Here is a 122,921-nt window from a genome sequence, read left to right on the forward strand (position 1 = left end):
TCACTTTTTTCCATTTTAGATTAGTAAAATTAGTCTCTAAAAAATGGAGCCAGGGTGGGTCATATAATATGAAATCGATGTTACTAAAATGTTACAAGGAAAGCCTATGCAATGAGTCTGCTTTTAAGGAATTTTCTGGAGACAGAAATTTTATATTATGAAGATGGCTATGACTTTTGAAAACTAACTGTGGAGACCAGAAGGTTTGAGCAGCCAGCTATATCTTCGTTCTCTGAGGATAAGAATATATGGGATTAAAGTCCCCATAGCATTTAGCACAATGCCTACATTTATCATAAAACAATGAGGGGATTGCAGAAGGGCCTGTTTAATCAGTGGTGCTGTTTCCCATACAAGTGCTGAAAGGCCCTTTGTTGTTGAAGGGGTTCAGTGTAGAGGATCTGGCATCTGGAACCTACCAGGCTAGGTGTGAAAGGAAAAGGTAAAAAGAAAGTTTTCCAGTTTCCTTTGCTTAATCTCATCTTCCTCTTTCTTCCACTAATATAATTTTTCTTCTCCTTCCCTCCATTATTATTTTTTGCTTTGCTTTTTTTTTTTTTTTTTCCGCATGGGCAGGCACCGGGAATCGAACTGAGTACCCTGCATAGCAAGTGAGAACTCTGCCTGCTGAGCCACCATGTCCCACCCATTATTTTTTTAACACTATTTAAAAAAACATGCAGAATGACAAACAGGAAAGCACAAATATAAGTGTATATTTATTTATAAGTTTTAATAGAGAAAATATTTAAGTAATTATCACTTGGTCCAAGAAATAGAGCATAATCAGCACCCAAAAAAAAACCCCTCTTCCCCCCACCAGTCATTACCCTTTCCTTCTCCTCAAAGGCAACTACCCTTCTGATTTTTAATAGTACAATTTCACTCTGCTTCTTTTTGAACTGTATGTAAAATCAAGTATACAGTAAATATTCTTTTAAAACATTGGGTGCACAGGTAGTTCAGTGGTAGAATGCTCACCTTCCATTGAGACAAGGGTTTGATTCCCAGACCATGCACCTAAAAAAGAATAATAATAAAATCAAATAAAACCATTTTATTGCAGTAAAATATACATAAAAATCATTTAAATCATTTTTAAGTGCACAATTCTGTGACATTTAGTACACTGACAATGTCATGTTTATCACTATCTACTCCAGCACATTTTCATCATCCCAAACAGAAACTTGTACCCATTAATCAAATAACTCTCCATTCCCCTGTCTCCCTGAACCCTGGTAAACACTATTTTGGTTTCTGTCTCTGTGAATTTGCTTAATCTAAGTATTCTACATAAGAGAACTTAATCATACACTTATCTTGTTGTGTCTGGCTTATTTCACTCAACATGTCTTCAAGGTTCATCCATATTGTAGCACATATCAGAACTTCATTCCTTTTTATGACTGAATAATATTCCCATTGTATGTTTATACCACATTTTGTTCGGGTTGTTTCTACTTCTTGGCTATTTTGAATAATGGTGCATTAAACAATGGCTTACAAATACCTTCTCAAGTCCTTGATTTCAGTTCTTTTGGGTATATACTTAGACGTGGGATTGTAGGATCATATGATAATTCTATGTTTAACTTTCTAAGGCCTAGCCAAATTATTTTACATGTGGCGGCACCATTTTACATTCCCACCAACAATTCACAAGGTTTTCAATTTCTTCACATCCTTACCAGCACTTATTTTCCTTTTTCTTTTTTTTAAATAATAGCCATCCTAGTGGGTGTAAAGTGGTATCTCATTGTAGTTTTGATTTGTATTTCTCTAATGGCTAATGATATTGAGTGTCTTTCATGTGTTTATTAATCATTTGTATATCTTCTTTGGAGAAATGTCTATTCAAATACTATGTCCATTTTTTGTAGGTATTTTGATATTTCTTTACTCTTTTAAAATTTGCTTAGTTTTTAAATGCATTTAAAGTTAGTGCAAGGGATACAGAGATTTTTAAAAAGTCATGTTTGAAGTAAGTGAAAGAAACAAGGAAATTCAAAAGTAAGCGCCTGACTAGAACGAGAAGTGAGGTCAATAGAAACCTACAGTGCTTCATTCATTTAGCACGAATGTGTCTGATTTTAGTTTGTGTCTCCAACAACAAACAAGAAAATGGAATCCTAACCAGTTGCCTGGCTCCCAAGACTCATAAGATGGAGCACGCAGCAAGTTCTTTGTTTATGATGCTAGAGCCAGAAAGATATTTTCCTTGAGAAACTTGATTATGAGGACACTGATTTAATGAACAGTGTCCTCAGTGGCATCCTTATGAAGCCTCAGTGAAGACTCCCAAAGGACTGTTCCCTCTCTCCACATGGGCCAGCGAGCTCACCCTGCAGGGCAAGCCAGGACAAGAAGTGAAGGCTTTTGCTCGATGACCTGCCCGGCCTGGTAGCTATCTGTGATCCTCTGCTGGAAAAGCCACTGTATCTGTGTACCTGCCCGTGGGACTCATGGGTTTCTGCTTTGCATTTACTGAAAAATGTTCATTCTGTCATTACATAGTAAATTGGTTACATTTAGAGGAAGAATTTGACCTTAACCTTGTTAGGGTCTGTTCTTTGTGACATACGGTTGATACTTAGTTTACTATTTCAATGGGGAACATTCCCCATTCCACCTAGAGTGTTTTATGTATGATAAACTCCCATTTTCCTTTGCCGCTACCTCCCAGAGTTTCAGTTTCTTCTGTAGCTTTGGCCTTAGGATCATCATTTTTACCTTAGCACTTTGTTTCTCTTGCAATCCTAAACCACAGGCAGCAGCTCATTTTCAGCTCCATCATTTGAAGAGGTGGGGACAGAAATCATTTTGGCTCTAAATTCTCTGTGGAGCCATCAGCATTCAGCTGATTTTGGACCGGGTTAGGCTGCCTCTTTGTCTTTTTTTTTTTTTTTTTACCGCAATTTTGAGATATGTTCACAAAGTTTAGAAACCATCCAAAGTATACAATCACTGATAGAGCCCATGATCAAATTTAGAACATTTTTATTACTCCAGAAAAGAAATGAAAAGAAAATCCTCCCATACTCTTTATCCCCCCATAATATTGACCCATGGTATTAGTATGGTATATTTGTTACTGTTGATGAATGGGAGTATTAAAATATTACTGTTAACTATAGTCCAGAGTTTGCAATAGTAAAAATATTACTTTTTCCATATACCCCCTCCATTATTAATTCCTTATAATAGTGTCATACATCTGCTCTAGTTCATGAAAGAACATTTTTTATATTTGTATAGTTGTTCATGGACATTATCCACCACAAGATTCATGGTGTTGTACATTCCCATGTTTTAACCTCTGGCTTTCCTTCTGGTGACATATATGACTCTGAACTTCTGCTTTCCACCACACTCACACAGTGTTCAGCACTGTTAATTATTCTCACAAGAATGTGCTACCATCACCTCTGTCCATTTCCAAACATTTAAGTTCACCCTAGTTAAACATTCTGCACATATTAAGCAACCACTGCCCATTCTTTAGCCTCATTCTATATCCTGGTGTTCTAGTTTACAAGCTGCTGCAATGTGCCATACCAGAAATAGAACGGCTTTTTGAAAAGGGAGTTTATTGAGTTGCACGTTTACAATTCTAAGGCCGTGAAAATGTCCAATACTAAAGCAAGGCTATAGAAATGTGCAATCTAAGGCATCCAAGGAAAGATACCTTGGTTCAAGAAGGCCAATAACATTCAGGGTTTCTCCCTCAACTGGAAGGGTATATGGCCAACATGGCAGTGTCTGCTAGCTTTCGCTCCAGGTTTCTTGCTTCATGAAGCTCCCCCAAGGGCATTTTCCTTCTTCATCTCCAAAAGTCTCTGCCTGTATGGGCTCTCATGGCTCTTGTGGCTCTAAAACTTTTTCCAAAATGGCTCCCTCTTAAAGGGCTCCCGTAAGCAACCCCACTTGAATGGGAGAAGACACATCTCCATGGAAACCATCTAATAAAAAGTTTCCACCCACAATTGGATGGATCACATCTCCATGGAAACAATAAAGCTTCTGCCCAGCAATAATGGAGGATTAAAGGACAAAGCTTTTCTGGGGTACATCACAGATTCAAACTGGGATACCTGGTAACCCATATTCTATATTTTATGTCTATGAGTTTACAGATTGTAATTAGTTCATATCAGTGGGATCATAAAATATTTGGCCTTTTGTGTCTGACTTATTTCATTTAACATAATGTCCTCAAGGTTCATCCATGTTGTCACATGCTTCAGGACTTTTTTCCTTCTTACTGCTGAATGATATCCCAGTGTATGTGTATACCACATAGCGTTTATCCATTCATCTGTTGATGGTCACTTGGGTTGTTTCCATCTTTTGGCAATTGTGAATTATGCCACTATGAACACCAGTGTGCAAATGTTTGTTCATGTCCCTGCTTTCAGATCTTCTGGGTACGTCCTAAGTATCAGAATTGCCGGGTTATAAGGAAACTCTATACTTAGTTTCCTGAGGAACCTCTAAATCATCCTCCACAGAAGCTATACCATTTTACATTCCCACCAGCATCAATAAGTGTCCCAATTTCTCCACATTCTCTCCAACACTCATAGTTGCCTGTTTGTTTAATAGCAGCCATTCTAGGAGGTATGAGATGATATTTCAACATGGTTTTGATTTGCATTTCCCTAACGTTCAGTGATGCTGAGCGTCTTTTCATGTGCCCCTCCTTTTTGGAGAAATGTCTGATCATATCCTTTGCCCATTTTTAAATGGGGTTGTTTGTCTTTTTGTTGTTGAGCTGTGGGTTTTAAAAAGTATATATTCTGTGGTGGAGTTATACAGAGAAGGTAGGGCTTAACAAATTAGTATTATTGCTGAATCGTTATATTGATACATCTTTTAGTCTCCAGTATCTTAGAGCAGCTAGAAGTAAAAACCTAAAATTGTGCAATTGCAACCCATACCAAACTCTGAAATCTGTTCTACAACTAATTGTTGTGCTGTGCTTTGAAATTTATTGCATTTTTTAAATTCATATATATATATGCAATTTTTAACCAAAAAAGGAAGAAAAAAAAAGCCTTCAGTGCAGGGTCCTCCAGAGCATGCGGCCGGGCATCTCTGGGCAGCAGACGTGGGTGCAGGGGCCCCTCTGCCACCGGCCTGCACCGCAGGAGCCGCAAGCCGAAAGCCCCCCAGAGGGGCAGGGAGAGCGCGACCCCCGCACCCCGCCGCAGGGGCGCCCCCTCAGGCACTTCCTCTGGTCAAGGTGGTGTGCGGACACCTCGGATTCTGAAGATCGGGAAACTTCAGAAGAGCGCAGATCTATTGATAAGGTAGCTGCCCTTCAGCCTCCAGGTAAGAGAAATGTGTGCTCAGTTCTCGCACGGCGTGGACTTAAACTGGCAAGCCCAGGCCCTGTGGGCCCTGCAAGAGGCATCAGAAATTTTCTAGTTCATCTCTTTGAGGATGCCTACCTCCTCTCTTTACATGCTGGCCGGATCACCCTTTTCCCAAAGGATGTGCAACTGGCCAGAAGGATCCGAGGCATTGAAGCTGCACTTGGCTAAGCTCCTGCAACCGGAGTCTCTTGTAAGCCTTTCCTGATCACCCAGAGAGCAAATGTGTTTTTTGGAGGAAAAATACCTAGCTTCTCAGTGCTGGAGATAGAGTTTCTCAGAAGGAATTTTCCTTCTCCATCCTTAGTCCCTTGTTGTCTTGCCTTCCCTCTGTTCTTTAGAAAAGGTGGGACCTGTTTTTAAATTTATGCGTGGGCCATGATGGGCTAAGGCCTTTTTGTTTAATGTTAAATAAAGGTATTTTTCTGTTATGTAATGACCAGACTAACTGAATCTCTGACAGAGTTAAGCTTTCCATTTTATAATGGACCAGATGATCTCATTTAAAGAGAACTTTTTCTTAACCTTGTGAAAATGCCTTGTTAGTATATGTGTTTGTAAAATTTCAAGGATGATACCCAAGACCCTCCCTGCAGCCATAAGCAGATCCAGGAAGCCCAGTGCTGCCTGGAGTTAGTTACCTGTCCCCAGGCAGTATGTGTGTGCTGCCATGTTGCTTTGCTCTTTTTTTTTATTTTTTAAAAGAAGATTGAAGATTGCATGGCTTTTCACTGCAACAGAGGTAATATGCAAAACAATCAACACAATTCCAAAGACCTCTGAGTTTTTTTTCAGATGAGAAACTCCCAATGTTGACTTCAGTTCACAAATTATTCGTATGACTGTTTTAATGATTTTGAAGACATCAGATTTGCTGGTTAATGGAGAAAAGGATATTTGCTTGTTGTTATAGAGCTTTTTGTACTGCTTACAATCTTTACCATGTGTATATTTCATTTTATTTAAATCATAGGGGAAAAAATTAAGAGACAACCACTCGGTTGCATGGAAGGGTCCAGCATGTCTAGTATGCAAATCTCCAGCCATCAAATTAATCTCATCTTTATGGACATCAAGTTATTGAGTGAACTGTGCTGCCAACAAATTTATAGCTTTTCAAAATCTTAATTGGGGTTGAAATACAAAATATTTAAGGTTTGACTTTCTAGTTCCTTCCACTAAATGCCTATCAATGTTATTAAGAAATCCTTACCTGTAGAATGTAACATTTTATCCTTACTTTTAAATCAAGATGTATAATAATTTATACTTTGGAATTTTTTATAACTGTGGAGAGATGTTCTAGTTTGCTAGCTGCCGGAATGCAATATACCAGAAACGGAATGGCCTTTAAAAGGGGAAATTTAATGAGTTGCTAGTTTACAGATCTAAGGCCGAGAAAATGTCCCAATTAAAACAAGTCTATAGAAATGTCCAATCAAAGGCATCTGGGGAAAAATACCTTGGTTCAAGAAGGCCGATGAAGTTCAGGGTTTCTCTCTCATCTGGAAAGGCACATGGTGAATGCAGTCAGGGCTTCTCTCTTGGCTGGAAGGGCACATGGCAAACACGGCGTCATCTGCTAGCTTACTCTCCTGGCTTCTGGTTTCATGAAGCTCCCCGGGAGGCGTTTCCCTTCTTCATCTCCAAAGGTCGCTGGCTGGTGGACTCTCTGCTTTGTAGTGTTGCAGCATTCTCTGCCCTCTCTGAGTCTCTCTGAGTCTCCAAAATATTTCCTCTTTTATAGGACTCCAGTAAACCAATCAAGACCCACTCAGATGGGTGGAGACATGTCATCCCCTAATCCAGTTTAACAACCGTTCTTAACTAAATCACATCAACTAGGGAGATGATCTCATTACAGTTTCAAATATACAGTACTGAGTAGGGATTATTCTACCTTTAAGTAATGAGATTTATATTAAAACATGGCTTTCTTAGGGGGCATATATCCTTTCAAACCAGCACATTCCACTCTCTGGCCCCTAAAAAAGACATGTTTTTCCCATATACAAAATACATTAATTTCATAACAATATCAGATATCCTTAAACCTTTCAGTAGCAATACAAACAAAGTATCAAATTAGAGACAGTATAAAATCTCATCAAATCAGTTACAGGCATGGTCTGTCCTAAGGCAAAATTCTCTCCATTTGCTCTGGACCTTTGAAAACTCACAAGTTATTTGCTGCCAACATACAAAGGAGGAACATTCATAAGATATGTATATGCATTTCCATAGGGAGGAAGGAACACAGGGGTCACCGGACCCATACGGTTTCGAAAACCTACAGGGCAAAGTCCATTAGATTTCAAAATCTGAGAGTCATTTATCCTCAGGGCTTTAGAAAGTGGCAGTCCCACCCTTTCCAAATGCCTACGCCTGCCTCTCTCTGAATGCAACCTTGGGGGATATTGGGGAGACCACCTTTCTCTTGGCTCCACCCTCTCCAAGCATTGGGGCCACACCGGGGCTCTCTGCCATCTCCGGGGCACACACTCAACCCCTCCATGTGGTGGCAGCCAGGCTCTCCCCAAACCCCAAGGAACGTGCTTCACCCTCTCCAAGACCTGAGGCGCCATGACTCTCCCACTGCAATGAGGTGGAAGGCCCATTCTCTGCCTTTGGGGCAAACTCACCCTCTCCACGGGCTTGGGTGGGTCCACTCTCCTGGCCCGAGGCTTCTTGACTTCAGACCTCAGCCTCCACGGTTTTGCCTCTGAAGTTATTTTTCCTCCAATGTGTCCCTTCTCTGAACCCCTCAGTCCAGACTGGCAGCGGCTCTGTTTATACAGGTCCCACAGCACTCTCGTTGGCTTTCTATGCAGTAGCCTTGGATCATGCCCATCAGACATAAGGAGTTTCCACAAATCTTTCCTGGATAACTCCATGTCCAATCCTGACTTTCTCTGAAATGGCTGGCTGGTTCCACATTTGGTTAAATCCACACTCAGGGCACTATACTCTGGAGTCTCCCTTTCTGTAGGCCCAGAATTTTCCAGGACCTCAATTTCTAGTTTCTTTTTACTCAAGAGTTCAGTTCTCAGCTTATCTCTTTCCTTTCGCATTTCACTATAAGCTGTGAGGAGAAACCAGGCTGCACTTTCGACACTTAATTTGGAAATCTCTTCTGCTAAATATCCAAGTTCATGGCTTTTAAAATCTGCCTTCCAGCCAAAGCCACTAGTCAATTTTGCCAGATTATCTGCCATTTTAAAACAAGGGTCGCCTACCTTCCAGTCTCTAATAACACGTGCCTTATTTCTGTCTAAGTCCTCATCAGAGGTATCTTCAGAGTTTACATTTCTACCAACAGTCTTTCCAAAGCATTCTAGGCCTTCTCTATCAAGCTTTTCACAACTCTTCCAGAATCTTCCCCATATCCATTTAAAAAGCCACTCCAACATGCTTGGTATTTGCAAACCACAGCAGCAGCACCCCACTCTCTGGTACCAAAATCTGTTCTAGTTTGCTAGCTGCTGGAATGCAATATACCAGAAATGGAATGGCTTTTAACAAGGGGAATTTAATGAGTTGCTAGTTTACAGTTCTAAGGCCGAGAATTAAAACAAGTCTATAGAAAAGTCCAATCAAAGGCATCCAGGGAAAGATACCTTGGTTCAAGAAGGCCGATGAAGTTCAGGGTTTCTCTCTCATCTGGAAAGGTACATGGCGAACGCAGTCAGGGCTTCTCTCTCGGCTGGAAGGGCACATGGCAGACACGGCGTCATCTGCTAGCTTACTCTCCTGGCTTCTGGTTTCATGAAGCTCCCTGGGAGGCATTTCCCTTCTTCATCTCCAAAGGTCGCTGGCTGGTGGACTCTCTGCTTTGTAGTGTTGCAGCATTCTCTGCCCTCTCTGAGTCTCTCTGAGTCTCTCATTCTCCAAAATGTTTCCTCTTTTATAGGACTTCAGAAACTAATCAAGACCCACTCAGATGGGTGGAGACATGTCATCCCCTAATCCACTTTAACAACCGTTCTTAACTAAATCTCATCAACCAGGGAGATGATCCCATCATAGTCCCAAATACACAGCATTGAATAGAGACTATTCTACCTTTAAGAAATGGGATCCATATTAAAACATGGCTTTCTTAGGGGGCATATATCCTTTCAAACCAGCACAAGAGATAATAGAAATAATTTTTAATAAAAAATTTTAGTGGAAGAAAAAAGAAAACAACAACAACAACAAAGAATTGTGTTTTGAAGGAAGTTGGCTTGAAGTTTGATTTCAAGGTCTTTTTTGGTAATTTAAATATGTAAAGTATGTAGGAAGAGTTTTTGTTAAGGAAAAAGAGAGTACTTTTCCCCCTAAAGTAAAATAACTGATTGTTGCAGAATGAGAAACAGGAATGCGTAGGACAAAATGGATGGATATAAAAAGTTGTACGAGTCTTGCTGGATGTGAATTTTATTGGTTGTGGTTAAGGTTGGCTAAGATTTTATAGTTTTATAAGATGTTTAAAAGTTTTCTTATCAGATGTATCTTCACACAAAACAAGAATTTGGTTTATACTCTGTTAAATGATATTGTTTTCTTGGATCATTTGTTTGCTCTTAGAAGCTATAAAAGTTATTTTCCTAACATTTCTTTATTGTGAAATATTATATATATATATATATATATACAAAAACAATAAGTTTCCAAATGCATTTTAACAATTAGTTATAGAGCAGATTTCAAAATTTGATATGGGTTACAGATCCACAATTTCAGTTTTTCCTTCTAGCTACTTCAAGACACTGGAGACTAAAAGAAATAACAATAAAGATTCAGCAGTCATACTTATTTATTAAATACTATCCTCTCTCTTGTAGCTTCTCCTCCTCTTTGATTCTTCTCCCAATCTTTAGGGATATTTGGGACATGATCATTCTAACTTTTTCTTGGTGAAAAGGGGTGTTGACAACATAGGATCCAGGGATGAAACTAGTTGATGCTCTTGGAAAGGCTGATCCCTTTGGGTTTTTTGTATTATCTGGCCTAGGAACCATCTGGAGGTTATAGATTTCTGGAGGTAATCTTAGTTCTTGAAACTTTGTAGGTGTGGGTTGGGGTTTGGCAAACTGTGGCAATTAGTGATATCTAGCTGAAGCTTGCATAAGAGTAGCCTCCAGAAAGCCTCTTGACTCTATTTGAACTCTCTTATCCACTGATACTTTATTTTGTTACAATTCTTTTCCCCCTTTTGGTCAGGAAGGGATTGTTGATCCCATGGTGCCAGGACCAGGCTCGTTCCTGGGAGTCAGGTCTCACACTGCCAGTGAAACTTTCACCCCTAAATGTCATGTCCCTTGTAGGGTAGGAGGGTAATGATTTTCCTTGCAAAGTTGGGCTTAGAGAGTGAGAGAGGCCATTTCTGAGCATCAAAAGAGATTTTCTGGAAGTAACTCTTAGGCATAATAGGAGTGCTGCTTTGAAAATAAAAATAAGGTGAATGTAGAGAGAGTGAAGGTAGGATGATCAGGTTTTCTGTATAGTTCTCAAACTTGCCTGTAGTTTGGTATTGGTAACATTAGCATGGCCAATTGTGATAAGTACATAATAAAATAACTTTAGAAATCCTTAGTGGTACTAGTTAGGTCAAGTCATATAATTATTCAATTTAATTGGGTATAAGTTAACCAGTGGTGATCTTCCATGGAAATTCTAAAAATATAGATCAGGATATACCTATTTTTAAATAAACCAATGGCTTGGCCCTAAGTGAAGAATTTTATAAGTGACATTTAATTATGTTACCATAAACATTTTTAAAAATCTCAATAATTAATGGATTTCAAAAAGCATCTATCATGTACATTGCTTGTTGATGTAATTTTCTGCTTCTTTAATTTGGCTTTGTATGCCACTTAAGCTTAACCCTAATTTTATGCAACTTAAACCTAACAGGAGACTTAATATATTTAATGTTAATTACGTGCCATGTTAGTTAGTTGAGAATAGTGGCATTGGCGTAGGGAATGGTGTGTGACTGCTATTAGGTGCAGGGTTATTTTTTTTTAATTTTTATTAATAAAATCAATCAACATACGACACGAACATTCTTAATGTATGAACATTTCATACTTGGTGTGCAATCAATGGCTCACAATATCATCACATAGTTGTACATTCATCACTATGATCATTTCTCAGAACATTTACATCACTCCAGAAAAAGAAATAGAAAGAAAAAAGAAAAAAACTCATACAAATTATACCCCTTACCCCTCCCTCTCATTGACCACTAGTATTTCCCTGTACTCTATTTATTTTCAACAGTTGTTCCCCCTATTATTTATTTATTTTAATCCATAATTTATACTCATCTATCCATACCATAGATAAAAGGAGCATCAGAACAAGATTTTCACAATCACACAGTGACTTTATGAAAGCTATATCATTATACAATCATCTTAAAGAAACATGTTTACATGTTTACACCCCTGGGAGTCGTGTCCCACGTAGAGAGAGAAGCTATAAAAGGTTTTTAACCATCTGAGTAATCTGCCTCGATGATAAAGATTCTATGTCTTATCAGACCAATATTGATATATATGTTGACCATCTCCTTCTTTATTATTTTAGACAATGCTTCCTCACTTAAAAATATATATATATATATATATATTATGTCTTTTAAAGATCATGTTAACTGTTCTATTTACCTTCAAACATATGTCACCTTGATTAATGAACAAGAAAAGCAGTATATATATATTCTAGGTATTAAACTGTTGTTATTTATATGGTTTTCAAATATTTTCTCCCATTTTGTAGGTTGTTTTCACTTTCTTGATAGTGTCCTTTGAGGCATAGATGTTTTTAATTTTGATGAAGTCCATTTATCAATTTTTTTGTTTTCTTGCTCAAGCTTTTGGTGTAAAATCTAAGAATTCATTGCCTAATGCAAGGTCCTGAAGATATTTCTCTGTGTTTTCTCTTTTTTTTTTAAGCACTTTGTTCTAGTTTGCTAGCTGCCAGAATGCAATATACCAGAAACGGAATGGCTTTTTAAAAAGGAGAATTTAATGAGTTGCTAGTTTGCAGTTCTAAGGCTGAGAAAATGTCCCAATTAAAACCAGTCTATAGAAATGTCCAATCAAAGGCATCCAGGGAAAGATACCTTAGTTCAAGAAGGCCGATGAAGTTCAGGGTTTCTCTCTCAAGTGAGAAGGCACATGGTGAACACAGTCAGGGCTTCTCTCTCAGCTGGAAGGGCACATGGTGAATACGGGGTCATTTGCTAGCTTTCTCTCCTGACTTCCGGTTTCATGAAGCTCCCCGGGAGGCGTTTTCCTTCTTTATCTCCAAAGGTCACTAGCTGGTGGACTCCCTGCTTCGTGGTGCTGCAGCATCCTCTGCTCTCTCTGAATCTCTTTCTCTTTTATAGGACTCCAGTAAACCAATCAAGACCCACCCAAATGGGTAGAGACATGTCGTCCCCTAATCCCATTGAACAACCACTCTTGACTAAATCACATCATCCAGGGAGATGATCTCATTACAGTTTCAAACATACAGTATTGAATAGAGATTATTCTACGTTTATGAAATGGGATTTATATTAAAACATGGCTTTTCTTAGGGGGCATACTTCCTTTCAAACCAGCACACACTTTTATTGAGATATATTCACACACCATACAATCCATACAAAGTATACAATCAATGGCTCACAGTATAACCACAGAGTTGTGCATTCATCACCAGAAACAATTTCAGAACATTTTCATAACTCCAAAAAGAAGAACCCATTCCTCGTACGCCCCCCTATTACTGACCCTTAATATTGGTGTGGTACATTTGTTACAGTTGATGAAAGTATATTAAAATATTACTGTTAACTATAGTCCATAGCGTGTGTGCTGGTTAGGTTCTGGTGTCATCTTAGCCAGATAATTATGCCCAGATGTCTGATTAGGCAAACACTGGCCTGACCCATTGCTGCAAGGATATTTGTGCCTGGTTGATAAACTGGAAGGCTGGTGTATTAAGTCATCAGTCAGTCGATTACATCTGTGGCTCATTACATCTGTGATTAACTAAGGCATGTCTCCCACAACAAGATAATCTAATCTGTTGAAGGCTTTTAAGGAAGAAGAGACTCTTTCACTGCTTCTTCAGCCAGCGAGCCGCTCCTGTGGAGTTTGTCCAGACCCTTCATTGGAGCCACCAGCTACGCAGCCTGCCCTACAAATTTTGGACTTTCCATTCCCACAGTTGTGTGAGACACCTTTATAAATCTCATAATTACAGATCTCTCCTGCTGGTTCTGTTTCAATAGAGAATGCTGATTAACGGATCTTGGTGCCAGGGTGGTTCTTCAGAAACAGAATATTTTTTAATGTTTTTTTTAATTGTGAAATATAACATATATACAGAAAAGCAATAAATTTCCAAGTACATTTTAACAAGTAGTTGGAGAACAGATTTTAAAGTTTGGTATGGGTTACAGTTCCATGATTTTTTGTTTTTTCTTCTAGCTGCTCTAAGATACTGGAGACCAACAGAAATATCAATAGAATGATTCAGCAGTCATACCCATTTGTTAAATCCTATCTTCTCTATTATACTCCTTCTTTTTGATTAACATATATACATGCCACACTTATGTATACACTTATGTCTTTCATAAGAGTTGGGAAGTTTTGGGCCATTATTTCCTAAAACATTCTTTCTGCCCCCTTTTCCCTTTTTTCTCCTTCTGAGACACCTATAACATGTATGCTTGAGTGTTTCATGATGTCACTAAAATCCCCGAGACTCTGCTCAAAATTTTCCTTCTGGGTCACTGATTCTTTCTTCTGCCTGTTCAGATCTGCTATTATACACCTCTAGCATGTTTTTAGTTTCATCTATTGTGACTTTCATTCCCATAAGTTCTGTTATTTATTTTTACATACTTTCAAATTCTTCTTTGTGGTCACCCAGTGTCTTCTTAATATCCTTTATCTCTTTAGACATTTTTCCCTCTATCTCCTTGAATTGGTTTAGGAGATATGTTTGAACATCTTTGATTAGTTATTGCAAATTCTGTATTTCCTCTGATGTTTTAATTTGTTCTTTTGACTGGGCCTTAAATTCTTGTTTCTTAGAATAGCTTGTAGTTTTTTGCTGGTATCTGGGCATCTGATTATCTTGAAGAAATTATTCTAAGGTCAGTTTCCCTGTCACCTAGGATTTTGTTGTAGATTGGGTTCATGTTAAAGTTCTTCTTTGGCACTTAGTTTGTCAGTATTTCTCAACCAAAACGGTTGTCACAGACTAGTTCCAAAGGGTCCTGAGGAGGGGGGTAAGGAAAGCAATTTCCCAAGAGTTCATTTTCCTAGCCTTGCAAGCAGATCATCCTCTTCAGTAACCCATTCCCTGCAGCCCTGCAAAGGCAGAGGGTTTTGAGCTCTGTCCACTCAGCTTCTGACATAGGCAGAAACAATGGTACAGTGGGCGCCTGCCCATTAAGGGCCAAAACTGTGGGACCCAGCAGTCCAAATTTGCCAAAGAACAGCTGGATCAAAACTGTCCCATGTCACCCTCTGTTCCTGGGAAGGATGACTTCCCTGGCCCTCCTAGTCCACTGCAGCTTGCCAGACAGGGCCTTGACAGACCAGCAGCTGAGGGCGGGGGGTGGCTGTTAGGCTCTGTGGCTGAGCGAGTCACTCACCATAGTTCCTCAGTCTCTTTGTCCTGCTTTTCCCTGGGTGCTGCACATAGTCCCCTGGTCCCTGGAGCCCCAGAACTGCTGCTCCAGACAGTTTCTGCTTGTCTAGGTGTCTGTGGTTTTTTTGTTGTTGGAGGAGTGAGCCCTGCCACTCCCTATTCTGCCATCTTCCCAGAATTCCTTCTCGGTGTTTTCTTTTTTTTTTTTTTATTAATTAAAAAAAGAATTAACAAAACAATTAGAAATCATTCCAATCTACATGTACAATCAGTAATTCTTAATAACATCACATAATTGCATATTCATCATTTCTTAGTACATTTGCATCGATTTAGAAAAAGAAATAAAAAGACAACAGAATAAGAATTAAAACGATAATAGAAAGAAAAAAAAACAAAAAAACAAAAACAAAAAACCTATACCTCACATGCAGCTTCATTCAGTGTTTTAACATAATTGCATTACAATTGGGTAGTATTGTGCTGTCCATTTCTGAGTTTTTATATCCAGTCCCGTTGTACAGTCTGTATCCCTTCATCTCCAATTATCCCTTCTCTTTTTTTTTTTTTTTAATTAACGGAAAAAAGAAATTAACCCAACATTTAGAGATCATACCATTCTACACATGCAATCATTAATTCTTAACATCATCACATAGATGCATGATCATCATTTCTTAGTACATTTGCATTGGTTTAGAAGAACTAGCAACATAACCGAAAAAGATATAGAATGTTAATATAGAGAAAAAAATAAAAGTAATAATAGTAAAATCAAAACAAAACAAAACAAAACAAAACAAAAACCTATAGCTCAGATGCAGCTTCATTCAGTGTTTTAACATGATTACTTTACAATTAGGTATTATTGTGCTGTCCATTTTTGAGTTTTTGTATCTAGTCCTGTTGCACAGTCTGTATCCCTTCAGCTTCAATTACCCATTGTCTTACCCTGTTTCTAACTCCTGCTGAACTCTGTTACCAATGACATATTTCAAGTTTATTCTCGAATGTCCGTTCACATCAGTGGGACCATACAGTATTTGTCCTTTAGTTTTTGGCTGGATTCACTCAGCATAATATTCTCTAGGTCCATCCATGTTATTACATGGTTCATAAGTTTATCTTGTCTTAAAGCTGCATAATATTCCATCGTATGTATATACCACAGTTTGTTTAGCCACTCTTCTGTTGATGGAGATTTTGGCTGTTTCCATCTCTTTGCAATTGTAAATAATGCTGCTATAAACATTGGTGTGCAAATGTCCGTTTGTGTCTTTGCCCTTAAGTCCTTTGAGTAGATACCTAGCAATGGTATTGCTGGGTCGTATGGCAATTCTATATTCAGCTTTTTGAGGAACCGCCAAACTGCCTTCCACAGTGGTTGCACCCTTTGACATTCCCACCAACAGTGGATAAGTGTGCCTCTTTCTCCGCATCCTCTCCAGCACTTGTCATTTTCTGTTTTGTTGATAATGGCCATTCTGGTGGGTGTGAGATGATATCTCATTGTGGTTTTGATTTGCATTTCTCTAATGGCCAGGGACATTGAGCATCTCTTCATGTGCCTCTTGGCCATCCGTATTTCCTCTTCTGGTAGGTGTCTGTTCAAGTCTTTTTCCCATTTTGTAATTGGGTTGGCTGTCTTTTTGTTGTTGAGATGAACAATCTCTTTATAAATTCTGGATACTAGACCTTTATCTGATATATCATTTCCAAATATTGTCTCCCATTGTGAAGGCTGTCTTTCTACTTTCTTGATGAAGTTCTTTGATGCACAAAAGTGTTTAATTTTGAGGAGTTCCCATTTATTTATTTCCTTCTTCAGTGCTCTTGCTTTAGGTTTAAGGTCCATAAAACCACCTCCAGTTGTAAGATCCATAAGATATCTCCCAACATTTTCCTCTAACTGTTTTATGGTCTTAGACCTAATGTTTAGATCTTTGATCCATTTTGAGTTAACTTTTGTATAGGGTGTGAGAGATGGGTCTTCTTTCATTCTTTTGCATATGGATATCCAGTTCTCTAGGCACCATTTATTGAAGAGACTGCTCTGTCCCATCTCGGTGTTTTCTTGTAAGAGCTTTATAGTATTAGTCTTCATATATAGGTCGTTGATTCATTTTAAATTAATTTTTTGTATATGTTAAGAGGTAGGAATTCAAATTCATTCTTTTTATATGGATTTCCAGTTTCCCAACACCATTTGCTGAAGAGACTATTGCTTCTCCATTGACTGCATTTAGCACCCTTATTTAAAATCAACTGACCATAAATATGTGAATTTATTTCTGAACTCTGAATTCTATTCTATTAGTCTGTGTATCTGTCTTTGTGCTAGTACCACATCTATTTTAATTACTGTTGCTTTCTAGTAAATTTTGAAATTAGGAAGTGTGAGTTCTCTAACTTTGTTCCCCTTTTTCAAGATGGTTTTGGCTATTTGGGACCCCTTGCATTCCATATGAATTTGATGATTAGCTTTTCCATATCTGCAAAATAAGGCTGGTGGAATTTTTTTTAATTTCTACATAATTAAATATAAATAAAAGATCTTTCACATATTAGAATTAATTGCTAGGCAGCTTATAAGGTAGACACATGTTGTGATATGTGATGATTTAGATCTTATGATCCCTTGATTTTTTTTTAATTTTAACATTTGTTCCCCTTATTATTTATTTATTTTTAATCCATATGCTTTACTCATCTGTCCATAAGGTAGATAAAAGGAGCATCAGACACAAGTTTGCACAATCACACAGACACATTGTGAAAGCTGTATCATTATACAATCATCTTCAAGAAACATGGCTACTGGAACACAGCTCTACAGTTTCAGGCAGTTCCCTCCAGCCTCTCCATTACCTCTTGACTAATAAGGTGATATCTATTTAATGTGTAAGAATAACCTCCAGGATAATCTCTCAACTCTGTTTGGAATCTCTCGGCCATTGACACTTCGTCTCATTTCACTCTTCCCCCTTTTGGTCTAGAAGGTTTTCTCAATCCCTTGATGCTGAGTCTCAGCTCATTCTAGGATTTCTGTTCCACCTTGCCAGGAAGGTCCACACCCCTGGGAGTCATGTCCCACATAGACAGGGAGGGAGAGGGCAGTGAGTTTGCTTGTCGTGTTGACTGAGAGAGAGAGTCCACATCTTGAACCCTTGATTTTAAGGCAGATATTGACTTTAGAATGAATACACCTTAGTCATAACAGTTTACTTTCCCACTAATAGTGAAAATAAAAAGTTATTTTGACGTTTTTTAATTCAAAAAAACATTACATACCATGTGCCTGATAAGTCAAAAATTGGGGTTTGTGGAATCTAATTAATGATGTCAGAATGTGGATGAACAGTTTTCGGGCTGGGAATACATGTGTACTTTCTAGTTGATCCCTGTGCCTGCAATTCTGTTGTGAGTGGGAGGACGGTGATTTTGCATTTTTTTCATTTTTGCCCCTTCACATATCCTCCAACCTTAAAACATGAAGGTCAGTGTTTCGGTTTGCTAATGCTGTTGGAATGCAATATGCCAAAAATGGATTGGCTTTTACAAAGTGGATTTATTAGGTTACAAATTTACAGTCCTAAGGCCATGCATCTGGGGTTTCTCTGTCACATGGGAAGGCACATGGCGATGTCTGCTGGCCCTTCTCTCCTGGGTTGGTTTCCAAAATGGCTCTCTCTGCTCCTCTGGGTCCTTCTCTCCTGTCCTGGGTTGTTTTCCTTCTTAGCTTCTCTAAATTCTGTGGACTCTTTCTTTCTTTCTTTTTTTTTTTTAGTTTTTTTAAATTAATTCATTTTTTATTTATGATACATAACCACATACAAACACAAACATTCTTATCATATGATCATTCCGTTCTTATTATATAATCAATAACTCACACTATCATCATATAGTTGTATATTCATTATCATGATCATTTCTTAGAACATCTGCATCAATTCAGAAAATGCAATAAAAAGAAAACAGAAAAAAATTTATACATACCGTACCCCTTACCCCTCCTCTTCACCGATCACCAGCATTTCAATCTACTAAATTTATTTTAACATTTTTCCTCCTATTATTTATTTATTTTTAATCCATGTGTTTTACTTGTCCATTGATAAGGTAGACAAAAGGAGCATCAGACACAAGGCTTTCACACAGCCACACTGCAACAGCCATAGCATCATAAAATCATCTTCAAGAAACATGGAAACCAGAGCACAGCTCCACATTTTCAGGCAGTTCCCTGCAGCCTCTTCTTTACACCTTAACTAAACAGGTGATATCTATTTAATGTGTAAGAATAACCTCCAGGATAAGCTCTCGAATCTGGAATCTCTCAGCCATTGACACATTATTTTGTCTCTTTTCATTCTTCCCCCTTTTGGATGAGAAGGTTTTCTCAATCCCTTGATGCTGAGTTCCAGCTCATTCTAGGATTTCTGTCCCATGTGGCCAAGAAGGTCCACACCCCTGGGAGGCATGTCCCACATAGAGAGGGGGACGGCAGTGAGTTTGTTTGCTGTATAGGCCGAGAAAAAGAGAGGCCACATCTGAGCAACTGAAGAGGTTCTCTTGGGGGTGACTGTTAGGCCTAATTTTAAGTAGGCTTATGCTGGTGGAATTTTGATTGGGATTGCACTGAATTGTAGGTCTGTTTAGGTAGCATTGATATCTTAATAATATTAAGTCTTCTTGTACAGGAGCATGGAATATCTTTTCATTTATTGATGTCTTTAATTTCCTTTAGCAACGTTTGTAATTGTTAGTGTATATGTCTTTCACCTCCTTAGCAAATATTCTTATGAACGGCCTTCTTTTATTCAACATTTTCTTGAAGGTACATTTATTGAATTATAACATTCAACAAAAAGTGCACACCAGTCATAAGTGTACAGCTCGAATAATTTGTCATAAACTGTACATACCTGGGTATCCAGCTCCCACATCAAGAAAAAGACATTATCTGTAGCCTTCTTTGTGACCCCTTCTAGTCACTATCTGCCCCCCCCAAAGAAACTACTGTTCTAAATCTTACCAGTTTATATCAGTTTTGTCTGTTTCAAACTTCTATATGTGGAAACATACAGTATATACTCTTTTGTGTCTGCTTTCACTCAACATTATATTTGTAAGATTCATCTGCATTGTTGACTGCAGTTACAGTTCATTCATTCTCATTCCTGTTTTGTATTCCATCATACAAATATACCACAATTTGATTATCCATTCTTGCACTCATGGACATTTGTGTTTGTCATGGTCAGGTTCATGTATCAACTTGGCTGGGTGGTAGTGCCCAGTCATCTGGTTGGGCAAGCACCGGCTGTCTGTTGCTATCAGGACATTTCGTGGACTTAAATCATGATTACATCAGCTGTATGCACAGCTCATTGTGTTTGTAATCAGTTAAGGGGGGTGTCTTCTGCAATGAGTGATGCTTTATCTAATCTGTGGAAGGCTTTTAAGGAGAATTCAGAAGAGACGGTCACTCTTTCTGCTTCAGCAAGTGAGCCTCTCCTGTGGAGTTCATCCAGACCCTTCATTGGAGGCACTAACTTCACAGCTTGCCCTACAGATTTGGACTCTTCCAACCCCATGGTTGTCCAGCTAGCCTCTCCTGAGAGTTCGTTGAGGAACTTCATCAGAATCACTAGCTTGCAGCCTGCCCTACAGACTTTGGACCTTTACATTCCCATGGTTGCCCAGCCACCCTTTCCTGAGAGTTCATTGCAGAACTTCATCGGAGTTACCAGCTTGTGGCTTGCCCTACAGATCTTGGATTCTACATTCCCCCAGTTATGTGAGACACTTTTATAAATTTTATATCAACATATATATATCCTGCTGATTCTGTTTCTCTAGAGAACCCTAGCTAATACAGTGTTGTTTTCAAGTTTCGGTTATTACAAATACTACTGATATGAACATCCTTGCACATGTGAACATATATATGCATTTCTGTTAGGTACAGGCCTAGGTGTGGAATTCTGGGTCATAGACTAAAGGTATGTTTCATTTTAGTAGTTACTGCCAAATGGTATCTCAGAGTAGTTGCCACAATTTATACCCCCATCAGCAGTGTATCAGAACTGCATTTGTTCCACATCCTTGCCAACATTTGGTATTGTGTCTTTAAATTTAGTCATGTTGGTAATTTGCAAATGTACTGGTATCTCATTTTGGTTTTAATTTTTACTACTACACTCTACTGAGGTGAAAATACTTTTATATGTATTGACCATTCAGATTTCATTTTCTATGAGATCCCTCTTCAGGTATTGCCCATTTTACTCTTTTAAATTGTATGTTTTTACTTATTGATTTATGGGACTTCTTTATATAATCTAAGTATGGATCCTTTGCAGGTTAAACATGTTACAAAATATTTCCTTCTACTCTGTGACTTCCCTTTTTCACTTCCTTAATGAAAGGTATATAAAAATTGTATATAGGTACATATATTGATTTGTATATTGATTTTATATCCAGCAATCTTATTCTTAAAATGTATCTGTAATTATTCTGAATTTTCTATGTACATAGTATCATACATGAATAATAATAGTTTTGTTTCTTCTTTTCCAATATTTATATCTTTTTTTTTCCTTGCCTTATTGCGCAAACAGGGCCTGTGGTACAATGCTGAATAGATGTGAAGACAGTGGGAATTTGGCTCTTGATGTCAGTGAAGCTTTCAACTTTCACCATTAAGTGTGGTGTTTACAATAGATGCTTAATAGATACTCTTCATTAGATTAAGGAAGTTCCTTTTCATTTCTAGTGTGCTAAGATTTTTAAAAAATATTGATATTGATGTGTATCGAATTATTTTCCTCCATCTAGTAAAATGATCACATTATCTTCCCCTTTAATCTATTACTATAGTGAATTACATTTATTTTTATATTTTTCAAAAGAGAATTCCAATGAAAAATATTAACAACACAATTAACTGAGGTTTCTGGGTTGAGTAACTTTCTGTTCCTTGACCTGGGTGCTGGGTACACAGCATGATTGGTATGCGGAAATTCACTAAACTTTACACTTAATATCATTTTTAGTATATATGTTATACTTCAATAAAAAGTTAAAAAAGGAACAGAACTAAATGCCTATTTGAGAATGAAACTCATGCTTCTGAAGTATACCTGTATGCACCACTCTGCACTCATATCCACTTCCTAAGAGGTGAGGATCTGGGTTACTAAAATGGAAGGAAGGTCAAGGTCTTTTTATGGAGTGCACAACAGACACACTTTATAGTCTCAGAGTTAGAATCCAGTGTGGATTAACTTTGTTTCTTAGTGATTCACTCAAACCACAGAAGGAGCTTATGTTTAGTACTATACTGAGAAATTTTTGCAAGAATTATCTTCTAGGTCATCTATTCTAGACAATCTTTGTATCTGGTTTTTGCTATCTTTACTTTCGCTTTGAGGTTCTCCAACATGGGTTTTTAAAAAAAATGTTTTGAGATATTCTAAAGAATTCCATTTCCCCTCTTATTCCTGTAGCTGTCACTTTTTATATGCCTGCAGGAATTGGTGCGGAGTATTACATCGTCTTCAAAATAGGTCTCCATTCTTTCACAGATTTGTTTTCAGTTTGATTTTCTGGGTTAGAATTGTGTTGTCTATTCATTTTTTATTGTGAAATATAACATATATATTATATATATATATAATGATTCAGCAGTCATACTCATTTGTTAAATACTATCTTCTCTGTTATAACTCGACCTTCTTTAATTTTTCTCCCAGTCTTTAGGGGTATTTAAGCTATGCCCATTCTAGCTTTTTCATGTTGGAAAAAGCTGTTGATAATATGGGATGGAGGATGGAACTATTTGATATTTTGGAGAGGCTAGCCCTTCTGGGTTTCAGGATTTATCAGGTCTAGGAACCCATCTGGAGGTTCGAAAGTAATCATAGTGCATGGAACCTTTGTAGAGTCTCAGATAAAGCCCTACATGTTCTTTAGGGTTGACAGCAATGGTTTTGGTTGGAATTTGCAAAACCATAATACCTAGTAATATCTAGAGTAGCCTCCAGAGTAGCCTCTTGACTGTTTGAACTCTCAGTCACCCATACCTTATTTGTTACAATTCTTTCCCCCCTTTTGGTCAGAAAGGCATTGTCGATCCCATGGTACCACGGCCGGGCTCATCCCTAGGAATCATATCCCACGTTGCCACAGAGATTTTCACCCCTCTATGTCATGACCTATGTAGTGGGGAGGGTAATGATCTAACTTGCAGAGTTGGGCTTAGAGAGAAAGAGAGGCCACATCTGAGCAACAAAACAGGTTCTTTGGAAGTAACTCTTGGGCATAACTATAGATAGGCTTAGCTTCTCCTATAAATACATAAGTAAGCTTCACAAGAGCAAGCCTCAAGATCAAGGACTTGGCATATCGTCTTGGGAGTCCCCAATGTTCGAGACAGTATCAAGGATTTCCCCGGTGATAAAGTTTAATAGTTCCATATTTTTTCTTCCATGCTTCAAGGGACTTTGCCAATACTTTTTTACTTATCTGCTCAACATACTCTGGGATGTGTCCGGGCAATACATTAAGCTATTTAGAATTACATGCTCTCATTCCCATTCTGGGCTCCATGTGTTTGGGTTGTTAAAATGCTCTATCCAGACGAGTTAGAGTATGTGCTACAGAAAATTTAGATTTTGGACAAAATAAACCTCTCTTCCTTTGGTCTCAGAGTAGGTGAAGTTTTAAAATACAGACAATGTCATCCTTATCCCTTATTCTGATTTAACTTAGTCCCAATGTGATCAGCTTCGTTCTTATCTCTAACTGAAGCCTGATCTTTTTCAGTTTCTTTAACAGTTGTATGTGGCAATGCTGACTTTCAGACCTGCAGACCTCCTACTCTGGGTCTTACATGTCACACAGGTACTCAAAGTTGGTTATACATATATAGCACAGTCTTTCAAAATCTAGAAATAACAATTGCAGCTCTGGATTAAATGTGACTGCTATCAGAGTTTACAATCTAGTCTCAATTTTCTTATAAGTATTTTCTAAATGAGATCATACAATAGTTGCAGTTTTGTTTCTGGCTTATTTTGCATTACATAATGCCCCACAGGTTCAATCACATCATTGCATACTTCACGACTTCATTCCTTTCTGTAGCAGCTCAATATTTGAACATATGTATACACCACAGTTTACCATTCTACCACTCAGTGTATCCTTTAGCCACCTTAATCCACTGGGCATCATGTATAAGATCCAAAGTCATCAACCCATGTCTCACATTATCCTCATTTAGTGGTATAATCAACACTCTCAATTTTAGACAATTTTCATTGCTCCCCAGAGAATAATAATCAATAAACACACCATCACCAAACAGAAAATCCAAACCCCATAACTCTTGTCCTCCCCATCCCCCGCCCCCAATTATTTACCCCTGGTATTGCTGTGGTACTGTTGCTGTCTTCTTGTTAAACATAGCCGTAGAATGCAATAGTTTTCCCTCTTTACCCCATATTATAAACACTGTATAAGATTCATACCTTGTTCATATGAAACTTAACCCCACAAAGGATAGGCTAAGCCTACTTAAAATTAGGCCTATGAGTCACCCCCAAGAGAACCTCTTCAGTTGCTCAGATATGGCTTCTCTCTCTCTCTCTCAGTCAACACAACAAGCAAATTCATTGCCCTCCCTCTCTCTACGTGGAACATGACTCCCAGGGGTGTGGACCTCCTGGCACCGTGGGACAGAAATCCTAGAATGAGCTGGGACTCAGCATCAAGGGATTGAGAAAACCTTCTCCACCAAAAGGGGGAAGAGTGAAATGAGACAAAATAAAGTGTCAATAGCTGAGAGATTCCAAACAGAGTCGAGAGGTTATCCTGGAGGTTATTCTTACACATTAAATAGGTATCACCTTTTTAGTTAAGGTGTAATGGAGAGGCTGGAGGGAACTGCCTGAAAATGTAGAGCTGTGTTCCAGTAGCCATGTTTCTTGAACATGATTGTATAGTGATATAGCTTTCGCAATGTGACTGTGTGATTGTGGGGAAAAAAAGAGATTCATACCTTTTAAGTAATTCATGCAAGAACTTATTTCTGTAGTGTTAATCCGTGGGATACCTGGCTCTAATACAGTCCCTTTCAATAATGATGTTCACCTTTAACATGGCAATATCACTTTGTCTATTAATTTTTAATTTGAGAAGAATTGACATCTTTACTATTTTCCCTCTTTTCATTCACAACCATGGTAAGCCTGTCCATTATTTCAAGCCTAATTTTATCCCTCTTTGATATGAATGTTCGGTAGTTTTCTTCATATAGAAATAATTCGAATTAATTAGAATTATTTCTAGTTGTTTTTATGGTTTTTCTGTTGTTGTTGCGATTGTTGCTATTGTGAATGGAGCCTCTTTTTTTTTTTCATTCAAAAATGAATCCGTGGAGCGATAGGATCTCTACCAACGCGTTTCAGCTGTGAGACTCTATGGTTCCTCTGTTCTATGAGAACATTCTACTCGAGCCTGCATTACCAGAACCCTAAGGAAGGTGGCAACCGAAAGTCGTCAAGCAAAAGGCCGCTCTAGCTCGCCTTTGTTCTCCTCTTGGCGGCTACTGCGCAGGCGTAGCAGCCTCAGGCCCGTCCCCGCCTTCCCGGTCGCGGGCCCTGCTCCGTAGCGCCGGCGCACTGGCGCGCTCCGTTTACACGCTCTAGGGCCTATACGTGCCGCGAGTTCCGGCTGTCGCCGCCGCCGCAGCTCCTGGAGGTCGGTTGCGACGAGTAACGGCGCCAGGACGAGCCCTGCGCCTTCTTCTCCGATATGTACCCGAATTGGGGCCGGTATGGCGGGAGCAGCCACTATCCGCCGCCGCCGGTCCCGCCTCCGCCTCCGGTGGCGCTTCCTGAGGCCTCGCCGGGCCCCGGGTTTTCGAGCTCGACGACTCCCGCGGCCCCCACGTCCTCCGGCTTCATGAGCTTCCGCGAGCAGCACCTGGCGCAGCTCCAGCAGTTGCAGCAGATGCATCAGAAGCAAATGCAGTGCGTGCTCCAGCCCCACCACCTTCCCCCGCCCCCCCTGCCGCCCCCACCGGTGATGCCGGGGGGCGGCTACGGGGACTGGCAGCCACCGCCGATGCCCCCGCCGCCCGCGCCGGCCCTCAGCTATCAGAAGCAGCAGCAGTACAAACACCAGATGCTCCACCACCAACGAGACGGGCCTCCTGGTTTGGTTCCCATGGAGCTGGATTCTCCTCCTGAATCTCCGCCTGTGCCGCCGGGGTCCTACATGCCCCCATCTCAATCTTACATGCCCCCACCTCAGCCGCCACCCTCGTACTATCCCCCGTCCTCGTCCCAGCCCTATCTGCCTGCCGCTCAGCCGTCCCCTTCTCAGTCCCCACCGTCCCAGTCATACTTGGCGCCCACCCCATCTTACTCTTCCTCCTCCTCCTCGCAATCCTATTTGAGCCATTCCCAGTCCTACTTGCCCCCGTCTCAGGCATCGCCTTCCCGCCCCACGCAGGGTCATTCTAAATCCCAACTGCTAGCTCCACCACCACCGTCTGCCCCTTCTGGGAATAAGACCACTGCCCAGCAAGAGTCTTTGGAGAGTGGGGCCAAGAACAAGAGTTCTGAACAGCAGCAAGCTACCCCGGAGCCAGATCCCTCTACGATGACTCCACAGGTAAGAAAGCTTCTGTTTGAACCGCTTCTTTCTCCTAGAGGGCCGTAAGTGATCAGGCCTCAGGACTTTAACCAGTGCTTAGCCTAATTCCAATACACAATGACAAGCTAATTTACACTCTAAAAGATCCTCCTAGAGCCTTCCACCCCGCTTTTAAATTAGGTAAATGTGGATTACAGAAAGAACCTTGTTTAAAGATGTTACTAGACACCACAGAATAGTGGAATGGCTCAAGTTCTCAGATATATTTTGAGTCTCCTTCCTAAATTTGTTGCAGAGGGCCTTGTTTTAAAATTGTATTTTAAGCTAAAAGTTCCTTTTGAGAGGCCACATAAAGAAGCTTCTCAAAGGGCTGACACTTGAAATGCATGTAAACCTTATGACCCAGTTAACTTTAAAAAAAATTTTTCTTTTTAGGATACACTGATAGCTCTCAGCTTCCAAAAAAGGAGGCCTCAGCAAATGAAAGATGAATGTCTTATTAGAGGCATCCTAATTATGCTTATAGATACATGTGAAAGTTTTATAGTTTATTCCCCAAATGTGCTTGCCCTATCAATACATAGATGTCTCTCTAGACACTTGATCCTTTTTGGGGGGGCTCTTGGTCCATTTAAGGAACTGACCCATACATCCTTTCCTCACATCACTTGAAGATAGTTTTAAGACATGACCACTTTGCTGCATTTCATGGTTGCTCCCATTAACTCCAAAGTAGCAGCCTTGGAATTAGACCAAGATAAAAAAAAAAAAAAAAAAGTTGATGTCTCTTCATTAGAATCTTAGTAGTAAGAGATCCATTTCTCTCTCTGTTTGAAGTGATGCTTCCCACAGAATGATCAAAATTGACAGGGTAGAGATAATAAATGAATTCCTCCATTGAGAAGGTAGAACTAAAGGGGAAAAACGATGTGTTATTATTTCTTTAAAAAGACACTTTTAGCAATTACTAACCTAAATACACTATTTTTTATTAGTGAATAGTCTTTTCAATAAGCCCAGATTCGCATATAAAATATTTACAAAAGATAAGGATGTAGTATTCTAATTTTACAGTGCTTTGGTATTAGAAATTAAGAACAGAGGCAAGTTGTTTTAAGGAATGATGCTTGGCACACCATCAGGAGAAAACACTTGTGGTGCCGGAATAAAGCAGTAAGTATCTGATTCTGTTGGTTTATGCCGAATTAGTACCATGCCTCCAGGTTGTTTCCTCCAGATTTCTCTGTTATATAGACAAAATTTCTGGCTCCTTCCCCCCACCCCCCCGCGGAATTTCCAGTGTTTTTGTTGTCAGATACCTTAGTCCAATCCAAAATATGAGATTTTATATCCTCTTCTCTACTGGACTGTTTCTAACCCTTTAGAGTGACAAATTAATTAGATTTCTGGGATTGTTTGTTTTGACTTTTTATGGAGGAGAGGGGACAACAGTATCAGTATGATCCTTAATCTGACTACAAATGCTGCTTTTGCTTTTCTGCCTTTGAATCCTTGTCCATAGTAAATTTCTTTTTACTTGAGTACCCAGTGCCTCCAATTCTTTGGTGAGAGCTGGAAAGACATTGGTGGAAGATGAGGCTTGAGAGGTCTGCATGCGCTAGGTCAAGAAGGGCCTTGTAAGCTTGTTTAGGCTCTCCTTCCTCCATCTAGGATTCATCCCAGCTTTATCTACCCTCCCTCTCCCTCCTTGTAGTAGATCTCCTCAAGGCACACCTCAAATATCAAGGTCTCCGTGAAGCCACAAGTGTACTTACTGATTTGGTTTTGTTCTGTTGTTCGGATTCTAAGTCCCTTACACACAGGGACTGTCTGGCTCATCTTTTTATCCCCTGTAGCACCTAGGACAGTGCCACAGAGATTTATTGACATAGGTACAAGTGTTGTCATGTTCTAAACTTAGAATATTTTTATATGTTGTGATAAATATTTTTTATGCCAATGCCAATCTCTTAAAAGTTAACCGTTCTACGTATTTATTATTCTTTGATTCATATTTTAATTGGAATGTGTCATTTAAAAATGTTTATGATGAAAGATTTTAAACACACATAATATAAAAGCAGAGAAAATGGTATGATTCTTTCCCTCTCCCCCACATACCCATTAGATTCAACATCCATCAGGGATTTTGCCATTTTTGCTTCATTTAGGTGTTCTGTGTTTGCTGTTGCTGAAATATTTTAAAGCAAATCTTAGATATCATGTAATTTCATCCCTACATTCTTAATTAGGCATCTCTCTTTAATACATTATAATGCCTAAAAAATTAACGAGTGTCTTGGTATCCTCTAGTTCCTGGTTCATATTTAGATTTTCCCTGTTGTCTCATCACACTGTTAAAATTTACAATAATTCCTTGATCTCATCCAATAACCAGTCCATGTTAAAGTCCCCCAGTTAACTCAGTAATTTTTTTTTTTATTTTACAGTTGGCTTGTTCAAATCAGGATCCAAACAGGGTACACAACAGTCTTTTAATCTAGATCAAGGTTTCTCTACCTTAGCTTTATAGACATTTTGGGCAGGATAATGCTTTGTTGTGAGGGACTATCTTGTACATAATAGGATGCTTAGCAACGTCTCTGGCTTCTACTCACTGGATGCCAGTAGCCTCTAGTTGTGACAGCCAAAAATGTTTCCAGGCAATCAGATGTCCCTCAAAGGCAAAATCACCCTTGATTGAGAGCCCCTGCTCTAGAACCAGTCTTCTCTATGCTCTACCCCACTCCCCATGCCAGTGAATTTGATGAAAAATCTGTCAGTTATCCTTTAGGGTATCCCATCCTGGATTTATCTGTTTGCTTTCTCATAGTGTTGTTTGGCTTGTTCCTCTCTCTTCCATGTTTTTTTTTGTTTGTTTGTTTTGTAAACTAAGAGTTAATCATGTAGGTTTTGCAGATTTAGGTTCAGCTTTTTTCTGGCAAGTGTGCATCATAGGTGGTACTCTGTGCTTCTTCATATGCATCCCAACAGGAGGCACATTTTGCCTGCATGTGCTACTGTTAGCAGTGCCTAGATTAGTAGGTTCAGGTGGTGACAGTCTGGTCCCTTCACTGTAAAACTTCTCATAGTCTTACATTTAATGGGTCACGTGCTGCCGGTCTTGGCCTGAATAAATTATTTCAGTAGTGGTTGCAACATGGTGATTTTTCTACCATTTTTTCTACATATATTTCCCTCATGAAGTAAGGCTATTGGGTTGGAAATATTGTTAGTCTAAAAAGAACAAGATAAATGCTTGATTTTTTTCCATCTCATTTTTAGATTTCAGAGTAAAGCATTGGTGATTTAATGAAATATATCTTTTTTGAAGTACTGATTTTTGTGTTTAAAGGATTTGCTAGATAAAGTACATTAATAGCCTTTTTTCATGAATTGTGATTTTATTTATCCTTTTATTAAAACAGCTTGTTTAGATAAAGCTATTGACTTTGAGTAGGATTTTTTAAAAATTGTCACTTATTTAACATTCAACTATTTATTGATTGGCAATTATGTGTCGAGTACTATGCTTAATACTGGACATGAAATGGTGAATAAGATGAACATGATACCTGTCCTCATTGACTTGTTCCAGTGGTAAAGAAAGACATTTAATAATTAAGAAGTACAGAATACATTGGGATTATATGTAATATATATTACATATTAATTATAACATATTATGAAACATTTATAAGTAATATATTGTCTTATAATGTTTCATAAGGATAAAGCCTTTTTTAGCCCACACAAATTCACAGGGTATAGCACATAGTAATAATATTTTACTATTATAAATAGTGAAGAATAAATATTTGTTTAATGATTGACTAGCTAGGAGCCCTAACCTAATTGAAGAAGCCTCTTTTTGTGATATTTAAGTGGAACCTGGAGGATGGAAGGAACTAACTAGAGTTCAAAGAGTTAAGCACATTGAGGCTTACCCAAAGCTCAGAGTGGGAATGGTAGGCATGGACCAGACCCAGTTCCTTTTCCTGATTATTAAGAATTTTATCCTAGGGGTAGTAGGAAGCCAAATGATTTCAAATAAGTGAATGTGACAGATTGATATTTTTGAAAGCTCGCTTTGCTTGCAGTTTAGAGACTGGAATAGAAAGGAGCAAGAGTGATTTTGAGAGAATAGTTATTGACGTAATCCAGCAACAGGTAGTAATGGATTGGTCTTGGATGGTGAGAGTTGAGATGGGGAAAAATGGAAAGACTGGAAAAACAGATATTCCAGGGATGATTCCTGGGTTTCTTGGATGAGCTGCTAAGTGGATGGTAGTTCCAGCACTATAATAGGAAAATTTTAAAGAAGAGGAATAACAGGTTTGGGGATGAAGGGGAAATGATGAGTTAAATTGTAGATGTACTGAGTTTAAGTTAGTCTTTGAGATTTAAGATTCCAAATGGAAATGTCCATTTGGAAGTTAGATATAAGTCTGGAGTCCAATCTGGGAGACCTGATAGGTTTGTGAGTCATTGGCATGAAAGTGGTATTTAAAGGCATGGAAATAAATGAGATCTCTTAAGGACTGTGTATAGACTAAAAACAGGTTAAAAGATATTAAGCCTCACCCTTTGGAGTAACGGTATCTAAGGGAACTAATAGAGGAAATACCAAATAAGTAGATTGAAAACCAGGGCATATAGTGTCACAGAAGTGAAGGGAAGACTTTGTCTAGGAGGAGGGAGTGGTCAGATTTGTGAAATACTGCTGAGAGGTCAAGCAAGATTAAGATTGTGAGTCATCTTTTGCATTTACTGACATGTAGATTATTGTTGACCTTGGCAGGAGCAGTTTCATAGTGACTGAAGCCATATTGCATTGATTTGAGGAGTGATGGAAGGTGAGGAAATGGGGATGGTGAGTATAGACATCTCTTTCAAGAAGTTTAAGTGAAGGAGAGAGATAGAATAAGGGCAGGAGGTGGAGGAAGAGTGAAATAAAGGAACATTTTTTGAAAAATGATGAGTACTAAGATTATCTGGTAACCCTAATTCCTGGAGTAGAATATAAACCTCAAAAAATATTTAAAATAAATTATTTTAAATAAATTTCTAAATGGAAATTCAGTTCATTATTTTTGTCAGTTTTTTTCCCTCTTGCTTTAGTATATAAGCCATGCAACATTCAGTATTATAGCCATTTATGATAATTAACCTTGATAAAGAAGGTAACCTTCCAAATTTTTAAAACATCACATACGTACTTCTACCACCCCTCCTTTATGTTCCTTACTTGGAAAATCATTTAGTACCTAATTCAGTACTATACAGGTAGCAAGTGGTTGGAAATAAATTAGAATCTTTTTTGGTGGGTAAATTACCATCTTAGAATATGGTGAAGATATGTGTAACAAATAGTTCTTATATCCATTACTTTTAAGTCCCTTCATTCAATCTCTTTTAAATCTCTTTTTTAATCACCTATGCTGTGGTTTTTCTCCTACCAGTGAACCAACAACCCATATGAAATGGAATGGTCTGATAGGATTGGGCATGCAGAGGAACTGACTTCTAGTCCCAACTTCATTAGCAAGTCCAGGCACATTTTTTCCTTTCTTAAATGGAGAACTAATCACCCTTCTCCTGGGGTCCCTGAAAACATTTCTGGGTGTTGTCATTATCCATTTGTAAAACTTCAAACATGTATTAAAGCCTAGTCCTAGGGTTGAATTCCATCTGGTTTCTGCTTATTGGGTTCATATTACGTAGAAATTAGCATATGAGGCTCACTGCTGTCAGTGAATCGATAAATACTTGAGCCCTTACCAAGGTTCTTAGCTGTGGACTGCATCTAAGGTGGGAAGCATGAGAATAAGGCGGGTACAGATTGGTAAGGATTCTAGAGGTGCACAATCTTTCTTTCTGTAAATTCTAGTTTGTGAAAGACAGTTCTCAGTTTTGTATCCTTTAATGATAACTGTCAAAGCAACTAAGAAAGAAATCTTCTAATTTCTGTTTACTAAGCTTATTAATTTTTTGAGCTTAGAAATAAGCCTGTTGGTATTTTCAGTGTTTTCTTAAAATAATGGAAAAAATTTGAAAATAGATACTAAATTACTATTAACTATCATAGTCAGTGTACACTGTTTTTTTTATTTTTTAATTTAATTTATTTTTTTTGCATGGGCAGGTACCGGGAAATGAACTGCAGTTTTTTTTTTTAATTGATTAGTAAATGTAATTCCTACCTTGGAGCTGATGATTATGTATATTACAGTTAAAAACAAAACAAAAAACTGGTCATGTGTGAAAAATTAGTGAAATGAAACTAATTCTTCCCAATAGATTGGAACAGATTTCAGGGTCAGAGAAATGAGTTGCCTAGAAGGGAAATCTTCAGTTGATCAATAACCATTTATTAGCATCCTGCTATGTGTCCCAGCATTATTTGTAAACACCAGATAGTATGAAACATCTTCCCCTCAAGAAAATAATGTTCTCTGAGTGAAAAACCAGGTAACAAAGTAATATTTAAGTGGAGAAAAAAACAAGTTTATATTATGTATATATTATTCATCTGTTTGCAAAATTGGAAAGTTTAAACAATAACATATTAACATCATAGGAAATCTTGGTTATCCAAAGATAATTAGATTAGTAAATGTCTGGGTAAAGTCCATTTATCACAGAGACCAAAAGTTTATTTTAAAAGATGAAAAATTTGGGACACAATCCTAAAATGCAAAGCTCAAAATGATGAAAAAGTTTTACTTAATGGATTTGTTATAAATGAAATTATAGGTGAGTCCTAGATTGAACAGAGAATTAAGTATAGGTTGTTTCTGTGCTATGATTATAATGTTTGTGGCAAAATTGAATGGCAACCTTATATATTACTTTTATATATAAATACATAAAAAGATTCTAGGGATTTATAAATTTTCCCAACAGCTGCTTTTCAGCCTTTAATAGTCACATCATTCCCTTTGCAGTTACTATTGTAAAAATTCTCATTGGTTGTTAACTGGTATGATTTCTACCAGATTCTCATCTGTCATTAATGAGTTTGGGAGGTCAGCAACATCAATTTCATAAAATCTTGCATCCTTTTAATCTCACATACTTTTAGTGAAAGTATATGCTGTTGTTAATCATAGAGGTATATAAGAAAATTCATTAAAGAATATTTTACTGTTAGGACAACTTTTCCTTTCCTTGTGTAACCTTGTAATCATGGGGAGTTACATGAATACTGGAATAATGAGCACCCTGTAGTTATGTGTGGAGAGATTTTTTTTTTTAATTCATTTATTAATTAAAAAAAATAAAACAACATACATAATCAGTAATTCACAATATCATCACTTAGTTGCATATTCATCGTTTCTTAGAACATTTGCATTAATTCAGAAAAAGAAATAAAACAAACACAGGAAAGGAAAAAAAAAATATTATACCTACCATACCCCTGAGAGATTTTTTTAAAAATTGATTTTAATCAATTAGTCGGTTATTTATATTTTCTGATCTTTCTCACCTTTGATCTTATTTCTGTTATAAAGGTTTTTAAATAGAAACCCCCCAAATTAGATTGAAGTATAATTTGGATGACAGGACTGAGACTTTTAAACTAATTATTTAAAAGCATTTTAAACATAGCACATTCTCATGTGTGTGTGTATACTTGTCTATGGGTAGACTGATGATAAAAGAGATGTTTGAAGGAAGGAGCACTGGAGAAGTAAGGCATCAGAGAGAGAGAGGGTAGGCCTCTGGTTATATTCATTAATTACTGGACTCCTAAGAATAAATATAAAAAAACAAGGACAGGTTAAAGTCAGGGAGCTGTGAATACTGGAAAAGTTAACTTTGATCATTTATCAAAAAGACTCTTCCTGTCTCCAAGTACATGTGTTTTAAGAGAGTAGAGAAGTATGTTGAATTCATGTGTATGGTTTTATTTAAATGTGTAAATTTGAGGAAGGAATTGAAAATTTTATCTAGCCTATTACTGATTTAAGATCTTGTTTTAATTATTTGTCTTTCTTAGTTCAGCTTTGCCTTTTCTTGCATATGGGCACATGAACACAGAAACAAATGTAGCCCCCTGTGAACTCCAAATGGCAGAGATACAAGAACTGTCATTAAAATTCTTAAAAATTGCTTCTCTTATAGGAACAGCAGCAGTACTGGTACCGACAGCACCTGCTTAGTTTGCAGCAAAGGACAAAAGTGCATTTGCCAGGACACAAAAAGGCTCCTGTCATAGCAAAGGATGCACCAGAGCCAGTAAAGGAAGAAGTTACAGGACCTGCTACCAGTCAAGTACCAGAACTCCCTCCATCTGAGGATCCCCCATTACCGCCCCCCAATGAAGAGGTGCCACCTCCTCTCCCACCTGAGGAACCCCAGGTAACCACATACTTAATTATTTGGTATTTACTAAATTTTGACATTTTTTTTCTGGTTATGCGTATCTTTTTTTTTAAATGTTTTTATTGATAAATCTTCACATACATGCATTCCATACATATGTACAATCAGTGGCTCACAGTATCATCACATAGTTGTGTATTTATTACCATGATCATTTTTTTGAACAGCATCACTCCAGAAAAAGAAATAAAAAGAAAAAACTTGTTCATACCATACCCCTTACCCTTCCCTTTCATTAACCACTAGTATTTCCATTAACCCAATTTATTTTATCCTTTGTTCCCCCTATTATTTATTCTTTATCCATATTTTTTTACTTACCTGTCCATACCCTGGATAAAAGAAGCAACAGATACAAGGTTTTCACAATCCCACAGTCACTCCAGGATAACCTCTTGACTCTGTTTGAAATCTCTCAGCCACTGAATCTTTATTTTGTCTGATTTATTTCTTCCTCCTTTTGGTTAAGAAGGGTTTCTCAGTCCCTTGATGCTGGGTCCTGGCTCATCCCGGGATTTCTATCATACGTTGCTAGGGAGATTTACACCCCTGGGAATCATGTCCCACGTAGCAGGGGAGGGCAGTGAGTTCACCTACTGAGTTGGCTTAGAGAAAGAGGCCACATTTGAGCAACAAAAGAGGTTTTCTGGGAGTGACTCTTAAGCCTAATTATAAGTAGGCTTAGCCTATCCTTTGCAGGAATGAGTTTCATAGGGATGAACCCCAGGATAGAGGGCTCAGCCTATTGATTTGGTTGTCCCCACTGCCTGTGAAAATATCAGAAATTCTCCAAATGAGGAAGGTAAATATTTCCCTCTTTCTCCCCAGTCCCCGAAGGGGAACTTGCAGATACTTCTTTTTTTACTGCCCAAATTACTCTGGAATGTATTGGGTCATTACACTAACCTGGACAAACCAATAGGATCTTACACCCTATTCAAGATTCCATGTACTTAACGGCGTTCAGCAAAACTGACCATACAAGTTAAATTAGGAAATGCACTACCCAAAATTAAATTTGCACCAAATAAATGTCTCCCTCTTTGGTCTCACATAGAAGTTGAAGTTTTAAAATATGGATGCTATCATCCTTTATGCTGTATTCTGATTTACCTTAGTCCTATCCAGATCGGTTTCATTCATATCTCTACTTGAAGTCTGATCCCTTTTCAACACTTTAAACAGTTCTTCTCTGGGGTACTGTTGACTTTCACTTCTTCAGAGCTCTAACTCTGAGTCTCAGGTGTCATATAAATACCTGAAGTTTCTGGGAAAGACCAAATTATAAACAAACAACTCAGTATCTCAGAATTTAGAAATAACAGAACTCCTGAATATATGTGACTGCTGTAAGAGCTTACAATCTCTGACCCTTTACAATAGGCCCCAACCTGATAACCATGCTCCTGACTTCAATTCACTAGGTTTTTTTTGTATTTAGTCCATGTGATTGAGGCATGGTAATATGTGTCTTTTTGTTCCTGACATTTCATTCAGCGTACAGTCTTTAAGATTCATACACCTAGTTGTATGCCTCCCAATTTCATTCCTTTTTGTGACTGCTTAGTAGTCCATTGTATGTATACAACCATAGTTCCCCCTTCCATTCCTCAGTCATTGTACCCTTAGGCCACCTCCATCCATTATAGATCGCAAACATTACTTATGTACGTATTTATACATATATAGTTTCATGTGGTTTTTTTAATTGTTCATTTTTTGCACGTACTTTTAATAGTGTATTACTCAGAAAAAAGCAAAACCAGCAGATTATATATATATGTATAATATTTATATGTGTAATATTTATATATATGTATATTTAAGAGATTTATTATAAGAATTGGCTCATATGACCATGGTGATTGGCAAGTCCACATCTCATAAGGCAGGTCACAATTGGGAACCCAGTGGTGAGACTAAAGTTCCCAGGAGAAGCTTCTTGGCTTTAAATTAGCACATGTGATTAGTGATCATCATAATTGGGGAGTACAGTATTAGGGGATAAGCTTCATGCAAATAAGAGATGCTTGAGAAAACTTCAGTAAATGAATGGATGGTGAACATTTGATATATTCAATTGTAGATACAAGACTAAAACACAGGTAAAAGTGAGGGTGAAAGAGTAACATGTAGATGCAGTATACGTATTTTTTACTATTTTAAATGGAATATTTTTATTGAAGTCTAATGTACATAGAGAAAAGTACAGAAATTACAATTATGTAGTTTGATGAATTATCACGAAGAAATCACTACAGTGCAACTATCTCCAAGTTAAAAAAAAAAAAGTATAGTATTACCAGCTAAAACTGAAAATTCCACATCCTGGGAAATCTCATTAGTCAGGAGAGCCCTCCTTTCAAGATTCCATGTAACCCTTCCATTCTCTGCCATGTCCCTAAAAATATTGGGCCCTGAAAAATGTTGATAAGATTTGCATGCTTTTGGATGAATATAACAGGTATAAACAAAATGTATTGTTTGGTATCTGGGTTATTCCTGTCAACATTATGATTAGGAATTAATCCATGTTGTGCAAATATTCCTCCAATTTATTCGAATCACTACCTTTTTTTTAATTTATTTATTAATTAAAAAAATTTAACAAACCTCTTTTTTTTTTAAGGATTCCCTCCCTGTTTGTGTTGAATAGTCCTATGTGTTCAAAAACTTTTTTCTAGTAACATATATAATCTTAAAGTGCCCACTTTTAACTACATTCATATATATAATTCAGTGCTGTTATGTTCCCAGTGTTGTGTTAGCATCACCACCATCCATTATCAAAACTTTTCCATCACTTCAAATAGAAATTATATAATTTAAGTATTAACTACCCATTTCCTACCCCAACCATGGCCCCTGGTAATCTATATTCTAGTTTCTGACAATGGATTTGCTTATTCTAATTATTTCTTAACAGTGAGGTCATATAATATTTTCCTGTTGTGTCTGGCTTATGTCACTCAACATGTCTTAAAAAATTTTTTTAATTTATTTTTATTGTAATTTTACTGAGATATAGTCACACACTATACAGTCTATCCACCGTATACAATCAGTGGTTCACAGTATCATCACATTGTTGTGCTTTCATCACCATGATCATTTTTAGAACATTTGCATTACTCCAGAAAAAAAAAAAACAACAAACATCCCATACCCCTTACCCTTCCCTCCCTTGTTGACCACTGGTATTACGCTCTGCCCAGTTTTAAAACTTACAATAGAAGCAAGTTAACTAAAGACAGTCAACTTCTGTCAGAGATAGCTATATAGATCAGTGGAACAGAACAGCCAACCAGAAGTAGATGAATACAAACCATGGGCAACTGATTTTTTTTTTTTTGCTGTACAGTTATACAACCATTATCAGAAATCAGGGCTACTGGATTACATTTCAACAAGTTCAGATATTTCCTTTTGTTATTCTAAAACACCATACTGGGTGCACAGGTGGTTCAGTGGTAGAATACTCACCTTCCATGCAGGAGAATGCGGTTTGATTCTTGGAACATGCACCCAAAAAACAAAACAAAACAAAAAACACTTAAAACACCAGATACTAAAAAGAAGTATCTGTATAGTGAATCAAGTCATAGTCATTTGTTAACTCCTAATTTCTTAGTTATACTCCTCCCTCTCATTTAATCATTTTCTCAATCTTCAGTTAAACTTCATGCTGGAAAGAGGTATTGACCTTATGGAGTAGAGGAATGAAACTGATTGATGTTCTTAAAAAGATTGGTACCTGTAAGTTTCAGGGCTTATCTGCATAAGATAAGTCTGGAAGCCTTAGGTGTCTGAAAAAATAAATTTACTAAGTGATACTTTTATGGAGATATAGATAGAGCCCAGGACACTCCCTAGGATTTTCAAGAATACTGTCAGTTGGGAATTGACATACTGTGGTAGTTGGCAATGTCTGGCTAAAGACTGCATAAGAATAACCTTCAGAATGACTTCAACTCTATTTGAAATCTCTTAGCCACTGAAATTTTATTTTGTTTCATTTTTCCCCCCTTTTGGTCAAGAAGGCATTCTCCGTCCCACAATGCCAGGGAGACTTAAACCCCTGGGAGTCATATCCCATGTAGTGGGGAGGGTAGTAAATTTATTTGCATAATTGGCTTAAAGAGAGAAGTCACATCTGCGGAACAAAAGAGGTTCTCTGGAAGTGACTTTTAGGCATAATTAGAAGCAAGCCTATCTTCACCATTGTAGAAATAAGTTTCAGAAGGGCAAGCCTCAAGATTGGGGGCTTGGCCTATTAAATTGGGAGTCCCTAATGTTTGAAAGAATGTCAAGAATTCCCTCAACATAATGTCTTAAAGGTTCTGATACATGTTGTATGTATCAGAATTTCATTCTTTTCTACAACTAAATAATATTCCTTTATATATATATATATATATACCACACTTTGCATATCCATGCATCGATTCATGGACACTTGGGTTACTTCCATCTTTTGGCAATTGTTAATAATACTACTACGAACATCTGTGTGCAAATATGAATAAATCACAGACTATCATTTTTAATGTTGGGTGCTTAAATTGTTTGCAGTTTGAGACAATTGTAAATTCTGATACTATAAAAATTCTTGTATGTATCTTTGCACATAAGTATACTTTCCTGTTGAGTATTTGTGCAGGAGTAAATTTGCTGAGTCACAGGGAACGCAGAAGTTTAGCTTTAGTTGATACCAACCAAACCATTTCTAAGTGATCACCCACCAAAAGTGACTGAGAAATCCATGTACTCCTTCCATGCCAACGCTTGGCATCCTCGGCCTGTTTGATTTTAGTCATTCCGGTGTATGTTTTGTAGCAGCTTGTTGTGGTCTCCCCCCACACGTGGGAGGCTTTTGTTGTTGTTGAGTGCATGTGTTTTTTTTTGATAATGCAATTTTATTGAGATATATTCACACAACATATGATGTATCTACAGTGTACCATTACTGGCTCACAGTATGATCACCACAGTCAATTTTAGAACATTTTTGTTACTCCAGGAAAAAAAAGAGAAAACCTAAAACATCCCATATCTGAATGGGACTAAGGTGAATCAGAAGACTGTGTAAAGGATGGTATCATCCATATTTTAAAACTTCAACTTCTGTGTGAGAATAAAGGGAGAAATGTGTATTTGGTGCAAAATTTATATTTTGCCTAGTGCATTTCGTATTTTAACTTATATGGTCAATTTAATTGAACACCTTAAGTACATGGAATCTTGAATAGGGCATGAGATTTTCTTGGTTTGTCCAGGTTAGTGTGATGCCCAATAAATCCCAGAGTGAGTTGGACAGTGAATAAGAAAGTATTTGCAAAGTCCCCTTGAGGGAAAGAGGAGAAAGAGGGAAATATTCAACTTCCCCATTTGGAGAATTTCTGATATTCTCACAAGCAGTGGGGACAACCAAATCAATAGGCCATGCCCTCGATCTTGGGGTTCGCTCCTGTGAAACTTATCCATGCAAAGGATAGGCTAAGTCTATTAAAATTAGGCCTAAGAGTCACCCCCAGAGAACCTCTTTTGTTGCTCAGATGCGGCCTCTCTTTCTAAGCTGACATGGCACGCAAACTCAGTCGTCCCCCCCCCACCCGCAGCATAGGACATGACTCCTTGGGGTGTAAATCTCCCTGGCAACAAGGGACAGAAATTCTGGGATGAGCCATGACCTACCATCAAGGAATTGAGAAAACCTTCTTGACCAAAAGGAGGAAGAGAGAAATGAGACAAAATAAAGTATCAGTAGCTGAGAGGTTTCACAACTGAGGGGCTATCCTAGAGGTTATTCTTATGCATTCTGTAGATACGTGTTTTTAGTTTATGGTGTATTAGAGTGGCTAGAGGGAAGTACCTGAAACTGTAGAGCAATATTCCAGTAGCCGTGTTTCTTGAAGAAGATTATATAATGATATAGCTTTTGCAATGTGACTTTGTGATTGTGAAAACCTTGTGGCTGAAGCTCCTTTTAGCTATGGTATGGACAGATGAGTAAAAAGTATGTATAAAAAATAAATAATAGGGGGAACAAAGGTTAAAGTAAAATTAGTAGATTGAAATACTAGTAGTCAATGGGGGGGGTAAAGGTATGTATGCGTTTTTTTCTTTTTTCTTTCTTTTTTTCTGGAATCATGCAAATGTTCAAAAAATGATCATGGTGATGAACACACAACGATGTGATGATATTGTGAACACCACTGATTGAACACCATGTATGGAATGTTTGTATGTCAAGAATGTTTGTATGCCTGTGTAAATTTTTCAATAAAAATATTAAAAAAAAAAAATCCTATATCCCTTTTTCCTCCCCATCATTGATCCTTAGCATTTGTTGTGGTACATTTGTTACTGCTTATGAAAGAATATTAAGATATTATTGTTCTCCTACTATAATGAGTTTATTTGAACACCATAAGTACGTAGAACCTTGAGTAGGGCATGAGATTTTGTAGGTTTGTCCAGAGTGATGCCCTGATAAATCCCAGAGTGATTTGAACAGTGAATAAAAAAGTATTTGCAACGTCCCCTTAAGAGAATGATGAGAAAGTAGGAAAAATTCACCTTCCCTATTTGGAGAAGGCCTAATATTCTCGCAAGCAGTGAAGACAACAAAATCAGTAGGCCAAGGGTGGGCCACAGTGGCTCAGCAGGCAGAGTTCTCACCTGTCGTTCCAGAGACCCTGGTTCATTTCCTGGTGCCTGCCTATGTAAAAAAAAAAAAAAAGGAAGAAGAAAATTACTTAAAAATCAGTAGGCCGAACCCTCAGTCTTGGGGTTTGTTCATATGAAACTGATCTCCACAAAGTATAGGCTAAGCCTACTTACTTAAAAATTAGGCCTGAGAGTCACCCCCAGAGAACCTCTTTTGTTGCTCAGATGTGGCCTACTTCTCTCTCAGCCAACCTGGCAGGCAAACTCACTGCCCTCCCCCTTTCTACGTGGAACATGACTCCTAGGGGTGTAAACCTCCCTGGCCACATGGAACAGAAAGCCTAGAATGAGCTGGGACTCAGCATCAAGGCATTGAAAAAACCTTCTCGACAGAAAGGGGGAAGAGAGAAATGAGACAAAATAAAGTGTCAGTGGCTGAGAGATTTCAAATAGAGTCAAGAGGTTATCCTGGAGGTTATTCTTACGCATTATATAGATAACCCCTTTTTAGTTTAAGGTGTATTAGAAAGGCTAGAGGGAAGTGTCTGAAACTGTAGAGCTGTGTTCCAGTAGCCATGTTTCTTTAAGATGATTGTATAATATAGCTTTCACAAAGTCACTGTGTGATTGTGAAAACCTTGTTCTGATGCTCCTTTTATCTGTGGTATGGACAGATGAGTAAAAAATATGGATTAAAAATAAATAAATAAGGGGAACAACTGTTAAATTGGGTAGAGGGAAATACTAGTGGTCAATAAGAGGGAGGGGCAAGGGGTATGGTATGTATGAGTGTTTTCTTTTTTCTTTTTATTTTTTTTTCTGGAGTGATATACATGTTCTGAGAATGATCATAGTGATGAATGTACAACTATGTGATGACATTGTGAGCCATTGATTTCACACCAAGTGTGGAATGTTTATACATTAAGAATGTTTGTTGTATGTTGATTGATTTTATTAATTAAAAAATATATATGTATTGTTAACAATCGTCCATAGTTTGCAATAGGTACATTTTTTCCCCGTACATACCTTATAATAGTTTTATACATTCATTCATTCTTGTTCATGGAAGAAATTTTTTTTATTTGTACTGTTTAATTCACTGAATTATGCAGTCCCATGGTTTAACCTCAGACTCCTGTTCTGAGGTGGCATTAATGACTCTAAATTTCCTCTATCAACCACATTCATACACCGTGCAGCACTGTCAGTTATACTCACAATAATGTGTACCATCGCCTCTATCCATTTCCACTTATTTAAATTCAACCTAGGTAAAAATTCTACACATCATACACAACCACTCCCCTTCTCTAGCCTTCGTCTATCTCCTGGTAATCTATATTCTAGATTATGGGTTTATGAGTTTGCATAATATAATTTGTTCATAATTATAAGATCATACAATATTTTTCCTTGTGTCTGACTTATTTTACTTAGCATAATGTACTCAAGTTCCTTCTATGTTGTTGCATACTTCAAGAGCGTTTGTTTTTTGTGTTTTAAACCTTTGGTTATAGTAACATATATACAACTCAAAATTTCGCATTTTAACCACTTTCACGTGTACAATTTAGCGGTAGTTATCACAGCATGTGTTTTTTGCTTTTTTTTTTTTGACGTGGGCAAGCATCGGGAATAGAACCCAGGTCTCCAGTATGGCAGACGAGAATTCTGCCTGCTGAGTCACTGTGGCCTGCCCCACAGAATGTGTTCTTAAGTATATAAAGTACATATAAAATTCCATTTGTGCCATAATCAAATATATGCCTTATCAAGTTTAGAAAAGGGATTATTTTCCTGGTTTAATCAAGAGTGAAAAAGTAAACACTGTTCTGAATTGAGTAGCCTAAGCCACTAAAGGGATGACCAGATGGTTTTATAGAGACAACACAAGGACAGTAGTTAAGAGCTTCAGATTTAAAGTCAAGCTGCCCAGGCTGGAGTCCAGGCACTGCCACTTGCTTATGGTGACTCTGGGCAATAGTTAACCATCCTGTGCTTAAACTTCTTCATCTGCAAAATGGGCATATTTAAATAGTACCTATTTAATAGAGCTGTTGAAGCAATAAATGTTATGATATTTGTGACTTATCCTAATGAGTGGCACATAGAAAGTTCTCACATTCGTCCAAAGATCATTGTTCTCCCAAGTGCCTTATCTGTAAACTTAACTGAAACATGATGATTAAATTGATGAAAAGTGACTGTTCTAGTTTGCTAGCTGCTGGAATGCACTATACCAGAAATGGAATGGCTTTTAACAAGGGGAATTTAATGAGTTGCTAGTTTACAGTTCTAAGGCCGAGAAAATGTCCCAATTAAAACAAGTCTAAAGAAATGTCCAATCAAAGGCATCTAGGGAAAGATACCTTGGTTCAAGAAGGCCGATGAAGTTCAGGGTTTCTCTCTCAAGTGAGAAGGCACATGGCAAACACAGTCAGGGCTTCTCTCTCAGCTGGAAGGGCACATGGTGAACACGGCGTCATCTGCTAGCTTTCCCTCCTGGCTTCCGGTTTCATGAAGCTCTCCGGGAGGCATTTTCCTTCTTCATCTCCAAAGGTCGCTGGCTGGTGGACTCTCTGCTCCATGGTGCTGCAGCATTCTCTGCTCTGAGTCTCTTTCCCCAAAATGTTTCCTCTTTTGTAGGACTCCAGTAAACCAATCAAGACCCACTCAAATGAGTGGAGACATGTCATCCCCTAATCCAGTTTAGCAACTATTCTTGACTAAATCACATCAACCAGGGAGATGATCTCATTACAATTTCAAATATACAGTATTGAATAAGGATTATTCTACTTTTAAGAAATGGGATTTATATAAAACATGGCTTTTCTTAGGGCCATACTTCCTTTCAAACCAGCACAGTGACTAAGGTGGAAAAGAGTGGGGTTACTTTGGAAGCTTCTCATGGAGTGAAAGGACAGTAATTGTACATTCACTTTCTGTTAAGAAATGGTTATCCTATATAGGAAAAGTAAGATTATTCCAATGAAGGCTGTGGAATTAATAAGTTCCTTTTTATCAGTGTCCATGTAACAGTAGAGATAAAGCTACATGTTTTTATCTAAAGATAGACTAGCCTGTCTCAATCAGCCAGAATTGTAGGGATTCTGGACTTTGTAGTACATTTATGAAATATTCAAGTTTTTTATTAATTTGATTGCCATTTTATGATCCATACAAAATTGTGTCCTTTATTTTAATCTTTAGTCTGAGGACCCAGAAGAAGATGCCAGGTTAAAACAATTGCAGGCTGCAGCAGCACACTGGCAGCAGCACCAGCAACATCGAGTTGGCTTCCAGTATCAGGGAATAATGCAGAAGCACACTCAGTTACAGCAAATCCTACAACAGTACCAGCAGATTATACAGCAGCCGCCACATATACAGGTGAGTACTTCCTCAAGTGACAAATGGAAGTTGCCCCAAGAAGTTAAAAGGATTTGTTAACTCCTGAAAGAGGTTTATGTGTGTGAGGTACTAAAGATAGTGAATGTTGCCAATTAGCTTTTTCCCAAGGGGTGCCCAAGTAGTTATCTGTCACGTTACCTAGAGGCTTGGGAAGTGTGGTATAATATAAAGTCTCTTGAGGAAGGGTGGTATAATGGAGTCTCCTGATCATGTCAGCCCAAGCCAGATGTTAGAGTACTATTGCCAAGGGACTTAAGAACCAGGAATTTTTACCATATGCAGGCATACCTCAGAGATATTGCAGGTTTAGTTCCAGGCCACTGCGATAATGTGAATATCACAATAAAATGAATCACATGAATTTTTTTTATTTCCCAGTGGCATGTAAAATTTATATCTATACGATACTGTGGTCTGTTTACAGTAGCATTATGTCTAAAAAACAATGTACATACATTAATTAAAAAATACTTTATGGCCAAAAAATGCTAACCATCATCTGAGCCTTGGGTGAGACATCATCTTTTTGCTGGTAGAGGGTCTTGATTTGATGTTGATGGCTGCCAGCTGATCAGGGTGGTGATTGCTGAAGGTTGGGGTGGCTATGGCAATTTCTTAAAATAAGACAGCAATGAAGTTTGCGGTGGTTGACTCTTCTGTTTACAAAAGATTTCTCCATAGCATGTAGGGGTATGTCATAGTATGTTACTCACAGAATTTTCAAAATTGGAGTCTGTCCTCTCAAACCCTGCCACTTTTTTTTTAATTATTTTTTTATTGTGTAATATAACATATATACAAAGCAAAGAAAGAAAACAGCAATAAAGCAATAGTTTTCAAAGCACTCTTCAACAAGTAGTTATAGGAGAGATCCCAGCATTTGTCATGGGTTAACATACCATCCTCTCAGATTTTTCCTTCTAGCTGCTCCAGAATATAGGAGGCTAGAAGGAATAAATACTTTTTTTAATCATCACAATCAACTTTTTTTAAAAAAATATACAAAAATAATAAATTTCAAAGCACAGCACAACAATTAGTTGTAGAACCAATTTCAGAGTTTTGTATGGGTTACAGTTCCACAATTTAGATTTTTTAACTTCTAGCTGCTCTAAGATACTGGAAACTAGAAGAAGTATCAGTCTGATGATTCAGCAATCATATTCATTTGTTAAACCCTACATTCTTTTTTTTATAATTTTTTTATTTTATCTTTTTAAAAACCAAAAAACACCAAATAAAACGCAAACATTCCTATTTTGATCATTCCGTTCTGCTTGTATAATCAGTAATTCACAATATCATCACATAGTTGCATATTCATCATCATGATCATTTCTTGGAACCTTTGCATCTATTCAGAAAAAGAAATAAAACGAAAACAGAAACAACAAATTATACATACCATACCCCTTACCCCTCCCTTTCATTAATCACTAGCATTTCAAACTAAATTTATTTTAACATTTGTTTCCCCTATTATTTATTTTTTTTCCATATGTTCTACTTGTCTGTTGACAAGGTAGATAAAAGGAGCATCAGACACAAGGTTTTCACAATCACACAATCACATTGTGAAAGCTATATCATTATACAATCATCTTCAAGAAGCATGGTTACTGGAACACAGCTCTACCCTTTTAGGCAGTTCCTTCCAACCTCTCCATTACATCTTTTTTTTTTAAATTTTTTATTAATTAAAAAAAATTACACGAAATAAACACAAACATTCTTAGGATATGCTCATTTCATTCTACATATATAATCAGTAATTCACAATATCATCACATTGTTGCATATTCATCATCATGATCATTTCTTAGAACATTTGCATCAATTCAGAAAAAGAAATAAAAAGACAACAGAAAAAAAAATTTTTACATACCATACCCTTTACCCCTCCCTTTCATTGATCACTAGCATTTCAAACTAAATTTATTTTAACATATGTTCCCCCTGTTATTTATTTTATTCTATATGTTCTACTCATCTGTTGACAAGGTAGATAAAAGGAGCATCAGACACAAGGTGTTCACAATTACACAGTCAAATTGTGAAAGCTGTGTCATTATACAATCATCATCAAGAAACTTGACTACTGGAACACAGCTCTACATTTTCAGGCAGTTCCCTCCAGCCTCTCCATTACATCTTGGATAGCAAGGTGATAGCTACTTAGTACGTAAGAATAACCTCCAGGATAACCTCTCGACTCTGTTTGGAATCTCTCAGCCATTGACACTTGGTCTCATTTCACTCTTCCCCCTTTTGCAAACCCCTAAATTCTTGTATAACTCCACCATCACCTTTGATTTTTCTATCCCACTCTTTAGGGGTGTTTGGGCTATGGCCATTCTCAATTTTTCATGTTGAAAGGGACTGTCAGTAATATGGGGTAGGGAGATGGAACTATCCAATGTTCTGGAGAGGCTGGGCTTCCTAGGTTTTAGGACTTACCTGGTCCAGGGACCAATCTGGAGATTGTAGATTTTTGGAAAGTTACCCTAGTGCTTAGAACCTTTGTAGAATCTTATATATTGCCCTCGGTGTTTTATAGGTTTGGCTGGAATGGTTTTTGTTGGGGTTTGGCAAGTTATGATAGGTAGCAATGTCTAAATGAAGCTTGCATAAGAGTGATCTCCAGAGTAGCTCTGGACTCTATTAGAACTCTCTTAGCCACTGATACTTTATTAGTTACACTTCTTTTCCCCCTTTTGGTCAGATTGGAATTGTTGATCCCACGGTGCCAGGGCTGAACTCATCCCTGGGAGTCATCTCCCATGCCACCAGAAACCCTAACACTTTTTTATCAACTAGGTTGATAATAATATTCTAAATCATTTGTTATTATTTCAACAATGTTCATAGCATCTTCACCAGGAGAATTTCATCTTAAGAAACCATTTTCTTTGCTCATTCATAAGAAGTAGCTCCTCAATTGTTCAAGTTTTATCATGAGATTACAGCAATTCTGTCTCTGCTTCTAATTGTACTTCTTTTGCTATTTCCACTACATCTACTATTACTTCCTCCACTAAAGCTTGAACCCCTCAAAGTCATCCATGAGGGTTGCAATCAGTTTCTTCCAAACTCCTGTTAATGTTCAAATTTTGACTTCTACTCGTGAATCATTAATATCTATAATGGCATCTAGAGTGGAGAATCCCAGAAGGTTTTCAATTTACTTTGCCCAAATCCATCAGAGAAATCACCATCTATGGCAGCTGCAGCCTTATGAAATGTATTTCTTAAATAATAGGACTTGAAAGTTGAAGTGACTCCTTAATCCATGGGCTTCAGGATGATGTGTGTTAGCGAGCATGAAAACAATATTCATCTCATGGTGCATTTTTTTCAGAACTCTTGGGTGACCAGGTACATTGTCAATGAGCAGTAGTATTTTGAAAGGAGTCCTTTTTTCTGAGTAATAGGTCTCAACAGTGGGCTTAAAATTCTCATAAACCATGTTGTAAACAGATATGCAGCCATCCAGGCTTTGTTATTCCATTGATAGAGCACAGGCAGAGTAGATTTAGCATAATTCTTAAAGGCCCTAGGATTTGCAGATTGGTAAATGAGTATTGGTTTCTTAAGGGCCTTAGGATTTGCAGATTGGTAAATGAGTATTGGTTTCAACTTCAAGTCACCAATGATATTATCCTCTAACAAGAGAGATATCCTGTCCTTTGAATCTTTGAAGCCTGGCATTGACTTCTTCTGTCAAGCTATGAAAATTCTAGGTGACATCTTCCAATATAAGGCCGTTGTTGAGTGTAGCTGCCTTCATCAATGATCTTAGCTAACTCTTCTGTATAACTTGCTGCAGCTTCTACCTCAGCACTTGTTGCTTCACCTTGCACTTTTTATTTCAGAGTACCATTTAACAAGTAGTTGTAGAGCAAATTGTAGAGTATGGTATGAGTTTACAGTTACACAATTTCAGGTATTTCCTTCTAGCTGTTTAATATACTAGAGACTAACAAGAAATATCAATATGGTGATTCTGTAGTCATAATCATTTATTAAATCCTCTTCTCTGTTACAGCTCCCCCCGCTAATTTGATCCTTCTCCCAAAATTACAGGATATTTGGGCAATGACCATTCTAACTTTTTCATGTGGAAAAGGGGTGTTGACATTATGTAGTAGGGGGGTGCAGCTAGTTGATGTTCTTGGAGAGGCTGGTGACTTTGAGTTTCAGGGCTTATGTGGCATAGGAACAAGCTGAACGTTTTAAGTTTCTATAAAATAAACCTAGTGAGTAAAACTTTTCTAGATCCTCAGATAGAGCCTACGATATTCTTTAGGGTTTTCAGGAAGACTTTTGGTGGGGATTAGCATACCATGGTGATTTGCGGTATCTACCCAAAGCTTGTGTAAGAGTAACCTCCAGAATAGCCACTTGACTCTATTTGAAATCTTTGAGTCACTGATAACTTATTTTGTTCCATTTCTTTACCCCTTTTGGTAATGAAGACATTGTTAATCCCACAATGCTAGGGCCAGACTCATCCCTGGGAGTCATGTCCCAAGTTACCAGGGAGACTTACACTTCTGGAAGTCCTGTTGGGAGGGTAATGAGTTTACTTGTTAAGTTGGGCTTAGAGAAAGAGTGGCCATATCTGATCAACAAAAGAGGTTCTCTGGAAGTGACTGTTAGGCAAAATTATAGGTAGGCTTAGCTTCCCCATTACAGAAGTAAGTTTCCTAAGAGTTATACCTTATACTTTTATGTTACAGAAATGTCTTCTTTCCTTAAACCTCATGAACCAGCGTCTCCTTAGCTTCAGGTTTTTCTTGTGTATCTTCTCACCTCTTGTAGCCTCCATAGAATTGAAGAAAGTTAAGACCTTGCTCTGAGTTAGACTTTAGTTTAAGGGAATGTTGTGGCTGGTTTGATCTATCCAGACCACTAAAACTTTCTCCATATCAGCAATAGGAGTAGTTCATTTTCTTATCATTCTTGTGTTTACTGGAGTACCCCTTTTAATTTCCTTTAAGAACTTTTCCTTTACATTCCACAGCTTTGCCAACTCTTTGGCACAAGAGGCCTAGCTTTCAACCCATCTTGACTTTCAACATGCCTTCCTCACTAAATCATTTCTAGCTTTTGATTTCCAGTGAAACAGAGAAATGTGCAACTCTTTCTTTCACTTAAACACTTAAAGGCCATTGTAGAATTATTAATTGGCCTAATTTCAATATTGTTCTGTCTCACGATAGGAAGGTCCATGGAGAGGGAGAGAGAAGAATGGCTGATTGGTGAGGCAGTAAGGACACAGTGCTTACTGATTAAATTTACCATCTTATATGGGTGTGTTTATGGCACCCCCAAATATTGCAATAGTAACCTCAGTGATCACAGATCACCCTAACAGATACAACAATAATGAAAAAGTTTTAAATGTTGAGAAAATTATCTAACTGTGACCAGTGATGTGCAGTGAGCACATGCTGTTGGACAGAAGGCACAAATAAACATGCTTGATATAGGGTTGCCACAGACCTTCAGTTTGTAAAAAAAACTCACTATCTGTGAAGCACAATAAAGCAAAGCATGATAAATACAAGTTAGCCTGTGTTTTACCTGCCAGCCACACAGTAATAGACTAGCAGATAATCCACCAAAAAAGACCCATAATGAACCACAACAACAAAACCTAAGCATAAACACCATAAAAGATAGAGTAACTTAGATACTTGTTTGTTTTGTATCTTTGAGGTATTATTTTGTTTTTATGTGTAATAGATCATTTATCAAGTTGTTAAAATGATCCATAGTACTATTAAAAATTTCAGAATTACTCATTGCTGAGATAGATATTTGCTTTAGTGTTTGGTTGGTTTGTCCAACTCTGTGAAAAATTACATAAATAAGTCAAAGGAAAAGGAAAAATGATTATTATTGAAAGGACTTAGGTTTATCCTCAGCCTCCCAAAGTCTGTAGTGTTTTAATTTCCTAAGGCTTCACATGCCCTCAGTTCACTGACATTTTAGCTTAAGATTAATTCTCTTATATGTTTGTCTTGAAATAATTTTTATCCCTTTATTTGTAGACCATGTCTATAGATGTGCAGCTGCGGCACTATGAAATGCAGCAGCAGCAGTTTCAACATCTCTACCAAGAATGGGAGCGAGAGTTTCAGCTGTGGGAAGAACAGCTCCATTCCTATCCTCATAAAGATCAGCTTCAGGAGTATGAGAAACAGTGGAAAACATGGCAGGGACATATGAAAGCCTCTCAGACCTATCTCCAGGAGAAAGTCAATTCATTTCAAAACATGAAAAATCAGTATATGGGGAACATGTCAATGCCACCCCCTTTTGTTCCATATTCTCAGATGCCTCCACCTCTACCAACAATGCCCCCTCCGGTATTGCCTCCATCATTGCCACCACCAGTGATGCCACCTGCCCTGCCTGCTACAGTGCCACCCCCTGGCATGCCCCCACCTGTGATGCCACCTTCTCTACCAACCTCTGTGCCCCCACCAGGGATGCCTCCATCTCTGTCTTCAACAGGGCCACCACCAGTTCTTCCCCCACCTTCCCTCTCTTCTACAGGGCCACCACCTGTTCTCCCCCCACCATCTCTCTCTTCAACAGCACCTCCACCTGTCATGCCCCTCCCACCATTGTCTTCAGCCACACCCCCTCCAGGTCTACCTCCCCCTGGGGTTCCACAAGGGATACCTCCTCAGTTAACAACAGCCCCCGTACCACCAGCTTCCACTTCTCAGAGCTCACAAGTTCCAGAGAAACCTAGACCAGCACTGCTTCCCACTCCTGTGTCTTTTGGTTCTACCCCACCCTCAGCTTACCATCCTCCATTGCAGTCAGCTATTGGCTCATCAGAACAAGTGAATTCTAAAGGTCCTCCGAGCAAGTCTTCTCTGCCATATAGTTCTTTCTCATCTGAGCAAGGACTTGGGGAATCTTCAGTTGCTCCATCTCAGCCAGTCACTGCAGTCAAGGACATGCCAGTGAGGTCAGGTGGACTGCTTCCAGATCCTCCTAGAAGCAGTTATTTAGAAGGTCCAAGAGGTCCAAGGTAGGTCTCTTTTTTTTTTGGTTTGATTATTTGTTGACTTAGGCTACTTAGACTTTCAGAAAACTTCATTTATACTATTTTAATATTCTCTTTTATGTAATTTTGTTTTTTATATATTCATGGTTCAAAATTAACAGTGTTAATATTGTTAGCTTATTACAAATGACATAACAAAAATCTAGAAATGCCTCCATTTCTCGGATGTCACCGCCTTTATGTCCTACATGTAGAGATTTTAGCCCAGAATAAATTTAGTGTTTTAGAAAATCTTTATCAATTTCTTAATGAGTTTTCAGCTTCAAAAGCAGCATTTATTTGAATTTATTATCTCTTTTTTGCTTTTCATTTGTTTGACAATTGAATTGGTGACTGTTAGAAAATGTGCTAGCTATTGGTAATAATGATGAACAGGCCAATATTCTAGTGATATAAATAAAGCAGTGAAATTTAGTGTAAAGGTGAATAGGACTTTTATTTTATCCATTTCTTCAGCAAATACTTACTAAATTCTTGCTGTGTGTTAGGTAGGCCCTGGGGTTAACAGCAGTGACTATAACAGAACAGACCAAATCCCTGTTTCCTTGGGCATTTATATTTTCGTCAATTGGGAGATGTCTTTGTTTTTTATGAATAATGTTTTTATTTAAAAAAGAAAAAAATTAGTTGTTTACTTTCTAAGTTTTTCCTTTTCATGCCTTTTAAAAAGTGTCCATTTTTCTAAGTTTAAAAGTGTTTTTCTCTTCCAAGTTGATCTAAATACTCATTTTCCAATAGAAAAATATTTTCAGTCAAATTTTTTTCATTTGGAAGTTATAATAGAAATACATACTCATGCAGAATTCAGACATTACAGGAAAGTCTAGAAATAGGTAAAAGTCACTTAAGTCCACCATCTGGAGATATTGTTTTTGTTTTTTTTCTGTATGTTATAAAAATGGGTTTCTACTGAGTTCATTTTATAACTTGCTTTTTTTCTGCTTATCAGTATATTGATTAGCTTTCCATCTTAGTGTCATTGGCTCTCCAACATCATTTTAAATTTAAGCCTAATTTTAAAACAAAAAATGTATCTTTTATCTTTTCTCCATGTTTGTAATTCTGAAAACAGTGTAGCACAAAACTCCATCTAAAGTCAAAGCTAACAGAAGACAGAGACAACTAACATGGATTTCTCTGTACTAGAAACCTTTGCTAGAAATTTGGCATACATTATTTCTTGCAATCTTCTCAGCAATTTATGAAGTAGGCAGGCTTTCCTGCATTTATCCTTTACAGACTGATGCTGAGAGAATTAGATAACTTGTTCGGTTAATGTATCGGAGAGAGCAAAGCCTCGTCCACATTCAGGTAGAGTTGAGTCCAGTGTCCTCAGAGCAAAGCTACTGAACAAGCACTATATTTAACACCATGATCCAGTAATAATTATACTGTCAGTGATTACAAATACATTTGAAGTTTTTATCTATTTGTCATGTATATCTTCTTGACTTGAATTCCTACTTATCTCCTGGATTGAACATTGCCTTTTAAATTAGTTGTCTGATTTGTACATTGGAGTATATTTTTCAAGTCATGAAACACAAATTTCCTACTTTGTTTTCTATCATATTAATGTTTTCTCTCTTTTGCCTACCAAATCTAGGACATATTTCTAATTTTTTCTTGCCTCAAGGGTTCAGTTAATAAACTTAATGTTTGAAAGGATCTTAGCAATTATCTAGGGCAGTATTTCCCTCTACAGTAATTCACATTTGGGTTGTATTTTAGTTTGTCATGGTGGGTCTTGCATCCATTACCTTATTTATTCCTTTTAGCTATCTCATGGGGTAAATAGATAAGAAAAGCTGAGATTTGAAGAGCTTATTAATAAATAGCCCCAAATGACATAGCTAGTAAATGACTGAGATTGGATTAGAAACAAGACCTTCTGATCCACTTTTAAGTCCATTGTATTTTCTGTGACAAGCTGTTGTTGGACTATGCTTGAACATTTGCACTGCAATAAGAAACACTGCCATATAAGGGTATCAACAGTTTTCTAGAAAATGTATTTCTTGCTCTGATTGTGTACCTTACCTGAATGTGTTGATATAATTTCTACCTGTTGATTCTAGCTCTTTCTCTCTGGAGCAACACAGAATTAGTTATCCCTCTTCTATACTGTCTCATCTTTATTTAAAGACCACCCTCATGGATCTCCTGTTGACCCTGCCTTATCCACTCTCTGCTGCCATCACACAAACTCAAATTCCTCTTTGTTTTCATACTAACATTTTTTTTAGTCTACTACTGTTTTGCTCACTGTCCTTTGATGGCCTTTGGTTTGTCATTCTCCTTCAAAATGAACATTTCAAATGCAGAGGACTGTTACAAACTTAGTTATAAATAATGAATTGAATAGCTTAACAGATCACCTTTTTTTTAATTGTATTTTTGTCAGCACTGTCCTAATGTTGACTCATGTTGAGCTTAACATCAACTTGCTTCCTAGATCTTTTTCACAGTATTATTTGACCAAGTCTGTCTTATTCTGAATTTGCACAGTTTTTTTTTCTTTTTCTAGTTTTAAGACTTTACATTTATCTTTACGTTTCATCTAATTAGGTTTGGTTTATCATTCTAGTCTGCTGGAAAATTGGTGAATGTTGATTTCTTTGTTTTAGGTGTAAGATGTCCTTCCCCATTTTTTTTTCACCTGCAGATTTGATAAAGATGGTTTTTTGTGTCCTTGAATTGGATCCTGCTCAAATTATCTACCTTGTTTTTTACAAACATCCCAAAGTTAATTTTGTCATTGCCCTTTCTATACATCTTCCATTTCTTTTGTTCGCTTGGCCTTTATAAAGTTTGGCTATTGCCGAGACATAGTTCTTTTGTCTCCTGTTTACCTAAGTGGAAAAAAAAATCAATGGGAAGCTGATTAGAGAATGAAAGAGACTGGAATAAGAATATTCCATGCTGTTAAGAAAACGTGTAAATTTCCTTTTTTGGTTGAATTCAGATTTTGCTCTGAACAGATAACTGTTTTGATAAGACAGTCAATTTTAGATTAACAAAAAAATTGAGAGGATAGATAACTTATTTACCAAATAACATGCTATTAAAGTACTGTAAATTTCTTTGAGTTTTTGCAAAACCCAAGTTCAGGCTGCTCTCTAAAAATTGTGTACATTTACCTGATGGTGACAAAACTGCCTCACATGTGAATAGCATACCATATTGTTCAGCATCTAGGGCAGTTCTTTTGAAAGTGTTTCTGTATGTGTCATTGAATTCACCCAGTCTTCCAGTAAATAGTCATATCAATGGACTTTGGTTTCCTAGAACTTATATTGTTCAGCAGTAAAGCTTATTTATTAAAGAATAGCATACAGAGAGATGCTCAATAATAAGTATACAACTTAGTGAATTTTCACAAGGTAGGCACACCTAATACTCAGATCAAGAAGTAGAAAAGACAATCTCAAAAGGTTGCTTACTGTATGATTGTATTTATGTAACGTTCTTGAAGCAACAAAATTACGGAGATGGAGAACAGATTAGCAATTGCCAGAAATAAGGACAGAAAGTGGAATATGTGCGACTATAAAGGGATAACACAGGGAATTCCTTTGTTCTGATGGAACAGTTCTGAACTTGATTGTACTGGTGATTGCATGAATGTATACTTGTGTAAAAATTACATAGAACTACACACACATGAATGAATGCGTGTAAAATCCAGTGAGACTGAATAAAGTCTGTAGCCTAGTTAACAGTATTGTACCATTGCCAATTTGTTGGACTTGAAATTGTACTTTAGTTATATAAGACCCTACCATTGAGGGGAATTGGGTAAAGGGTACATGGGACTCTGTACTATTTTTGCAATGTCTTGTAAGTCTATAATTATTTCAAAATAAAAAATTGTGTTAAGAGGAAAAAATAAATAGAAATTATTAGTGGTTGAGAAGTTCCCCTCTTGTACCTTCTCAGTCATTTTCCCCAACTCCAGGATTACCAGCACTCTGATTGTTTACACCCTAGATTAGTTTCGCCTGTTGTTGAATTTTATGTAAATGGTATCATGCTATATGTATTCTCTTGAATCTGGCATCTGTCATTCAACATTATATTATTGTGAGATTTGTTCATGTTGTGTGCGGCAGTAAAGTTTGTTCATTCTCGTTCCTGTATAGTATTCCATTACATGAATGTACCAGTTTGTTTATCAGTTTTACTGTTGATGGTCATTTTAGTTTTTTGGCTATTGTGGAAAGTACTACTGTGTATCTTTTGGTGCTTTATGTGTTCCTTTAAATACATGTGTGTGTGTATTTAATTTTGTCAGATAGAGACCAAGAATTGAAATTGAGTGATCATAGGGTATGTTTATGTTCTGCTTTGGTAAGTACAGTGTTTTCAACCAGTTTTCTAAAGTGGTTATTTGAATTTACACTCTCAACAGAAGTGTTTGAGTAGTCCAGTTTTTTTCACGTCCTTGTCAATACTTGATATTGTTAAACTTTAAAATTTTAGCCATCTTGGTAGATATTTAGAGGTATCTCAGAATGGTTTCAAAGTGCATTTCCTTGATAACTAATGAGGGGAATTAGTCCATTTGATTATCGGTCAATTAGATTTTCTTTTTACGTTTCCATTTGATCATCGCTCAGTTGAATTTCCTCTCCCATGAAATGCCTATTCAGGTCCCCCCCCCACCCCGTTTTTCTAGTGGAGTATGTTTTTTTTTCTTACTGATTTGTAGGAGTTTTTAAATGTATTCTAGATACCAGCTCTTTGCCCATTATATGTGTTGCAAATTTCTCACCTTTGTAGCTCTATGTTCTACTTTCTTAACCCTCAGTACACCAGAAAAGTAGTCTTTATCATTTACCACTTGGGTCCAGTGAACTCTTTTTATTGTTTTTAAATTTAAAGTAATTTTATGAATGATTTACCTGAATAGTAATAAAGAGATAGTGTAAAACAAGTTATTAGAAATTTCCTAAGAATTTCAAAACAGGAAAGCTCTTGGTATCAAGTAACTCTAGACACACAATCATCATAAAAGGTGAAATAATTGTATCACATATCCTTTCAGCAAAACAGGATGGTCCAGGTTCTTGTTACAAAATATTATGTGATGAAGTCCTTCCTATTGAATAACTAAGTGGAAGAGGATACCACATTTTCTTTCTGTCCTTAGGATTATACTGTTAACTTGTTGAATCTTTTTTTTTATTATTAATTAAAAAAAAATTAACTAACAAAACATTTAGAAATCATTCCATTCTACATATATAGTCAGTAATTCTTAATATCATCACATAGTTGCATATTCATCATTTCTTAGTACATTTGCATCGATTTAGAAAAGGAAATAAAAAGACAACAGAAAAAGAAATAGAGTGATAATAGAGAGAAAAAAAAAAAAAAACCTATACGTATCATACCCCTTACCCCTCGCCTTCATCTACCACTATTTCAAACTGAATTTATTTTAACATCTGTTCCCCCTGTTATTTATTTTTATTCCATATGTTCTACTCTTCTGTTGATATAGTAGCTAAAAGGAGCATCAGACATAAGGTTTTCACATTCACAGAGTCTCGTTGTGAAAGCTGTATCGTTGTTCAGTCATCATCAGGAAACATGGCTACTGGAACACAGCACTACATTTTCAGGCAATTTCCTTCAGCCTCTCCACTACATCTTGAACAACAAGGTGATATCTACTTAATGCGTAAGAATAACCTCCAGGATAACCTCTCGACTCTGTTTGGAATCTCTCAGCCATTGACACTTTGCCTGATTTTACTCTTCCTCCTTTTGGTCGAGAAGGTTCTCTCAGTCTCTTGGTGTTAATTCTCAGCTCATTCTAGGGTTTTTCTCAGTCCTTTGATGCTGAGTCTCAGCTCATTCTAGGATCTTTGTCCCATGTTGCCAGGAAGGTCCACACCCCTGGGAGTCATGTCCCACGCAGAGAGGGAGAGGGTGGTGAGAATGCTCGTCATATTGGCTGGAGAGAGAGGCCACATCTGAGGAACAAAAGAGGTTCTCTTGGGGGTGACTCTTAGGCCCAAATTTTAAGTAGACTTGACCCATCCTTTGTGGGTTTAAGTTTCATGTGAACAAACCCCAAATGTAGGCATTCTACCATCCTTTTGTTGTCTTATTTTAATCTTTTTTAGGATAGTTAGAAATAATTGATAAGTAATGATGAATGCTAGGCTAAGAAAATCATATAGTGTTTCATGATTTAGAAAAAAAAATCACTAAGATCCCATAATGTATCTTAGATTTATAAAAGGACGTAGTGGATCCATATGGAAATTGCAAGATAGAATAATAGAATGTTTCGTTCTATTAAAAAAAAGTTTTCTTTTTGTTCTTGGAAAGCTCTCTAAGAAAAAATGTCATATCGGTCTTTAAAAATAGAATTAATTTTTTAAAAAATACTTAAAAACTGTAACTGGGTCCTCTGAACTCTGATGGACCCTGAGGGTTAATGGTGTCTTTTGATTAATAGAAATTCTTGATTTTAATTTAGTAGTCTAATTTACTGATCTTTTTTTTTTTTATGGTCCGTGCTTTTTTGTATCCTGTTTAAGAAATATTTGCTTACCCCAAAGCCATGAATATATTATCCTATTTTATTTTCTGTCTTTTATCGTTTTACCTTTTATTTTTAAATGAGCAATCCATATAGAATTGATTTTTTTCTTTTTTAATGAATGGTATGAAGTAGGGGGTCATCATTTTCCTATTGCTATCGAATTGACCCCAACATCCTTTATTGGAAAAGTCATCCTTTCTCTATTGCTTTGCATCTTAAATCAAGTATCTACAATATGTAGATTTATTTCTGGATTCTATGTTATTCTTTTGGCCTAGTTGTCTATCCTTGCACTAGAATCAAACTGTCTTTGACTACTATAGCTTTATTAGTCTTGATATCCATTAATGTTGAGTCCTCCAGTTCTGTTCTTCTAGATCAGAATAGCAAACTTTTTTTTAACTTTTTTTATTAATTAAAAAAAATTAACAAACAAGACAGTTAGAAATCATTCCATTCTACATATATAGTCAGTAATTCTTAATATCATCACATAGTTGCATATTCATCATTTCTTAGTACATTTGCATCGATTTAGAAAAAGAAATAAAAAGACAACAGAAAAAGAAATAAAATGATAATAGAAAAAAAAAACTTTTTTATAGCAAACTTTTTTATATGGGGCCAGATGATAAATATTTTTAGGCTTTGTAGACTGCTTGTGGTTGCTGTCCAGTATTTTCCTTTCTTCTTTTTTTTCTCCCTCCTTCCTTTCCTCCTTCCCTCCCCTCTTCCCTTCCTCTCTTCTCCTCTAAAACTGTGCAAAAATCACTCCTAACTAGATCTGGCCCACCTGGCCCAGTTTACTGACTGCCATCTAGATTGTCTTGACTGTTCCTGGATCCTTGCATTTCCTGTTTGATGTTTAGGCTTGTCCGTTTTCATGAACCTGTTGGGGTTTTGATGAGCATTGCAAAGAATCTCTTGATCATTTTGAGGAAGAATTGACATCTTACAATATCAAGACATCTACAATATCAAGTAGTTTTGATTCATCAAAAGTGCTTTTTGGTTGGTTTGAGGATTGTAATTGTGTCCTTCCATCCTTTAGCTGTTTTAGAAGGATTAGTAAGGGACTGTGAATGTTATAATATTATTTTATGCTTCCATTTTGTCATGGATGTTTCTTTTTATAATGATTAGTTCTCTTTGGCAATTTCTTTTTAGGAGCTTGGTTTATGCATATTAGAAAATAGGCATTATTTCATATGAAAAATAAAAAGGCAGGAATTTAGTATCTTGTCATTCACAGGGTCTACTGATTTTAGTTTATGTAAATGTTTGTGTAAGAATATTTGAATTCACACTTCTTCAGCTTTTATACTTAGTTCTAAGGGGTTTATACATAGTTTTTGGTTTTTGTTTTATTTTAGGGCCTTATGAAATACTTAACTTTACAAAGGAAACTTTTCTAAATATTTAAACACCAAATACTCATTTTTCATTTACTCTGATCAGTGTGCATGCATGCATTTTTTGTGTTTGTATTTAGTGAGTACATACTGTGTTTTTATTCTTACTTCAAATGCCTGTCTTCATATGTTAAAAAGGGCACAGTATTTCATTGTATTTAAGTAAAGGTGGCTTATTTTTGTACATTTAGTATGATTTTACCTTAATATATTTATTCCACAGACCTACAAACTTTTGCTTTTATACATGAAAAAGATTTTGATAGTTTGGTATTTTGTAAGATCCTTGAACCTTGAAAATTTAAAATGCAATATTAATGAATAATTTTCATAACATATATAATATTGAAAGTATATTTCAATTGATATCTATTCTGGAGCCTAAAGAGTAAATAAAATGATAGCCCTTGATGGCTGATCAGCAGTTTAGTCTAAAAGCAAAGCATCCTACCCTTTCATGGAAATTGCATACTATTTGTATAGGCATGGGACTATGCAATTAATAACTTCATTAGCTTCATTGACCCTTTGCTGTGTTCTCTTCTTCATTCTTATCTGTATAACTTTCTGTGTTTCTTGCCATCTTTGTCCTTTCTTCTGGCCTTTATACGTGGTCCTCCTCTTTTTCTGGAATTCCTTTCCTCTCATTTTTGCTTGGCTAATTCATGTTTTTCCTGCCCCTGGGATGAAACTTCAGTAATTATGTATTAGGGTCCTTCAGTGAGTTAGAGGATGGGGATACCACTGTGAACAAGATAGATATGTCCCATATTTATCAAAATCTGTTTTAATTGTTTGTCTCTCTCTTCCTGAAGACTATGAACTCCTTGATGTTAGATATCACTCTTTTTCTAGCACTAACACCTTTCTAACATGTATCTGATAAATTTGTAGGTGTTAAATAAATGTTGATTATGCAAATAAATGTTGATTATGCCAAAATGTTGGTCATGGATAAAATACTCAAGGCATTCACAATTTAGTTAGGAAGGCAACTAGTTTATATCCTTTATTTATCAACATTTTAGGCACCCATCTTCATCTTCTTTCTTGGTAAGTCTCAGAAGAAAATGTTCTCCAGGTTAGGACTTATCCTCTCTCTGCCCTGTAACGAAACACATTTTACATTTATGATTTACATAAACACTGTTTTAAAAAATTGAAAGCAACAGCCATCTACTGCCCCAAGCCCCCCTAGATTTGTTTCCTAGTGGCATCATCTTTTAATTCTTAAGCTGTTTCTTTTGGTAGTTAGCTTCATGAAATTTCTGAATAATTTGCTTATGATGTTCTTTTTTGGTTCATACATTTTAGGTATCATATAATTACTTACTGCTATGATAAACATTTGGTTCTCACACTCCACTTCTCTAACCCCATCTGTCCGATAGGTTTACTGTTTTTGGTCTTATTTTTAGATAAATCATAAGCAATGTTTGTGTTATTTTATAAATGTTCATTGTAGAACTGAGTAGCATCTATGATTATTTTTTCCTATAATTTCCAGTTGTTTTTATTTCTTATCTTCTTTAAAATGATCCTTCACACGCCTCCTACCCCCAAATACCATCTCTGTTTCTCCTGGAGGGTCTCTCCCAAAGTCATGCATTCTCTTTTGGATGCCTAGGCTGGTTGGCTGATTGCTTGCTCTCAAGATCTACCACGTGGTTCTTACTACCACGTTTCCCTTGATCCTCTCCGGATTGGATTCACTGTTTATTGTATCTCATGGCTTCATGTTTGTGGTTTAGTGCCACTTTTTCCCAAGTGTATGCTCAGGTAACAAGCTGAGAAAGTGTGGGTAGGAAGAAAATTAAGTCCTTGCATGTCTGAAAATTTCTTTATTCTGAACTCATACTTGATTAATAATTTAGATATAGAAGTAAAATTGAATGTAATTTTTCCTCAGAGTTTTAGGTCATTGTTCTATTTTCTATCATCTGTTCCCCCATGACTAGAAACTTTTTGAATCTTTTATCCTTGGTATATCAAAATTTCACAGTGATGTGTCAGTTTTTTCCTTTTGTTTTTTAGTTTTATTAATTGCACTAATATGTAAATTCTCAGTATATTGGATCTTTTCTGTCTGGAGACTGGAGTCTCTTAACTCTGGAAATTTCTTTGTGCTGTTTTTCATTAATTTCTTCTTTTTCCTATCTTCTTTCTGAAACTCCTCATTAGTAAGATTTTGGATATGCTGGATTGATTATCTCATATCTTTTCATTTCATTGTACTTTCTGAGATACTTTAATTCTAATCCTTTTGTTCACGTTTTTATTTTGAGAACTTAAAAAGTTTTTTTCTACAGTCTTCTGGTTCTTATATATAGCATATTGTTCTTGATGTATAGGTAAAATATCCTCAGTAATCCATCTGAAGATACCAGTTTGAGGATTTCTTTTGTCCTCTTCATTTTTTGAACTACCTCTGTTTTCTCCGTTTCCACATTTCTACTTGTTTCTTTGGTTTCTCTCTTTCATTTTGGAGGTGTTCCTCAAATATCTACTAATCCTTGGTTGTCCATTTATATTTAATAGTGGGAGATGCTGAGAGGCTGATTGGGAGTGAAGGGCTAGGAAATTGACTGCTAATACTCGCGAACCCTCAAATATAAGAATTTAGAGACATTCAGTATAGGGGGAGGCTGTTTGATGCTTTTAAATATAGAATTTAATTTACATACTTTTAGCCCAAGTTTTACTCCTGTCCTTTGTTAGCATTCCTGGTATCTGAGTATCCTGAACCTCTCTGAGGTTCTGTGAGCAAGTCAGCCGCATGTTTATTATATCCCCATATGCAAACAGCTCTTTAATTCACCTTCTTCTTGCTGTATAAATTACCATTCATATTTGTTTGTTGTCTTCCAGAATTTAAAAAAAAGTTCTCATCTGCTGACGACTTCCTCTCTTTCTGTTAATTGTGGATTTATGTATTCTTTACTTCCTTGTGATGACTTTTAATATGTCAGTTTGGCTAGACTGAGTTACATTTTCCAGAATTCCTTTTCATATATGTTTCTGATTAGGGTTGGCCACAAGGGAAATTTTTGTACCTAATGCAATACAGTTATCCCTAGACAATCAAAAACACGCCACTCTTTTTCCCAGAAGAGGATATAAAGTTCCTTTTTTGTCTTTGGGGGAAGTAGTCATTCTTCTAGCTGAATCATCCATAAATACTGAGATATAAACTTAACTGTAGTACATCTTCAAGGGAGAAAACAAATTAACCAAAACATACTTGGTTACTATACATGTATATATTCAAATACATAGATATCAAATTAAGGAATTCATAACTTACAGTCCTTGTTTCTGTAACAGGTTACCTGGAGGTAGCTGGTATCCTGTAATTTAAATACTGTGATGTAAAGTTAACTATTATTAATGGATCTTCTTGGTAGTCAGGATGAATCAATCCTCTTTGTAATCAGTATCAGTCACCCCAGCCAGTACAGTAACTCCCTTTGTTTCAGAAATGTGAGGAGCCAAAAGTGACCAGGTATCCATTTTAACTTCCAGTTCAGTAAAATCATTGTATGTCCCCTGGTGGAAGCATTCCTCCCTTTGGAACTTCTAAATCAGAAAAACCTGAAGTAACCTGGCTGAGAAGGAAAACCTTTGCTGAAATTGAATTATTACTCTTAATTGATTTTCCAAATAAGTGAAACAAAAGCTCTTCTGTTTCTCATCTTTACAAAAGGAATCGCTGTCCACTCAATGGACACTAAGTAAGATCTTAAATTCTTTCTTTCCCATTTCATCTTAATCCCACCAGTTACCTAATCCTATCAGTTCTCTTCTTTCAAACCTCACTTATCCCTTTCTCTACATCTTCATATTAGTCACTGTCTTAGACCAGGCTTACTCACACTGTAGAAATAATCTTTAAACTTTTTTCCCTATTACCCATCTAGCACTGTTCTGCCAGAGCAGTTTTTAAAAAATCAGACTATATTCATTGGCTTTCGGTGCTTGTAAAGTAATGCCATGCTTCTCATCTAGCTGAATTAACTCATCTGTTATAACAGGTATCCAAAGCCATGTGGCTTTAACAAGTTAGAAATTTATTCTCACTCAGGGCTTATATGACATCTCTACATTGTCAGGAATCCAGGTTCCATCTGTTTTACCACTCCACCAACTGTGTAGTCTGCTGTTCCTAATCACGTGGTCATGGATGTTTCACCACTATGTCAGAATTGTAGCCAGAATGAAAAAGGAAATGATGATGAGGATGGATCCTTCTCATTAACAGTATAACCCACAAGGTTGTGTAAATCATTTTCACTCTTCATTCATTGGCCATAATTTGACTATACCTAGCTACAAGAGAGGTTGGGGAACAAGTCTTTTGTCTAGTTAGCCTTATTCCCAGCTAAAAATAGGAGGCCCTGTTACTATTGTAAAAGGGGGAATGGATATTGGGGGGCCACCAGCATTCTGTCACACAGAACATGCAGGGTCTTCTGGGGATTGACCCTTGCCTACCTCATTACTTTATCTCAGTATGCTGCTTTTCCACTCCCTCTTTCTCAGATTTCCCCAACCCTATCTCCTCTTTGCTTCAGCCTTGCTAAAATATTTGTTTTTCTCAATATGCTATGCTGGATGTGATTTATAGCCTTTTCTCATATTGCTTTCTCAGCCTGAGGTGCCCTTCTCCTCTCATTGCCAACATACTCTGTCTGGTTTTAGAGAACTTGTCTTTTAAGACTTTAAGCATCTCCTTTTTTTAGTCAGCACCTTCTTTTCCCTGTAGAATTGACCCTTCTCATAATAAGTATAATAAGTCATTACACTTATTGCACTTATTTACACTTAGATTTTCATTCTACTATGTTATAAACTCTTGAGTGCACAGGTGACATTTTACTTGTATATCCCTTGGATATAGTATGATACCCAATAAGTAGGGTACGTGCACTAAATATTTACTGGATTAGTGAATATTTGGGTCCATAACAAAAACAACTTTGTGCAAACTTTTAAAAATGTCAACGCACACTCTTTAGATATGGCTGCTGTTTTTTAAACTTTTGTCAGTTAATCAAGATATTAATGCTGATTCCAAGAATCCTTATTACCACCCTGTATTTTTGTTAACTTTAATATTTGATTTTATTTTTAAAATTTTATTTTAATTTTAAAATTAAAAAAATTTTATTTTTAGTTATATTTTAATTCTTAAAGTAATCTCAGAGTGAGCTATGGATTTTAACTTTTTTTTTTTTCTGTTTTAAACTTGTGGACTTTGGTCTACCAAGGGAGAATATTTATAATTGTCTTTAAATATATATATATATATATATATGAGGTTTATTGGTTTACGGAGCAATCATTCATAAAATACAGGATTCCCATACACCTCTCCATCACCGATGCTTGCATTGGCGAGGAAAATTTGTTAAAATTGATGATGGTACTTTGTAAATCTCGTAGTTACATTTGTTACAATTGATGAAAGGTTATTAAAGTTGTACTATTAATTGTTATCTGTTTATATGGGGGTATTTTTTCCCCTTAGTGCCAACCTATTATCATCATTATTTTGTTATGCATGTCTATTTTATTAACTCATGTACACTGGTAAAGGGGGTGTCAAGCATAAGGTTTTTGTTTTTTTTTTTAATTTTTTTTTAATACCAAAAAATACATAACAACCACAAACATTCCTATTTTGATCATTCTGTTCTACATATATAATCAGTAATTCACAATATCAGGCATAAATTTTTATTGTCACACAAGATGAAAGCGTATAATTATACAGTTATTATCAAAGACCAAGGCTACTGCATTACAAAGAACCTCATTTTGAAGGAAATTGCCTTATGGTCCAATTTCAGGTATTTCCTTCTGGCTATTCTAATATACTAGAAACTAAAAAGAAGTATCTATGTGTAATGAGTCAATAATCACAATCATTTGTTAAATCCTGACTTCTCATTTGGTCATTCTCTCAATCTGCAGGGATATCTGGGCAGTGACAATTCTAACTTCTTTAAGCTGAAGAGGGGTGTTGACATTAGGGGGTAGAAGAATGAAACTGGTTATATAATTGATTTTTTGTTTGTTTGTTTAATTGATTTTTAACAATTCAGTGCATCAGTGACTTGTTGCAGGTGATATGTCTAAGTGAATTAGATACCACTGATATGATTTCCAAAGCCTGTCCTGGGGTCTTTTATGCGCTGCCACCTTAGCATATTGGTTCTAAGATATAGGTGACTGAGGATTTATTAATAGCTGAGTCATTGTTGTGAACAAATTCTAAGGCAAGAGTGCCATAAATATTCTTACATGGAAATTTTTTTTCCCATGCTGTAATGTTTTGAGTAATATCTTTTGTTTTACTTGTAGATTTGATGGTCCTCGAAGATTTGAGGATTTAGGGTCAAGGTGTGAAGGACCGAGACCCAAAGGGCCTCGTTTTGAAGGAAATCGCCCCGATGGGCCAAGACCCAGATATGAAGGTCACCCAGCAGAGGGCACTAAAAGCAAGTGGGGAATGATTCCCCGGGGGCCAGCATCTCAGTTTTATATTACCCCCAATACATCCCTAAGTCCTCGACAGAGTGGACCACAGTGGAGAGGCCCCAAACCAACTTTTGGACAGCAACATCAGCAGCAACCTAAGTCACAAGCAGAACCTCTTTCAGGAAACAAAGAAACATTAGCAGATACCAGTAGTAACCAGCAGAAGAATTTCAAAGTGCAATCAGCTACATTTTCTATTACTACAGATGTTAAGGATACCAAGGCGGCTCAGTCAAATGAGAATCTGAGTGACTCTCAACAAGAGCCACCTAAAAGTGAAGTTTCGGAAGGGCCCATAAAGCCTTCTAATTGGGACCAGAATTCTCAAAATATGGAGACTCAAATGGACAAAGCCCAAGCTCTTACTCAGACTGTACCCCTTGCAAATAAGCCTGTACCTACTCAATCTACTTTTCCCTCAAAAACTGGGGGGATGGAGGGAGGAGCAGCAGTAGCAACATCGTCATCCTTAACTACAGATAATGATTTTAAATCTATTGGTATTGGTCTGCCTCATTCAGAAAACAACCAAGATAAAGCTCTGCCTCGGCCAGATAACAGAGATAATAGGTTAGAAGGCAGTCGAGGCAGCAGTTCCTCTTACAGAGGTCCTGGACAAAGCAGAATGGAAGATACACGGGATAAAGGATTGGTAAACAGAGGTCGAGGCCAGGCAATCAACCGAGGCCCAGGGCTGGTCAAACAAGAAGACATTCGTGATAAGATGATGGGTAGAAGAGAAGACAGTCGAGAGAAGATGAGCAGAGGAGAAGGCAGCCGGGATAGAGGGTTGATAAGGCCAGGAAGTAGTCGAGAAAAAGTGCCAGGTGGTCTGCAAGGCAGCCAGGACAGGGGTAGAACTGGCAGCCGAGAAAGGGGACCACCTCGGAGGACCAGCAGTCAGGAGAGAGGACCCCCTCGAAGGGCTAGTAGTAGAGAGAGGGGACCACCCCGAAGAGCGGGGAGCAGGGAGAGGGGACCTCCTCGAGGGCCTGGCAGTCGGGAAAGAGGATTGGGAAGACCAGAATTTGGTCGTGATAGAGGCCCATTCAGACCAGAACCAGGAGATGGTGGGGAAAAAATGTATCCATATCACCGAGATGAGCCTACTAGGGCTCCATGGAACCATGGAGAAGAAAGAGGGCATGAAGAATTCCCATTAGATGGTAGAAATGCTCCAATGGAACGAGAAAGACTTGATGATTGGGATAGAGAAAGATACTGGAGAGAGTGTGAACGTGACTATCAGGATGATACACTAGATCCATATAACAGAGAAGACAGGTTTTTAGCACCGCCATCTCGGTCTCATGATGGTGATAGGCGAGGCCCTTGGTGGGATGATTGGGAGAGAGATCAGGATATGGATGAGGACTACAATAGAGAAATGGACAGGGACTTGGATAGGGATGTGGACCGGATTGGAAGACCCATGGATATGTATGATAGAAATTTGGATAATGAATGGGACAGAGATTATGGAAGACCATTGGATGAACAAGATTCACAGTTTCGTGAACGGGATATTCCACCTCTTCCATCTTTACCACCCCTCCCACCTCTTCCACCCTTGGATAGGTATCGGGATGATAGATGGAGAGAAGAAAGAAATCGAGACCATGGGTACGATCGAGATTTCCGTGATAGGGGTGAATTGAGGATTCGAGAGTATCCAGAAAGAGGAGATACATGGAGGGAAAAGCGAGATTATGTTCCTGATAGAATGGACTGGGAAAGAGAACGGTTGTCAGACAGATGGTACTCATCTGATGTGGATAGACATTCCCCCATGACAGAACATATGCCCTCCTCACATCATTCTTCTGAAATGATGGGGTCTGATGCAAACTTAGACTCTGACCAAGGCCTTGGAGGGGTTATGGTTCTCAGTCAGAGGCAGCACGAAATCATTTTGAAAGCTGCACAAGAACTGAAAATGCTTCGGTAAGTTGACAGCTTAAGATCATTCCTTTTAGTCAAAACCATGTTCAGACAGCTTTTTTATAAGTGATATGATGTATTTGAATGGAGTCATTTTACTTTATCACAAAATTCTCATTTTTATTTCTGGTCATTCAGTGCTGTTTTAGGGGAAGGCTGGGCATTTAAAAACTGTGTTAATTAAAATTATTATTTTTTTTTGGCATGGGCAGGTACCTGGAATTGAACCTGGGTCTCTGGCATGGCAAGCGAGAACTCTGCCTGCTGAGCCACTGTGGCCCGCCCATTAATTAAAAATTTATGCCCTGAAATACAAAAATGGATAACCATTCTTGCCTTTTATAGATGTGTTGCTGACATGCCGTGTCTATGCATGTTTGAAGTGTCAAACTTCAACTTTCTAGTGCTCCGAATTTCATAGGAATCATATATAGCCTCCATTTTCCCCAGTAGGTAGCCTGTTCTTTTGTATTAGATCTGATAACCTTCATATCCAATAATCTCTAATACAGTTTTGAAAAATACTTTCAAGGATTCAGGTTTTTCTCTGTGGAAACTAAGAATGTTTTTCCTAGGAGTGTCTTCAGATTCTTCTAACCATTAATACTTTTTTTGAAATGTTTCTTTATCTTCCATTATAACTAGAAGAGATATCTCTACTTGAGAATGCTACTTGTTTCTACATAATCACATATTTTCTTTGTGAGATGGAGAATAAAATTTAGATTTCTTGACTTAGAATCAAGTAACTATATATAGATGTCTACATAATACTACCCAGGCAGTAGCAATAATAACACAAGCTAACATTTATTGTGTGCTTGCTATGTTCAAGACCTGTACTGAGTGCTTTACTCATTTAATACCTCATCTAAACCAACTATATCCTAAGAAGTCAGTGACAGATTTTAAGCTTTTTAGCGATTTCTTACGAATTAACAATGTTTTGAGAAGATAAATTAATGATTAGGTGTTGATAAATTTGTGTGTATTTTTTCCTTCATTGTTCAATTCTGGTCTGTAAATGTGTGGATTATACCAATTGAAATTATAACTGGAACTTTAGGACTAGAAAAGTGTGATGACGTAAAATAGCTGTGTATGTATACATAGGATCAGGTACCTTAGATAGCAAAACAGATTTCTGTGGCCTGTAGAAGATATTCTGTAAGAGGTATGTTTTTCCCAGATTACTCATGAAGAAGATAAGAACGTCCATAGAACGTCCAGCTGCTACACTATTTACTTCGAAACCACACGCTCCTTTAATTGAATACAGTGTGTGCTGGGCACTGTGCTAGTCATTTAGCATATGTTATCTCAATCCTTCTGTTTCAAATCCTTATATCTCAAAGGCCTACAAAGATATGTAGTATTTTCCCCACTTCACAAATGTGAACAGTAAAGCTCAGAAAGGTTAAGTTTACTTGTTTAGCAAGTGGCAGATCCAGATTTGAACCCAGTTCTCTTCAACTCTAAAATCTCTTTTTTATGGAGACCAAGCTGATTAGTGTTGCTAAGCTATCAGACTTTCTTTTCTTTTCTTTTTAAAGTCTCCTTTTCATCCAATACTGCTTTGCATAAAAATGCTGAATAAAGGTGCTTCTTCTTCATTAACTTTTTTTTTTAAGCTCTTTCTAGGCAATGTGAACATAATTAAACAAAATATAGGAAGTAATGGATAGGAGTGGTCACAGTTGATTGTGTGGTGTCAGGGTATAGTCATAAGGATTATTATAAGAAATATGATTCTCATAACGCAGAGAATAATCTTATATTACATTCTTGACCCTTATTTATTGTCCGTTTGGGTTACTGTGCTTTACAAAATACAGAGAAGAAATTGTAAAAGGTTTGCAGAGGTTGCAGCGGTCCTTACCTTGTTTAAGGTGGGCATTGTATTGTAAGGAAAAGTTAAAAAAAAAAAAAATTTTTGACCAGAGATTTCAAAACAGAACAAAATCCTGAGGGGTTATAATTACTGGATAAGAATATGAAATATCGTTTTTAAAGGTATGTGCTAACTGTTGATCTCACCCTCTACAGCAGGGCTCATAAGCTAAAATGCCTGCAGGGGCCAAACACATAACAAGAGGAAATGACAGTGGCCAGGAATAACTCAGTAGAGTATGCTGGGAATTATGGTAAACTGTTCCATCTAAAGTGGGTAACTGTTACACCCTCCAGCTGATTTTGGCACATGAGAAAGTAGGCTCGGTGTTAACAAAGTTCTTTAAAAATTTGAATGTTTTTGTGAAATCTTTTGCTTTGTAAATAATAGCAATGAATTTAAATTTAAAACTGATGTGAAGGCCAAGTTTTGAAAACCTCTCTAGGCCATATTTAGCCTATGGGTCACCATTTTGCAAGCTATGGTCTAAAAAGTAAATTGAACAACAACCACAAAAGAAATAGCAAGAAAGCTTTTGATTGAAAGAAAAACATGACCAAGTAGATTAGATACTACAGTAGACTGTTGAGGCAAGTTATAGAATCTATCCTTAGAGATCTTCAGTAATTTGTAGTTATTTACAGATAACTGCTCAGTTAGCACATAAAGGCAAGAAAGTGTCACACCTGAGGTGCTCGATGGGCACTATAGGGCACCTTTTAGGACAGGGTGTTTAGGTCTTTTTATTATTCCATGTTTAATGTAGTCATTTAGAAATGAATAGACATGCCTTATGTATGGTTGCAATTTTATTTATTTATAGGGAACAGAAAGAACAGCTTCAAAAGATGAAAGATTTTGGGTCTGAGTCACAGATGCCTGACCATCCACCACCACAGGAATCAATGAGATTGCAGAATACATCTTCAAGACCTGGGATATATCCGGTATGGGAAAAAAAAGTGCTCAGAAAATGAAATAGTTTCAACTTTGTATGTTTGTATGTTTGTGTGTTGACAACTTGTGAGATTAGATTCTCCCTTTATTATGTTTTGGTTTTGTTTTTACCTTTGTTTTACCTTTAAACCAGTGGTGGGCTTTAAAAATGTTATGCATATAACTTTATTACAGTACAATGACAGAGTAAAATGACCTTTAAACCTTTTCATCAAGTTTGCTGTTTTTATTTCTCACTGTTCTCTTGCATCCTGATCTAACACATAACCCTGATAAGTTGTTGACATTAATGACCACCATGATGTTGAATCCAAAAATCGTATCTCCTGACCTATACATAATCTGCCTAGAAGGTTTCTCTCTATGGATATGTCTCCTGTCAAATTCAGCATGTTCAAAATGGAGGGATCATCCATCCCCTGTTGAACTTGTTCTTTCTCTTTACCATCACCTAGTCATCCAAACTCGAAACCTGTAAGTCAGCCTTATCTCTTTCCTCTATCTTAACCCTCTGTATCCAGTCACTCTGTCAATTTATTTTATTACCTTTTTTGATATTGCTCATATATTCTCTTTTCCTTCCTCACAACCTCAGTTCTAGCCTTCATCAGTTCTTGCCTAGATTATTTCAGAACAGTCCTAATTTATCACTCTCCAGCTCATTTCCCTCTGATCCATTTTCTGTTCTGTTGTTGAATAAGCTTTTTTGATGTATAATTTACATACAATAACATGTACCCCTTTAATGCCTACAGTTTGGTTTTGACAAATGTTTACCAAAAGATAAATTTTCATCACTCCAAAAAGTTCTTTCATGCAACTTGGTAGTCAGAACCACTCTATCCTTTACTTCAGACAGATGATATGATTTCTGGCCAAAGTAGTTATTTTAAATCTCACCATGTTGCTCCCTAACATTAAAACATTTCAAGGTTTCCCCATTGCTTTCAGGATAAACTCTCTTTTGCATGGCCTTTTATGTGCTTCCTGAACTGGCCTGTCCCTTGCATACCATTTCTTGTTACTCAATTCCCTTACACTCCACTCTTCCTCCATGTGGACTCCTTAAACTTCTGTGAATGTTCAGGTCTCTTCTACTTTTCCATGCTTTTGCACACTTGTATGTTGTTCTCTAAGCCTAGAGTCTTTTTTCCTTTCCATCTCCTCCTCAAACCGTTCATCTTGTTCATCTTTTAAAACACAGTTCTGCTACCTTCTCTTTCATTTTTCTCTCACTTGTATGAGACAGCCCTCATCTGTACCCCTGTAATATCTTATGCTTGCTTTTGTCATAGCCCTTATCATATTGTATTTTGATTTTTTGTTCTCTTGTCAGTTTTAACATCTAAACTGAGCTTAAAAATGGGAATTATGACTTGTAACTTTGTTTCTCTTAGCAAGTAGTAGGAGCTCTATATTATAGATCCATATTTCTGCTTTATTCACATAAATCATAAACATTTTTGTATATTGCTATACCTTCCTTGTTATATTATTTTTAATGCACAGTAATTTATTAAACAGTTCCATTTTTGTTGGACTTTTGTTTCTAGTTTTTCACTTTATTATTGATGTGACTGTCATGAATCAAGTTTTTGTTTTAGGTGACATGTTGGACTTTTGTTTCCAATTTTTCACTCTTATTATTGATGTGACTGTCATGAATCAAGTTTTTATTTTAGGTAACATCTTTTTTTCTTTTATTTTGAACCTTTTATTTTCAAATACTTTCAAACTTATAGAACAGTTACAAAAATGATGTATACCCCGTACAGAGAACTCCAACATATTCCTTTCCCTCCAGATATCCAGATCCACCAATTTTAACATATTACCATATTTGATATATTATTCTATTTAACTGTCCATTAGTCAATGCATCTATCTATATATCCATGTATCTATTTTCCAATCCATTTTCTGAACAGTTGAGTGTAGTTTGTATATATTATGCCCCTTGAATATTTAATACTGCCAAGTATACTTCTTAAGAACAAGTATATTCACTTATATTTTCGATAACATCTTGAGTAATTTTTAATTCCCAAAGTGAGATACTTCAAAGAATAAAGACATTTTTAAGTGATTTTGTAATATAACCGAATGGCTCTTCAATAGTTGTTTGACATCTATACCTTGTAAGTTTCAACTATTTAATTTTTTCTTTTGCTAAATTTAATAGTTTTTTTTTAATATTATTTTTGATATAGTGCACATAAAATAGTTTTGATTAAGTGTTTTAATATGCATTTTTGGTAATTAAGGAATGTGAATATTTTCCTATAGTTGTTAATTATATTTCTTCTTCTGTAAATTTTTGTCCTATACCCATTTATCTGTTAGGCTTTTCAAGTTTTTCTTATCAATTTATATTATTCTTAATGTAGTACAGATATTAATCCTTTCTCATATAAATACTGCTAATCTTTTAATGACATATCTTTTTTGCTCTCACTATTTAGCGTGAAGAAAACACTTTTTGTTTTATTTATAGACATAGTCCCAAGAGTTTTTACGAAATAAAAACTTACCTCAATAGCTCTACACCAAACAAAATTTTGTCCCATATAGGCATTTTTTAAACGTTTAAGGTGCTATATCCTCATAAAGTTTACCTTTAAGTAGTAGCCATTTGTCTTTAACTCAAGCCCTTTGTGACCTCCAGTTAAATAATGTTCCCTATGTGTTTGTCATTCATTTTGTTAACCAGAGGTTATGTTTAAAGCACAACCTATACATGGGTAAATACCTAAGTAATTTATATTACTGACTGTCCAAGATCTACGATAGCTGCCAGTGAAACAAAAACAAGCCAGAAACAGTGCTAAGTGAAAGGGAAAATGAGTGTTTGAAACAGGTTTGCAAAGATTAAAATAAAATTTATTTGACAACGGGGTTTAGCTTTTTCAGTAGATCAGTCCTTTCTGCCAAGAAGTTCTGTCATCTCCTTAGTATTTATTTCTCTTGGCATTTGGTGGTTGCTTTGGAAAAAAACAAATGTAAATATGGCAGAGTATAGTGGTACTGCTTTCTGGGGAGATTACAAATTGTTGCATTGTTTTGTTTCTTTGCTGAAGTTGTATGTTAGTATCAGCCTTGCCACGCACTGCTCTTATCAGCCTGACAACTGGAAGGAATAGAAGTGGAGAAGACATCTAGAGTTTTATTTTCTCATGCTGATGTTCGTAATTTTTGTAGAGTAGATAGGTTTCTAAAGTAGGAAAAAGGTATGTAGCAGAGTTTCATAACCATGGTGAGATTCAGTATTACTCATGGAGGTTTTTTTGTTTTGTTTTGCTTTGTTTTTGTTTTACCCTAATACCAGGACCCCAACCACAGAAGTTCAGTAGGTTTGGGGTGGGTCTGAACATTTGTGTCTAAGTGTCTACCCTCTTAATTTTTAATGATTTGCTTTGCTGATAACTGCATTTGTGGCTAGAAGACTATATTGAATTTAGTAACAAAATCAGAGAAAAGTAGAAGCAGCTAGCATAACCAATTTCTATAAATTTGGGTTAGGAGAAGAAAGGGGTTGGTAGGTCTGTTGGGAAAAGGGGCGGTAATGTCGAGGGCAATTTTTTTCTCATTTTTTTTACAACTTAATTGAGGCTTAATTTACATTCAATATAATATACCCATCTTATGTATACAATTCAGTGATTTTTAGTAAATTTACTGGGTTGTGCAGCTGTCACCATAATCCAGTTTTAGAACATTTTTATCGCCCTGACAAGATCCCTCATCCCTCATGGTAGTTTACTGTTAATCCCCATTCCCGTCCCAACTCCATGTAACCACTAATCTACTTTCTGGGCATTTCATCATATAAGTGGAATTGTGCAATATGTGTAAAAGATGCATCTATGTTGTAATATGAATCAGTACTCTTTGTGGCTGAGTAACATTCCATTATACAAATAATGCCACGTTCTGTTTATCCATTCACCAGTTGATGGCCACTGGGATTGTTTCCACTTCTTGACTATACTAATAATGCTGCTATGAATATTTTGCATGTAAGTCTTCAGCTAGACATGTTTTTATTTCTCTTGGATAAATACCTAGGAGTGAAAGTGATCTGGGGTGTATGGTAAATTTATGTTTGGCTATTTGAGAAACTAGTAAACTCTTTCCCAAAGTGGCTGTACCATTTTTCATTCCCACTAACCATCCAAAAGGGTTTCTTTACATCCTTGATATAATTTATTATTTGCTGTCCTATTAATTATAGCCATGCTTATTTTTGGTGTGAAATGTTAGCTCATTGTGGTTTTAATTTGCATTTTTCTGGTGACTTATGATGAGCATCTTTTCATGTGCTTACTGTTGACATATTTTATTTGGTGATATGTTTATTCCAATCTTGCCCATTTTTTAAGTTAGATAGTATTATTGAATTGTGAGAGGTTTTTTCTTATATTCTGGATAGAAGTCCTTTATCAGTTATATAATTTACAAATATTTTTCCCTTTCATCACTTGTCTTCATTATGTTAAGGAGGTTTTTGCAGTACAGAAAGTTTGGAATTTTGAACCAGTTCAAGTTATCGTCTTTTTCTTTTATGGATAAAAAAACATTTTAAGGGCGGGCCACGATGGCTCAGCAGGTAAGAGTGCTTGCCTGCCATGCCCAAGGACCCGGGTTCGATTCCCAGTGCCTGCCCATGTTAAAAAAAAAAAAAAATTTTAATTTCCACTGATGGGTGAAAAGAGGTGGTCTTTTCCATTAAGTCATTTACTCTTTCCTCCAGCCTCCAGGATCCTATAGACCACCCCCTCCTATGGGTAAACCACCAGGTTCAATCGTAAGACCCTCTGCTCCACCAAGATCATCTGTTCCTGTGACTAGACCACCTGTCCCAATACCACCGCCACCACCTCCTCCTCCTCCACCACCACCTCCTCCTCCAGTGATAAAGTCACAAACTTCTGCTGTGGAACAGGAACGCTGGGATGAAGATTCTTTCTATGGGCTCTGGGATACAAATGATGAGCAAGGACTGAATTCAGAATTTAAGTCAGAAACTGCAACAATTCCATCTGTTCCATTGTTACCGCCCCCACCTGTTCACCCATCTATCCCCCCTCCTGGCCCAGTGCCTATGGGTATGCCACCAATGTCCAAACCACCACCAGTGCAGCAGACTGTTGATTATGGTCATGGCCGAGGTGAGTAATGGTGGTGAGCTCTTATTTGGAATTCTAAAGGAACTCTTAGCTTTAGCTGTGGCTTCTTTAGCTTCACTCATGACACTGTTTTATCCTTGGTTTTATCAGATCTGTCCACTAATAAAGTTGAGCAGATACCCTATGGAGAAAGAATAACTCTGCGCCCAGATCCACTACCCGATAGATCAACATTTGAGACAGGTAAAGAGTCCCAGAGAGATCAGTACTTTTCAACTGCTTAGGGTCTAATTATCACATGATTTTCATTTTTATGAGATTATCTGGACCTCCCTTTGATAGAGCTAAAAGATTCTTAAGTTGAATTTAGGGCAGCAATTTATACTAATTCTAAAGTTAGATTTGTAATTTTCTGCTTTTGTTTCAGAGAAAGGAACAGACTTCTTATTTCATACCAATTGTTTTTGTAGACCATGCAGGCCAACGTGATCGTTATGATAGAGACAGAGACCGTGAGCAGTATTTTGATCGTCAGAGTAATGTTATGGCAGATCATCGAGATTTTAAAAGGGATCGGGACACACATAGGGACCGAGATCGAGATCGTGGTGTCATTGACTATGATCGAGACCGATTTGACAGAGAACGCCGACCACGGGATGATAGGTATGCTATGAAAATTTTCTTTGCCAGGTGCACAAATAACCATATACTTAGGGTCAGCAAAAGTCAGCATACCTTTTAGAGTCATGTGGTCACCAGAAGGAAAGTTGGAGGTTAAAGCATGGGAATTTATAACACAGTGAATTTTGTGGTGTACAATGTCTATGATTAACTCTACAAAATTTTAAAAGTTCTTTCATGAACTAGAACAAATGTGCGACACTGTTGCAGGGAGTTAATAATAGAGAGGTATATGGGAAAAAATGTATCTATTGCAGACTGTGGACTATAGTTAACAGCATAGTTTAATATTCTTTCATCAACGATAACAAATGTATCATACCAATATATATGGGTCAGTAATGGGGGATAAAGGTTATGGGAGGATTTGGGTTTGCTTTTTAATTTTTATTACTTTTCCGGTAAAATGTTCTAAAATTGATCATAGGGTTGTATGCACAGCTATGTGATGATACTGTGAGCCATTGAATGTGTACTTTTTGGTGTGTGACTATATCTCAATAAAATTGCATTAAAAAAAGTCAGTGTACTAAATGGGAATTTAATATATGATGTATTGTTTCCATCCATGTGTGTATATAAGTCAGAGATGGAAGAGCAGTTTGGGACCAATTTTGAGGAAAGTATTTGTTTGAATTTTCCCAACTTGAATTGCAAAGAATTAAATGAGAGATGAAGATAGCCAGAAGGGAAAGAAAATGGCATTGTCAGTGAAGGCGCAGTTGTTGCTCGATTAGTAAGCAAGAAATTTATTTTTGCAATTTCTGCCCTTTTTAAATGTGTGTATGTAAGGCAGATCTAAATGGAAAAGCAAAATCAAAATAGAAATTATTGACTGTGGAGTAACAACTTACAGAGAAAATTGGTCATAAAATATTGTTGCATTATAAAGCAGAGACTTCCAAATATTTTGTTTGTATTTCCTGTTACACTTTCTAGGACTCAGTCGTACCGAGACAAAAAAGACCATTCCTCATCCAGAAGAGGGGGGTTTGATAGGCCATCCTATGACCGAAAGTCTGACCGGCCAACCTATGAAGGACCGTCTATGTTTGGAGGTAGAGCCCCACCTTATTAACTGTAAGGGTGTTGAGAATGTAAACATTGGCAGATACTTTCCATTGTAACTAACTTTAAACTTTTAGGGTAATATCCAGTCACAGATTTCCTGGAGATGGCAACATTATCTCTGAAAAATACCAGTGTAATTGATAAAATATAAACTGTTTTTTTAATATTATGAAAGAAATTTTGGAAGATAAAAACAAAATTACTAAACCCTCATTTACCATATTATATTATAATCTTGTGTATTTCTTTCATTTTCTATTCTTATACATATTTATGAAATTGTAATAAAAGTAGTGATAACAGTGTCTGAATCATGCTTGTTCCAGTTGACGTAGTGGCATACATGTTTTTCCTTATGTAAACCTATTATATTAATGCTTTTGGTGTTCCATTGGGTGGCTAGAGTATAAACCCCCTTTGTTGGACTTGTAAATTGCTTTTTTTTCTTTTTTTATTGCTATAAATTATACTTAAACTAGAAACTTCATACTTACTTATAGGAACAAGCTTTCCAAAGCTAGTAACTCTTGTTTTTAAAACTATAAAGCAAAAGTTAAAGCAAGGACTATTAGTCATACTTAGGACTGTCTTGCAAATTATATATTATTCTTCTATGTGCTGTTGCTGAATAACTACATTTTCTTGATTTCAGTAGATGTACATTACCTTAAACTTTCTAATTAAGGTTAAAAATGGCCTCCAAATCCTTAGACTTGGGTTGAATTAAATTACCTTAGGATGAGTGGACAGTTGTAAACTTTAAAATAATTACTGTATAAATAGTGATTTTGTTCAATTGTTGGAATCCTAGGAGAACGAAGAACTTACCCAGAGGAACGAATGCCTCTGCCTGCTCCTTCATTAAGCCACCAGCCACCTCCAGCTCCTCGAGTTGAGAAAAAGCCCGAATCTAAGAATGTAGATGATATTCTGAAACCACCTGGCCGAGAGAGCAGACCTGAGAGAGTGAGTTCTATGAAGCTGACTAGATTTCTTACAGAATACAAGCTGATCATTTTAATATCCTGAGCACAATGTCCCTTCTTTTCTGTAACATAGCACTATCAGATTCAAGGCGTCTTGTCTCCAAATTGTCGATCAATTGATAACTCATAAGTTGCCTACTCTATAGAATATTTTAAGAATTAAGAGCTTATTAATTGCTTAGCAAAAAGGATGTTGAAAACTTAAAAAAATAATTTCATTAGAGCTTAATTAATTGCATTTTGAAGAAGGGAGAAGTGGTTTTGGTATTATGATAGGTGGGACAAAAAGAGAATTACAAGATTTGATATTTAGATTTTCCTAGTGCCCTCCAAATGTATATATTCTTAAATTTGTCTTATATTTCAAAATAATTAAACTTTGTTTGAATATTGACACCTGGAGATTTCAGTCAGATATTTTAATTCCATACATGTATAACTGATAGGACATTGTTAACTTTAAGATATCAATGCAAAAAAAAGTTCTTGCCAAGTGATATTATTTTTTTTGGTCCTTTGTATTTCAGATTGTTGTTATAATGAGAGGATTGCCTGGGAGTGGAAAGACACATGTTGCAAAACTTATTCGAGTGAGTATGGGAAAGCCAAAGAATCAGTTGCGGTGTTTTAGCTTCCTGTGTTCTCAGCAGCATGATATCAATATATGTATCTCCCATATGATCCCATATGGTGTGTATAATAGATGCTGTCCTCCCCAAATTTTTGATCAAGTGAGACAGATATTTTTGCTTGGGATTGATTTGAAACCACCAGAAGATTATATGTTATTAAGCCACAAGAGGGAGGTTTGGTATGACCATTCTTTAATTTATCCTACACACTTTCTTTAACTTTCTTGACTATATTATTCTTAGGATAAGGAAGTAGAATTTGGAGGACCTGCACCCAGAGTTCTAAGTCTGGATGATTATTTCATCACTGAAGTGGAAAAAGAAGAAAAAGATCCGGATTCTGGAAAGAAAGTGAAAAAGAAGGTATGGTATATTTCTGTTGGTTTACATCCTCATTCGTTAATGGCATTTAAAGGAAAACATGTTCTCAGAGAGATGTGGCTTTTTTTGAAGACAAAGAAAATCTCTCTTTTCTGAACACAAGCATAAGTTCTCAGGTATGAAAGATAGACTAGAAAGTCATCTCAATCCAGATGCTAACCATTCTTTGTTTTTGCCAACTCCAAATTTCCTTTGCGGGATTTTAGGTAATGGAATATGAATATGAAGCTGAGATGGAGGAGACCTACCGTACCAGCATGTTCAAAACATTCAAAAAGACTCTGGATGATGGCTTTTTCCCCTTCATCATCTTGGATGCCATCAATGACAGAGTGAGACATTTTGACCAGTTTTGGAGTGCAGCAAAAACGAAGGGTTTTGAGGTATAGACTTAAAATAATTTCAAAGTACTTTGAGTTGTCTTGTAAATCTTGTATTTGTTTGCCTAATCGGCATTCATTCTTTCTTAGGTGTATTTGGCTGAAATGAGTGCAGATAATCAGACTTGTGGCAAGAGAAATATTCATGGAAGAAAGCTTAAAGAAATAAACAAGGTGATTTTCAGAAACATAGAATGGTGGAGTATACTGAACTTCGTTTTGTCTGTAGCATCATTGTTGTCTAGAAACTTGTTTATCCCTTTTTTCCGGAATATCTTTTTTGCCTGTTTAATAAATGTTTCTTTTCCTTAGTAATGTAAGTGAAAGAGATGATGTAGCCATTCCTGAAATTTGTCTGTTAGACTTCACAGTGTTAGTTAAATTTATCTTTGATGCTCACTTGGTCCTTATTTAAGTAATCTCTAGAGATAACTTGACCTCTTTACTCTCTCAATAGATGGCTGATCACTGGGAAACTGCACCTCGTCACATGATGCGCCTAGACATTCGTTCTTTGCTGCAAGATGCTGCTATTGAAGAGGTGAGTGTCCTTTGGCTTGAATGTAGTGCAAAAGTGACCATTTTTTCCCACTTTTTTTACTTTTGAAATAGTTTAAACCTATAGAAAAGTTGCATGATTAATACGAAGAACACCTGTACAACCTTCATCAAGCTTCACCAATTTGCCACATTTGCCTTTTCTCTTTATAGATATATACACATTATGATGATGATGATTACGATTAGCATGGTTATTGTGGAACCATTTGAGAGTTAAATTGCAGGTCTCATAATCCTTTACCTGTAGATACTTCATGTATCGCCTAAGAACAGTGATGTTTTCTTACAAAATTAGAAGTCAGTTTTCGAATTCAGGAAATTTAGCATTGATAAATACTATGTTAATATAAATTCTCTACGTTCTCTCATATATAGTCCATATTCATATTTCACCAGTCATCTATAATGTCTTTATAGCAATTTTTTAAAAATCTAGGATGCAATCCTTTAAGCTAAAAGAGCTTCCTAGCCTCTTTTCATTGTCATGAAAGACAGAGACTGTTTGAAAAGTATGGATCATTTGTTCTGTAGAATGCCCCTCAATTTAGATTCACTGATTATTTCTACATGATTAGATTTAAGTTGAACATTAGCAGAAATACTACTAAGTGATACGGTGTCCTCAGTGCATCACATCAGGAGCCATATGGTGCAGTTTATCTCATTGTTGGTGATTTAAACGTTGATCACTTGGTTAAAGTGGTGTGTGCCAGATTTTTCTACTGTTAAGGTACCTTTTTCACTTTGTAATAAGTAATCTATGGGGAGATACTTTGAGATTGTGTAAATATCTCATTCCCCAACAAATTTTCACCCACTGATAATTCATGCCTGATTCAGTTATTAATTTGGTGGAAGTGTATCTTTATCATAAAAAGGGAGAGATTTTGTATTTTAACCACTTGTGTATTTCTATTTCCTTTGACCTCACACTGTTGTCATTGTTTTTCACCTCCCTGCAACTCTTCAACCCATTTCCTTCTGCTTCTGCCCCCACCAATCCCCAGAAACTCTCTGACCACTGATTTATATGACAATGGACAGTAAATGATTGCCCAAGGAAAATAAATCTAAAATATCAAATTCATAATTCTCTTTGTCCCACTTATCATAATACCAAAACCAGTTCTCCCTCTTTAAAATGCAACGCATTGAGCTCTAACGAAATTATTTTAAGTTTTCAGCATCCTTTTTGCCATGCAATTAAACTTTCAGCCACATTTGATATAGTTGACCTACCTTCTTGAAAACATGGTTTTCTTGGCTTCTGTGAGTCCATATACTCTTGGTTTTCTTCTTACCTCTGATCTATTCTGTTCCTTTGCTGGCTGCTCCTGCTACCCAATCCTGAAAAGTTGGAGTTTTCTAGGAATCTAAATATGCTAGGACTTACTTTCATTCTGCACATTCTACATCGATAATCTTTCTAAGTAGCTTTAATTGCCGCTTATGTATCCTTAATATTTAATTGTAAAGATCGGAGTAAATTATGTCAGTATCTTGGCAGTAATTATGTCTGTGGAGAAATTATGAGTGATTTTTTAAATTCTCCTTCCTACTATTATTTACCAAATTCTCTCCAAAAAACACATATTACCTTAGTGCACCACAAACTCAGTATCTCCAAAACAATTCATCCAAACCTTTTCTTCTGGTATTCTCTTTTAAACAGCTATAACTGCCAGTCAGTTGGTTGCTGAAACTAGTACTCTGGGAGTTATTCCTGACTCTTCACTCTCCCTTATTCCAGCGTGTGACCCTACTCCTTCACCATGTAGTCAGTTTCCTTACTAGTTTTGCCAATTTTACCTTATCAATACTTTACTAACCCGTCTATTCTGTATTCCCAATTGCTGCCGTTCTGAGCCCAAGCTACTACTTCTCACTATACTTTCTTAAATTTTGAAATTTAAAGTATATAAATATTTTACCTGATTGAAAGAATAATTTTTAAAGGTTTTAAAAAGAAATCTTAGTAATCCATAGGCATTCAAAACAGGTGAACATCTACTTAAAACAGAGCATTATACTGAACTCCATGAGAAATTATTAAGATGGATATCCAGAAATTAAAAGTAGGAATGTTATTGTTCTCTCTTTTACTAGCTCTGTTCTGAAATTTAGCGTTTTAAAATATATATAACAGTGAGTCTGCTGTCTTACTCTGAGAAACTGTGCTCACTACAGATCTCAGTGAGGGAGTCAACATTTTCCTAAGTTTTAATTCAGTTCTTTTTATTATTATTGGGGTGGTGTAGGTAGAGATGGAAGATTTTGATGCAAATATTGAAGAACAGAAAGAAGAAAAGAAAGATACAGAGGAAGAGGAAAGCGAACTGGTAGGAGACAGACCAACCACTTTGAACAAAGTGTCTCTTTATTGAAAATCCTTAAGGGAATTGTTTTAAATTCAGATCTGTGGTCAGATTATTACTGTTTTGATGTGCACCTGAATGATAAAAGTTTCCGTACTTGTCTTCAGGGAAACTTGTGGATACTTCTTATTTTTCCCCTGACCAAAATAACCCTCTATTGTGTTGTTGAAAGAAAATTTTGAGTGCTGAGAAACTTAACCCTTGTACACAATCATCTTTTTGTGGGTGGTTTTAGGGGAGTTTACTTATCAAGAAAATTGATTACATATGAAAGGACATTCTTATACCAGCAGGTATGTGGTGCAGCCTACGCAACATATGTATAATTGTCTCTTCTTTGCTACAAGATTCCAAAATTGAGTTTCTCTCAACTGATGCAGAAGAACTGTTATTGAATGAGGAAACAGAGGTTGCCACTTACTGCTGGATTTGTTCTTCTGCATTTTATCCTATTAAGTGATGGGGAAAATTATTTGACTATGTAGGCAATGGATTTAAAACTCAGGCTGATTAGAAGCTTACATGGTGTGAGTTCAGAGTTCCCGTGTACCTTCTGTAAATGTTTTTTATCACACCTCTGTAGAGATGTTTGCCTTACTCTTTCACTCAAAAATGTGTGACCTATAGAGTTATGTTGACTTTTCAGTGTTTGCTAATGAGATACAGAGACCTGCAAGTGTTGCTTCTTAATCAAAATATTATTCAGTTTATATTAAAACCTCAACCCTTGCTAAAGCTGCTTCTCATAGTCTTCTGAAAATGTGCAAAGTGAGAACTCCAGTTCCTACCCTTTAAAGTATACAGTGGTCCCATCAAACCCATATGTGAAATAGAGGGCTCTTGATAAAAACTGTGTTTGTGTAGAGATGGTGTCATTCTCTACATGCCTAGATTTCAAATGTGGATTAAAAAATAAGTTTTAAAGTTAATGGCATTTGAGTCTCAGTATGGTTTTTTAAAAAAATAAAAATAAAGTCTGTTTTTCTTAATTAAGCTGTATTTTAACATACATGATCTAAAGTGTAGGCAGGAAATTCACTTAAAGGTCCATGCTATTCTGGAATATGGCTCATGACCTCTTTAACTACTTGCAGTATGTGTACTAGGAAGTAATTATGTGAGGAGTCTATAAACTTTTAGTTTTCTGAAGTTCCGTCTTTCTTTTGTGGAGATTTCACTTCAGGGTATGGTTTATAACATCTGACATACTTAGATGCTTGGAACTTTTAATTGAATGTACTATTATTTTAAAAAATGAAACACACTTTAAGACTATATTTTTACGTTAGAGACAAGGCAAGGAAGCCTTTAAATTCTACCCTGCTGAAGTATCTCTTCTATTTCTAAATGGCCTGCTATTTCAAGTGAGCAATTGGAGGATGGTTTAGTTTTAAGGAAGATCAGGTGGTTCCAGCAGGGCAAAATTAATATACTCATTTTGCTTATCTTTATGTTATAAAACTTCTCTTAGCCCATTTAAAAATGCAGAATCCAGATCTTCTACTACTGGGGTCTATTCCAGGAGTAAAAGAGTCTTGGAGAATTTAAACCAAAGGGTTAGAATTAGCAAGCCTCATGTCATTTAGACTGTTCAAATGGAATTTTTGGTAAACTGCATTTTCTACTCTATACTGATTAGTACAGCTGGGTGAAATCCAAACTTTTCTTTGTTAAGAGTCTTTTTTGGTAGTTCATTGGTATGATATTTGCCTCTTAGAGTTTCAGTGAACCTAGTAGATATTACTCAGCTTATAAGTATATTATTTTAGTGATGCTTAAAGTTTTTGAGGTATAATTTGTAAACATTCGATGGATATTTTTAGCACCATCATTTCAGCATAGCTTTGTCTTGGTCTCTTCTAAAAAATGTATTTGAAAAAGGTAGTTTTTCAGGTTATAAATTATACCAGCTAGTAAGTTGAAATTGGGCTATTCATTCTGGCTTAAAGACTGGAAATGTATACAGATCTGTAGGTTCCTGGAAGGGTGATGATGCTCTAGTAAACTCTTACTCAGACCTATTGTCATGATGTCTTCAAAATACTTTCCAGTTTACCTGTGTGTCAGTCTGTTCTATGGACTTGAATGTTCCCAACAGTAAAAAAGTCATAAAAGAAGATGCTGACTGACACTTTTGATAAATCAGTCCAATATAATAAGTCCTAATATTCAAGTTTCTGTATATTAGGAACTAATAGAAAACAAACTTCAGATGAAGGAAAAGGGGAGTCACATTAAATCACAAGGAAAGCACATATATTTACTAGGTGAATAAACTGAAAGGATTATTATATAATTAAATAGGAACATTGGGAAATTTGAAAATCTTATGAAAACTTGTTTGGAAATAAGCACCCTGTAATTTTATTACATATAAGATGTAAGTTGCCTGTGGAAATACCTGGTTTTTCATAAATAGGAAACAAAATTTTAAAAGACATCAGAAACAATGACCTAGTTTCCACTGGATGAAAGAGAAATGCTCTGAATTGATTCAGTAAAATGAGCCTTTGTCATATCTAACTGATAAATGAATTGAGTCTTTTTAAAATGAGGTTGAACTTTGTAGTTGGTTTCAGTGATACCAGGTTTTCTCCTTTCTTTTGAGTATTTAAAATTACATTAGAATATAAAGTAACTTTTGTTTTGAAGAACACTTTGGATTTCATGGCTACTATCACTTGAGAATAGCTGTTGCATTTAGAAAATAGCCTAGCTAGTGTTATAAATCCTATACTATGAATGATATTCCTGTAAGTACAGTAACTACCTGTACATTCTCAAATTTACTATACAGCTGTTGTTCAGACTATATTTTTGAGTCCTGAACTGTAGCTGCTTCAAAGCGCCTTCATGATACTATTCTGAAGTGACTACTCTGAAATCTGGGCAGTCAAGTTTGGTGAATTTGGTAATTCGGTTTTTTCAGAGATAAGACTGTTCCTTCCCTAATGAGGATATATTTTATAACTAGTGAGTGGAAACTGAATCCATTCCCAGTTTTAATGCTTTTCCAGTTCAAAAGTGATATGCATGTATGTGTCTCTTTCTAACCCTTCGAGCTTCTTTCTGTGTACAATTTAGGGTTACATTCCGAAAAGCAAATGGGAGATGGACACATCTGAGGCAAAGCTAGGTGGGTATTTCTTTTTTCCTGTTTTTATTTGTGATACCTGGTGGTAATGGTCATAGATTTTTCTGCTGTAAGAAGAGCAAATTTCCAAAATCTCTGCTTAAATCAAGATTTTTGGCCTATCTTACATTCTCCAGTCTATTTTGCTAGTTTTTGGCTTAACTGTAGTTATACCTTGCTACAGAGAGTGAAGAAAAGAGTTTTTTGGTTTTTTTTTAACTGCTTTTTAATACCGTTTAAGTTTTTAGGGTAAGATTTTTGAAGTAAATGGAAATATGTGATAAATTTAGTAACAAAGTACTGTCACTTCTAAGATACATTCTTTTATATAAATCATAAATGTTGGTGTCGATGAAGTTTCTGCTTTTTAAATAATATTTCACTGAAGTCCAAAGTAGAATCTGAATATGAATACTTTGTATAATAATAAATATTAAAAATCAGAAATTAATTAAAAGGCAACTATTTTCCTTATGGAATAAATTAGAGTTTTTTGTGAGGGGGGAGGTAGCTATAAACGTCCTGGTAGTTATTGAGGAATATGCTATATAAGATTCTATTTAAAGTTTCCCTCAAGTTGTCTTTAGTGTAGTGCCAGATTATAAAGTAAAATGGTTAAAATGATTGTCTAAATCAAAAATTGGAGTTGCTTAATGTGAGGTTATCTGTCAAAGCAAAAGTCATTTGTATTCAATGGGTTTTCCTCCAATATTGCCTGGTAATAATACAAAACGTTTTACAATGAATTTTTTACCTCAAAGAAAACTAGTTACATATTGATTAAAGTGTATTAATAAGAATCTTTAAAAAATGTGATAAGGCCTTTTTTAGATTGGGCTTGCTGATATATGAAGTATGAAAGTCAGTCTCTGCATTTCTCTTCTTTCCACTTTAGAAGCAACCATCTAAATATTTAAATTCACAGAACAAATTTGAGCCATTAGTAACTTTACTGCTAGGCTGTTGTCTTGTTTTTGAATGGGAGGGTTGCATTTTGCCTAGTTGCATAGGTTATGCTTTTCATTTTGCCCAACTGATCATTTTAGCAGTTTATGTTGACCAAGTCCTATGTTAAAAGATTGTTCCATAAACTGTAGCATTACGATATTACTGGGATAGGTGTCTTGTTGTAAAGTTAAAAAAAATTTGTTGTGTGTATCATGTAAAAATTACATGCAGTTACTGACATATTCTTCCACTATTCTTCCCTCTGTGGGGCATCTTAATATCCAGCTGTCTTCTTCCCTACCTGTGAAGCACTGATAACTGTTTAAATGCAATTAAATATATAGGAGAATAATCAACCACAAATTACTTTTTAAATGACTTAGACCTGCTTATTTTGACCTGAGATTTTGTCTGTATTAAGTTCTGTACTTTTAGATTAAATGATAAGACTGTAAGATCATTTCTTCTTTTCTCATTCTCTAAATAGTGATTATCTTTTGGAGCAAACGGAGGTCAAAGTGATTATAAAAGTGATAGACATTTTAGCTAAGCACATAATCTTCAGAAGCCTTCTGTAATATGTGATCTGTGATAATGCTGTTTTAAACCTGAGCTAGTCCATTTTCTACTTTTCTTTTATAGTTTCTAAAGAAAAGGGAAAATGGAATTTAGTTACGATTATTCAAGAAAATATGCTATTAAACTTGGTATTGATTTCTGTCTACCATTTGCTTCTCAGAAAATACATTTTAAACAAATTCAGTCAATTTTAAGGTCAGAGAGTTAAGACAGTGAATTCTGGGAATGGATTTGTTAAATAAACCACTTCAGTTAAAGGCACTGAAGATCTGATAATGAATCTAGAAAATAAGTTCTAACATGTTTTCAGTTGGGTTTGTTTGTTTTTAATGAGTGATGATATTTTGTATAATGATTTCCATCTTGCACCTCTGTATTATCTTGAAAACTAATTCACTTATGAAGAAAGGCAAATTGAATGTGGGCATTCTTAAGAGTATTTACGTATTTGAGGTTGATCCATGGATCCAGTTGAAAGAAAATTCTCTAAAACGTGAGGATTTTGCTTCTGAAAGTTAGCCTATTTTGCCTTCCTTCTAATTCACATTTGATATGGTGATTACCAGATGCAATTTATTTTTCTGAGTACTTTACTGACATTCTCAAGTTATTCTTGGTGACATCATTATGCTGGGTGGAAACATAATAAGTTTTAGTGTTATCACACACTGAACCAGAAGAAGAGCTGAATATGAAACTAAAAAAATTTAATTCACAAATCAGTCTACCAATGAGAAAATACTCACTTAACTATAGTCTTTTAAGCAACTGGTTAAATCTCATTGAGGTCTTCTTGATCTGTGCTCATTAGGTGCGACATAAAGTTCAGCCTGCATTTTGAGTGTTAAATTGGATGTATAATTTTAGAACAGTTCAGAATGGGCCTGCATATCACCTGGCCTCAGTGTCATGGAGTTGCTGAAGGCCATCTGTGGCCCACCTTTAGTCACACCTGCTGATTCCTGCCCACTTGGGACACTGGCATCCTAATGCAAGGGTAGATATTGCATGTCACAACAGATGCTGGTATTCAGCATCGAAGCTACTAAAGTTCCAATGACTTAAGTTCAAATTTTAGTTTCTCAAACTGGGAGGACTGGGATGTTTGAAACTATCATCCTAATTTTGGTTTCTGCATATCAGGTACTTTGGCTTTTCTCATTTCGGCGTCATTTGCCTGTGCTTGTAAGTTGTTGTGTATTGGTCTTCTACATGTCATATAGATTCATCTCTTCCCAGTTGAAGTGTAATTATTATTTGTATAAGTAAACACCCCTTGTATGTTCACCTTGAACAGATTTTCAGTAATACCATTAATGTTAGAAAAGACATAGATGCATCTCAAGAATTTTTCTGTTGTGTTATAATGATATATACAGTTTTGAAGATGTGAAATTCTGTGACCTGCCAAGTTGGATATTTAGAACTTCATCTTCACCTTAAAACTAAGTCTTTTGAAAATTAAACCTCTGAAAATCATTAGTATGAGTGTATTGGACACCAGTCTTCTGTAATTAATACCCCAGATTCTTCTTCCCTCACCTACTTCTGTGCATTTGGCTTTCCACGATGCCAGGTGAAAGAGGTGTGTGTCTTTCTTCAGTTCTAACAAGGAAACTTTAAATATGCTGTGCAGGGCAGTGCGACGGTGGCTCAGTGGCAGAATTCTCACCTGCCATGCTGTAGACCTAGGTTTGATTCCCGGTGCCTGTCCATGCAAAAAAAAAATATATATATATATGCTGTGCAAAATGAAATTTCAAATTGAACATTTCAAACAAGGGTGCTCAGTCTAGAAATACACCCTCTTCTGAACTTCCAAGTTGCAAATATGGAACCCCTGATCTGTAACTCCTGTCATATACCGAGTATATAAAGAAGAGTTCTTGTAGTTTCATCCTGTCCTTTCTGCATTGCTGCCTAACCATGATTAGGTTCTTGAAATTGAACTATGAAATTATTCCTTTGAAGTGTGCTAATGTCAAAACTGATCTTATTAAGTTTGAAAATCCTTAGAGGTTTATTTAATAGTAAGTGTGTTGGAACTTCCTACTCTTCTGATAATGTGCATTGTTGATCTGAGAACAGTTTTATTGTTTGTGGGACTTTGTTGGTTTTCTAATACCATATCCTGTATCCCTGTGCATTCAGGGGGTCACTTCTTTATAATCCTGTGTGATATGGCCTGTCATGTACATGTAGCTAGAGCTGTTTGGTTCAGCATGTAACTTATAGATGAGATTAAAAGACTGTTTCTTTTGAACCCTTCCATATTAAAATATTACCAAAGTGAGATGACAAAATTTTCTTGAGTTTTATAAAGTATGGTAGTTTGCCTTATTGATTTTTCAATTATATTGCTTTTAGTGGGGAGGAGTTTAGAAAATAAAAGCTTTGCCAACTATGCAAAATCTTGACTGGGTATAGTTAGGGTATGTGAACATATGTGAAACTTTTCTGTTTGAAATATAATCTTTCCTCCTGCCACTACTTCTATTGCACTTCTCTTTTTATATGAAGTTCTCTCCAACTTGGGACATAAAAGATTTTTGTTACATATAATGGAGGTCAGTGAAGTGCGGTTATTGTATTTCTGAATTTTTAGGCTTCCCTTTATCTGTTTAATAATGGTATGTTTCCAACTTTCGATAATTCAAAAGTTTAGTGCTTCAATATATATAATTTGTAGTATTCCATATAAAGTATTCAAAATGAGTATTAACAACCAATAAAAAAAGCAACATATTTTCATTGTGTGTACTTCTTGAAGACACTTAAACTCATAGTTTATAATTCTGAACCAGCAATCTCTGTTCATTTAATTGATTATACTATGAGCCCTTGGAAAATCTAGCCCTCTCAAATTGAGGGTTCAGAAAGAAAATTCAGGTCTGGTCACTTTGGCTGATTAGTCCTTAGTCTCAGAATGGTCAACAGTGCTTCATACTACAGCCAAAGAAAGTGATGATCATGTACAATCAGCTTATTCATACACATTAACTCATGGCAAGTCCTCTCATAGCAGCTAAAATTCCAGGATTCTTGTTCAATAGAAACTGTTCATCTAAAAGCTTCTTAAATATTGGCTTGGCTCATTGTATTCTTGGTACTACCTGCTTTTCATATGACACAGTATCACATATGATTGCGGGTCAAATGGGTGGTAATACTGCACTAGAAAAAAAAAAGAAAAAAGAGTAGAAGAAATTGTCCTTAGAGAAACCATATTTGGCATTTTCCTTCAGAACATGCAAGCTGAAGTGTTGGGTTATGGTGGATGAGGGGACAAGGAGGCCAGGAGAAAAGTGGATTTTCTTGCTTTTGCCCGTATTTGTTATTTAAACCAACATCATAATGGCGTCCAGTATGAACACTAAATAAACTATGGAAATTCCACCGAACTCTACATTATCTCAGCCAAGAAGATAACTTGGATCTACAGTGATGATGCTCACAAAAAATATGGATGTGTCCTCTGAAAGTGTTCCAGCCTTCTTTTCCCTTGTTTGTGTGTTTTGTACAAACTCACACTCTTCCTTAATGCTACGGCTCTGTGTTTGTCCCTCAGACAAGTTGGATGGCTTGAGGACTGGTACAAAAAGGAAACGTGACTGGGAGGCGATTGCCAGCAGAATGGAGGATTATCTTCAGCTCCCTGATGATTATGATACTCGTGCTTCTGAGCCTGGGAAGAAGAGGGTAAGGGACTTTGTCAATAACTGCCAACAAACAAAGGGTCATTTAGATTCTGGTTTTGGAAAGTTGTAGGCAGATAGTCGTATGAATGCCATTTTTAGAGTGATTTAGTTTATATTATACCATACTCCAGATACTGTATCTGATACTATACTATATCTTCTATATCTTTAGTGTATTCTATATATTCTGACACTAAAAGAGGAGGCGGACCTTACAAATAGCTTAAAAAGTGGAGAACAAAGCCTCACATGGCTAGCATTTAGTTGACAGTCTTACAGGTTTTGGGAGCAGCCACTTGTGCCTTTTTGCCATTGTGCAAAAGAGCCAGATTCAGTGTACAGTGTTGAGGAAAATAGGACTTGTTAATGGATTAGATATGGATGGAATCGGGTAACTCCCCAGGAGTTCTGCCCGTGAGCACTGCATGTTTGTGGTACCATTTATTGAGATAGGGAAAACTGGGGGAGCCATGGGTTTGAGAGTGAAAAATTAGTTTATTTACAGGTCAGTTAAGTCAGAAATCTAAGTACAGATACCACATTGACTGTTGAATTTACTAGTATGAAACTCATTGGGGAGATAAGGCTGAAATAATAAATTTGGAAGTGCTTAGCATGTCAGTAGTAGTTAAAATCATGGTACTGAATGTCTTGCCTGAAGAAAAAGTATAAATAGGAAAAAAAATCAAAATAGGACTTAATATACCAAAATTTAGAAGTTCAGATATAGGCAAGTTTTTCAAGAAGAAAAGAGCAGTCAGTTATTAAATGATGCAGAGAAGACAAGTAAGTTGAGAGCAGAGAAACGGTCATTGAATTTGCAATATGAAATGGTCAATTGTAATTTTCATTGAGAGATGAGGGATAGAGGTCAGTTTAGAGTAGAATGAAAAATGAATAGGAAATGAAGTCTAGACAAATGTAGACAACTGTTTAGAATTTTTGCTATAAAAGGGAGCAGATAAATGAATCCAGGACGTTGAATAGGTTTTCCACACAGGTATAATATTCAGTTAAAGTGGTATATGCATCTGTCCTTTAAATAAAGCAAAGGGGATCATATTTTATGTATATACTCATCCACAGAAGCTTTTTTCAGTCACTCTGTCTCAATCTATTAAGTATGTGCAAGATCACCTAGTTCGTTTTAAGTGGCCTCCTGGTGTGCTGTTTTTTGGCTATATTTGTTATTTAACCAGTCCCTTGTTGATGGATGCTTATGTTATTTCCATTTTGTTGCTAATATAAATACTGTAGTGAACATCATGTTGCATATATCTTGGCATTTTTTGGCACTATACCTCTGCATGTGAATTTTTAGTACTAAAGCTGCAGGGTCATAGACTATATGGCATCATTCTGACATATTATAAAATTATTTTCCAAAAAGATTACACTTATTTATTTACCCACATGTAAGTAAATGCCTGTTTTACACACTTGCACCAACAATGGTGTTGTCAAACTTTTCTCCTTTTTGTCAGTCTGATAGGTGAAAAAAATATGGTATCTCATTTTGCATTTCTTTAAGAATGAGATTGAGGACATTTCTTTATTTTTCTTTTTCTATGAATTTCTTCAGTGTTTAAATATTAAAAGAATATTTTTAAAACTTTTTTTGTGGTGATACATGTATAACATTTCTCATTTTAACCACTTTCAGATATACCATTCAGCAGTATTAATTATATCACAATGTGGTGATACCATCACCATCATCCACTACCAAGACTTTTCTACCACCCCAAACAGAAACTCTATACCCTTAAGCAGTAATCCCCTTTCTCCCTCCCCTCCCTTCTACCGTCCACCCCGTAATTTATAATCTAATTTATGTCTCTGTGAATTCTAGTTATTTCATATAAGTGTGATCATGTATTTTTTTCCTTTTGTGTCTAACTTATTTCATACAACCTGTTGTCCTCAAGCTTCATCGATGTTGTAGCATGTATCAGAACTTCATTTTTGTGACCCAATAATATTTCATTCTATGTGTATACCACATTTTGTTTATCCATTCATGTTAATTGACGTGTTATTCCTACCTTTTAGCTATTGTGAGTAATATTGCTATGAACATTGGTCTGCAAATATCTGTCCGAGTCCATGTTTTCACTTCTTTTGGGTATATTCCTAGATGTGGGATTGCCAGGCCATTTGGTAATTCTATACTTAACTTTCTAAAGAAACTTAAGGAAACCAAACTGCTTTCCACAATGGCTACACTATTTTACATTCTGACTAACAATACACAAGGGTTCCTATTTTCTGCATCCTTGCCAACACTCCTTTTTTTTTTTTGCCATCATACTGGGTGTAAACTGGTATCTCGTTTTGATTTGCATTTCCCTGATGACTAATGCTTTTGAGCCTCTTTTCATGTGCTTTGGCCATGGCTTTTTTGCAGAAATGTTTATTCAATGTCTATTCAAGTCCTTTGACATTTTTTAATTGGGCTGTCATTTTGTTGTTGAGTTGTAGGGTTTCTTTATGTATTCTTAATATTCAACCCTTATTACATATATACTTTCTAAACATTTTCTCCCATTCTCCTGTTTTCACTTAAAAGAATTTTTTTTATAAGAAAATAAATATGCCAGTAAAATTTTGTTAAAGTGGATACCATTACAAAGATTTTTGGGTTTCAAAGCCCTTCAGATATTGCAGACAGTCCCTATGCCTGCTTTCATCATTGTGGCTTGAGGAGATGGGAAAGGGAGATCCAATTAGTGGCCCTCCTTATATGCCCAGCTCCACCCAGGGTCTACTTATATTGTTATCTCTTATTTCAGTTTTAAGGTTAGAGATTTAACTAGCAGTAGCTCTTCCTTGTGAATAATAATTCAGTGTAGATTTGGTATCAGTAAATAATCTAGAGAGAGAAATATTTTTTCTCTAGTTTATTTTTTCTCAGATAACTATCTCCTCGGTAAGGGGTGTCTGATCCCATGCTATTTACTTTGTAAATTGGGTTGGACAGAGGCAGGTGAGCTGTACGTTTCCTAGTTCTTTCAAGTGGCTTTAAAGTGGCTCCTCTTTTGGTGAGTTCTCAAGCGACTCACCAAAATTAACATTAGAGCATTAGAAGAACTTACAGCTCACAAGGAATTCAGAGTACATTCCTCATTTCTTTCCAGGGGTCTCTTGTTTTCTATAATTGAATTTTTAGAAATACTTCTATGACAGCAGGCTGGTCCTGTAGATCTCATCATATTAGAATTATACCTAAATGGTTAGGCTCTAAAAGGTCATTTATTTTTCAAAAGTTTTGCTTGCTTAGTTGGGTATAAAATGGTAGCATGTTATAAATTTTAATAAAAGTATGTCTAGGAAGATGAGGAGGGACACTGAAATTCAAGAAGCCATTTCTAGCTGAAGACCATTTATCCCACTCCTTATATTTTTAGTATTTTGGTAATCATTCATTCATTCTGTGGTAAATGTCCGTGTATCAGCACTGTGGATAAGGCCTCTTAGGGAGTGATCTCTGCTGAAGAAGTCTAACATGTAAATAAATAATTTGAATACAGCATCAGTGCATATTAGAGATGTGAACAGAATGCAATGGTTTACAAAATACTTTTCTTCCAACTTTTAAAATCTTGGGAATTATGCTGAAATATATTGTGTCTTTTAAAAAAAAGCTATATACTTTTTCTTCTAATCTCATATTCTTATTTTACATGAATTTTAAAGACTTAGGATTTAAAGTTAGTTCTTAATTTACTCAGGACAACATTGATCATTGTATTTAACTGTGCTAAGGATGGCCACATTTTAAATATATCGTGGACTGGTTACCTTTTATTTGTTCAGTTGTCATAATTTGTTTGTCTACTCATCCTTTTCCCCTTTAACCACAGTCATCTTTCTCTAAGATGTGTACCCTTCCCCCCAAGGGAACTGAGAGAGTATGTCTGCATCTATCAGAATGGATCCATCAACATTAAAAGGCAGAAGGTCCTAATATCTTTGTTCGAGAAGCCCACAGTATTTATTAGATTTTTTATTAAGGGCCCATAAAGGAAATCAAAGCAAGGATTCTCTACAAACTAAAAATCTACTTTAAGAACAGTCAGGTGTTGCCAGTTTTCCACAGCTATTACTCCATATCTTCCCTTTGGCCAAGAGGTTATTTTATTACCAGTCTCACAAATGCCAGTAAGGAAAAATCATTGTATCTGTGAGCACAGTAATACATTTCCAGCTCCAGTGTAAAGAGGATGGAATTTTTATGCTCTGTTTCCCTTTCCTTGTTGCAGGTAGAAAATCATAGGCCATATGTGAAATACAATCTCTGCAGGCATTGGTGCTCTGCACTGTAGACAACTGTTTCATAATCTCTTATTTTAAGTATTTGAACTTTACAAAATATGATCTCGCCATACATGATTTTTAAATGTACTATTTGTGTGTAAGAATCTATATTTTTAGAAATGAGAGTGCTAATAGGAAAAATTTCTGATCCATGTATATAGCATTGTAATCTTGCCATAGTGATGATGTTAGTCACGTCAATCTCTTGGTCTCTATCTCATGAACAAAAGTAGTCACATCAGCCCTTGTTGTATCTCTCTCCGATTAAATTGTAAGAAGTACTTATTGTGTGGAGTTAAATAAAGCTCAGTCCTTGGCCTAAGGTGTTTATAGTCTGCTAGGAAAGACAGATCCTTAAATCATAACTATAATACAGTGTAAAAATTCAGAAGTAGACATGTCAAAAACCCAGAAGTAATTCCAGAAAAAGATTGATTATTTGATTGGCAAAAGAAAAGAGGGAAAATAGCAGGGAAGGATGCCTAGACTCATACCAGGTGGATGAAATTAGGGAAAAGCTGTTTCAGGAAGAGGAACTAGAATGTGCAAAGTTAGAGAGACGTGAAATGGCCCAGTGTGCTCTGAAAGCTAGAAATAGGATTCTGTATTGCTTGTATAAAATGCTGTAGGCACTGACAAGAGATGACATAGGATGGTAGACAGGGGCCAGATCAAGAGTGATCTTGTGTGCTTGGACTTCTTGTACTTGATACTGTAGGGGAAGGATTTAAAGCATGTAAGAGTCATGACCACCTGTGTTTTAGGAAGATCACTCTGGCAGACTGGATTGGAAGGGGTGAGAATGGAGGCAGAAAGAGTAGGTCAGATGCTTTACTTCAGATAGAAATGAGGTCAGTGGACTAAAAGGGGGTGGTAGAGGAGATGGAGAGGATAGAACTGAGCTGAGAGCCAAACTTTTTAGGAGGTAGGAAGTTAGGACTTGGTGATTGACCTGAAAGTTTTCTCTCTGTGACTTAAAATATATGGTTTCTCCTAATTTTTCTAAGTTAGTTTTTAATTGTTTAAACTTCTGGTTTCAAATTAGTTATTCTACCCCTTAGATTATTCCAAAAGAGAGGATCTCTTTGCCTATTTATTTTTCCTAAGCCCAGCCTAATGCTGTGTTCTTTTTAGGTGAGATGGGCAGACCTGGAAGAAAAGAAGGATGCAGATAGGAAAAGGGCCATAGGTTTTGTTGTCGGACAGACTGATTGGGAGAAGATCACAGATGAAAGTGGTCACCTGGCTGAAAAAGCTCTCAATCGAACCAAATATATATGAAACTTAGTTTTTGAATGGAGTCATTGTTCTTCTAAGGTAAGGGTATACAGTCATGTAAATAGCCTACTATGTGGTTGCTTTGAAGGGTTTGAGATAAAGAAGATGGCATGCTTTGCTAAAAATGCTTCTCTTCCCTGTATTATTTTCTGGCTCTAAAAGAGTAAGTATGTGCTAGTTACTAACATTTATAACAGGAAATTAGAAAAGGAAGTAATTTTCTCCAACCTAGTCCACTTATAAAAATACATGCCTTGAGAAAAGGTTGGATTTTGTAGTTGGGGAGAGAATAGAGTGATGTGATAAGGTCTACTGAACTTTGTCCTTGCTCTTTCCCAGAATAACAGCATTTTCTTTTCCTTCCAGGTGGTTCGCTTTGAGGTGATCTGAAGTCAAGGCCTCATGGAGCTTCATTGTGTGTCACCTTGCTTCCACGTTTCAGTTCTTGTTTTGTTTCTACTGCTTTAGTTTTTTAAAGTTCTCCAGTGTCCCCAAGAGGTATTAGAATCTTGCTGTACCAAAGCAAGACATTAATTTTCCTTTTTAATTATTTTGGGGAGGGAGGGAGTTATAGCTTAATTGCTGAAGCCAAGTGGGGTCCGCTGGAGGATTTCAGCAGAGAATATTTCCTCCACTGTACAATGTCACAGACTATCTCTATCATCATTGCTTTGTGGCTGTTTTTGTTTTTTATTGTATGTAACTGGTAGCTGATTGTACTAGGATTAAAAACAATAAACTTTCACGATAAAACCAATGAGATTCATGGGCTGTACAGCATGGGCCCCTCTCTCTTCTTTTGTTTTCCTGATTTTATTTTTATTGCTTTTTTAATATGATGTGTCCTGATGACATGAACATGAAACCTCTTTCCCATTGAATATCATATACCTCAGTGATTCATAGCGTTTATTAGAAACACCAGGTTCAGTGATATTCAAGCACTCATCTTTATTTTATAGCTGATTTCTTTCTCTGTCTTTGTGTCTTGAAGACAGGTAGAGGCCAGACCTGAAGCATATCTGTTTTGTAATATGATGCTTTATTTGGGTCATTTTCTTTTTTGTTGGGGGTGAGGGAGTGGGGGACAGGGAGCCTCTCTTCTTCTTTCCTTTTTTTACCCTCTCCTTACGCTATATTATATTATGGTTTTTCCCTGATCTGGCTTTGAATTGTAGTAGACAGAACTGATGTACTCCATGAAATTCAGAAGATTGTTGCCTTGCTGCTGAACTTGAATTGTTGATTTTTAAAACAAGATTGCAGGGAAGGAGTGTGGAGATACATAGCCCTCTGGCAATACAGCTTTGAAACTTAACCATGCTTTCAGGTTATTGCCAGATTGCTCATTACTGAAAAACTTGGCCTTCTGCACAGAATTTCCTTTCTTTTATAAGACCAGATGGAACCTAGAAACATAGAGCTAAAACCCAAACATCGTTCTTATTTAAAAATAGAAAAGGAGCTCTTTTCCCTTTTTTCATCCTGCAAAGGAAATAAGTCACCCTCCAGCATGAAAGAAGGAGAAGAGCTTTCTTCCTCAATGTTTCCATTTTAGAATCCATCTGGGCAAGTTCTAAGTTTGTTCACAAAAGGCTTGAATGTTTTGAACGGTTCTCTTTCAGGTAATAGACAAGAAATATTTTCCTTTATGATCTACATTAAATACAGTGTCAACTGAGTTAATAATCCTTACTAGCATTTGCAAAGTATCACTTGGGTTCAAGAATTTGAACTTAGGATACTAAAGACTAATTTACTGGGAAATGCTGACAACTTTGTACTTTATCTTCCTGAAATTCTGATTGTTTGAATAGTAAAAGGTTTTAAGTTCATTAACTAGTCAATATTGAACGTATAACTTGCTGCATTAGATAACTTCCACTACTGAAGTATTTATAAGCTGCTTCATTTGCTTAATTGGTTTATAATAATTTCCATGTGCAGATGTTTCTCAGCTGTCTTTATTATGTTGAGTGAAAGTACTTTGCAAGATACCCAGTAGAATTATTGTTTGTACAAAGACCCATTTACTACTTAGAAAAGTCTGTTCTCATCAAAAACAAAATTTCCAGGCTGTATTATCTGTAGTCCATAAAAAAATGGAGGCATATGTGTTCTTTTAGAAGATATTTTACTTTAATTGTCTTTAACCTTTTCACATTCTGATTGACAGTGTTCAGAATAACGGTGAAACAAGAGTTGATAATCACCCATGAATCACCTTAAACGCAGCATGTTTTCGTCTTGCAGCTACGACTTTGTGTTGGTGCGCCAAGAGGGAACAGGGAAGAGTGGACATAGTCAGGAATGGCCTGCCGGTTTTCCAGACATAAAGATTTTTTATTTTTTTTAATGTTAGAGTAAGATTTTATTACATTGCTGATCATTGTGCAATGTTCTGTTTCATCCTCATGAACAGAGATAGAGAATGATGCTTGACTTATTACAAACGTCATCACCTCCCATCAGCTTTTTTTTGCTTGTTTTTTATTTTAATTCACAATATTATATTCACATACCATCTAAGCATCCAAAGTGTACGGTCAGTGATTCACAATGTCATCGTATAGCTGTGCATTTATCATCACAATGGACTTTTTTTTTCTTTTTTGTGAAAAATATCATATAGACAAAAAACAATAAATTTCAAAGCACAGCACAATTAGTTGTAGAACGGATTTCAGAGTTTGATATGGGTTACAGTTCCACAATTTTAGATTTTTACCACTAGTTGCTCCAAGACACTAGAGAGTAAAATATCAATATAAAGATTCAGCACTCATACTCATTTGTTAAACTCTGCCTTCTCTGTATAACTCCACCATCCCCTTTGATCTTTCTCCCACTCTTTAGGAGTGCTTGACCTATGCACATTCTAAATTTTCCATGTTGGAATGGATTGTCGATGATAATGGGATAGGGGGATGGAACTAGATGTTCTGAGAGGAACCCATCTGGAGTTTGTAGGTTTCTGGAAAGTTACCCTAGTGCATGGAACCTTTGTAGAATCTCATATAATGCCTTCGGTGTTCTTTAGGATTGGCAGGAATGGTTTTGGTTGGGGTTTGGCAAACTATGATAAGGTAGCAATGTCTAACTGAAGCTTGCATAAGCGTGGCCTCCATAGTAGCCTCTTATGTTACTCTGAGCCTCTTAACTCTATTTGAACTCTCTCAGTCACTGATACTGTATTTGTTACACTTCTTTTCCCCCTTTTGGTTAGATGGCATTGTCTATCCCACGGTGTCATGGCCAGGCTCATCCAGGGGAGTCATCTCCCACACTACCAGGGAGATTTTTGCCCCTGTGTATCATCCCCTTTGTGCTGGGGGAGAGCAGTGACTTCACTTGCAGAGTTGAGCTTAGAGAGAGACCAAAAATGAGCAATAAAAGAGGTTCTCAAGATCAAGGACTTGGTCTATTGATTTGGGTGCCCTAAAGTTTTCAGAACATATAAATATTAATGTGACCTTCAGGGTAGACATAAAGTATTGCCTACTTTAGGAAATTTGGGTAACAGATAACTTCACTAAAAAAGATATATTTGAAAGTCTGGGATTAGGCATTAAAAAAAAAAAGGTAATAGAGACATTCAGTTGTTATATGACTGTGCCAGACCAATATGACTGTCAAGAAATTCTTGTACTTGCGTTATCACTAGAAGCAAAATAGAATAGAAAATCCAGAGATATTATGGAGAGATTTGGTATGGGTAGGAAATGCCTTGACATCTCCAATGTTTTATCAGACAGAGGCATATCCTTGGATTGTGCAGGATCAAGTTTGGATTCCGTCTCTTTGTTAGCTTTGTATCTTTATTTTATGAACATTGTTTTTCTTATCTTAGAAAGTTGCTTGGTGTTTTAATTTTTCATTTTAATCACGTTAGGTTATTTTGACTCTTTGTGCTGTCTGTGTCTTAGCACAAAACAGTCTGATATTGGGGAAAGTTCCCCTGCAGAGGAGAAGTGGTAACAAAAAGTAGTTGCCAGACCACAGGTATGAACACAGGTGAGGACACTGAAGCATTGATTTGTCTTGATTTTCACATATTCAAAAAGAAAATAATTTCATTAATAGGTAGTAATATATTCATACATCATAAAATTCAGAAGATTCAAGAGTGTATGTATTATACACTGTATCCCTTCTATCTATATCCCCAGTCTCCACTACCCTATCTGTTTTTTTTAACCATTGTTCCTTTTTTTAGTGTAATTTTATTGAGATATATTCGTATATCATACCATCCATCCAAAGTACACAGTCAGTGGTTCACAGTGTTATCACATGGTTGTGCATTCATCACCATGCTCAATCTTAGAGTATTTGCATTACACACAGAAAAATAAAAAAAAGAAAACCCCAAGTATCCCGTACCCCTCCCCCTTTCTTATTTACCCCTGAACACACAATAAAGGTAAGTTAACTAATAAGACAGTGTGATATTGTCAGAGATAGATGTAGATCAGTGGAACAGAATAAATCATCCAGAAGTAGATTTATACAGAGTGGGCAAGCGATGTTTGTGTGTGGGTGGTGGTGGTGCTGTATAGCTATATGATCATTATCAAAGATCAGGGCTATTGGATTATACCTCGGCAATTTCCAGTATTTCCTTCTGGCTATTGTAAGACACTAGAAACTAAAAAGAAATACCTATATAGTGAGTCAGTAGTCATAATCTTTGGTTAAATCCAAATTTCTCCATTGAAACTGCTTGATGTTCTTGTAGAGACTGGTACCTCTGCATTTTAGGGCTATCTGACATAGGATCAATCTGGGAGCCTTGACTTTCTGAGAAAAAAACTTACTTTTTAAGTAAAAACATTTACAGAGTCTTAGATAGAGCCCAGAGTATTTAGGCTTTTTAGCAATACTGTTGGTCGAACTCCACCTTTTTTGTGTTCTTTCAGAAAAATTCTATGGCTAAGCATAAACTGGAAATAAGCATTTTTCCTGTTGTGTGTTTTTTAGTTGTTTTTGGTTTTGTTTTCATTTACCCAAATGATAGAATGCTGCGTACACTACCTCACCTTTTTCCCTTAATGGTATGTCTTAGAGGTCATTCCGATTCCCATTCTCTCCTTTTCTCTTTTCTAGAGATACACTCTTATTGTAAAGGGGGCTCACCAAGCAATTTTAGAAAATACTTCAGCCATTTTTTTCTTTTCTTTTCATGGCATGGAATATATTGTTTCTTTGTGTTGTCTGTGTGCGTATATTTCTGTGCAATTTTACCACATGTATAGGTCAACCCCCACCTTTCTCCCTCTCCTACCTTATCACCCATTCCTAATACTTGTCAACCACAAATCTGTTCTTCATTTCTATAATTTTGTCATTTCAAGAATGTATAGAAATGAAATCATACAGCATGTAACCTTTTAAGATTGACTGCTTTTTTCACTTGGCATATTTTTCTTGAGGTTATCCAAGTTTGTATGTATCTATAGTTTCTTTTTATTGCTGAGTAGTATTCCATCACATTCTCTTTTATGGCTGCAGAATATTTTATTTTATATCTTTACCACAGTTTAATTTACCAGGTCTCTGTTGATGTGTATTCTTGCTATCTTATGCTGTTATAAACGGTGAATTTCATATATGCTCATTACTCTGCCACTTCTGTACTTGCCTAATCTCAAACAATGGAGGAAGCTTACTGATAACATCCTTTACATAGACATTCTCAGAGGGTGACAGATGCTTAGGAGCTAGCACAGCACAGTGGTGAACTATTGTCAAGAGAGGACTTGACAGTAATGAGATGACAAAGGCAGATCTTATTTCCTGGGAAATCCTGTATAATAGGATTCTGACAAAGCAAAGAAGCGTGGTGTGTCTCAAAGGACCAAAGTGGACAAAGGCTCTTATAGTTCCCTAGTCCATGAAGATGACTGTGGGTTAAGACCTTGGGCCACTGTCCTTAATGCCTGGATATTTATGCACCTGTACCTCAGTGACTAATTTGATCTACATTTTCAGGCTTCGTTGCTTTCATATTTGACCATTGTCAAGGAGTCTGCATGGCTGAAACTGAGCTTCTGCAGTTATGGACAGTCCTCTACCTGCTGGCAGGGCTTTTTGTGATCCTAAGGACAGCCTGTAGATTTAGTGATTTACTGTGTAAGGGAAGATTTATCTTAGTCTTCTACTTAAGAAACTTACCAAATATGCATATTCTTGTTTTTGATCATATTGATCTAGTTTACAATCCCTTTTATACTATATTTGAAGAATTGAAATAATCTCTTCTACCTTAATTTGAAATCCTTTAAAATCTCACTCAAATCTGTCATTTCTGATAATGCATTCCTATTTTTTGTTTATGTATGTCTAATGTTATTTCTTTTACAGCACCTAGCTCAGTGCTTTACTCAAATATTTGTAGAGCAACTAAATGGAAAGGTTGTCTTCTGTGAGTATGGCAGGAGTCACACAGTCATGAAGAGTTGAACAGGTAACAGATGAGTGAGGCAGAGGAAAGAGACTATGGCAAACTGGAGAAAAAAGTAGGTTCAACAAGATAGCATCTGCTCAGCCATAGCAGATACAACAGATTGTGGCCATGTGGGGGTGCTGGTCTTATGCTGCTTGGTTGTTTTTTTTGTTCTTTGTTTTTTTGTTTGTTTTTGTTTATGTTTTTGTTTGAGTAAATTGAATTGAGAAATCTGGATTTTTGTGTGAAATATCCCAATATTTCAGCACCAGTACCTTTTTTTTTTTTTGTATGTACTCTGTATGTACTTTTAAATGTACTTTGGCCCATATATCCTGCTATGTGGGTTGCCAGTTTGAAACTCTTGATATTTAGAGAATAGTTCGGTCAAGCCTTCTTGTTTTACAGGTGAAGAATCTAACACTGAAAGAAGAGAAGTAACTTGCTCAAAGTCTTACAGTTAGTTGATAGCAGAACAAGTCTAGAACTTAAGTTTTCTGGTAAATCGTTCGGATTTATTTTAACCACAAAAGTCTAAAAATCAACAAGAATATTGAATTAAATTATTGTATGGGAACAGTTGGGTTTTCTCTACAGAGTAGAGAAAAGTCATTTATGTATTTACGTATTTATGTTCAGAAGCTTATAGAAGTAATTTTGGTTTCTATAATTTGTGATTTCTTATGTAGTATTACTAGCCTCTTTGCTTTAGTTTCCATGACAAGCTTGTTATCTAAACTTCTCTTGATAATTCCGTTACCCCCTTAGTAAGGACAAACTCTTCACTTGGCATTGAATTGTCTTAACAAGAGCCCACTTACTTCTCCAGCTTCCTCTTCCACAATTCTTACTACATGTATTCCACTGCAGGCACATTTTATTATTTACTGTTCTCTGAATACTCCCTACAATTTTCTGTTTTTCTACCTCCCTTTTATCTCATCCTTTATAAATTGTACTATTTTTCGAGGTCCAGGTCACAAGGAGGTCACATGCTACCTCGTCCCTGAAGCTGTTTCTAAGCATCCTATCCTACTCCCTCCTCTTAGCTCTCACAGGACACTGTACTTGTCCCACCACTGTATCTTAATTTGCCTTTCTAGTAGAGTAACTTATATACCTGTTGTAGTCTTCCTTCCCTATCCCTTCTACTCCCAAATATGAACTCCTACAGGGTAAAAATTATGTTTTACTCTGCTAATATGGTAACCTTCGGTGTAGTCAGTGCTCAGCAAGCATATTTAGAATTGATGGCATGGGTGAAATTTTGTGTGTGTGTGAAGAATGACATATATATAACAAAGCAATAAATTTCAAAGCCCACCACAACAATTAGTTATAGAACAGATTTCAGAATTTGGTATGGGTTACAGTTCCACAATTTTAGGTTTTTCATTCTGACTGCTCCAAGACACTGGAGACTAAAAGAAATATCAATATAATGATTTCAGCAGTCATACTTATTTGTCAAATCTTATCCTCTCTTTTATAACTTCACTTTCTGCTTTGACCTTAATTATATTTTTATCAATATGTTATATATTTACGTACCATGTAATCAAAGTGTACAATCAGTCGTTCACAGTGTCATCATATAGCTATGCATTTATCATCGCACTAGACTTTTGTGTGTGTGTGAAAAAAACTTATATACAAAGCAATAAATTTCAAAGCACATCACAGCAATTAGTTGTAGAACATATTTCAGAGTTTGGTATGGGTTACAATACCATAATTTCATGTGTTTACTTCTAGCTGATCCATGATACTGGAGACTAAAAGAAATACCAATATAATAATTCAGCAATCATACTCAGTTGTTAAACCTACCTTCTCTGTATAATTCTACCACCTCTGATCTTTCTCCCACACTTAAGGAATATTTAGGCTATGTCCATTCTAATTTTTTTCATGTTGAAAGGGGCTGTCAATAATATGGGACAGGGAGTGAAACTAGTTGATGTTCTGAGGAGGTTGGCCCCTCTGTATTTCAGGGCTTACCTGGTCCAAGGACCCATTGGAGGTGGTAGGTTTCGGTTAATTTACCCTAGAGCATGGAACCTTTGTAGAATCTTATATAATGCCCTCAGTGTTCTTTAGGATTGGCAGGAATGGTTTTGGTTGGGGTTTGGCAAGTTATAGTAGGTAGCAATGTCTAACTGAAGCTTGTGTACAAGTGACCTGCAGAGTAGCCTCTTGACTCTATTTGAACTCTCTCAGCCATTGATACCTTGATTGGGCTTGGATGATTTTAAAAATATAATTCACGTAAGTCAATATGTGTGTAATTTGTAAAACTCCAAATCTTGTGTTTGCTTTTTCAGTGACTCTGCATCTTTGGCTTATTTGCTTACCATAAGTATTATATAAATCAAGTGTTGCAAATTCAAATGGACAAGAAGCAGTGTAAAAGAGAGAACTGGCCAATTCTTTCATAATGGCATATATTCTTTCAACCAAGACATACTTTGTTGTAAATTAGACATGTAGAAATAGTCTTCACTATCAGGAAAAAATACCCTCTTTCCAATTTTTCTTGAAACATTTGGCACAGTGTCTTTCTTTAGTTTTCCCACTTTTGATAGAGATATGAATACAGGTAATAATTTTCATCTTTATTTTACTCTGAGAAAAATAATAGCAAAAGCCAAATTTTACGTGGCTGCTGACCCTCAACCTCAGAGTTTGGTAAGGCAGTAAGGCTGGTGGGGCCTGGCAAAGATGGAGAATACTTGCCCTATCTCAATAAGAGAAAGTCCTGCAAAGAGTGTTTGCAAGAGGAAAGGTAAACCCAATGTCACCACATGAAGATAAATTGGAAATCTTGTTTCTTTGTGTGAAGTCTTTTCAAAACACTGTAAAGTCAACACATATCGTGTCTGGAGGCCATATATTAATATAGGCTATCATTTTGGGACATGTACCCTGAAGGACAGTAACAATTATGAAAGACAATTATTGCAAAGAAGATATTTGTAGGAGAGGGGATAACAAGTTACATTTTAAGTTCTTATAATCTCTATTGGAAGGAATATTTTTAAATCAAAATACTTTTACAAGCATCTTTTTTTACTGATATTTTAGCAAAAGTCAGTCTGTTTTCATTGAGCCAGATGACAATACATATATAATATACTAATACTGAATTTTCAGTGGGTTATTTTTTTGTCCATTCCTTGTTTTCATATGGAAGCATGAACATTGCCACCCTCTGCTTCAGTGAATCCTTTTAGGGCCTCATTTCTCAAGATGCAGGTACTCATCTTGTGTGTGCACAATTGAATGGTGGACACAGACCTATCCCAGAGTAAGAAGACTGTGTGAATTCCCTTTGTTTAAATGGAGCAGCTGAGTGACCTGGATGTGAATTTGATCAGAAATAATCTGTTCTTAACTCTCCATTGCTATCTGTTTCTACCTGGGGAACCAGGATGCACATCATTAAAGCTTCTTTATTGGCACCCCAAGGTGGGTATACATTTGCTGTTTTTTTCTTTAAAGTCTGTTGTTGGGCATTTTCTTTTTCAAATTTACTTATTTCCGCTATAAAACATGAATTCATTTCATTATTAAAAAATTAAAATATTAAACTAAAATTCTCCTTGAGCAACAAATACCTTAATTCCTCGAGGTGTGACTACTATTATTTTAGTGTACCTTTCAATTTATATACATATATATTCACCTTAAGAATGTAGTTTTGTATTTTTGTATGAATGATATTCTTTACATATTGTTCTTTGTAGACCCACTATGTCTTGGATAGGTATGTATATATCCCATGATAGGTATAACACATAGATTATTTTCCATTATTTGTGATAGTTTTTCACTGTCATAACAACATTGCAAGGAAAATCTTTGTAAATTCCCCTTTGGAGCATGTTTTTAAATTTTCCCAAGGAAAATACAGAAGACCAGAATTACTGGGGGTCAGGAAAACAATTTTTCCTGTTGTATTCGTTTAATAATTAGACGGGTGTTTCAGAGTCCTAACTTGAAATCTGAGATATCAAAAGAAATTCTTTTCTTGGTCTTAAAAAATTCCAGTTTTATATGCTGCCCATAATTCTGCCTTTCGAATCTAGAATTTGGAATTAATATGAATACGGAAAATGAGATTTATAGTAGTAGCCATAACCCAAAACTAATAAGCTTTTGGGAATAGGTGCTGTGTTTCAGTGGTGGGGAAATTAAATTGTCAGTTGAGAAGATAACCTCTCTCTTAATCATGAAGTTCTTTCCAATCTTTCCCGGCTCCCTTTGAAATTGTGACTAGATCCACAAGTATTATGAAATGATTTTCTTACCTCACATTATTGTTTAGTAAGGCTTGGAATGCCCACTTCTTGAGATAATCTAGTTCATTTACTTATGTATTAAAATTTATTAAAAGAACATACTTTGAGCATTCCTATTTCTTGAGCCCTCTACTCTCACTATTTGTGAACCTGAGTATGTTGTCAGGGCCTCTACGAGATCTGAAATCTATTGTCAGGAAAGGCCGTCAATGGAGGGCCTCACCTACCAATTGCTAAAGTTCTAGTTGAATAATTGTTTAGATTCTAGAAGCAGTCAAATATATGATTACACCTTTCTCTGTGTATGCATTGTGTGGAAAAATACTGGAATATGAAAAGTGCTCCATATGAAGAGTTTTGTGGTAAAGCAGTGTTTTTCTAACTTTGCAATTTAAGAACTCCCAAAGCTCATAGCAATTAAATCAGAATCTAGGGGTAGGACCCAGGCATCAGTATTTTTAAAAGCTCAGTAAGTTATTCCAATGTCAAACCAAGTTCACCAGTGGGCTAAAGAAACCTTAAAAATTTTGTCTGTAACTGAAAAGAGGTTCATTAAACACAATTTCTAAAAGTCTTAGTCCATGAATTAATTTTTCAGGTGTGGAAGTTGGAGTTGTTAGGAGGTGTGCTGTTTGAAAGTGTATACCCCAGAAAAGCCATGTCCTTTATTCCTGATTCAACACTGTAGGATGGAAATGTTTGGTTAGATTGTTTCCATGGAGATTGACCCACACTCAATTGTGGGTTTGACCTTTTGTTTACATGGAGATGTGACTGCCCATTCAAGGTGGGTCTTGATTAATTTACTGGAGTCATTTAAAATGGGAAACATTTTGGAGTAAATACAGTTGCTTCAGAGCCTACAGAAATGCAGACATTGAAGATGCTAGGAGTGCTGACACAGAAGATGTCTAGTCGTGGACATTTGGAGATGCAGACCCAACAGACATTACCATGTGCCTTTCCATGAGATGCTAAGCAAGCTAGAACCCAGAGTTGTGTCCCGGAGAAGTTAAGAAGGCCCACAGACACTTAGACAGGAAACCACTGGCATCAGAAGCTGGAAGCAGTGGAACTGGGAACACAGACCAGCAGACGCCAGCCATGTGCCTTCCCATGTGACAAACATCGGCCTTCCTTGAGTAAAGGTATCTTTCTCTTGATGCCTTAGTTTGGACGTTTTTATGGCCTTAGAAATGTAAACTTGTAACTTTATAAATTCCCTTTTTAAAATCTTTCCATTTCCAATACGCATTCTGGCAGCATTTAACAAACTAAAACAGCAGAATAACAAATTCCTTAAATGTGCAAAATAAAAACCCACCTAGCCTAAAAGAGTAAATGCAGTTTCCGAAAATTCTTAACAACCAAGAAATAACTTAGATGCGGGAGAGACCTGGTTAATTGGAGTAAATAAAGCCAAGAATTAAAGTGCTTTTTAGTCTAAAGCGTATATGTAACTCTGGGCCTGAAAATAAGCCTAGACCTTTCAGTTGTGGGGAAGGTACTTCACAATAGACAGAACTGAGTTGCAGTACAATATTATGTTGACTTGAAAGTTTAGAGGAGAATTTTGATTTGTGGTGGAGATTGTAGGAGGGGAAGAGATGGTCAGTGGCAGGCAGGAAAATTTTTTCTATGGCTTTTCTTTTCTGACTTTGAAGAAAAGAGAACTAGCCCATAGTTCTTATTATCTGTGTAGTCAGAACAAAACCCCAACAAAATGAAAATTTCTACTTCATCAAGAAACTAGAACATGCCTTATTAAATTAATCTGCTTTGATACTTGGGATAATTGGGTATTTATTGCCTAAAGAAGCACTCTAATCTACATTAGTATGGACTTCATATGCCTCTTCTCTAGGGGACATCACTCCTTCAAGTAGAACTTTTCCTTAAAGATTCTGAGTCCACATGAGGTTTGTTTTTTAACTTTTTATTTGGAAATAGCTATGGATTCACAAAAACTTGCAAAAAAAATACAGGAAGATCCCACCCACCCTTTTCCTAACCTTCCCCAATGGTAACATCTTACATAACTACAGTATGTTATCAAAACCAGGAAATTGATATTGGTACACTTCAACATTTCACCATTCTACAAGCACTTGTATGCGTGTGTGTTAGACTATGCAATCTTATCACATGTAACCAACACCACAATTAAGATTCAAAATCCCACATGGAATTTTGAAGAACTGTTAAGGGCATGTGGAAGTAGTCACTTTGCTTGTAGTCCCCTCACCAACTTAAGTTCAGGGCTTTGTATTATTGGGGATCTCTCTACTTTGAAGAATTAGATAATACAGCTTTTGCAACATAAAGTGCCTTTTTTTTTTTAAGTCTTTTTCTTTATGGGGTGGTCATACTGTTTCTCTAAATGACTGCTTTCAATAGATAAAGCATGTTCATTTGCATTATATGTAGAAAATGAAATAAGTAATATATTCCAAAGCATGGAAACCTGTTACTGGTCATTCATGGACATATCCAACAATTTCGGCACAACACCAATGGATTGAATGCTAGAAAGTTCTTTTTCTGACAAATCTCAGAATGTTTGTTGCTTAACTTCTGTCTCGGCTACCAGTAAGCACCCCACAAACATTTGTGATAAATTGTCCTGGTTCTCCAGCTTTAGAGGCCTCATGCATTTGAGACTTGCTTAGTCAATGCATCTTTCTAGTTCATAAAATAGTGAGAAGAGTGTGGACCTCCCAGAGGAATGCCCTGGTGCATTTGAAGTGAATGGGAATGTCTATATAATAAATAATAAATAAGTGGAAACATTCACTTAATGTCATATTCTAAGCATTGTCAACATATTTAATTCTTCTTCACTTTTTTTAGGATATTACTATCTCCAGGGCCTCTCATGGCATGGAATTTTAAATTATTTTTGCCCTTAGGATGTCAAAGCTAAAGTCTTCAGACAAATACACCCATTGTTATTAAACTTTCTGCTCCCAAGATTTGCTGATAAGTCTACAACTAGCAAAATGGTTTGTATTTGCATTTTGTTACAATACCTGCGCCCGGCTATCTTCCTTAGAAATTTTTACTATTTCTGGCAAGAGTTCTATTGGAGAGAAGAATTTGTAGAATTTGTTCCGGTTTGTCCAGAGTAAAGTAATGGATATGTGATGATAAAAGAGGTGTCTAAACTCCAGGATAGTAATCTTGAGCAAAAGCAGTTTTGAGGTATTTAAAAATTCACCCTGCCAGCCATAATTTTGTTAAAGTTTTAATATAGTGAGAATTCAGCTAAGTATCTATTTGATAAACCCATTGTATCAGTAAACATAATTTAAAGAAGTCAGTATATTTAAAAACCAACTAGCCCGAAAACATTTAAAATCTTAAATATCCTGAAAAAGGTGATAACCAATCCTCTAAATAAAATTCATGAATGAGCAGAGAAGGAAGATAATCAACACTGATGAACTATAAAATGAAGAGAACCAGAAAAGCAGGATTGTTTTCAGTAAAAATGTAAGCTAATCTTTATGGAAAAGTAATCCTGTACATAGATTTTAAATGTTAGGAGAGAAGAATCAAGATTGTGTCAGTATGTAGTCCTTCCACCTCCAGCCCAATCAAAAAAAAAAATGAACCTGCGTTTTTAAAATATATATATATTTTACATTTTTTATTGACAAATCTACACACACACATACAGGCCATACATGGTATACCGTCAGTGGCTCACAGTATCATCACATAGTTGTAAATTCATCACCATGATCATTTTAGATTATTTGCATCACTCCAGAAAAAGAAATAAAAAAACTCACACATCCTATACCCCTTATCTCTCCCTCTCATTGACCACTAGTATTTCTATCTACCCAATTTATTTTACTCCTTATCCCTCCTATTATTTATTTTTTAACCATATTTTTATACTCATCTGTCCATACCCTTGATAAAAGAAGCTTCAGACACAAAGTTTTCACAATCACACAGTCACGTTATAAAAGCTGTATCATTATACAGTCATCTTCAAGAATCACTGTTACTGGAACACAGCTCAACAGTTTCAGGTACTTCCCTCCAGCCACTCCAATACACCATAAACTAAAAAGGGATATCTATATAATGCATAAGAATAATCTCCAGGATAATCTGTCAGATCTGAAATCTCTCAGCCATTGAAACTTCATTTTTGTCTCATTTCTCTCTTCCTCCTTTTAGTCAAGAAGGCTTTCTCAGTCCCATGATGCCAGGTCCCGGCTCATCTTATTAATTCTGTCCCACATTGCCAGGGAGATTTACACCCCTGGGAGTAAAGTCCCACATAGTGAGGAGGGTAGTGAGTTCACCTGCTGAGTTAGAGAGAGCCGCCACATCTGAGCAACAGAAGAGGTTCTCTGGGAGTGACTCTTAGGTGTAATTTTAAGTAGGCTTCGCCTATCCTTTGCAGGAAATTTTTCATAAGGGCAAACCCCAAGATCGAGGGCTCAGCCTATTGATTTGGTTGTTCCAACTGCTTGTGAGAATATCAGGAATTCTCCTAATGGGGAAGTTGAATATTTCCTCTTTTCTCCCCAGTCCCCCAAGGGGACTTTGCAAAAACTTTATGCACTGCCCAAGTTATTCTGGGGTATATCGGGGCATCACACTAACCTGGATAAACTAACAAGATTTCGCGCCTTATTCAAGGTTCCATGTACTTACGAATCAGCCTCTTTTAAACAAGTGAATTGAACCCACTGCAAAGCCGTTTTGAATAACTATACAGAACTTAGTCAAGAAAATATTCAAGCCAAAAAACAGTCTCTTCAGTGTTTGACACAGCCCCAGAAAGCAGTGATTAAAAATGGCAAGTCAGAGATGAGTAAAACATATGGATTAAAAATAAATAATAAATAAATAAATAATAGGGGGAACAAATGTTAAAATAAATTTAGTAGCTTGAAATGCTAGTGATCAATGAAAGGGAGGGATAAGGGATATGGTATGTAGGAATTTTTTTCTGTTTTCTTTATTTCTTTTTCTGAATTGATGCAAGTGTTCTAAGAAATGATCATGATGAATACACAACTATATGATGATATTGTGAGTTATTGATTATATAACAAGAACAGAATGATATGGTAAGAAAGTTTGTGTTTGTGGTTATGTATCATAAATAAAAAATATTTAATTTAATTTAAAATGACAAGTCGAATAATTTTAGATTATTCTAAGTATTATCTAAGTTCTAAGTATTCTTAGTAACATTAGATACTAAGTATATAAGAGTGTGTCAAAATGCAATGCCGGCCTTTTCTTTTTCTTGAGCAGCTGGTCTATAATTTCCACTGAATAATAGTGGTGTCAGTGGGCATCCTTGTCTTTTCCCTTAGTTCCTGGTCTTAGGGGAAAGTTTTCAGTGTTCTTTTTTTTTTTCCTTCTTTTTTATTGTATGCATTTAGAGCTATAGATTTCCCTCTCAGCACTGCCTTTGCTGCATCCCATTAGTTTTGGTATGTTGTGTTTTCATAGCATCTTCATTATATTAACTGTGGGTTTTTCATATAGCCGTTTATCATGTTGAGGAAGTTTTCTTCTATTCTTAGGTTTTCTAAGTGTTTTTATCAAGAAATGGTGCTGGATTTTGTCAAATGCCTTTTCTTTGTCATTTGAGATAATCATGTGGTTTTCCCCTTTGTTGTATTAATGTGGTATATTATGTTAATTGATTTTCTTATGTTGAACCAGCCCTGCAAACTTGAGATAAATCCCACTTGATCACAGTATGTAATTATTTTAATGTGCTTTTTGATTCAGTTTGCTATATTTTGTGGAGGACTTTTGCATCTATATTTACAAGGGATATTGGTCTGTAATCTCGTATTCTTCTGCTGTCTTTATCTGACTTTGGTATGAGGGTAATGTTGGCCTCATAGGATGTGTTATGAAATATTACCTCCTCTTCAGGTTTTTGAGCAGAATTAATGTTAATTCTTCTTAGAACCTTTGGTAAAATTCACCCATGAAGCCATCTGGTCCTGGGCTTTTTGTTGGAAGTTTTCGGTTACTGATTCAATCTCTTTATTAGTTACTGATTTGTTGAGATTTTCTCTGTCTTTTTAAGTCCGTGTAGGTATTTTGTGTTTTTCTCGGAGTTTGTCCATTTCATCTAGGTTTTCTAATTTGTAGGTATACAGCTGTTCATAGTATCCCCTTTCCTTTTTATTTTATTTTTTCTTTGGTGGGATTGGTAGTAATGTCCTCCATTTCATTTCTGATTTTAGTTATTTGTGTCCTCTTATCTTTGTCAGTGTAGCTAAAGCTTTGACAATTTTATTGATTTTTTTTTCGAAGAACCAACTTTTGGTTTTGTTGATTTGCTCTATTGTGTTTTAATTCCCTATTTCATAATCTCCACTCTGATCTTCATTAGCTCCTCCATTCTGCTTGCTTTGGGTTTAGTTTGCTTTTTTCTTTGTAGTACCTCCAGTTGTGAGGTTAGGTCTCTGATTTGAGATCTCTTTTTTTTTTTCCTTCTTCTTTAATGATGCATTCAGAGCTATAATTTCCCTCTCAGCATTGCCTTTGCTGCATCCTTTAAGTTTTGGTATGTTGTGTTTTCAATTTCATTTTCCTCAAGATATTTCCCAATTTACTTTGTGATTTGTTTTTTGTACATTGATTGTTAAAGAGGTGTTATTTAATTTCTACATACTTATGAATTTCCCAGTACTCACTCTGTTGCTGATTTCTAGCTTCATTCTGTTGTGGTCAGAGAGGATACACATTGTATGGATTCAGTATTTTAAAGTTTATTGAGACTTGTTTTGTGACCTGTCATATGGTCTATTCTAGAAAATGACTCGTGAACTAGATTGGAAAGGAAGAAGTAAAACTTTGCAGATAAAAAAAATCTACAACAAAGTTGCTAGAGCTAATGAATTCATAAAAGTGGTGGGGGTACAAGATCAATGTGCAAAAATCAGTAGTAATGAGCAATCTGAGAAGGAAATCAAGAAAAAAATTCCACTTACAATACCAACTAGAAGACACAAATAAGGATAAATTTAACCAAGCATAAACAACAAAACATTGCTGAAAGAAGTCAAAGAAGACCTAAATAAATGGAAGCTCATTGCATGTTCATGGATGAGAAAACTAAATATTGTTAAGAAGTCAGTTCCTAAACAAAGTGATTTACAGACTCAATGCAATTCCAGTCAAAATTCCAGCAGCCTTTTTTGGAAAAATCAATCATCAAATTTATATGGAAGGGTAAGGGGCCCTAAAATATGGACCTCAAAACCTAAAAAATATGGACCTAAAAAGAACAAAGTTGGAAGAATCATAATTCCCACTTTTAAAACATATTTCAGAACTACAGTTATGAAAACATCAGTGATACTGGCACAAGGAGAGACATGGAATTGAATTGAGGTTTCATAAATAAATCTTCACATCATTAGACAATTGATTTTTGATAAGGTACCAAGGCCATTTAATGGGGGAAAGAATAGTCTCATCAGCAGATGGTGCTGGGAAAACTGGATATCATTGCAAAAGAATGAAGGTAAGAACCTCTTACCATATATAAAAATTAACTCAAAATGTATCAAAGACATATGTATAAGAACTAAAACTATAAAATGCCTAAAAGAAAACATAGGGAAGCATCTTCAAGTCTTTGTATTAGAATGGCTTCTTAAACTTAACCCAAAAGGCACAAGCAACAAAACTAAAAATAAATAAATGGGACTTGTTTAAAATTTAAAACTTTTGTGCATCAAAGGACTTTACCATGAAAGTAAAATGGCAGCCTACTCAATGGGAGAAAATATTTGGGAACCGTATATCTGATAAGGGTTTAATATCTAGAATTCATAAAGAAATCCTGTAATTCAAAAACAAAAAGACAAACAGCTGTATTTAAAAATGGGAAAAGGACTTGAATAGACATTTCTCCAAAGAAATACAAATAAGACAACAGCACATGAAAAGATGCTCAACGTCATTAGCCATTAAGGAAATGCAAAGCAAAATCACAATAAGAGGATCTGAAGTGGGGAGGGGGTATATATATTTATTTTTATATATATGGAACTATTAAACAGGACTCCCAAGAAAATAGACGAAGCCCTGGATTATGAGGCTTTCCCTTATGAAACTTACTTCTATAGGGGAGAAGCTAAGACTACCCATAAACAAGTACTAAGAGTTGCTTCCAAAGAAGCCTCTTTGTTGCTCAGATGTGGCTTCTCTCTCTCTAAGCCCAACTCTACAAGGAAAATTGTTGACCCCCCTGCTACATGGTACAAGCCATTCAGGGGTGAAAATCTTCATGACAACTTCGGCATGACTCCTGGGGATGGGTCTGACCCTGGCACTGTGGGATTCACAAAGCCTTCCAGATCAAAAGAGGGAAAAGAAGTGTAATAAAATAAGGTATCAGTGACCAAGAGAGATTGAATGGAGTCAAGAGGCTGTTCTGGAGACTACTCTTATACAAGCTTCAATTAGATAGTGCTAAATTGCCATGATTTGCTTAACCCCAATCAGTATCACTCCTGTTGACTCTTTATAGAGGTGTGCCTTCCTGGAACATATAATTTCTGGAGGGTTCCTAGGTTAGATAAATCCTGAAACTCAGAGGGACTGGCCTCTCCAAGATTATCAATTAATTTCACTACCACCACCACCACCCCCATCCTTTAGTGTGGACACCCTAAAGTCGGAGCAGGCCAAAGATCCCTATAGACCGGGAGAAGGATTAAAGGAGAAAGAGGAGGTGTAACAGAGAAAATAGGATTTAACACGTGAGTATGGTTGCTAAATCACTATATTAATATTAGCCTGCAGTGTTTTGGAGCAGCTAGAAGGAAAAATCTGATATGATAGAATGGTTGCCCATGACAAACTCTGGGATCTGTTCTGTAACTACTTGCTGAAGTGTGCTTTGAAAAATTTTTTTTCCTTCTTTGCAATGTCATCTTTTACAATTTAAAAGTGTTTAAAAAACAAACCAGGGCGGGCCGCGGTGGCTCAGCGGGCAAAGTGCTTGCCTGCTATGCCGGAGGACCTCGGTTCGATTCCCGGCCCCAGCCCATGTAACAAAAACGGAGAAACAAAATACAATAAAACAAGAAAATGTTTCCCTTTCTTCCTCCCTTCCTTCCTTCTATCCTTCCTTCCTTCTCTCTGTCTTTCCTTTAAAAAAAAAAAAAAAAAAAAACAAACCACAATGAAATAACCACCTCACACACTAGGCGGACTGTTATTAAAAAAAATAAAAATAAAAAAATAACAAGTGTTGGCAAGGATGAAGAAATATGGGAACCCTTGTATGTTGTTGGTAGGAGTGTAAAACAGTGCAGCCACTGCGGAAAGCAGTTTGGTGGTTCCTCAGAAGTTAAGCACAGAATTACCATTAAGACCCAACTTCTAGGTATATACCTCCCAAAGAATTAAAAGTGTGGATTCAAACAGATATTTGTACACCAATATTCATAGCATCATTATTCATAATACCTAAAAGGTGGAAGTAATCCTAGTGTCCAGCAGGAAATGAATGGGTAAACAAAATATTGTATATAATACAGTGAAATCTTAGTCATAAAAAGGAATGAAGTTTTGATACATGTGACAACATGAATACAACTTGGAGACATCATGTTGAGTAATAAAGCCAAGCACAAAAGGACAAATACTTTTTTATCTCATTTACATGAAATAATTCAAATATGTAAATTCACAGAGTCAGAAACTAGAATACAGGTTACCAAGATCCGGGTGGCGTTGGGGAATGCTTAGTTGGTTCTGAGTTTCTGTTTGAGGTGGTAGAAAAGTTTTGGTAATGGATGGTGGTGATAGTAGCACAATATTGTAAATGTAATCAATACCATTGAACTGCATATTTGAATGTGGTTCAAAGGGGAAATTTTAGGTTGTAAATATGTTACCAGAATAAAATTTGAAAAAAAACAATGCATAAAACTGTACAGTAGGGGCGGGCCGCGGTGGCTCAGCGGGCAAAGTGCTTGCCTGCTATGCCGGAGGACCTTGGTTCGATTCCCGGCCCCAGCCCATGTAACAAAAACGGAGAAACAAAATACAATAAAACAAGAAAATGTTTAAAAGATCTTTCCCTTTCTTCCTCCCTTCCTTCCTTCTATCCTTCCTTCCTTCTCTCTGTCTTTCCTTTAAAAAAAAAAAAAAAAAAAAAAAAAAAAAAAAAACTGTACAGTACCGACAGTAAAACCTAATGTAAACTATGAAGTTTAGTTAATACTTTAATTATAGTAATATTATGTCATCAATTGTAACAAAGTTACCACAGTAGTGCAGACTATTAATTATGGGGAAAACTGCATATGAGGGAGGTATATGGGAATCGTGTACTTTCTGCATGATTTTTCTGTAAACCTGTAACTTGTCTACTTTTTTTAAAAAAAAAAGGCAGTGTATTGACTTGAAAACAACAAAAGTGAGTCATTATCTTAGTAACCAATTAGCAAATAAATGAGTTATGCCATGTGCCAAGTATACACATCAAATGGGATTGTTATAAAGAGTAAGTGAGGGGCTGCATATAAAATTTATATCACAAGACTTGGTACATAATTAAGGGCTCAATAAATTTTAAATGTATTTTCTTTACTTGTCAGAAAACATATTAACATATCAGTTTGGACCTAAGTTTTATGCTGTCATTAATCCACCACTATACGGTTATAGTAAAAACAAAATTTAAAATGTTTTATATCAGTAATGTCACACAGCCATTCTTAAAAGAAGAAAGAATTCGTTTTCAGTAAATTCATGACTTTGTTAGCAGTTTGCCGACTAATAATATAGCTAACATATTGAGCACATAGGTATATATTGTAAAGTGCTGAGCATTTTACACATATTATTTTATTGAAAACTTCGAACAGTGCAATGAGGTAGGTATTATTGTCATACCTATTTAATAGATGGGAGAACCAAGGCCAAGAAAGTAACTTGAAAAGAACTGTAACTGGTAGATGGTTGAGCCAGGACGAAACTGCAAGCTCCCTGAGCCCATGCACCTAACCATAGTGCTCTACTTAGGAAAGGCATTGATTGACGTGGAAATGAGTGGGGCAGCAAATACGATAGGACTGGGGATAAAGGGGGAGAAAATAAGGGGAGAGAACATTCTTTCCCAAGGATGAATTTCTGAACCAGAAGCAGTTATCAAAGAGCTAGGAATCTGAGCCACAGTAATCAGTAAATGGGGGAGAAAAAGGTAGTTCTAATTGAAAATTAAAAACTGGCATTTGAGGGGCAAGTCTGGAAAATTTGGAAATGACAAAACAAGATTGTGAGAAATAAAATAACCCCAAAAATCTCTTGGTAAAAGAGGGACATGAGTAAGTGGACGTGTTTGGGGTGTATATTCCTCTAATATTTTCATTGTCTATATCTACCTTCACCATTTCATCAGACGTGCCTTTCTTCCTTTGGAGGCCAGCACCTAGTTTTCTGAATACAAGTGAGTATTAGATTCCTGGTGACTTGGTTATACTATATAGGTTAATATATTCTGAAAGAGGTTCTTCTTGGTCTATAGGAATTGATGGACCAAAAAAAAAAAAAAACATGAATTATCTTTTTCCACAGGTGAGCACTTAAATCTTTATTAAGTGTGGGTACCATGATCTACCTAACAGCTACAGCATATGTTATTAATACTTTTTAAATAGGTCGTCAAAGGTTGGTTATTCTTTACAGGTGAGTGTAATATACTTGTGGTCAATCTGATCACGAATATTTTCATGAGAAATAATATATTTGCCATATTGTCATAAGTTTAGTTTTCTTCTAAAGCATCAAGCCCTTGAAGCAATTGTTAAGAATTTTAAGGCACTTTTCAAATTCAGAATTACATAATGAAATCATCAACCTGATAGGACTATAATTTATTTTAGTTAAAATTTTCCTTATCTCTTTCTTGCTCATTACTCTGTTTCCTTATCTTTTCTGGTTTTCTCAGTCCTGAGAAAGCGATCTTGGATTATGCATAATCTATGCAAATACCTAGCAGACAAGACTGTTCTGAATGTATATGTCATCAAAACTATGGATCTGTTTTACAAATGAAAGGGTCAAACTACAAAGAAAAGGCTAGAGTCAAAAATTATGAAAATATACACTATAGAAAATATAGGACTTCAACCAGAAAACCAGTCACTAAAATTTTACATAATTTTACAAGGATTTTATTTTTTTCAAATATCCCAACACCCAAGTGTAAAATAAGGTTATGACATTGCCATTTGAAATAGTTGTTTTTTTTATGAAGAGTCTATATTTTGTCATTGAAAAAAACATAATTTTTAGAAGTGGGCCTCCATATGGTGAATAAAGCCAGGGTGTAGAACTTTATTAAGAATTAATGGCACAGACATGGTTTTTGTTCTGGTAGATACCTTTGGCCTTTCACTGCATGAATCCATTTTGGAGCTGTGTACACTATATGAAACTGTATTTGAAATAAAGGTTCTTAATGAGTTTTTTCCTGCACAGAATGCTAATTAATTGCCTACTTTTAATCGCTAATTGGTTATTAACTCCTCAGTAGTGCTTGTCATCATAAACCATAGTCCAGGGCTAACCATCCACCATTGAAGGATTAGACTATGATACAGTATTTGTCTAGACTGTGACAAAGTCTATTTTGGAAGAGAATTATGCTCACATATACCTTAATGGAAAGAATGACCAGATCTTTGGCAATGTTAGGACTGCTGAAAGAACATCATAGCCAGCTCAGCCTACACTCAGAATGTGTTCCCAACAGAGAAAGAGATATTCTTGGTAGAAACAGGAAAATATAATAAAACAATTCTTCTGTTGGCAGAGCATATATATTTATACATTCTTCTGTGTTTAGCTCAGTGGTTGAGGAATGCTTCCTGGAAAGCCTACAATATACAAAATGTTTTCAATTTGAGCTTATACATGTCATCTAATTTGTCCCTGAGACAAGGCTCATTGCCCTGGAGGTGCCTTGGCTCAGTCTTTAAAGTACTTATGAACTTCAGGTTTGGGAGAGAAAGCCGGGCTGCTCCATTTCAGACAGTCATGTGAACTTGGAGTTGTTTGCCAAAAATGTCTTATCTAGCTATGTAATGTCACTTTTTTTTTTTTTGGCATGGGGAGGCTCTATGTATATAATGTCGCTTTTAATAATGGGTTCTGCTGTCCCCATATGGATTGTCCTTCCTCGGGATACTCAGTGATAGCCTACTTTTAAAACTTGGGTTTCATAGATTCCCTCATATTTGTAAAGGGCACATTATGGGGGAAGATAGGGGAAAGACTTCTGAATGCAATTGGATATATTAAAGGACACTTCAAAATAACATTAAAATAACCTGAAAATATTGGTTTGGGCTGAATATGTTTGTCTTGTCTTGTTTCTCTTCTCAGTTGTTTGAACTAAGAGAAAATTCAAAGGAAACATCATCTTTCTTACCTTTTTATGTTAATACTCCTAGCAGTAGTTCAGGGATTTTATTTAATCTACTCCAGCTACCGTGCCACCTGAAAAGTTATGGAAGTGGGGTAGCGGAAAATAAAATCTTTACTTATATAGTCAGGGAAGAAGTAAGCTAATGAAGCACAGACAGTCCTTAATCAGAACTACAGAGCAGCTATGTATAATGACTCCCCACCCCCACACACCTTTGGCAGTGCTTACAAAGGCTTGATTCTGACTAGCTTAGAAGACAAGCAGTTACTCAACTTTACTTGCCTGTATGCTCAGATGAGTTATAATTTATAGTAGGCCAGTAGGAATAAATGTTGATTTCATGAATTCCTTCATCTGTGGAAGATCAGCCATGGACTGCAATTTCCTTATGAAGTGGGGAAATGTCCATCTCTGCATGTTCTATGTGTGTGATATGCTGCATTTATCCCAAGTATGGCATTCATCTATGAGTTCGTGCAAGTCTCTTGCCTGGGTCTCGGTTGCCTTCTTCCTAATTTGAGCAATATGGACTTTACTTCTAGCCCTCACAGTCGCAGTTCAAATTTTTCTGCAAATATGAGGTTCGGGCATCATTTGCATCAGCCAGCAAGAGACTATTTAGATTGCCACTTGCCAAGATCTTCCAGCAGATAAATGTGAATGAGCAGCAACACTCAAGTTCTACAGAAAGTTCTATGTTAGGTTTGCTGAAATGACCAGGGGAAATCATGGGCAATGAAGCACTTCTAGGTGTTAGGCAAGGGTTGTCAGCTGGCAGTGCCCCCTCACCCCTGAATGCTTAGCATTTGAGATCATGAGGGGCAGCATGAAGTGGTCTAGCTGCAGTCTGCTCTCAGAAGGTCTCGAATTCCTCTATTCCTTACCATCCCTCCCAACCCAATCCGCTTGCCTTACAACCTTTGGCGACTTATCTCAGAGTTCTAAAATTTGTTTGGCCATATTTTAAATGAGAATAACGTCTACTTTCCTGGGTTGGTGAAAAA

The 122,921-nt window shown here is 36.4% G+C and overlaps 1 protein-coding gene and 1 long non-coding RNA gene across 2 annotated transcripts; one reads left to right on the plus strand and one right to left on the minus strand.

Annotated features, from left to right (window-relative positions):
* Positions 1-25,664: 25,664 nt before the first annotated feature.
* On the plus strand, positions 25,665-98,478 carry YLPM1 (YLP motif containing 1). The gene is made up of 21 exons (XM_077123060.1): positions 25,665-26,720; positions 34,833-35,069; positions 44,982-45,161; positions 51,239-52,233; positions 66,607-68,727; positions 71,439-71,562; positions 76,323-76,740; positions 76,849-76,941; positions 77,169-77,364; positions 78,322-78,440; positions 79,265-79,419; positions 79,967-80,029; positions 80,315-80,434; positions 80,659-80,835; positions 80,923-81,006; positions 81,290-81,373; positions 83,652-83,732; positions 86,853-86,904; positions 91,997-92,127; positions 97,578-97,760; positions 98,088-98,478. The coding sequence occupies exons 1-20, from the start codon at positions 25,857-25,859 to the stop codon at positions 97,722-97,724; spliced, it is 6,441 nt and encodes a 2,146-aa protein (XP_076979175.1). The 5' UTR covers positions 25,665-25,856; the 3' UTR covers positions 97,725-97,760; positions 98,088-98,478.
* Positions 36,120-51,822, minus strand: LOC143652006 (uncharacterized). The gene is made up of 4 exons (XR_013160357.1): positions 51,661-51,822; positions 41,775-41,814; positions 38,577-38,604; positions 36,120-36,360 (listed from the first exon to the last, which is right to left on the minus strand). It is a non-coding gene; the product is annotated as an uncharacterized LOC143652006 (long non-coding RNA).
* Positions 98,479-122,921: the final 24,443 nt, after the last annotated feature.

This window comes from Tamandua tetradactyla, chromosome 12 (assembly GCF_023851605.1).
Source record: "Tamandua tetradactyla isolate mTamTet1 chromosome 12, mTamTet1.pri, whole genome shotgun sequence".
In the NCBI taxonomy this organism is placed as follows: Eukaryota; Metazoa; Chordata; class Mammalia; order Pilosa; family Myrmecophagidae; genus Tamandua; species Tamandua tetradactyla.

Bases quoted from the DNA above. Each gene is read 5' to 3' on its own strand.
- YLPM1 (XM_077123060.1), top strand. From the start codon at position 25,857: ATGTACCCGAATTGGGGCCGGTATGGCGGGAGCAGCCACTATCCGCCG. The intron at 79,420-79,966 runs GTGAGTTCTATG...TTTGTATTTCAG, and splicing joins GAGAGAGCAGACCTGAGAGA to ATTGTTGTTATAATGAGAGG. The intron at 86,905-91,996 runs GTGGGTATTTCT...TTTGTCCCTCAG, and splicing joins CACATCTGAGGCAAAGCTAG to ACAAGTTGGATGGCTTGAGG.